This window comes from Vigna angularis, chromosome 1 (assembly GCF_016808095.1).
Source record: "Vigna angularis cultivar LongXiaoDou No.4 chromosome 1, ASM1680809v1, whole genome shotgun sequence".
In the NCBI taxonomy this organism is placed as follows: Eukaryota; Viridiplantae; Streptophyta; class Magnoliopsida; order Fabales; family Fabaceae; genus Vigna; species Vigna angularis.
Genome location: NC_068970.1, coordinates 51,864,837 through 51,983,431, shown reverse-complemented (window position 1 = coordinate 51,983,431; position 118,595 = coordinate 51,864,837). Strand labels below are relative to the sequence as shown.

At 33.2% G+C, this 118,595-nt stretch overlaps 7 protein-coding genes and 1 pseudogene across 11 annotated transcripts in view; 5 read left to right on the top strand and 3 right to left on the bottom strand.

Annotated features, from left to right (window-relative positions):
• Positions 1–9,984: 9,984 nt before the first annotated feature.
• Positions 9,985–12,826, top strand: LOC108326344 (pentatricopeptide repeat-containing protein At2g26790, mitochondrial). Its single transcript, XM_017559805.2, has 2 exons — positions 9,985–12,464; positions 12,566–12,826. The coding sequence occupies exon 1, from the start codon at positions 10,003–10,005 to the stop codon at positions 12,373–12,375; it is 2,373 nt and encodes a 790-aa protein (XP_017415294.1). The 5' UTR covers positions 9,985–10,002; the 3' UTR covers positions 12,376–12,464; positions 12,566–12,826.
• A 5,718-nt stretch (positions 12,827–18,544) lies between these two features.
• Positions 18,545–20,353, bottom strand: LOC108326353 (guanine nucleotide-binding protein subunit beta-like protein). Its single transcript, XM_017559817.1, has 3 exons — positions 20,269–20,353; positions 19,533–20,065; positions 18,545–19,174 (listed from the first exon to the last, which is right to left on the bottom strand). Exons 1-3 carry the CDS (start codon positions 20,351–20,353, stop codon positions 18,545–18,547), a joined length of 1,248 nt encoding a protein of 415 aa, XP_017415306.1.
• Positions 20,354–22,553: 2,200 nt separating this feature from the next.
• On the bottom strand, positions 22,554–53,934 carry LOC108326360 (NAD(P)H-quinone oxidoreductase subunit K, chloroplastic-like; annotated as a pseudogene).
• LOC108342363 (pentatricopeptide repeat-containing protein At2g17140) lies at positions 23,070–27,711 on the top strand. Of its 2 annotated transcripts, none has more exons than XM_052866718.1 (3): positions 23,070–25,682; positions 26,137–26,834; positions 27,404–27,711. In XM_052866718.1, exons 1-2 carry the CDS (start codon positions 23,149–23,151, stop codon positions 26,261–26,263), a joined length of 2,661 nt encoding a protein of 886 aa, XP_052722678.1. In that variant the 5' UTR covers positions 23,070–23,148; the 3' UTR covers positions 26,264–26,834; positions 27,404–27,711. The 2 variants fall into 2 exon arrangements, with proteins under 2 accessions (XP_052722678.1, XP_052722673.1); XM_052866713.1 differs by having other exon boundaries at positions 27,369–27,711.
• A 1,487-nt stretch (positions 53,935–55,421) lies between the features above and the next one.
• On the top strand, positions 55,422–61,871 carry LOC108342376 (receptor-like serine/threonine-protein kinase SD1-8). The gene is made up of 7 exons (XM_017580149.2): positions 55,422–56,776; positions 59,928–60,083; positions 60,172–60,362; positions 60,470–60,680; positions 60,764–61,001; positions 61,085–61,235; positions 61,332–61,871. The coding sequence occupies exons 1-7, from the start codon at positions 55,483–55,485 to the stop codon at positions 61,641–61,643; spliced, it is 2,553 nt and encodes an 850-aa protein (XP_017435638.1). The 5' UTR covers positions 55,422–55,482; the 3' UTR covers positions 61,644–61,871.
• Positions 61,872–78,674: 16,803 nt separating this feature from the next.
• Positions 78,675–82,795, top strand: LOC108320090 (G-type lectin S-receptor-like serine/threonine-protein kinase RKS1). Of its 2 annotated transcripts, none has more exons than XM_052867934.1 (7): positions 78,675–80,073; positions 80,172–80,300; positions 81,105–81,274; positions 81,411–81,621; positions 81,724–81,961; positions 82,039–82,189; positions 82,280–82,415. In XM_052867934.1, the coding sequence occupies exons 1-7, from the start codon at positions 78,768–78,770 to the stop codon at positions 82,280–82,282; spliced, it is 2,208 nt and encodes a 735-aa protein (XP_052723894.1). In that variant the 5' UTR covers positions 78,675–78,767; the 3' UTR covers positions 82,283–82,415. The 2 variants fall into 2 exon arrangements, with proteins under 2 accessions (XP_052723894.1, XP_017406921.1); XM_017551432.2 differs by having other exon boundaries at positions 78,677–80,073; positions 82,283–82,795.
• A 29,136-nt stretch (positions 82,796–111,931) lies between these two features.
• LOC108320081 (G-type lectin S-receptor-like serine/threonine-protein kinase RKS1) lies at positions 111,932–116,133 on the top strand. Of its 2 annotated transcripts, XM_017551424.2 has the most exons (7): positions 111,932–113,364; positions 113,461–113,589; positions 114,414–114,583; positions 114,720–114,930; positions 115,032–115,269; positions 115,341–115,491; positions 115,584–116,133. In XM_017551424.2, the coding sequence occupies exons 1-7, from the start codon at positions 112,044–112,046 to the stop codon at positions 115,884–115,886; spliced, it is 2,523 nt and encodes an 840-aa protein (XP_017406913.1). In that variant the 5' UTR covers positions 111,932–112,043; the 3' UTR covers positions 115,887–116,133. The 2 variants fall into 2 exon arrangements, with proteins under 2 accessions (XP_017406913.1, XP_052723884.1); XM_052867924.1 differs by lacking the exon at positions 115,584–116,133 and having other exon boundaries at positions 115,358–115,489.
• Positions 116,134–116,297: 164 nt separating this feature from the next.
• The window catches only part of LOC108343442 (G-type lectin S-receptor-like serine/threonine-protein kinase At1g11410), a 5,972-nt gene continuing 3,674 nt past the window's right edge, over positions 116,298–118,595 (bottom strand). The window contains exons 1-7 of one of the 2 annotated variants that reach the window (XM_017581746.2): positions 118,533–118,595; positions 118,188–118,319; positions 117,909–118,093; positions 117,580–117,790; positions 117,200–117,437; positions 116,932–117,082; positions 116,298–116,849 (exon numbers count right to left, since the gene is read on the bottom strand). The exon at positions 118,533–118,595 is cut by the window's right edge and continues 383 nt beyond it. In XM_017581746.2, coding sequence (XP_017437235.1) covers positions 116,544–116,849; positions 116,932–117,082; positions 117,200–117,437; positions 117,580–117,790; positions 117,909–118,093; positions 118,188–118,275 — 1,179 coding nt within the window. In that variant the 5' untranslated portion in view covers positions 118,276–118,319; positions 118,533–118,595 and the 3' untranslated portion in view covers positions 116,298–116,543. The remainder of the gene's footprint in view (positions 116,850–116,931; positions 117,083–117,199; positions 117,438–117,579; positions 117,791–117,908; positions 118,094–118,187; positions 118,320–118,532) is intronic. The other variant, XM_017581738.2, reaches the window with a different exon arrangement.

The following is a 118,595-nucleotide window of genomic DNA, read 5'->3' as shown; positions in this document are numbered from 1 at the left end:
AAAAGCTCTTATTATCCCTGTCTTAATCATAAGTATCTTTCAGAATTTGAAAAATAAACTTCCAAACATAATAGGCTTCTGACTTATCTCTATACGTTTCCAAAGGAGGATATGTATTTGGAATATCACAAATTTCTGAAAAATGTGTTTTTTCTTCTATTCAAACACACGGATTGAAAAAATTGTATTCTTTTTAAATATATAGAAGAATATTTAGTGTTATTTCACGTACTTGAAGCCCATCAGTTTTGAAAGTCTTCCAAAGAATATTCCTTTCTTGAACTCGCTTTTTGGCTTTTCTTAGTCAAATGGTTAAATTAATTGAGAAATAAAATTTAGTTACTTTATATCTTTATATAGTTTATAATATAAACTAATGATGTAGTATTAAGATTCTTATATAAAAGTCGTTTTTATATCATGACTTTCAACTCATTGTACTCCAATAAAATTCTTAAATAATTATCACTACTGCAGAAAAGACTTTTAACGTCACCTTTTAGACGTCCGACCCTCGAATATCCAACGTAAAAACTAACCGGTGGCATTTTTTGCAAATAAAACAACCATATAGACGTCTGTTCTGAAGGGAACAGACGTCTACAGCCATATAGACGTCGGATGTGGGGGAACCGACATCTAAAAAGTTACTTTTTAATACCATTTAGAGGTCTGATCCTGCCAATCCGACTTCTACAGCCATATACACGTCTGATGTGGGGAAAACCGACGTCTATATACTCATTTTTGAAAATCTAAAAAGTCACTTTTTAACTCCATTTAAACGTCCGATCTCGCCAATCCGACTTCTACAGCCATAACAACGTTTGATGTGAGGGGACATCTATATACTCATTTTTTAAATCTAAAAAGTCACTTTTTAACTCCATTTAGACGTCCGATCCCGCCAATCCAACTTCTACCGCCATATAGACGTCTGATGTGGGGGAACCGATGTCTATATGACTGCATTAAAACACCGCGAACGCGAGGCAGCAGTTACGCACACTTAATGTTCATTATCTTCCTTGCGTATTCTCCCTACAGGTTACACTTTTCAGGTTCGTTTTCTCACTTTTGCACCGTTTTTAATTAATTTTACTCTGATTACATCACTCTTTGATGAATTATCTTTCATTTGATTAAAATGCGTTTTCGTTGGATTTTGGTGCAGTTTTTCTCACGTTCTTGGGCGGCGTTCTTGGGTGGCAATTTCTTGCGTTTTGCACTCCTCTCCACTATGTTTTTAAAATCATCCAATACAAAAAAAAGTACAATACATTCTCTAACTAAAATATAAAGTTGTAAACTCGAATCACCATGAACCAAGAGCAACCCAAGACGTTTTAGATGCAATCAAATACGACAACGTTTTAGACGTGTGATCTATAGTGTCAAACGTTTATATAGACGTCGGTCCTGTATGGATCTGACGTCTATATAAACGTCGGACCTGACGTCTCATTAACGTCACTCGTATAGACGTCGAACAAAGATCAAACATTAAGAATCCAAAATAACAGTCGTCTAAAGCCTTTTCTGCACTAGTGTATGAATTACTATATGCTAAAAAAATCTTTCAGAAAGTAAGGTGGATCATTGATGCTAGTCAACATATTATAATTTTCATATGAATTTCATGACATTATACTTAATTGTTTTTCTACGTAGTTAATAAAACAAAGGAGTATATTATTTCTGTACCACACATCTTTTATAGTCTTTTATTTAGGAAAAAAAGAAAGTTCGAAATGAAATGTATTTAAATTAAGAATATAAGTACCTACGACTCCACTCATAAATCCACCGACTTATCTATAATTCATCATTTGGACTAAAAGATTTATTTTACATTATTAATTAACTTCTCACATGTTAATTGTACATATATGCATATACATAAACATAAGATATCTTTAAATCTCATAGTCTAACTTACTTGATGAAGTGACATGATCAAGTATGCATCGTGTAAACAAGAGATATATGAGAGTTATAATCTCCTTTGTTTCACATTAATCGTCTGATTAATTTGAATGTCCTTAAACACATAAAAATTAGGCTAAAAAATAACAATACAATTTAAGGCTTTAGTGATTTAAGAAATAAACAAAATGTTATATTATGAAAGAATAACAGTATAAAAATTGACCTAAACAAGTTATATTAACATCATAATAACATATCCGGATAAAAAACAATGGAAGCAAATAATCGAAAGAATAATGTGCGTACCTCTTGCCATTGCAGCTTTAAAAATCCAAATACAACTTTGTTTTCTAATCCTTAACTCACTTAAACTCGATGGTGTGTTTTTTGAGTAGAGGAGTAGGCTTAATTATCAAAACTGAGAGTAACCCATTCTCTTATATAAAGTCTGTTAGCAAAATGATGACGATGAAGTTTTGATGATGTCCCAATCAAGTCAAGAGAAATCAAGATTCAAGAAGATGTTATGAAGACTTGTATTGCAATAGAAAACTTTTGTAATAATTGTAGTTTGGTGTCTAGGACTTAGATTTTCAGTGGTTTTGATTCCATGTACTTTCATATTATATAATTGACGTCCATAGTCAAAATCGCACTGTTTTAATCGATTAAAACAAGTATTAATCGATTAAAACGAGTAAAAGCTGAAAACTCAAACTTTTTCGATTTAATAGATTAAAATACATTTTAATCTATTAGCTAATCGATTAAAATACATTTTAATCAACTAAAAGTGACAATTGAAGTTTTCTAGTCGTTAAAATTAGCTATTGTAATCATTTTAATCGATTAACACTAATATTAATCGATTAAAAGTGTTAAATGGTTGGAAACGAAGAACGAAAGAGTATTTGCTTGAGGATATAAATAGGCTCTCATTTTCCTTCAACATCAACCCTTCCCTTGTGCTCTAGTACTTAGAAATCAGTGAGACTTATGTGTTCTTGTTCGGCTTGTGAAACTCGTGTCTGTGGTGAAGTGTTGTTGCGGTGACTGAGGAAATAGTCGGCTCATCCTTAGTGTGTCTGAGGAGGTGTTCGAAAGAGGAAGTTCATCCTTCGTGAAGCATTCAGAGGAGGTGTTCATACTTTGTGAAAACTCAAAGGAGGTGTAGGTTCATCTCTTGTGGTATCAAGAGAGGTGGTTTCTAAACTTTTACAAATTGTTTTTGTGATTGTAATTTGTAATATTTGGTGATTAGTGAACTGTTTATCTTGTTTTGAGATAAGCGACTGGGCGTAGGATTGGTAAGATCCGAATCAGGATAAAATCATTTATGCAAATTTCTCTCAATCTTACTCTCTTTATTTGTCTTTATCATTTGCTTGGTAAGTTTAATTGAGTAGAAATTAAAAGGCACACGTTCGTATTAAAAACCCTCTTAGTTTGTTATTCCACGCTAACCATTCCACTGTAGCCGCTCTGACAATTGGCATTAGAGCTCGATTTGATAGTTATTCAAATGGCAGGATCATATCAAACTTTTGCAAAGGGTGCTTCTATCAATAGACCACCTCTATTCGTAGGTGAAAATTATGCATTCTGGAAGGTTATAATGCAAATATTTATTGAGTCTATTGATTGTGATATTTGGGAAGTTATTGCATTTGGTCCTTCTATTCCTAATGACAATATGTAGAAACCAAAGCCACTGTTTAGTGGACTATTAAAGAAAAGAAAAGGTTTCAAAACAATGTAAAAGCTCGGAATATTATTTCATCTGCTTTAATAGTTGACGAGTTTTACAGGATCTCTATTTGTAAGACTGCTCAAGAAATGTGGGAAGTGCTGAGAGCAACCCACGAAGGTACAAATGACATAAAGAGAGTAACCCACGAAGGTACGAAATGTTCAGGATGAAGCAAGGAGAAACAATTTTAGAAGTTCAGAAATGCTTCACCAACATTGTTAATCATCTCATTGGACTAGGTAAGTCTTTCGAAAATGATGAGCTTAATATTAAAATTTTGAAACCTTTAGACAGGTCATGGCAACCAAAAGTGACTGCAATTTCTGAGTCACAAAATCTCAACACAATGACTATGGCGGCATTATTTGGGAAATTGAGAGAGCATGAACTTGACCTTGGAAGACTAGATGAAGAAGAAGCAAAAACTAAGAATAAAGGACTCTAGCCTTAAAATCTGAGGTAGAAAGGAGCAAAAGCTAAATAGAAGATGAAGACTCAGATGAGGAAGAAAATTTGAGACTCGTGATAAAAAGGCTCAACAGGTTCATGAAATCAAAAGACAAAGGAAGATTTAAATACGAAAAGAGAGAAAATCAAGGATCTTCCTCAAACTATAGATGTTATGGTTGCGGAGAAATGAGGCATTTAAAAGTTGACTGCCCAAATCAAAAGAAGAGTGAAGAAATAAAAGAAAAGAAGTTCTTCAAGAAAAAGAAAGCCTACATCGCATGGGACGATGACAACGAAACAATTTCTGACTTAAGCAATTCTGATGAAGAAGCAAACATTTGTTTAGTGGCAAACGACGACGCTGGAAGCCAAGTAAGTACATCTAACGATTCTGATAATTATAGTCAAATTAGTGAAGATGAATTGCATGAAACTTATGTTGTTTTAATAGTAGAATAAAAAAAAATAGATAAAGCTCATAAGAAACTGAAAAGGAATTTAAAAGAATTAAAATTGAATTTTGGAAATATTCTTGAAGAAAATAAAAAATTTAAATTTGAATTTTGAAAATATTTTTGAAGAAAATAAAAATTTAAAATTAGACTTTGAAAATATTCTTGAAGAGAATAAAAATTTGAAAAATAAAATTTTATTTTATGAAAAAGGTAAATTTACTAGTAGTGATGAATGTGCATCTTGTGAAAATTTTAAGAAACTACTAGAACAAACAACCTTAGGAGAATGTAGTAAAAATAATGAAAATAAGGTTGTTAAAAATAAGTATGCTCCTAAAATTAAAAATAAACATAATAATAGAACCCGTAGAACGTGGGTAGCAACTTATAGGAACACAAACATTGTATCATGTTTTTATTGTATGAAAAAGGGTCATACTTCAAATAAATGTAAAATTAAGCATTATGGTGTTCCAAGTGGTAGATATGTTTGGGTTGTAAAATGATTTCAATTTTTCAATCTAACCCAAATGACCCATACAAAGTAGTTGGGTACCCAATGTTTTACATTTAATATTTTTTTTATAATGAAAATAAAATTTAAGAAAATTTTATTCTAAGGCCGATGAATCTATTTTTTTTTATATTCTCTAACAAACAAAGCATAGAGAATTTTCAATCGGAAAACATTTGAAATATAATAATTTGTGTATGTTGTCTTTGATGAAATTGTAGACCTTGAGGCAAAACCTCTTGAGTCAGTTGAATCAGATGCAGGTAATGATGAAGACTTGTAGAAGACAACAAATGAAGCGAAGAATGATGACAATCCTCAAGATGAAGATCTAAACAAAATAGAGGATTATCATTACGAAATTGAAGGCATATCTAAAGGGGTAAACATTAGAAGTGATTTAGGAATTATATAAATCTCTTAGGATTGCATTTTGATCCATTTTGTGCATTTTTAAGTGTTTTACGAAAAATAATGTTTTTAATCGATTATTCTTCAAAATAATCGATTAAAGCTAATCGATTAAACCTAGCTTTAATCTATTAAATGCGTTCCAGTTTCGCATATTTGAAAAACTAGCCATATTTTTTTATGCTTTAAAATTCTTATCTTGTATGGTTTAATGTATGTTTTAACAATGTTTTTTAAGTTCTTTATCCTAAAATTATATGCTTTAAATCTCCTATTGTGTATGTTTGAATGAATCTTTAAATTTGAAATATATTTAGCTCATATGCTTACAAGCTTTTATTAAGGGTGAGTATTATCTTAGGGGGGAGAACAGTTAAATACAACTTTTTAATTATGATCAAAAAGGGGGAGAAAATGTTTAAAGCTTATTTGTGTTTATTTACTAATGCTCTTTTCTTCCATAACTTGTGTTTTTATCCAGATTATTACTAAAAGCTTTAAATCAAAGGATTTTTTGATCATCATCAAAAAGGGGGAGAATGTTAGCAAAATGATGACAATGAAGTTTTGATGATGTCCAAATCAAGTCAAGAGAAATCAAGATTCAAGATGTTATGAAGACTTGTATTGCAATAGAAAGCTTTTGTAATAATTGTAGTTCAGTGTCTAGGACTTAGATTTTCAGTGGTTTTGATTCCATGTACTTTCATATTATATAATTGATGTCTAGAGTCAAAATTTCACTATTTTAATCGATTAAAACAAGTATTAATCGATTAAAACGAGTAAAAGCTGAAAACTCAAACTTTTCCGATTTAATAGATTAATTTAAAATACATTTTAATCTATTAGCTAATCGATTGAAATGCCTTTTAATCGATTAAAAGTGACCGTTGGAGTTTTCTAGCCGTTAAAACTAGCCGTTGTACTTATTTTAATCGATTAACACTAATATTAATCGATTAAAAGCGTTAAATGGCTGGAAACGAAGAACGGAAGAGTATTTGCTTGAGTCTATAAATATGCTCTCATTTTCCTTCAACATCAACTCTTCCCTTATGCTCCAGTACTCAGAAATCATTGAGACTTGTGTGTTCTTGTTCGGCTTGTGAAACTCGTGTCTGTGGTGAAGTGTTGTTGCGGTGACTGAGGAAATAGTCGGTTCATCCTTGGTGTGTCTGAGGAGGTGTTCGAAAGAGGAAGTTCATCCTTCGTGAAGCATTCAGAGGAGGTGTTCATACTTTGTGAAAACTCAAAGGAGGTGTAGGTTCATCTCTTGTGGTATCAAGAGAGGTGGTTTCTAAACTTTTACAAATTGTTTTTGTGATTGTAATTTGTAATATTTGGTGATTAGTGAACTGTTTATCTTGTTTTGAGATAAGCGACTGGGCGTAGGATTGGTAAGATCCGAATCAGGATAAAATCATTTATGCAAATTTCTCTCAATCTTACTCTCTTTATTTGTCTTTATCATTTGCTTGGTAAGTTTAATTGAGTAGAAATTTAAAGGCACACGTTCGTATTAAAAACCCTCTTGGTTTATTATTAAAATCGATCGTCGCCAGGGGCACCAATCTTCGACAGTGGCACCTCAACCACGCTCAAGAACACAACCAGCGTCGTCTAGCAACCATAGTGAATCACATCACCTCCATTGACGCACCACCGCGAGCAATCTCGGACCCCGAGAATTCTTTCGTTCTTCCATCAACAACCCAAATCGCGACAATAGAGAGAACTCGAGAAAGTTCATCTTCTCCTCCATTCTCCACCGTGAAAACTCCAATCTCCTCCATATACGAAACCCAGATTGCGCCTCCACCTTGCGAGTTTCGTCCATTCCAAAACCACCAAATTCATCATGAGTTTAGTACTTCTCCTTCGAAACCTGCAAGGAAACGCAACCAACCCCAAAACCTCAATCGAAAAGTGCCCCAAATTGCATACCTTAATCACGTAGGGTTGGCGGGGGCGTAAGAAAGAGGGGTTTGGGGGGTGGGGGTGGGGGTGGTGATAGGGTGGGGGAGGCAGAGCGGGGCAGAAGGGGAAGTGAGAGAGGGAGCAAGTGGGGCAGATATTCGGTGGAGGAGTGAGACGCCATTGTCGATTATCCATTGCTAACTGCAACACTATTTTTGGAAGAAGAAGAAGATTTGATCTGAGGAGTGGGACGCATTTCTAACTATCACATTAATTATAATCAAAAGTAATTAAAAGAAAAACATTAATCCAAATTAATTATAATTAAAGGAAATACTAAACATGTCACGACACATACAATTTAAAAATGTCATGTCTTGTGTCAGATCATCAATCCTTAACGTCGTTTGTTTCTATTTGACGGAAGGGACGATTTTGATGCAAAATTTAATAAGTAAAGGCCAAGTTGACACATTTTTAAAATCAGAGACCAAATTAACACAATCGAGCAAAATTGGAGACAAAAGAAGCTATTAAGCCTTTATAATATAAACTAATGATATAGTATTAAGAATCCATTCTTATATAAAAGTCATTTTTATACCATGACTCTCAACTCATCGTACTCAATGAAATTCTTAAATAACTATGAATTACTATATGTTAAAAAAAATCTTTCAGAAACTAAGGTGGATCATTGATGCTAGTCAACATATTATAATTTTCATATGAATTTCATGACATTATACTTAATTGATTTTCTATGTAGTTAATGAAACAAAGGAGTATATTATTTTTGTACCAAACATCTTTTATAGTCTTTTTATTTAGGAAAAAAGAAAGTTAGAAATGAAATGTATTTAAATTAAGGATGCAAGCATCTACGGTGTCACTCATGAATCCACCGACTCATCTGTAATTCATTATTTGGACTAAAAGGTCTATTTTACATTATTAATTAACTTCTCATATGTTAATTGTACATCTCCACATATGCATAAAATATTCTAAAATCTTATGGTCTGAATTACTTGAGGATGTGATATGGTCAGATACACATAGTCAAGAATAAAAGATATATGAAAGTTATAACCTCCTTTGTTTAACATCATAACCAATTGTTTGTTCGGTTTGAATGTCTTCAAAAGCAAAAAAATTAGGTTAAAAAATAACAATATAATTAAGGCTTTATTGATTTGAGAAACAAACAAAATGTTATATTCTACGTATGGAATAACTAAAACAAAATTCAAAATCAAATTATTAGTAAAAGTCAAGGATATTTTCCAATAATAGAGGTTGTGTTACTATTAGTAGTAGAAAATCAAAACTAATAGAAATCAATTTTTTTGACGAGGTTTTATGAATGAAATTTGTTTAGAATAAAAAGACATACTCTTAGTAGTACCTTCTGAATCAATTTATCCATTTGTTTTAGTAATGAATATAAAAATTCACCACCATTACTTTAGTTGCATAAATGCAGTAGACTTTTTAATCAAATTACTAAATTGGTGTGCAAATGGAATTAAGATTAACAGAAAGATTTGGGGATTTTTTGAGTTTGGAAAATGAAGAGGCGTGGGAGAAAGGGAGGAAATTAGAAGGATATTAAATTATTTTTAAGATACTGACATTTTCATTACAAACTGTCAGGAAATAATTGAAAGAAACAAATGTATTTTATCTTAACAGATATTTTCAATAAAATTGTCGAAAACTATTTGGAATTATTAAAACTGTATAATTATATTTATTCTTGGAGGTTTTTGAACTCGTCGGTAAAAAATCTCCAATAAAATTTATTATTTTTGTAGTGAATCATTGTTATTTGTTTTTCTTCTTTTCCATGTTTAATTTTTTTATTAGATATATCAAGCATATTATTATTAAATAATATGTAATTGACAAATAATAAATTTTCTATTTGAATTTCTTATTACCTTAATTTAATAAAAACTACAAAAGAAAAAAATATTGAGTATTATTCATGAAAATAAAAGTTAATGGGTAAAATAAAAAAATTAGATTTAAAAAAATAATAATTAACTCACTATCTTTTTCAAATACAACAAAACAATTTTCATAAACATAATCTTCAAAAACAACAAAATAAATAAATAAACATCATAAATTAATAAAAAAAAATTGTTCAAAGAGGAAACAATGGTTTTCAATAATAAAAAAAAAGATTTGTTCAGTAAATTTTCAAAATCATTGAAATTTTTAAAGATTTTTCAAACCTATTCAATACTCAAAAATTTTCAGTAATAAACCATCAATAGTTTTTCAAACTCATTCAATGAACATTTTTCAAAAACCGAACTCTAATCTACGTTTATAAAAAATCATTAAAATATAAATCAAAAATCAGTTTCTCAAAAACGGAATTCTAACCAATGTTTATAAAAAAAATTAAAATATAAGTGAGAATTCTGTTTCCATAAATTGAATTCTAATCTATGTTTATAAAAGAATAATTAAAATATAAATCAGGTTTTTGAAAACCAACCTAAGAAAAAAAGTGTGCTATACAGCACAGTACGTATCCTCGTAATTTTAAATACAACCGCATGTTATTCTCCATTCCATGTCCATGGGGGCTTCGTGTTTTCAACCTTGTCTTCAAAACCATTCACAAACCCAACCTAAGACCCTTTTCACAGCCATTTGCATCCACTGCACTCGCTCACTCCACCCCACTCTCTTTCTCCGACACCACCCCTTCCACGCCCCTTTCACACCCAACCACCCTCCAAGTCCTTCAAACCCTCCAATGTCTCCACCACCACCCCTCTCTCGCCCTCTCCTTCCTCAACCACCTCCACCGCACCGGCTTCCCGCACACCCTCTCAACCTACGCCGCCATCACCAAAATGTTCGCTTTCTGGAACCTTCCCAGAAAACTAGACTCCCTCTTTCTCCACCTCATTACCCTCTCAAAACACCACCATCTTCCCTTTCACCTCCTTCAACTCTTCGAAATACTCTTCCAGGACTTCGACCACCATAACCATTACTTGCTCAGAGCTTTTGGTGGCTTTGTCAAAACCTGTGTCAGCCTCAACATGTTTGATGAGGCTATTGATTTCTTGTTCCAAACTCGGCGCCGCGGAATTGTCCCTGATGTTCTCACTTGCAACTTCCTCTTCAACAGGTTGGTGGAACAGGGCGAGGTCGATAAAGCACTGGCCATTTTTGAGCAACTCAAGAGGTTTGGTTTCAGACCCAATTGTTATTCCTATGCAATTTTCATCAAGGCGTTGTGTAAAAAGGGTGACTTGAGTCAACCTCTCCGTGTTTTTGAGGAAATGGAGAGAGTCGGGATCACCCCACATTCGTATTGCTATGCTGCTTACATTGAAGGGTGTTGTAATAACCATAGGTCTGCTCTTGGGTATAAGGTGCTGCAGAGATTTAGAAAGAGTAACCTCCCTTTGGAGGTTTATGCATACACTGCGGTTATTCGCGGGTTTTGTAATGAGATGAAGTTGGATGAGGCTCAGAGTGTGTTTGATGACATGGAGAGGCAAGGGTTGGTTCCTGATGTGTTTGCTTATTCCGCGTTGATTCAAGGGTATTGTAAGGGTAATAATCCGAGCAAGGCTTTGGTTTTGCATGATAAGATGATTTCGAGGAGTGTGAAGACAAATTGTTTTATTGTTAGTTACATTCTGAATTGTTTGGAAAAGACGGGCAAGACTTTGGAGGTGGTGGTAGATCAGTTTAAGAAACTAAAGGAGTCCGGGATGTTTCTTGATGGAGTTGTCTACAACATTGTTTTTGATGCTTTGTTTAAGTTGGGGAAGGTGGAGGATGCGATATCTCTATCGGAAGACATGAAGAGAAGGGGTGTGGCTTTAGATCTTAAGCACTACACAACGTTTATCAAGGGATACTGCCTTCAGGGTGATCTCGTTAGTGGGTTTAGGGTGTTTAAGGAAATGATTGATGAAGGTTTCAAACCTGATATTATAACATATAATGTACTTGTGACTGGGTTGGTTAGAAACGGCCATGCTTATGAGGCATTAAAGTTTTTGCAGAGTGAAGGCGTGAAGCCAAACTCTACTACACATAAGTTAATCATTGAAAATTTGTGTTCAGTGGGAAAGGTTTTGGAAGCCGAGGCGTATTTTAACAGTCTACAAGATAAGAGTTTTGGAATCTATTCTGCTATGTTTAATGGCTATTGTGAAACGGACTTTGTAAAGAAATCCTATAAAATTTTCCTTGAGCTGTCAAACCAAGGAGATATGCCTAACAATGCCTCCTGTTTTAAGCTAATGGCTAAACTCTTTATGAAAGGTGACACTAAGAAAGCTCTTATGTTGATGAGGAGAATGTTGTCAAATGCTAAACCTAACATAATAATGTATTCACAAGTTATAGCTTTACTGTGCAACACTGGGGATATGAATAAGGCTTGCTCTTTATTTTATTTTTTTTTAAATGAAGGACTCATCCCTGATGTTATAATTTACACAATTATGATACAGAGTTATTGTAGGATGAACTATTTGGAAGAGGCCCATGACCTCTTGCAGGATATGAAGAGGAGAGGAATCAAACCTGATCTCATTACCTACACAGTTTTACTTGATGGAAACTTTAAAGCAAATTTAAAAAGTCCTGTCTCTCATCATGGAGAAGGAAATAAGACATCATTGAAAGTTTTTTCCATCATGAGAGATATAGATCAAATGGAAATAAATCCGGATGTTGTTTTTTACACTGTGTTGATTGCTAGATTCATGAACACAAAGGACTTTAAAAAAGCATTAAGCGTATTTGGTGAAATGGTTGACAGGGGACTAGAACCAGATAATATAACATACGCTGCTCTGGGCTTACATAGTACATCTCACAGGGAAAAAGCCATTATCCTGCTTAATGAAATGGGAATGACAGCAGCAGTGTGTCATCTCAGCTCTAAAACGTGGTAGAAGGGTGCATTTTCATTAGAAGTTTGTCAGTTAGACGGTTTGCACTTATTTATTCTGATTTCTACAGTTTATCCAGTCAAAACCTAAAGGTAAAGCAAAATCACATATGCTATTGGCTTATTTGCTAAGACGTATGACTGAAACATGGTCTTTTAATTACTCAGCTGACGGATTGTGTTTCTTTCTACAGGTTGAAAAGAGAAGGACTGTGCTGAAATTAGCTATTGGTTACCAGGTCATTGCAGATATGTTTGGATATGCTTTATACAAAATTAAAATGATACTAATTACGAAAGTATAAGGAGTGTAGTTAAGCAGTGTTTAAGAGAGTTTTTCTTGTTTCTACTTGTTTAGCTTAATATAACATGCATATTGTGTTTTAAATGGATTAAATTTGAGTTTGTTGCAATTTATATTTGAATTGAGGTCTTTCTTCTATATCTAATGAGGTATTTGTTCTTCATTGTATAGAAACATAACTGTGCTTTGTTATGAAAATCATCCCTATCCTTAATGAAATATAGATTTGTTGAATCTGATTTTATTGCTCATGATCAAAGTTTGTTTTTCAGTAAAAGTAACAAATTGCAGTTTAGTGAATATGCTGAAGAAAGTAAACCTTGACAAACCAACAATCCAATGATGGTCCACACTTCTTAAATCTCCCACTACATCTCTTTGCATTAATTAAAGCATTACCATTAGCGTTTAGTTTAATAAAGTCAGGATATGCAAGAGTAATCTCCCATTGTATCTACATACTTGGTTGGTTCCAGTGAATTAGGACACAATTTTTGTTATTTTCCAATAGGTTTAATACATCATTTGGTCCCTATTTTGGAGTGTTATGTTCAAAGTTGTCCTACTTTTTAAAAAAGTTCACTATTGTCCCATGTTTCGTTAAAAACGGTTCAAGTTGGTCCTTTTGTCTTACGGCGTTAAAAACATAACGGTGTAATGATATGGCAATTGTGATCTGTCCAATTTTTTATGACGTGGCAACTGTGACCCATTGATGTAGCAATGTTAATGTAAAAACCCTAATTTCCCTAAGACCATAAACCCTTGTGTCACCACCATGAAACCCTAATCGTCGCAGAACAAAACGCGTCACCACCAAACCCTCAGGCAACCATGTAGCTGTCACCACCATCAACACAGACCTACAATTCGAAGCACAGAAAAGCAATAGAAAACCTAGAAATCAAACCCTAGCCACCATGAAACCCTAAACCACGTCGCAAGTAATTAGGGCAAAATCTCCACCATGTGTTGCGCCTCACCACCATTAAGCAAGAACTGAATCGAAATCCCTAACCTGCAAACCAGAAATTCCAACCCAAATATGAACAAGAAAATCGTAATCGCGACACCTAGAAACCTAATTCACACCTGTAGAAAACCATAAACATACCCAAATCGTAGAAACCCTAGTTCGCAAGCAGCATCCATGAGCACCAACCTACAAATTGCGCAAGCCAGAAACGCAGAAACAATGTGGAGGTGAAGCTCAATGTTTACGTTCAGGTATTTATATGTAATGTTAAATTTAGTTTTCCCTTTGGTAAAAAAATGTGCAATGTGGTCCCCTTTTCAATTTAAAAGTGTGTACTTTGGTCCCAAATAAATATCAACGAAAAACACATGAAAGATATCTGGCTTAGTTTCCATCATTAGTTTCCACCTCCTCACCATTACTTTCCACCTCTAGTCTACCATCTTTGTCCACCTCCACTCCACCATCCATTTCCTCTCCACCATTACTTTCCACCCTCTATTTCCACCTCAAATCCAACAATAAGAACATCAAGTAAGTAGGCTAGGGTTAGCAACACCTAACTCACTTATGTACGCTCTTCAAATTTGATCTCAATATTAGTTTCTTATAAATCTTCTCTTTGTTGAGAAGGAGCTTGTATGCGGACTACATAGTGGAAAGCTTGAGACGGCAGCCGTTGATGAACAATTCACGTCAAGGATTTTAAATGGCGAAACAATTGATGATATTTGCGTAGTTAGGGTTTGGCGCTAGTGATGTGGAAGATTTGGGATCGAAATCCATGACAATCGATTTGGGGGTTGTAGAAGGTGTTGTCATAGCGGTGACAGTGGCGGTGCTGCAACTTCAAGTGCCTCCCTTATGCTCAGAACAAGGAACAAAAAGTAATGTGTCACCTACCTTACGTCATTTTTATTTTTATTTTAATATTTAACAGTGCAACATGCCACATATTCATCAAATTTCACAGCTTAGTCAGGTTTGGCCAAGGTGGCATTTGCACCGTTAGATTTTTAATGGCGTGAGTGAAAAGGACCGGATTGAATATGTTTTAATAAATTATGGGACTTTATTGAAGTATTTTAAAAGATAGGGTCATTTTGAACAAAACTCATAAAAATAGAGATCAAATGATGTATTAAACCTTTTTAATAAAATGAAATGATTTGTCTTTGGATTCAATAAATACGCCTTCCACTCACGAAATTTAATTATAAATCTACAATGAGGACTATCTGTTCTATAAAGAAAATGCTTAGTTTAATTATTCTCAAGAGAAGTTATTCTGAATATTATTTATTTTGAATGAATGACATAAATATTATTTCAATAAGTTTGACTTCTTGAAAAGGAATAATTAAATAAATATTTAGTTTGATTATATTTTTTCTCCATATACTTTTAAAAATTGTAGTTTTTTTTTTCTGAGTTGAGAGATATGGTGTGTTCCAAAGTCCAAGAATGCTTTGATGTTGGAAGTGAGAATAGGATGAAGACATGAGACAAGAATCAACTATATAACGATGGTCCACTATATAACATTGACATTTGAACGTGTTTATGCCGTGGTGCAATTTTCTATACTACTACTACTACTGTTTTACACGCATTTTAATTTTTTATTTTAGCATTCAGGAGTTAAAAGTCACAAAATGATGAAATAATTTTGCGAAAGTTACTCTTTAGGAAACAGGATTTATGTTTGAATAATTTCTCCCTTTCGCTTTGCGAAAATGACTCTCTAGGAGATATTTAGTTCGAATAGTCGTGGAAGTTGTTTACAATATAGTTTATTCAGCATTAACACTTTTGCATCAGAAAAAAAGAAAAGGTGTCTTTCTATTAAATTAAAATAAATTTTTTTATCAATTTCAAAAAAGTCATATGAAAAAGCTTTTGCGAATTTAAGTTATGAAAAGTAATTTTAATTTTATTTTTATTTTTCTTTTTGGGATGTTTATGAAAAAAATTATCCAAGTCCCTAATAACATTTCTAGGAGCCCTTTTATCATATATTAATTTAATTTTTATAGGTTTTGTATTATAGATGTATGTGTAATCCGTCCACAAGTCGACCAATTCCTACTAGGCCATAAGTTAGTCTCTATTTATTTGTTCGTAAGTCAGTTTGATGCTATCAAATTACAAGTCGCCTTGTTCATACCCTCTCACATGCCAATCTATTCCTACTCACATGCTGGAATATTTCTACCTAGTCACAAGCCGACCTATTTTTATATGGTCTTAATCTGGCCTATCATACATTATTTAACTTAGCACATTCTGAAGGAGACAAATGACTTATGAGATAAATAAGTCAGTGATCCATTCAGGTTCATATAGATAAAAATTTATAAATCTACAGTTATTCTATAAATAGTATATCTATTGAAGTAAATAATTTATATTTACATTTATAACATGAATTATTATATGACATACTTGACTAACTTGGACGTTAAAATATTTTTTTAGAGACACACCATCATTCATTCATGAATAATGACTACCTCGATGAAGAAGAAATAATACTAACGCTTATAAATTTATAAAGTTCATCTTCACAATATATATTCGGCTTGATGTGCCATATCATTTTCAAGAATATTTTTACAAATTTTTATTTCAATGTTATAAGATTCACACGATTGTTCATGTTTTATTAAAATAAGTTTTGGGAAAAAGATTGGTTTGTAACAACAAATAGAAACATTTTTTTAATAAAATAAGAAAAAAAAACATTTTTACAGTAAAAAGTTCATCTTTTTTAAATTAATTTTGTTTTAGTTCAATTAATAGATAATATAATTAAATACATGTTTAATCTTTATTAATTCTCACATATGCTTATTAAAGAAGAAATTAACATGATTTTATAACTATCTTTTAAAAATAAACAATACAAATTTTAAATTTACAAAATCTGTTTAATGATAATTGCATATTAAGATTAATATTTCCTCTAATAAACAGACAATAATTACTAAAACCAAACAACTACAAATATATATTTTTTATATTAAGATAAAATTACTGATATTTATTTTACTTAATCGACTTATTATCCAATACTTATTATTCTTATCAGTCATGTCTTATTTTGTTTTTTTATAATACTTCACTGGAAAGCTCTTATAATATCTCTGTCTTAATCTTTAGTATCTCTTAGAATTTGAAAAGTAATCTTTCAAATATAATAGACTTCTGACTTATCTATATGCGTTTCAAAAAAGGATGCAATTAGAAGAAAACATTTTTTTCGAAAATGTATTTTTTAATTTTATTCAAACGGGGGTGCACAAAGTTAAAATTATTTTGTTATAATTTTTTTTAAAAAAATCATATGAAAACATTTTGCATATTTAAGTTATAAAAATTATTATTTTTTTGTTATTTTTCTTATGTTCATTGTCCAACACCTAATAGGAGTCCTTCTATCACATCTTAATAAGAATAAACTTTTTTAATAAACAATTTACTAAATATCAAACATACATTAAATTATTTAAGGTTTAAATAGTTTTCGTTTCTTTAACTTTTAATCAAAATTGAAATTAGTCTATTTTCAAAACTTTGATCTAATTTAGTCTTTAAATCTTAAAAATGTATCAATTTATTATTTTTAACTAAATTTTGTTAAATTTATTTAACCTTTCAAAAGCATTTGTAATAATTAAATTGGCTACCCAGATTGACATATTTTCGCTTTAATATTAATTGAAAAACAAACTTAAAATCTTAAATAAACTTAATAAAATTTGGTTAAAAAGACTTAATCCACGCTTTAAAAATTAATTCCAATTCACACTTAAAGTTAACTATATAAAAACATATTTAATTAGAATTCAAACAAAAATAATAAAATTAAAATTTTATTCTAAAAATATAATTTTTTGTATTATATTACAAATAAAGTATATAAAATGATTATTATATCAAACCAATTATATATTTATCCCATAATTTACTATTTTTATTATTCAATGTCTTATTTTATTTTTTTTATATTACTTGGCTGAAAAGATCTTATTATCCCTGTCTTAATCTTTCAGAATTTGAAAAATAAACTTCTAAAGATAAATAGGCTTTTGACTATACGTTTCCACAAGAGGATATATAATTTGAATAACACAAATTTATGGAAAATGTGGTTTTTCTTCTATTCAAACACACGGATTGAAAAAATTGTCTTCTTTTTAAATATAGGTTTAAACCCTCTTTTGGTCCTCATATTTGTTGGTGAATCTTAAATGGGTCATCGCTTTTTAAATCGTTAAAATTGGGTTATCTTAAGTGGGTCATCACTTTTTAAACCGTCAAAATTGGGTCCATATACTTGTAAAATTGAGTCAATTTTGTTTTGTTCCCTTCGTTAAGTTTTGACAAATGACGTTAAGAAATGCTGAACTGTATTTTTTTTAGGTTTAATGTTTCAATAGGTTCCTATTTTCGTCCAGAATCTCAAATAGGACCCTTTCTTTTTTGGCGTTTCAATTGGGTCCTTAATTTTGTAAAATTGATATAAATAGGACCTTTCCGTTAAATTGATGAAACGACGTTAAGTGTTGTATGACCTGGTATGCTGACAGTGTTATTTTTAACACATGTGTCATTACGTGGATAAATTCTATTATTTTAAATTTTGAATTAAAAATTAAATTAAAATAGGGGAAATTCAATTAGGGCAAAGTTGGCAATTCAATTACAGAACCCCGTTCTCTCTGTAATTCCGGCGACGTCTCCTCCTTAGACCCCATGTTTTCCGGCACCAGTCTACAGCCACTCCCCTCTCAACCCTTCCTTTTTCGCGAACTGACGACCCAACCCTAATTCCGCAAACCGCATAGCCTCCAAAAATCCTTGTCCCTAAAATCGAACCCTCTCAACCTTTCAAATTCTTCCCCCAATACCATCCCACCCCCCTTTCTCCGCCTCCCGCCGCTCCCCGGAGCAGCCCCAGCAGAAACGACAGCGAAATCCCACAACATCGAGAGAGTAGAGACGCTTACCCTCAGCCAAATCCCACAGCAAAATAACTCCATCTTTTCCACCACTGGCACACAGAGAACCATCGAGAGAAACAACAACAGTGTTCACATACCCACTGTGTCCAGCAAGGGTATTTCTTAGCTTGCAGTTCGTGAGGTTCCACACCTTAACAGTGCGGTCCCAAGATGCAGACACAATAGTCGGCTGAAGAGTGCTAGGGCTGAAACGCACATAGCTAACCCAATCAGAATGAGCATCACTGTCTTGAATGATGTACTTGCATTCACCAAGGGTATTCCACAATTTGATTGTGCGGTCACGCGAGGCCGACACGATCTGACGGTTGTCAATGGAGAACGCCACAGAGAGGACGTCCTTGGTGTGTCCAACAAAACGGCGCACGGAGGTGCCGGCTGCAAGGTCCCAGAGGCGGAGCTCGCCGTCCCAGGAGCCGAAAAGCGCAAACTGTCCGTCAGAAGATAGAACAACATCCTGATATGGTTTTGATAGTACCACAGTTCCACCACGTTGCTAATGACACATGTGTTAAAAATAACACACTCAGCATACCAAATGATACAACACTTAACGTTGTCTCGTCAATTTAACGGAAATGTCCTATTTAATTCAATTTTACAAAAATAAAGATCTAATTGAAACGCAAAAAAAAAAGTTCTATTTGAGATTCTGAACGAAAACAAAAACCTATTGAAACATTAAACCATTTTTTTAAAAAACATGATATTATGTATTAAATTAATCGATTATGTGTGTTAATTTCATATCAGAAATTTCCATTTAAAAATATAATAAAATTCTTCCATCCATTAACTTCGTCTTTTCCATAAAAACCCTAGCCGCCATTAGCCATGCCCGCCACCATCCTCACCAGAACCTTCACCGTGCTATATAACCATTTAAGCCATAACCTTCCATTGTCATTATAGCTATACAAATCCGGCTCCGCCCCGCTCCGCTCCATTGTCTCCACCATCCGCAAGGCATCATCCACCATCCCCTCGTCACAACAGTAATTCAACAGTATATTATAAGTAACCAAATCTGGCACACACCCATTGTGGCTCATAAACGCTTTAATCTTCATCACCTTATCAACCCTTCCCATTCTACAAAACCCATCAATCAAAGCATTGTAAACCAAGATTGTGGCGGCATAAGAAGCTGAGGTAAGTGTTGAAGGCCCAAATGTCGGGGACGAAGCCGAGAGCGTGCAAGTCGAGGAGGAGGTCTTGGATGACGGGGAGGTTGTTGGGGGAGGAGCAGAGGGCTGAGATGAAGCGGGAGTAGGTGAACGGGAGGAGGGAGAAGCCGCGAGGGATGACGTGGTGGCGGTAGTAGTGGTGAGCGAGGTGGAGGCGGGAGTGACGAATGAGGACGCCGATGAAGCGGTTGTAGTCGACGCTGAAGACGCGGCAATTGGATTAGGTCATTTGGTCGAACAGGTGGATGGCGTGGTTGATGAGACCAGCTTTTACAAACTTGGATATGTGAGAGCCGTAGGCGAGGCAATGTGCGCCAATGCTGCTCTGATACATATCAGATTCAGGGGTTTCCAAAGGCATAGCAACAACAGCAATCCCCAAACCAAACCCCGATTCATTCACCTTCTCTCTCTATAGCTATGAACGCAACAACTACAGGCACTCCAACCTCGTCGGATCCACCATTTGTAGTGCTGATTTGGGCCATGGAAATTGAGACGGTGCTTGGACTGTGCAGTCTTCATCTAGGTGGGATAGTTTTGTTTGGAAGAAGGGGTTGGAGTCATAGTGGAAAATTTGACCCTGAGAAATAAAGATTGATCTTAGAAGAAAGAATTGAAAAGAAGAAGAAATTGGCCCAAGACAGAGAAGAAGCCGGAGAAAGAGAAGGAGCTGGACACATAACCGATTAATTTAATATATAATATCACGTTATTTAAAAAAAAATATATAGTTCAACATATATTAACATCATTTGTCAAAATTTAGCGAGGACAAAATTGACTCAATTAATTTTATAAGTATATGGATCTAATTTTTACAGTTTAAAAAATAATAATTTATCTGAAATTCACCAATAAATATGCGGATCAAAAGAGGGTTTAAACGTTAAATATATAAAAGAATATTTAAAGCCCATCAGTTTTGAAAGTCTTCCAAAGAATCTTCCTTTCTTGAACTCGCTATTCGGCTTTTCTTAGTCAAATGGTTAAACTAATTGAGAAATAAAATTTAGTTACTTTACATCTTTATAGTTTATAATATAAACTAATGATGTAGTATTAAGAATCGATTCTTATATAAAAGTCGTTTTTATACCATGACTCTCAACTCATCGTACTCCAATGAAATTCTTAAATAACTATGAATTACCACTGCATGTTTAAAAAATCCTTGAGAAACTAAGGTGGATCATTGATGTTAGTCAACATATTATAATTTTCATATGAATTTCATGACATTATACTTAATTGATTTTCTATGTAGTTAATAGAACAGAGGAGTATATTATTTCTGTACCACACATCTTTTATAGTCTTTTTATTTAGGAAAAAAAGAAGTTAGAAATGAAATGTATTTAAACTAAGGATGAAAACATTTACGGTTCTACTCATGAATCCACCGACTCATCTATAATTCATTATTTGGACTAAAGGGTTTATTTTACATTGTTAATTAACTTCTCATATGTTAATTGTACATCTCCACATATGTATAAGATATCCTTAAATCTCATAGTCTGAATTAGTTGAGGAAGTGACATCCCTTATTTCACATCATAACCAATCGTTTGTTTGATTTGAATATCTTCAAAAATACAAAAATTAGGCTAAAAAATAACAATACAATTTAAGGCTTTATTGATTTGAGAAATAAACAAAATGTTATATTCTACATATGGAACAGTTAAAACAAAATCTAAATTCAAATTATTAGTAAAAGTCAAGGATCATTTTCCAAATAATAGAGGTTGTGTTATCATCTATAATCTTTGTCTCAACAATTGTTGTTAAACTTTTTCTTTGTTGATCTCGACTATGACATCACATGCCAAATTATCCCATTTTAATCAAATTACTAAATTGGTGTGCAAATGGAACAGAGAAAGAGTACTTGACTTTTAAAATGATTTAGTTATATACAAAACAAGAATAGAGCATGTTCAAGACAATAAAAACAAAATATAACAAAAAAAATATCACAAATTTTCTCCACTTATGTTTACAATATTATTATGTTTGGTTATAATTTGCATACAAAAAAAGGTCATTTTATTGCAATATTTATAAGTTTCAATTGATTTTTGGAGAAATCAAAACTAACCTAAACCGATAAAAAATTATAGACATTAGGCACCACACTAATTGCTTTTGTTAACTTGTAGTTGTAGAATGTCACAGATAAAGAACTAGTTTGAAATGTAGATAATGACTTCATTTCTTAAGCTAATTCCTTAGATATGTAGTATTTGTGTCAAAAATAAGAAACAAATGAAATATGTATTTTTGTGTGTGAAATAACAATCCTTATATCAAATTACCAAGCAATGTTAATTCATGTTTATTGTTTAAAAAATTGATTCAACCTAATTCTTACCAAATTATCTCTTTATAGATTTATCTTTGTGACTCAATTCTTACCGAATTATACTTTTATATGCAATTTGTGAACTCTATAGGTAAAATAAAACACCATAGAGAAGATTGAAGATTTTTAGGTTTGGGAAAACGAAGAGGCAGAAGGATTTTGGGATTTTTTGGGTTTGGAAAATGAAGAGGCACGAGAGGAAGGGAGGAAATTAAATTATTTTTAAGATACCGACATTTTTATTACAAACTGTCAGGAAATAATTGAAAGGAACAAATGTATTTTATCTTAACAGATATTTTTAATAAAATCGTCGAAAACTATTTGAGATTATTAAAACTGTTAATAATTATATTTATTCTAGGTGGGTTTTGAACCCGACGGTAAAAAATCTCCAATAAAATTTATTATTTTTGTAGTGAATCATTGTTATTTGTTTTTCTTCTTTTTCATGTTTAATTCTTTTATTAGATATATCAAGCATATTATTATAGTGAAATAATAATATGTACTTGACAAATAATAAATTTTCTATTTGAATTTGTTATTACCTTAATTTAATAAAAACTACAAAAGAAAAAGAATATTGAGTATTATTCATGAAATAAAAATAATGGGTAAAATTAAGAATGGAAGTAAAATTCAATATAATTGAAATAAAATTATTAAAAAATCGAGTTTCACTCCAGTATGTTCTAATGATGAAGTTTACAATGGAACACTCAAAGTGTTGTTTGGATAATTTTTATTTTCTCAAACTTTGAAAATATGAGTTGTATAAAATTACATAATATTATTTTTCACAATATACATATATGGTTTTGCAGTTAGAAATGCAGAAAAGAAGAGTCAGAAGCCGTGTTCTTCTTCTGCGAGTTTGGGATACTGTTTCTGGAAAAGCAAACAAATAATAGAATGGAGTTAAGGAGGAAGGTGATGGAAGGTGTTCTTAAGAACAGCAAGAATCCAAAATTGGCGTGGCAATTGGTGAAGCGCGTTATGTCTTCCCCTTCCTCTGCCTCTTCCTTCGCCGATCACACTCAGCACCTTGTCACCATCACAACACGCATCCTTGCAGGGGCCAACATGCACCTTCAACTCCACGACCTCCACAAACTCCTCCTAGCCTCTCAGCCGCACCACATTGCGCAGCCTTCCATCCTTTCCATGGTCCGAATCCTCGCCCAATGGGGTCACATCCACGAGGCCCTCACACACTTCAAATCCCTTAGAGCTCAATTCCCCTCATCCCCTCCCTCCATCTCCTTCTACAACCTCCTCCTCCGCTCCTCCATCCAACACAGCCTCCCCAACCTCGTCACGTGGCTGTACACTGACATGATCGCCGCACGTGTCACCCCTCAGACCTACACCTTCAACCTCCTCATCCAGTCTCTCTGCGACTCTCGCGCCTTCGACCACGCCATCCAACTGTTCGACAAAATGTCCCAAAAAGGATGCCACCCGAACGAGTTCACTCTTGGGATTCTGGTCCGTGGCTTGTGCCGCGCTGGTCGCGTCAAACAAGCCTTGGAGCTTGTTAACAATAGTTATAGCAATAGCAATGGCAATGACAATAACAGTTCGTGTCGTATTGCTAACAGGGTCGTGTACAATACTCTTGTTTCTGCATTTTGTAAAGAGGAGCTAAATGATGAAGCTGAGAAACTTGTTGAGAGGATGAGCGAGGTAGGGTTGTTGCCTGATGTTGTTACTTTTAATTCGAGGATTTCTGCGCTTTGTAGAGCTGGAAAGGTTCTTGAGGCATCGAGGATTTTCAGAGATATGCAGATGGATGTGGAATTGGGGCTTCCTAGACCCAATGTTGTAACTTATAATTTGATGCTTAAGGGGTTCTGTAAGCATGGGATGATCGAGGGTGCAAGGGGTTTGGTTGACACCATGAAGAAAGCTGGGAATTTTGTCTCTCTGGAAAGTTATAACATATGGTTGTTGGGTTTGCTCAGGAATGGGGAGCTATTGGAGGCTCGGTTAGTACTTGATGAAATGGCGGCAAAAGGCATTGAACCGAATGCTTACACATATAACATTATGGTGGATGGGTTATGCAGAAACCATATGCTGTCAGATGCAAGAGGGCTGATGGATGTGATGATGAGCAATGGGGTTTACCCGGATACAGTTACTTATAGTACACTCCTGCATGGATACTGCAGTAAAGGGAAGGTTTTTGAAGCTAAACGTGTTCTTCATGAAATGATAAAGAATGGCTGTCAGCCGAATACTTATACCTGCAACACGTTGCTGCATAGCCTGTGGAAAAAGGGCAGAACGCAAGAGGCAGAGGAAATGCTGCAAAAGATGAATGAAAAATCCTATCAACCGGATACTGTAACCTGCAATATTGTGGTCAATGGTCTCTCTAGAAATGGAGAATTGGAAAAGGCAATGGAAATTGTAAGTGAGATGTGGACTAATGGACCAACATCCCTTGATAAAGGAAACACATTTGCCACTCTAATTAATTCAATCACTAATGTATCAAACTGCTTGCCTGATGGAATCACATACACAACTTTAATTAATGGACTTTGCAAAGCTGGGAGGCTAGAGGAAGCCAAAAAAAAGTTTATTGAAATGTTGGCAAAAAACTTGCACCCTGATTCTGTAACTTATGATACATTCATATGGAGTTTCTGTAAACAAGGGAAGATATCATCGGCTTTTCGTGTCTTGAAGGATATGGAGAGAAATGGTTGTAGCAAGACTCTTCAAACTTATAATGCCTTGATCCTGGGTTTAGGAAGTAAAAAGCAAATATTTGAAATATATGGATTGATGGATGAGATGAAAGAAAAAGGGATAAGTCCAGATATTTTCACTTATAATAATATAATCAGTTGCCTTTGCGAAGGAGGAAAAGCAAATGATGCCATTTCGCTTTTACATGAAATGTTGGATAAGGGCATATCTCCTAATATATCTTCATTCAAAATATTGATTAAAGCCCTCTGCAAGTGTAGTGATTTTAAAGTAGCTTGTGAACTATTTGAGGTAGCTTTGAGTATATGCGGCCACAAAGAAGCCCTGTACAGTTTGTTGTTCAATGAATTACTAGCTGGAGGACAACTCTCTGATGCAAAGGAGCTATTTGAAGCTTCGTTAGATAGATATCTCACATTGAAGAATTTCATGTATAAAGATTTGATTGAAAGACTTTGCCAGGATGAAAGGTTAGCAGATGCTAGTAGCCTTCTTCATAAACTGATTGATAAGGGATATGGATTCGATCATGCATCATTCATGCCAGTGATTGATGGCTTAAGTAAAAGAGGAAACAAACAGAAAGCGGATGAACTAGCAAAGAGGATGATGGAATTGGCATTAGAAGATAGACCTGTCGATAGGACTTATCAAAACAAAAACAGAGTCATTCCTGGAAAACTACATAACGATGGAGGAAGTGACTGGAAGGATATAGTTAACAGGTATGACCATATGGGTGATGAAGATAATCAAGTATTTCAGTTTTTTGGATTCTGTTCATATTTGGAAAACAAGATTCTTAATTTGATAGTAGGAGTGAAAATTGTTTTTGGATGTGTTGGACAACATAACATGATGGATTTTGTGGGTTCTCATTTCTAAACCTTATAGTTAGACGGTTTCCTAGACGAACTGACAAACATGAAGACGTTTTTGTATTTTTTTTCATCTTTTAAAGAGTTGCTTTATCATGTGACATTTAAAATTATCACCTCTTAGTCATCTCAAATATCGTAGTTCTATCAAATTAAATGCAAACCAGGACCCTATTATTTTATGAAACTTTGATTGTCACAGGTTCTATAATGTCTATGGCTTTTCTTGAGTGCTATCCTTAATTTACTAATGCTGCATATTCTTCCATCTTCATTAATGATCTGTTCTATTATATGACAGGGATGGCGGCACTGGAATTGCACTGAAAACTCTTAAGCGTGTGCAGAAAGGCTGGGGTCAAGGAAGTATATCTAGTTTGCAGTCTCAGCCAAATGATTTTCTTGATTACTATGATGGCAGTGGTTAATTATTTGTTTCTGTTGGGGAACTTTCAACCCTTCCCTAAGTTTGATTCTCGAAGGTGGAACAAGAGGAGCAGCAGATCATAGAACGTAAAGGTTTGGGGTTGGAAATATTGAAGACCTCTCTGTAAGCAAAGGTTTTCAATCAAATATGTATTCCTTTCAATGCCAAGTATACACACCACAGAAAGTAATTCAAAACTCATTTTACGAGTTGTACAAACATTGGTGTATACTTTTTCCCTTTGTATATATGTGGAATATATATTGATTTAATGGAAAGTGAACAGAAAGGCCGTCAGATAATTGGTCTGAAGGAGTAGTTGAACATCTCTTTAGCAAGCCTCTTAGGCTTTCTTCTTTTCGCATCTTGATGCTTGGGAATCTCCTGACCTTTAAAAGGACAGCAGGTTGGATTACATTTGAGGATTGGGATAATTCCTTGTTCCTGGATGCCAAGGGAAGGCAGATGTTTACCTATGATGCAGAATGTTCAGAATCTGAAAGAATTTTCTAGGCAATTGGTCAGGGTTTGATGTGGCTAAAATGCTTTTCTGCTGGTGAATGAATATCCAGGTAAAAAATATTAGAATAACTGCAATACTACCACATTATCTCCTTGAGTGGTTTATGCAACTTAGGCCTATTTACAGGAAAAGGGTCATAATTAATATTAAAAATGTAATTGAAAACCATAATATGTGAATATTAGTATTCAAGGATGGATATTCTGAGATGTATAAGGTTCACCAATGAACCATTCATTAGGTTTTTATCTCATTTCGTTCATTTCAATTCCTTCTTCTTTAATTTGTTTAATTTTGTTTCTAATTTACCAATTGGATCATCTCTTATCTGGATGGTGATGTCCATTCAAGTTTTCTACTCGACAATGCATCACGTTGAAATATTGTCATGCACTGGTATAGGTTGAAATATGATCATGCCTATCTTAGTTGGATTCCCATACAAAAGATTTTAAACTAGAGTTCATAAATGGTAACACATCAAATCAAGTAATTTTGAATTGCAATTTTCTTTGATCATGTGGTTATCTACTTAAACTTTTTATTTTTATTTTCTCATATTCTGATCATCTGTCAACTGTAGTTAAGGATATTCTCAAGTCTCTTATCTTCAAACAGATTGTGCACGTGCCTCAACTTACGCATATGAACACCTCAATGGCTATCAAGGAAGCAATTGTGTTCCTTAATGTAGGAAATGGAGATACAATATAGGGACAAACAGTGATGGATCAACAACATGTATATATCCTTTGGGACTCAAAAAAGTGGCTTGATTCCCCATCAAAAACAGAAGTCCTATAGGTTGATGATTCTAATATGGAGAGATCATAGCAGGACCATCATGTATACAAGTTTTATATTGTTTTCTTGTGTCGAACCTGTTGCATTTGCATTTGCATTTTATTTTATTTTTCATATAACTTTTATATTTTTGACAGCTTATTACATTCTTTGAGGAGCATCTTCATGATAAGTTAACACGAGGGGATTGTAAAACAATTTTTTCCTCATTTTAAATCTGTCTGTCGAAGTTGCTAGTGATTTGTTTAGTACATGTCTTCTCCAAATGGTTTTTTGAAAAAAATTAAAAGAATCACTTTTGAAAAGTCTCGCACGGTGTTATAAAACTAGTGAAATATTCTGAACTCCGTCACGTTAGCTTTGAATCGTTTTAATGACAATAATATCAACACAGAAAACACAGATGGCTAGAAGTCGCATAATGTTAATTCTATTTCCTTAGATTGTGTTGTAATCTTAATGTGGCAACTCATAGTAACTTTACTTTTTGTTGCAGCTGTTTGAAAATATCGGGACTGAAATAAAAAAGAAAATTAAACTTCACGGAAATCCCTGAGGATCCCAACCACTATTTTGAACTATAAATTTATTTGTTAATCCATAACGTTAGCAAACAGAAGAGAAAGGATAACATCCAATGGCATATGATGTTTGTGTTGGTAAATATATTTCTAATTTAAAATATGATTGTCATAAATCAGCTTTTATATATATAACCACCCATCATCCTAGTTTTGGGATAACTATTGAACCAACATTGGATGTTGTTATCGATCTACTTTATTTATGGTTTGTAGTGTAGTGCCGCACGTTGTGCTCTTTTGGGAATGTCATGTCACTATAAATAGTTCCTTGAGGTGGAAAATAGAGGGCAGAAAATATATAGTCGTCTATTCATCTCCTATTGTTTATAATCGCGTTATAACATTGGCAGACAGAAGAAATTGAATTCAGGGTAAAATTCACTTTCGCATAGTGCTAAAACATCTAGTTGGTGCCATAGACAACAACATTATTCCTAAAAATGCTAAAAAGGAAAAGAAAATAACAACTAAGCATTCTACCCTAACAAAAATGAAAAAAAAAACCCTAATCAATTTCCATCTAAACATTAGTAGGAACAAGTCGGAACCATTGGTTCAGGGGATCGTCCAAACATGAAGGATCATCATCTCCTATGCAGATGCATTTTTTGGTGACTATCTTGGTAGAATTGGAATCCTTTTCCAGGCACAAAAGTTCTCCATCCTTGGCAAAACTGGCCAAGTGAAGACCACTCATTGAAACAGCTTTCCAAGAACTTTGTCCAGACAAACAATCTTCCGAGAGAGATGGAGGAAGCCCTTCACCAACTGCCTTCAAACACATAGCAGAGTTCATCAATCTAATTGGAGACCCATCTCCTTCGAAACTCCACAGGCTGTTACTCTTACAATCACCCATTACAACCTCCTTATCACTCACATGTGCACAGTAACCAGTTGATGGATGGAACAGTATATGAGACTTTGAGGCCTTTGAATTTGGATCTGCATAACAAGTTATTCACGTACACTTTAGACATACAAACTAAAACATAGTCACAAACAAACATTTTTTTGTACAAACATAAGATCTGTTGAGTGAAATTTGGATATATACCTTGAATCATCCTTTGCAGAAGCTGAATCTTTTGAGTGAAATTAGGGTCTCTATAATCTTTCCAGTCTGAGTCCATCACCCCATATGTTTCTCCGGGTCCAACATTTCCCTGTCTAAAGTAATAGCTTCCTTGGAAAGCCCACAAGCTCCATTCCAAGTCGACGGAGGTAAAGTATGACACAATGCATGGCCAATATCTGTCGTCAGCGAAATTCCCACCTTCCATGTTGTATCCAAATTCACTCACAAACAAAGGTGCTGGATTCTTACCACTCAGAAGAAAACCCGACTGTTGGATGAACAATTGAATGGTGGCGTTGCACACCCAATTGGTCGGTTGCACGTGCCACCTCCCCGTGTCTCCTGAGAAGGAATACACATGCGACTCATACACAATTTTGTTAGCGATGTTCAAATCAAGAGGCCTTGTCTTCAAGTAGCTAAGGTCGTTATCAAAGCTTAACCCTGAAACGATGATCAGTAAATCCGGGTTAATTTCGTGAATCGTCTTCGCTCCTTCGCTCACGTACCTGTACCAAACATTCCAGTTTTGACGTGAACCCCTTAGCTCGTTTCGCAAGTCCATGGCGAACACCTACATTATACATAGCACCAACAACATTATCCCCCAAAAATATCATATATCAAAAAAGAGACAACAAAAGTTGGTTTTTCCCAGAATGCAGATTACTCACATTGGGTTTTCCCTTGAAGTGGCGTGCTACAAAGGCCAAACCTTGAATCCATTCAGTAGTGTTAAAGTGCCTGTCTCCGAAGAATCCATTTTGATCGTTATTGGCACAACACCAGTCTGGCAAACTGAGATGGTTATCAATGAGCACCATGACTCCATGTTCCCCTAGAGCATCAACGACAGCCTCGTAGGCCTGAAGATGGGTCATGTTCAGCACGGAAGGGTTGTGTTTCTCAATGGCTGTCACGATCTCTGGAATGTCGTAAGAGTCGAAAATGTCACGGACAGTGTTGTTGGCATAGCGAGTGAACATGTAGGTGGCATAAGACAAACGAACACAGTTGAATCCTGCTTTGGCAACATTAGCTGCAATGACATTCATGGGTAATTTGTCAAGACCCTCAGCAAGCATGGGCTGGGCATGAGCCACCCAGTGTGAACAGTGAAGTTTTACTCGTTCTCCAGTTGCATCGTCTATTATCCATCTCTTCTGAACCGATAGAGGCATAGAGTTGCAGCATGATGTGAATATGGCTAAGAACCACACTAAGACGACACATGGTTTCATCATTTCTAATGCATGTATCTAAATTTTCCATCTCTTTATATAATACTCTTACTCTTCAATTATATTTATTTTTAATATTCTAAATACTGAATCAATGATCTAACCAACTTTTTAAGTTCTAACGGAATAGATAAAGGTTATAATTCTTTTTAATTTTTATATATAAACTAACCACCTAAGAAACTTTTTATAGTTTTTATTTTAGATAATGGAGAAACTTGAGATGCAAATATTATTCTTTTATAATATTAAGTTATTTAATTAATTTTATTTTTTTAAATTTTTTTTTAAACTTAACCTTTTTTTAAATTTGATTTTTTTTCTAAAATTTAACTATTTTTTTAAACTAAAGTAACCCATTTAAACACTAACCTTTTTGTAGTTAAAACTTTTGGTAGTTAAATGATCCATTTAGAAAACTAATTATAATTTTCTATCTATAATAATCACTATTTTAGATATTAATAATTTATAATTTATAAATTGATATCTAAATTATTTCTAAATTAATATTCATGTTTGACTAGCCAAGAAAACAAATCACCTTGCATTTTTTCTTTTAATTTTTTTTATGAATTTGGTATTAATATTTTCTATTTACATTACAATGAAATTTTTGAAAAAAGAATTGTTTTTTATTATTGTACTTTAAAAAATGTGTGAGATGATATCTCTAAAGTAGAGGGTGGTTGATAGAATAATTCTTGACCATAATTGTCATAATAAGTACGGTATTCAACATGAAACTTATGGTTGTTGTTAAACATCTATTATCTTGTTGAAAACTCATTGGATCTTCGTATATTTCTCAAGATATTTTCTTACGAAATTTTATTATAGCATCTATAATAGCCTTCGATTTAAGTGGACAACTCGACAAATATACATCTATAAGAATTAGCTTATTTACGCCTCGAGTCGTACTATAAGATTTGGTACTAAACATCTCTCCGTAATTGTACAAGCTCCTATAGCAATAACATATTTAGGTTCAGGCATTTAGTCATATAATTGAACTAAAGAAGGCACCATTATAAGAGTTATAGTGCTTGCTGTTAAAATTAGGTCCACTTGCCTAGGACTCGATCGTGGTACTAGTCCATAACTTTTTCCTTCTAATGATTTCTTTTTTCTTTTTATCGTTTTCAAATATTGGGGCACATCAATTTCAACTTGTTATGAAATAATATTGATAGCCTCTACTGTTAGCAAAATGATGAAGACGAAGTTTTGATGATGTCCAAATCAAGTCAAGAACAATCAAGACTCATGAAGAATGATCTTTGAAGACTTGTAACCTTTTGTAATAATTGTATGAACATAGGAAAATTAGTAGTTTTATGTATGCATTCAAAAGTGATGTAAAAATAAACCAAAAAGCCAAAACTGTGCAGTGCTAATCGATTAACAGAGGGTGTTAATCGATTGTTCCAGAGAGCCATGAAGAAGCCCAGCATTGCAGTGTTAATCGATTAACACAGGATGTTAATCGATTAACGTTAATCGATTAACAAGGGCTGTTAATCGATTAACACAGGAGCCGTTTGAAAAACTAGCCGTTTTAAGAGCCGTTGAAGTATCCGTTGGGTTGTTAATCGATTAACCACTGTAGCTAATCGATTAACACAGTCAGAAAAGCTGAAAACGGAAAATGGAGGAGCCTTTGGATGAGTCTATAAATAGACTCTCATTTTCTCTCAAGAAGAAGATCTAGAGACACAGAAACTCTTCCCTTGTGCTCAAATACTCAGAAATTCTTGAGACTTGTGTGTTCTTGTTCGGCTTGTGAAACTCTTGTCTGTGGAGCTGGTGAAGTGCTGCTACGGTGACAGAGGAAATAGCCGGTTCATCCTTGGTGTGTCTAAGGAGGTGTTCGGAAGAGAATCATCCTTCGTGAAGTATTCGGAGGAGGTGTTCATCCTTCGTGAAGTATTCGGAGGAGGTGTTCATCCTTTGTGAAGACTCAAAGGAGGTGTAGTTTCATCTCTTGTGGTATCAAGAGAGGTGTTTTCTAAACTTTTACAAATTGTATCTTTGTGATTGTAGTTTGTAATTGTTTTGTGTTAGTGAAAAGGTTTATCTTGTTTGAGATAAACGACTGGACGTAGGATTGGTAAGATCCGAACCAGGATAAAATCATCTGTGCAAATTTCTCTCAACCTTACTCTTGCTTTATTTGTCTTTGTTAATTGCTAAGTAAGTTTAATTGAGTAGAAATTAAAAGGCACACGTTAGTATTAAAAACCCTCTTGGTTTGTTATTCCACGCTAACCATTCCGCTGCAGCCGATTCTGACATCTACTCGTGTTCTAGCTCATCTAAGAGCTAGATTTGCCTTAATTATTTGTCTTGCGCCTTAAACCTTATTCAAATTAGTTTATGCTATTTCAAAAGGTTGTTGTGCTTCTTGTGGATCAATGTCATTATTCTTTTTCACATCATTTACTAAAACAGTTATCTCATTATTATTTATTCTAGCAAACCCCCATCATGTGGTTGGTTTTTAAGACATATTCTCAAAATACTTATATCGACAATGGAGGCAATAGGCGTATCATTAGGTAATACTCCAATTTTATTCGCTATTAGTAGATAAAATAATTTCCTTCAGTTTTGAATCCCAAACAATTGAACTGGGGTCAATACACAAAGATTTAAAGTCATTTCTTCAAATTGCTCTTCGTTTCTAAGTTCGCAGTAGCTTCATCCATATTACCTACCAAATAAAATGCTTGTTCAGGAAGACCATCTAATTCTTCCGAAAGAATCAAATTAAACTCTCTAATAGTTTATACTAGACCAACATATCTTTCAACTAAATCAGTAAAAACTTTTGCTACGAAAATGTTTTATTTCTTTGTTTTAAAATTAGTTGTTATTTAAATATATTTTTTTAAAGTGTATCAATCCATAGATAATGAATTATCTAAATTGTTTCAATTGAATAAATAAAGTTGACACATTTTGTCTTCAAATTTAAATGTATCCTCAAATTAATATTAAGAAAAAACTATTTTAACACTATTTACACTACTCATCTGCATTTTTATTTTCACTCTTACATTAAAAAAATGATATCAAAATATTTTTGGTATTAACATTTCTATGGATATAGAAAATGGTATTGAAGTTAATGATTTGCATTGATTATGTATTGTTTAAATACAAGTAGTAATGTACAATCAAGATCCTATAATTATCGTAATACAAACAAATATTTTTCTTAATAGGGTCCTGATGATTAATTACAGTGATTATTGTAATATTACACCATAAAAGAAAATTAATATTGTGAATCGTCAAAATAAAGAGTCATAAATGATAAGATATTTGACAGAATATTTTATTTTGTCTAACTCTCCCTCTCAAACTGATGGCGACATGGTCATACCAAGTTTGTCTCTTAACAAGTTGAATGTGGTATGAGTGAGAGGTTTGGTCAAACAGTTTGCAATTTAATTAGTAGTAGAAACATAGGCAACAATTACTTCATTTTGTAGGACTTGATCACATATGTAATGCACATCTATCTCAATGTGTTTAGATTGTGTGTGCATGACTGAGTTAGAAGCAATTGACTTGGCACTTAGGTTATCACACCACAAAATTGGTTTTTTGAGCATTTATAGTTTTAGTTTTGTCAGCAAAGATCTAATCCAAGCTACTTCAGCAATTTGACGACCACTACTTTGTATTTTGATTATGTGTTTGATCGTGACACTACCTTTTATTTTCTTAAAGACCAGGAAACAAGAATTTCTCCAAGAAACAAGAATTTCTCCAAGAAACATACACTGTCCTACCATCGATTTTCTTTCATCAGTAATAGTTTTCCAATATGCATTAGAATACCCCATTATGTTAAGATCATTTGAAGGTTTTATGTGCAAACATAGGTTCATTGTACCTTGAACATATCTTATTATTCGTCAGTGATCCATGACAGGTGTGCTCATGTAATAATTTATTTTGTTGACAGCAAAAGCAATGTCTGGCCTTGTGTTGGTCAAATATTGAAATACACCTATGGTTTGTCTGTACAAAGTAGTATTGGTCATTGGTTCCCCTTTTGTAGTGAATTGTCTACCAGGCACCATTGGTGTTGGACTTCTTCAGAATATCTTTTATGTACTTAGTTTTCCTTAGGTATATTCCATTGTCATTCCTTTGTACTTTAATGCCAAGAAAGTTGTGTATACATCCTAAGTTTTTTAGTGAGAAAACAACATTGAATTGATTGATGAATGTTTCTGAATACTGGCGGTTGCTTCTTGTTATAATAATGCCATCAACGTAAATAAGAAGGAACATGATATGATTTGTACCTCTAAGAATGAATAAAGAAGAATAACTTTTGGTGTTTTGAAATTTCTTGATTTTTTGTCATCTTCAAGAACCTATGTCAATCCTATGTATGGTTGTTTAGGCTTGTAAATTCCAGCTTTGCTTTTGGTCACCATCCAATGATAGTTGGTGTTAGGTTGATTGCTTTCAGTTTCAGTTTGACTGTTGTTCTCTATTGACTGTACTGATGTTGAACCTTCTTCTTGACTTTACCTTAATGTACCAGTAAAAGATTCACCAAAGATCTCCTTCATTTATACCATTGTTGGCAGGACTATCACTTGTGATTTCTTCTTGATGACTTGTAGTATTATTGTCTGGTTCAAGAGTATTATTGACAGTGGTACTTGTAGAGTAATTTGGAAGCAAAATTGACATAGGTTTAATTAATTCTTTTAAAGAATTTCTTGTATCAATGAAACCTTCATGAAAGGGGAAGTGATTCTCATTGAAAATCACATGTCTTAAGATGAAAATTCTCCCATGAGAGTTAATGCACTTTTATCCTTTGTGTGAGTTACTGTAACCAAGAAACACACACCTAGTTGTATGAAAGTGGAGTTTATTTTGATTGTATGGTTTAAGACAAGGATAACAGGCACAACCAAAAGGTTTCAAGTTTCCATAGTCATGTTCTTTCTTGTACATCAAGGAATATGGACTTTTGTTTGGATTTATTGATGATGGTAGTCTATTGAAGATAAACAGTAGTTGAGAAGACTTCCCACCAGTAGTATAGGAGCATTTTGGCTTATGCTAATAGGGTTAGGCCAATTGTGGCAGAACCCCAAACATCAATATGAATTAAATCTAAAATTTCATTAGCATGTGAGGAAGAGCTTTTGAAAGACAACCTATCTAATTTTCCAAATTGACAAGCTTCATAGAATGTGAATGAGTCATTAGATGATGTTTTCACATTGCATTCTTTCAAGACCTTTTCAAGAACTTTATTGTTGGGATGCCCAAGTTTTCTATGCTAACTTTCTTTAAGAGACATGTGTAAACATACAAGTCTTTATTATCACATAGTTGATACAAGTCATTTTTGAGTTCTCCTTTTAGAACAACCTTCTTTGTCAATTTATCCTTCATAAAACAACAATTTTCACCAAACTCAACAAGAATATTGTTGTCAGCATTCAATTTTGAAATACTTAGCAAATTTTTGGTGATTTTTGGAACATAAAGAACATCATGCAGATGAAGATTATTCAATTTAGTTGATCTTGAGGCCATTACTTTCAGTCTTTCACCATTACCACCAAGTAAAGAATTCTTACCATTATTTTCACCAAGTTCTTTTGTCACTTTGGTAGGTCACATGGTTGTTGGCTCCACTGTTAAAATATCATTCATAATCTTAACCATGATAAGGTGAAGCTATGAATGCATTGTGCATTCCTTGTTTTTCACTTTCAACATATTGAGTTTTCCATATATAGGACTTATCAAATCGATAATAACATTTTACAATAATGTGGTCAATCCTTCTGCATACCTGACATATTCATTTTGACATCTTACCTTTTCCTCTACCGCCTCTCGTGCCTTTTAAATTAGAGTCTTTTCAATCACCTTAGGGTCCAAATTTGTTGCCTCTAGACTCCTTCTTGGCAACAAAGTTTATAGAGACATTCAGGTTAAGGCGGCTGAAATTATTGAGTTGAGCTAATATGCTTTCAAAGGTTAACAATTGAGTTTTAAATTCAACCCAACTAATGTTGATTTACAAAAAAACATGACAACCACTAGATTGTAATCAGAATCCAAACCATTTAATGTCTAAATCACTAAATCAGAGTTAGAGATTGGTGAACTTGCCAGCTCTAACTTGTCAACAAGATTTTTCATCTTGTCAAGATATTGCTCCATCTTCATGTCTCCTTTACGTGTGTTGTGAAATTCAGATTTCAGATAGATGAATATAGATCTGGTGTGTGCACCAATAAGGCTTTGAGCTTCATTCCAAAACTGTTTGGATGTTTCACAATGAAGCAATTGAGTTGTATTGTCAATTTACATAGAATTAATCAGCCATCCTAGAATGACTTGATCCTAGGCTTGCTAATCCTCATAGCTAGGATTGACTTTTTGTTGTCGTGTTCTTCGTAACAATGAATTTGTCAGGACATTCTGTTGTCCCTAGTATATAGTCATCAAGTTTACATCTTTTAATCACTAGTAAGACTAGATATTTTCATAATGGATAATTGTCTCTATCCAACTTGACAAAAATTGTAGAAGGTAGGTCACTTTTTTTACTGGCAGCGAAAGACATGATGGTTGTAGTTGTGGATAAAAAATTGTTTACTTAATAGTTCTGATTTCAAGATAAAAAATTGTATTGAATATAATGATTTATATTGATAATGTATTGTTTAAATACAAGTAGTAATATACAGTAAAAATTCTATCATTATGGTAATACATACAAGTACTTTCCTAAATAGAATGCTAAATGAATAATTACAATAGTTATTATAATATCTTCAAAATCAATAGTTATTTGATTCTATCTAGCGTATGGTTCTTAATTAATAACAAGCATAAGATACGTCAAAAGCCATAATTTACTTTAATTACCATTTCCAATGCAAAATAAAACTCTTGGTAATTCTAAACTCTGTCTTTTAGATAAAAGTGTTAGTTATTATGGAGAGATCCAAACTAATAAGAAATTATAATTCCAATACAATTAATATGTTGTAATATTGAGTTTACTATTATTTTCAATTTTTTACTTTTTTTTCTAATAAAATTATTATTTAAGCTATTATTATTGTATCATTAGTTTAAAATATAAATATATAGTAAATATTTAAGTTATATAAAGTAAATGTGTATTCCTTGGATTTTTTTTTTCGCATGGTGTGATCAATAGTTCTATCTTCTTGTTTTTGTTCATTTCCTTTCTAATTTTCTTCATTTCGTTAGCCATCTTGTTTCTTCTTCCTTTAACAGAGTTTGAAAAGATTGAAAAAGAAAATTTTAAGTTAGTTGAAAAATTAGAAATAAGAAGAGAAAAGTAATTATTACCTCATTTGGTTGAAGACAAAATGAAAGATAAATGAAAATAAAAAATAGATTTAGCACTCAATAATACATAAAGATCCAATTAAAAGTACTAATTATATATAAAATAAATTTGTTTTCTTAACTAAAACTCTATATGAACATTTATACAATTTGTTCACAAGAGTCAGAATTAGTAAGAATCCATAAGTCAGGTTATAATACATAAAGATCCAATTAAAAGTACTAATTAAATATAAAATAAATATTTATTTTCTTAATTAAAACGAACATTCATACAGTTTGTTCACATGAGTAAGAATTAATAAGAATCCATAAATCAGGTTATATAATACATAAAGATCCAATTAAAAGTATTAATTATATATAAAATAAATATTTATTTTCTTAACTAAAACTTTATATGAACATTCATACAGTTTGTTCACATGAGTCAGAATTAGTAATTAAGAATCCATAAATTAGGTTATAATACATAAAAACTCAATTAAAAGTACTAATTAAATATAAAGTAAATATTTATTTTCTTAACTAAAACTCTATATGAAGATTCATACAGTTGGTTCACATGAGTTAGAATTAGTAAGAATCCATAAGTCAGGATTAGACAATAGAAGGTGACAAATACTAGAATACGTACATTCAATGGTAATTTTCATTAGATTAATTTTCCTTTCTACGGTCATATCTTGAACCTCTGTTATTAGTTTGTTTGCATGAATTGAATTTGCAATTTGAAAGGAAAATTTGATTGCTTAAAATGAATCTTAATTAGTTTAAGATCATAATTGTGATTTTTTAAATTTCGTGTTCCACAATAAAGTTGGAGCTTTTCCATCCTTCTTTTAAGTTTTGAAACTTAATAAAATAAAATAAAACACCACTTCTTAGGTAAGATTAATTAATCCAAACTCTTCATTTTTTTAATTAAGATATTTGAGGAAGGATGTAAGATGTTATGAAAAATCTTAACTTGAATAATTATGGATGGACAAATTAAAATGTTGGAAGAGAGGATATATCATTATCATTAGAATTGTTTATACCAATTGATTCTATTTTTGTAAGCAATTTCTACAATACTATAATATGTTAATGAGGTTAGAAAATGAAATGTTTAGAGATATATTAACTTTGGTTGGTGGCAGCAGATGTTAATGCAGGGCTTGTTGATGTTGTTTCATGCTGCAAAGTTGGGTCGAATGGGCTGTGTATCCCAAATGAGAAGCCATGCAAGAACAGAAATGTAAGGCCATTTTTTGATTCATATAATCCAAGTGATTTCGCTAAGGAAGCCAATACAGCAATTGCTTATAACGATGTAAGTACCAAAGCTGCGTACCCAATGGATATCAGTCACCTTGTCAAGTTATAAAGAAAAAGTTGGAAACTTAGAGTTCAATAAAGAGACAACATATGATGTAGACCCATACGAAATTTGAGTCAGGTTCCCTACAATTGGTTTTATGTATTTTTTTTTCTTCTCATTTTTATCATATATGGGAGTTTTATACTTCATTTAACTAAGGAGTATGAATTTACTATTCTTCTCTAAGTAGAAGAGTTGCGTGAGAATGTTTTTAAAAATGTGGTTTGGTTGTGTATAGTATACTAAGTTTTAAATTATCAATGTGCATAGTTTGATGAGGTTAGGTGTTAAACATATATTTGTTGCAAAATAATTTTGTTATTGTTTGAACTCGTGGTAGATTGAGTTAATCTACAAATTTATCTACAAACACAGGTTTATATTTCTTTTATTTCTTTTTTCATTTTACAACTAAATTTTTAATTATATTTTTCAATTTCTTGTTCACGTATGGTAGTGTGATAAATTATTATTACTATTATTATTAATTATAATTATAATTATATGATAATTAGTTGTTTATAAGATTTACAACAAACAACACCAAGAAGTCAAAGAGCTACTATAACATAGATATATGTATACTAAATATCATGAGGTCGATAAGAAAAAAATTAATTAGTTATGTATTGATATTATATTTCTAATCCAAATTTTATTATTTATACGTTGTATATCTTACTTTAATAGTTATTTTGAAATGTTTTGTTCACATGTTCTGCTTGAGATATATAGTTATACTGATCATGCACTTTTTTTCACATTGTTTTCAAAATTACTAATTAGTATAAAATGTATTGTGATCCACAGAATTTTGTAGAATAGAATAATAGGTAAAGATACATTTAATTGTAAAATCTAAAATACAACATTCTTATGATTTTTTTAAAATGCATTAATACTTTAAATTGATTTTAAATTCGTATTTTTTTAAATCTTATGATTTTACGAATCTTTTAAAATCCAAGTCATAAAAAAATCAATAAAAAACTCATTGAATTCTTGTAAGACCTTTTAAAATCTATACAACTTTTTAATTTGAAAATATATTTTGAAATCTCAATTGGATCCACCAAAAATCTTATTTTTAATTTATTTAAAATAGTTGTTTCACTTTTTTCATGCGGGTGTGGACTTTGGATAAGCATAAAAAAATTGTTTAACTACCTAACAACTTTTATGAAAATTAAAATGAAATATAAATTAAGTAAAATTGAATTTTTTTTATGTTTTAAATTTTAATAAAGTTTGATTTTTAAATTTTAAAAGTAATAAATATAGTCCATTTAATCTATTTTTGTGAAACATTTTTTTTATGTTAAATTACATTTCAGGTAACACTTAAACTCATATCATTTAACATGTTGTAAGACCCACACATGAACTTCTTTTGTACATAAACACATTGTACAAAGTTTAAATAAATGTATGAAGAAAATTCTGTCTGGACGAATCGACAAGTCACTCAGTCTTAGTGGCAATGTTGTTGTGTTGCAAGTAACATGATTTATTGAATTAAAATCTGAAAGCAATGTAAAAAATGGGTAATTATTTGTTTTGATATTTTAAGGCTTGGGCGGTGGAAAGACTGTCTTTTCAGTCGTTTCAACGTGGGTTGAGGGTACAACAACAACATAGATAGAGTTTTTTTCTCCAAGTGTAAGATCTTCTTCATCAGTAGTAGTTTATAGTTTCTTGTAAGTTATCATTGTTATAAAATGTTTTTATTTTAATAGTTTTATACTACTAAAGTGGAATGTTACATTTAAGTAAACAAAACTAACGAAAATAAAGACCAAAATGATATTAGGCCAACCAAAAATATAAACTAAAACGATTATAAGAAACTAAAACATCATTTCCTTCTAGAAAAGATTTAAAGATATATACCGAAAAACCAACTACAACACAAACAAATTAATCAAACACAACTTCAATCGATAGTTAAATAAAGCAACAACTACAAATAATAATATTTTTTTACCTTAAATAATTCAAAATTTATGAGTAATTATACTTTAGAGTATAATCGTATTTTCATGTTAAAATTTGAAAATAAAAAGTCATACAAATATAGACACACAAATATATATAGAAATATATTAACACGTGGAATTATAGATATGGTTATTTTTTTAATTGTTAATATTAAGATTAAAAATATAGATGTGAATCTTTTGGTGCTAAATTGATATAATAAATTATTAGTGACATAATGATATGACAAAAATTTTGAATTATATTTTTTAATTAAATATTATATTAAATTAAATATTTTAACTTATCTTTCAGCGTTGTTCCTAAATTTATGGTATAGGAATGATTTGTTATTAATAATAATAATAAAAATAATAATAATAGTAATAATAATAATAATAGTAATGCTAATAAGTTAATTTAAATGCTAATGTTAACATAATGACAATAATAGTGATAATATCTAGAATGTTAATAATTATAATAATAAAAAGGTAACACTGTTAATAATACAAAAAATTATTATTATTATTATACTAATAATAATAATATTAAAAAACAATATTTGAATATGGATTTGATTGTGTTAAATTATAAACTTAATATAATAGTTGGTTAGTGATGTGTAATAAAATAATATGGTTTTATGATTAAAATTTATAATCAAAGTTTTTAGTTATATATTATATTAAAACGATATGTGTATGTAAAGGTAATTGTTAAAGTAAAATGTAGATATATTATGAAATATGATCCTTCTAATAAAATAAATACAACGCAAAGTTATTATTAAAATTTGTAAATAGAAACACGTGCAAAAATTAAAATATATTAGCATGTGAAATAATAGATATTGTTGTTTTTTTATCATAAATATTAAGATTAAAAATTAACATTTGATGTGAATTTATTTGTGTCCAATTATAAAATTAATATAATAATTGATTAATACATGTAATGATAGGACTAAAATTTCAAATTAGACATATTAAATCAAATGTTTTAGCTTGATTTTTTATTGGTGTTGTTCCTTACACATACTTCTAATATTTTATTATAATAATAGTAATGACACGAAAATTATTATGTCTTTATAATACTAATTATACTAATAATAATCAATATAATACAAATAATAATAATAAGACTTCTGATACTACTAATACCAATACTATTGTTACTAATACAAATATTAATTCAAATAATAATACTAAAACTAATACTAATACTAACACCAACAATAATATTAATGCTAATAATACTAACACTAATATTACTAATTAATAATACTAACAATCCTATTAATACTAATAGTAATAATACCAAAAATAATTATAATAATATAAAAAATAATAGTAAAAAAAACTAATATCACCAATAATCATAATTATACTAATAATAAAAATAATACACTATAATAAAAAAAACTTGTAATATTCATTCTACTAATATCAATACTGCTAAAACTTATATTAATCCAAATAATAATACTAATACTACCAATTGATAAATATATTGACCCTGCGTAAGAGTTTTATATTGACCCTGCGTTGAAAAAAAGAAAGATTCACAAACCTATCCTATTTTCCCTTCCAAAATTTCAAAATGTATAGTTTTCTTCATCGGGCTTCATGCTTCATCTTACTCAATAAAACTTACGAGAACACGGTGCGGTGCCTCGCCGGCGCCAAGCGCTCCTGGTGGCTGTGCAGCGACACAGAGTCCGACAAAGATAATAAAGAGAAGTTATGGACACCAGACTCCGAGGGGAAGAAATTCTTTATTTTCCTTAAAAAGAAAGCAAAGGAGTCCGAAAAGATTCGGCGATTCTAGGAAGAGAAGGAAAGGAAGTTGAAGTTATAGTTGGGAGAGAAGGAAAGCAAGTTGGGAGAGAAGGAAAAGATGTTGAAGTTACTGTTGTTAATCAACTCTATTCCAGAAAGCTATGAGGAGTTGGAGAAAGCTCCCGAAATTATTAACTTGTTCGATATAGAATTCTTTAAGTATCACTAGTGGAAAAATGACATTTTATAACGTACAAAAATAATCTTTTATAACATAGTTACTGGGGACATAGTTCTGGACGATATAATAAGTCTGCGCTTTTATAACGTAGCAGAAATTTACGTTATTATAACGTAAAATTCGTCATAATATGTGCGGTTTATTATTGACAAATTTTTATTTGTTCGTTATAATAGGTGAAAGGTATTATGACGTAAAAAATTTTGTACGTTATAATATGTGATCTATTATATAGTATATATTTTTTGTACGTTATAATATGTGATCAACGTATCATGACGTACATTGTTTAGTACGTTATAATATATATGTTTTTTTAAAAAAAAAATTAATGCGCAGACTTATTATATCGCCCAGAACTATGTCCCCAGTAACTATGTTATAAAAGATCATTTTTGTACGTTATAAAATGTCATTTTTCCACTAGTAACGTATAACATTTTGCTTGAAAATTTGTACTCAGAGGGTAATTTCGAGGATGGTGACAAGGTGTGGGGAGAAATGGTTGCAAAGGATGTTACTCCTTGTGTGTGGAGTTACTCTTCCAAATTGATGGGGTTGGCCAAGAATAAGAATAAGAGCATGAGTGACGCTGTTAAGCTTTTCAATAAAATGAAGGAGGAGTATGTGATGCCTGACATCTTTTGCGTCAATGCTATCATCCAAGGTTTTGTGAATGAGGATAATTTGGATAAAGCTAAGGAGTGGTTTAATGAGATTAAAAACTTTAATCTTTACCCACATAAAAGCACTTTTGATATCCTTGTTCCCTTCTTGTGTAAGAAGGGTGATTTGAAGACCCTAATTAAGATGTGCTACGAGATTTTCTATGCGCGGTCCCTGTTAACCTGTGGATGCTGGAGCTTGCAGTGGATAAGCTGTTCCATGAGGGCATGGATTTAGAGGCAGTGAAGATTGTGGTTAATGCAAAAACTTTCTTGTACTATGAGTTAAATGTTGTTGATGAGAAAAACCTAGCTGCCATACACAAATATTATGGTTGTTGATGTACACAAATATAAAGGGCTCTTCTAGACTTGTAAAAAGGTTGAATGTTTCTAGTAAAATTACCTTATATTTGATCATATGTGAGAGTGCTCTCTAGTACAGTGTGCCCTCTTGTATAGTGTGTCTTCTTCCCTTAGTCTCATCTTGAACATAGAGCTCAAGGCAAGCCCATTTATCTTGAGTTGGTGAACCTTAGTGTCCCCTTAAGCGATGTGCTCCACCTTGAATCCCTCACCCCTTTCAAGTCTTCCATCTTTTACTTCATCTTTTCTACTCTTTTGGTTCCTTATATCATGTTTACTATTTGACACTTGTGTTCCATTTTGTGTTCTTTGTTTTAGTTTCCTTTAATTGAATCCTCTCCTTCTTTCAATTAATGTTTTAGTACAAGATTTTCGCTGACGCTAAATATGCAAATATCAATCAGTACAATGATAGATAAAAGTGCATTAGTGGTGAGTAGAGAGTACAAAATGGTTGGTGTACTACATTGAACAACTTAAGATTGAAACTGTAAAATAATTCTACAGGGCTTAATTGATCCCTCTCATAATCTTCTATTTATAAAAATAAATTGATACAAGAGTACATGATAATTAGGGTAACCTTAGACACAATATAATCATGATAGGCTAACCTAGACACAATATAATCATGATAAATAGGGTAACCTAGACACAATATAATCATGATAAATAGGATAATCCTAAACACAATATAATCATGATAAATAGGGTAACCCTTGACATAATATAATCATGATAAATAGGGTAAATATTCTAACACTCCCCTCAAGCTAAAGCATACAAATTGTATGTGCCATGCTTGGAATAAATAAACCCAGTCCAACAAAATCAACTTGTCTAAAATGTCGAGGCAATAGACGTGGTAACTCTGGCTTCGAATAAGATGTACATATGCTTCAGCCCGTCAAGAGAGAATGTTTATAAACCAAATTGGACTCACAAACCAGCATAACCAAAGAGACTTCTCATAAGCTTATGGAGAATAATATTGGACAACCACGAAACTTCATCTAGCACCATGAACCTTCAAGTAGGATGACTTTGACAAAGTTGATTTCCATCAAAAGTGAATGATGAGTGGTAGACAATGAGCCATCACTGACTGATGAGGCTTGTAGTGGCCGGAAGCGACAAAACTACAGGGAGTGCCATCTTTGACTAATTGGGGCCTATAGTGGCTGAAAGCAGGGACTGTCATATCTGACTAGTTGGGGCCTTTGACTATGGCTGAAAACATATTCCCCTCGCTACAGGGACTAAATTGTCATTATTGACTGATGGGGCCTGCAGGGACTAAATTGCCATCATTGACTGATGGAGCCTGTAGGGACTAAATTGCCATCACTGACTGATGGAGCCTGTAGTGGCTGGAAACATACTCCTCCTCACTATAGGGACTAAATTGCCATTACTAACTGATGGGGCCTGTAGGGACTAAATTTCCATCACTGACTGATGGAGCCTGCAGAGACTAAATTGTCATCACTAACTAACGAGGTGATGGCTGGAAGCAACAAAACTGCAGCGACTGCCATCACTGACTGATGGGGCATGCAGTGGCTGGAAACATATTGCAATGGCTGAAAACATACTCCCCTCACGACAAACGACAAAAATGACGATGCGCCGATGACAAATCATGAAGGTGGAAGATCATAATAGTCTCCTTTATTCATCAAAGGATCCAAAAACAGATCTGACAAGGAACTGGAGAAATTGTTTGACTAAGATTCTGAATCTTGCTAGAAATAGACTCCCCCTCATGCCATGAGGAACCTCAAATTTATGACTTTGGTGTTGAAATTCCTTGGTGTTAACCCGCTAATAGCACTGACTCTCCTTGGAGACTTGTAAATAAATGACACAAGCCATCAGGAACATTACAATATGCAAAGCTAAACACACGTTAAAGAGGCTAAGGAACAATGCTGAAACAAAGAATATTTTTTTCTTTTGGTCCAGCGAGACGAATGACAGCGACAACCAGGGATGGGTCGCGCTCCTCGATGCGCACAAAACCCCTAACTTCGCCAGAGAAAATGAGACGGCAACGGCGACGAAGGTTGAACAGATGTGGCGCATGTGGAAGTGCTTGGATGAGAACTAGCCCTCGACACAGGCATGGTTGACCATGGCTCAAGAGGCGATCCAGATCCATTAGTCGTCGGACTAAACTGTGGCGGTGGTCGGTGGCGGGCATTAGCGGACGACGTCGGAATGACAGTAAACAGAGGTTGATGGTGACAAACTTATGTGGACAACTCCTCATAATGGAAAAATAGTGCCAAGTGGACAACGACAAACGACGCCAGGCAACGACAAACTACACCAAACAGCGGCAAACAGTGCTAGACGATTGCGCACAACAACTAGGGTTTGGAGACTAGATAGAAACCAGAACATGACTGCTCATTGAGGTATTTAAGAAAAGATGAAATTTTTAAGGCCGCCGGTGGCGGCGCTGCCACCGGCGGCAACAAGGACAGAGTAGGAAGAGACTCAGACAACCTGCTCTGATACCAACTTAAGATTGAAACTGTAAAATAATTCTACAGGGCTTAATTGATCCCTCTCATAATCTTCTATTTATAAAAATAAATTGATACAAGAGTACATGATAATTAGGGTAACCTTAGACATAATATAATCATGATAGGCTAACCTAGACACAATATAATCATGATAAATAGGATAACCTAGACACAATATAATCATGATAAATAGGATAATCCTAAACACAATATAATCATGATAAATATGGCGATAATGAGTTATATAGAAGTAATTAAAATATGCATGTAATTTACATTGATATGAAAAATCCTATTTATAGAAATTTTTGAATGTTATAGTTATATTTATTGTTTGGTTCGGATAACTACTTGATTTGTTTATGGAAGAATTTCCCAACATATGATATAAAGAAAAGTTTTTTTATAATTTATTTTGATTAATTTATTTTTTGAAATTATGAATTTGGGTTTGATTTTAAATTATTTACCAAAAGTACTATGTTGAACCTGGTGTTCATGACTTCGTTTTGAGAAAGTTGTGAAATTTATGTACAATTTCTTCATAATATTGAAGTCGTACCTTAAAAAGACGATTTTTGAAAAAATTAAGCTTAATTAACCATGATTTTAGCCTAAATCCTTTTTCAATTGAAGTCGTAACACATGTTGGCGACTTTTGTGTAAAAAATGTTCAACTGAAGTCGTGATATTGGTTGGTGACTTATGTCCAAAAATATGTTCAACTAAAGTTATGGGAGAGGTTGTCAGCTTCAACCTAAATTCAATTTCCACTAAAGTCGTGCATGTGGTTGGTGAGTTTTACCTAGAAAAAGTTGAACTAAAGTCTTGGGTTTTGTTGGCAACTTGAGTGTTGCATTGAGTTGAAGTTAAATTGAAGTCATGCACTCATGTAAAGACTTTAGTTTAGTCCATTTTGAGCAAGTTTCATGTAAGTTCTTGACTAAAAATTTTTGGTGGTTGTATAAGATGATTGACACATTGTCTTCATTATTTTTCTTATTCGTGATGTATGTTTTTTTAATAAATTTAGGAGTTAAATTTGTTAATTTTAAATGTTACATGATAATATATATAAAAATTAGAGAAAAGTTGAATGGAAAATTAAGACATCTATTAAAGATTCAAATTACAAGTGAAGCATATCATCATGATTCTCTATATGGATAATTGGTTCTACTGTGCCCTTCATTTTGATAATAAGAGCACTTTTTAAGTTTGTTAGGAGTTGACTCATCAATTTCTTGACAGATACAGTTAATTGTTGATCTTCCTTGTGGGTGATGAAACGTGGTCCTGCGTAAGTAGACTAATAGTCTTCATTTTTAATTGGATGAAATTAGACCTCATAAGCCTTGAAAATATTGAAGAGGTTGTATATAAGGATAAAATATGTCAATATTTGTAGATGACAAAAAGAACAAACCGCAAACACATGAGAACAAGGCAATTGAAGAACTTGGAACTCACCACAATCACATCATGGTTCCTTTAGTTTAACAGTGTATGACATAGGGTAGCATCCTAGTTGCGGACTAGCAATCTCTTGAACAATAAATTCTAAATTTTGGCAAATGATCTTTGCACATGACACATGACAAATTGCATTTCATTTTTTTTCTCAAAATAGCAGTAATATCTTCAAAATATTAATGTCCTCTTCGTAGCATGTACTTGATCTTTGTTCCTCGTTCAACAAACTAGGGTATTGTTCTTCCAAATGTTTCCTTTACTAGAGCACAAATTGGTAAGGATTGTGCGTCCTTGGCATGATTATATCGTGCTTTTGACCATGGAGTTAGAATTGCCCAAGAAATCATTGAAGGGTGCATGCTTCTATTGTAGTGTTGGGCATGGGAATACTTTAAGACTCCATCTATTAACTCCTTAATAGCCAAATAGATTGCTACAAGAGTTGGCTTTCCACTTGTCAAGAGATGGGCTTTTGCACACACACTCCAATAAAATCACCCCAACAATAGAGTATGAGTCATAAGGAAGCTGTTAGATGACTTAAAGCCTAGAAAGGTTCTCAATCAAACTTTTGTTTTACTTTTTTAAAATTATTTTCATCTAATATGTATGAAATTTATTGTAGTTCCTTTAGACTCCTTATACCAAGGATGAGGTCACTTCGTTGATCAATTTTGAGGTTAGCGTAGTATATTGAGTCTGTGTTCCTCTTATTTGTTTCACCACAGTTGAATTCCACAAGGTTGATAGGTCATGTTTTGCTTTCGACAAGTTATTCTCTTTCAACCTTTAAATTTAAATCAGCTTCATAAAGGAGATTGGAGAGGGAGAGCATACATATGTTGGCTCGAGTATCATCAAAGGTGGATAACTGATTGGAATGATCGATACACTCAACTCATTCAAAGTACTTTGTTCACGGGTAACAACCATTTGTGTGACACCACGCCTTATATACAATGATACTTTAATCTATAATCCACTACATATTGCCTCCGAACTAACACATCTAATGATGATGTAAGTTAAATTCCTAAAAGATTGACTCATGTACTTCTTTTCTATTTATGACTAATTTCCATCTCTTCCCATAGTATGACATTCTACATACCCTTAACCTCGATATCAAGATGTTTTATCTTCTTTCTATGGTTAACAGGTTCATTAGTGTTAGATGTTAAGATGTGTGTTTCTGTTATTTGGGCTTAGTCTATTCTGTATTAAGGGCATTGGCCCATATCTTACAATATAAATAAACTACCCTATGTGTATGCTAAACACACAAGGGATATTTTCTCCCAATCTTCTCTATTTCTCATAATTAGCAAATAGTTGGTCAGTCTAGTTTATCTAGCATACACCAAACTTCGATGTCCACAAACATAGATCATTCATCATCAAAACATGTCTTTTCAGTCACCATACCAAAGTATTCACATATAACATTTTTCCTAGTCAACCAAATATTTTCTCTAGTCTACTAAATATGTTTGAAACTTTTGAATTCACACCCTAGTGTGCATTCAATCCCAAATCATTCAAGGGATATTATCTTTCCACAATGTCATCCCAAGCCACGATTGATGAAGGTGATAATAATGATAATGAAGACAACATTGATGATGATGATGATGAGCTGCCACCTCCACCTTTCCATCACAACCAACAATAGCAGCCTAGAAGACAAACATGAAGATCACATTGTGGGACTTTATCTCACAAATGAATTCTCTGTCACTATATTGACTAACGATGAAAGAATATTTATATTAAGATTTCTATCTTTAACTTTATTATTATTTTCATTTGAGTAATGAAGTTTCTTGTTATTGTAACGAATTATTTTCCAACAATTCATAACTAAGTAAGAATTAAATTTGTAAAACCAAAACTATGAAATGTCATTAATATCGAAGTCTTCAATTATGTCCATGACTTTAGTTGAATTATTTTAAAGCATAATTCGTCAATCTTTGTCACAACTTCAGTTGAACATTGTTTACACAGAAATCGCCAACAGGTGGCATAACTTCAGTTGAAATTGGATTTAGGTTGAAGTTACCAAGGTATGACTTCAATTGATCATATTTTTAAACAGAAGTTGTCAACCAGTACCATAACTTCAACTCAACATGATTTCAGTAGAAGCCATCAAATGCTAGTACGACTTCAATTAAACATTATTTTTAACAAAAGTTGTTAAACCGAGATACAACTTTACTTGAACGTGATTTTTAACGGAAGTTGCCTAATTCCATAATAACTTTGCTTTGAGGTTAATTAAGTGTAATCTTCACGAAAATCACCTTTCATGAATACTATTTCAATATAGGCTTAATAGCCTATTCTGTCCCCAGTTTTGCTGAATAATGTCAATTTAGTACCTCGTTTTAAAAGTTTTTGAAATTGGTTCTCATTTATTAAATTTTACGTCAACATTGTCCCTTCCGTTAAATATCACAAACGGCGTTAACCTTTTCTTTCTCTCTCTTCTGTTTTTCTGTGTAATGCAGCCTTTTGTCAGTGTTTATACCATTAATTACATGAGCCCCTCACTTAAAAGTGAACCTTCAAAGATGGTTTAAATCGCAATGGGACCCACCTAGAAAATTTCTCTTAAAAAAATCATGTGAATCTTTGATTATTGGTTGTACCACTAAATATTTAATAAAACCTTTAAAGGAAAAATTAAGACTCTGCACACTTTTATTAAACCCCATTATTCCTTACTTACACCGTGGGTCCCATATTCAATCAATGTTTCTATGCAAATTTTCACTCTTCCCTCACCCGTATATGTTGCATTTAGGAAGTTCTTCACCATGAATAATCTTTATTTCTTTCTCTTCCAAAATCTAGCAGCTACGCGCGTCTTTGCCTTCCAAGCCTAACTGAGAGGATGGGTTGTCTCCTGCATGCAAACTCAAAACTAGTGGTTGTTCAATGAAACTCAATACCCCTCTATGACCATTCTCCTCTGCACCCTCTTTTAAATTCACGTTCCACCATACCTTCTTTATTATCTGTTTTTTCTTTTTATTTAAATCACACCTATTTCACTTTCTCCTTTCTTATAAAACTAGCCAACCTCAACCATATTTATTTTACAAAACCCCACTATGTTGAATGAGACCTAATATGTCTAAAAGGTTGTTTTTATATAGTAACACTAAGATATTGATAACTGTGTAAGATAAAATAGTATATTGAAAGTGTAAGATAAAATAGAAAAAAATAATATAATTATAATAAATAATATTTTATTATTATTAATAAATAATAATAAAATAATATAATTATAATAAGTTTATTGAAAGGTTGTTTTCATAAAATAGTATAATTATAACTGTGGAAGGTTGTTTTCATATTTTATTATTATTAATAAATAATATAATTATAATAAGTTTATTGAAAGTGTAAGATAAAATTGAAAAAAATTAAGGCATAAGAAAGTTCATTAAACTAATATAAGTCCATTATGAATGATCTACACCCTATTATGTTGTTGCTGTCATACTGCAACATGAGAGTATGTTGTGCCAAGGTCAATTTCTATTACCAATCCCTTTTTGGTTTCGACCATTCTTCTTGATATGAATGAAGACTGTGAGATAGAAGAAGTAGAGAAGTATGGCTGAATATGAAGGGTTGAATTTTATACTTAGTAACAATAAGAAAACGACCCCAAATACTTCCGAGTTGTTTCGATCAAAATGGTCTCTTCGTGCATCGCAAGCAAGGAAATTGGAAACAAACAGAATCACACCTATTGACAGTGTGACAGTAATCATGATGGGTACTTGGTATCTTGCTCGAGTTTTCTCTTTTCTGGGAACTTATATGCATGAATGCATGAGGGTTGGGTTGGAATATGGAGTGTTAGGGTTGAAACTTTAGTGAGTAATATGCAGGGAATATGTAGATGTTGGGGTGTCCTTCCTATGCGATCACGTGGATAGGTGGAGAGGTTTGGTGTTTAAGTGGAAAGAAAGAAGGCTTGGTAAGTTACTATGGGAATGGTTAGGAGGAGTAGTGACTTTTGTTGGTGTGGCGTGATGAATCCTTGCATGCATAGAGATGTAAGTTCTCCTCGGTTTGGCTTGGGATGTGCATATGTAAGTGCGAGAGGAGAAGGTGAAAGAAAGGGTTGGTGGCAATGAAAGAGTGAGGTTTGCATGGAAGAAGTCGTCTCGGGGTTTTAGCTGAAGCAGAGAGAATGAGTGAGAGTGAGAATGAGAAGAGAGTGGTTGAGTATGTTGGAGAAAGAAAGAGTTTGAAGTACTGAAATGGTTACATTAGTGGAATGGAGGGTGGTGTGAGATGTGGTTGGGTTTTAAATTGGAATTGGGTGAAAAATTGTTAGTGCATGGGAATGTTCTTTTGTTACGTAATTATTAGATAGGGGGAGAAAGAATTTAAGAAGAATAAAAGGAAAATAAAGGGAAGAAAATAAAAGAAGAGCAGAATGATTGGTAAATAAGAAAAGAAGAATGAAGGTTGTATGAAGGAAGGTTTATACAGGGTTGTTACGGAAAAGTGGTTCTTATTTGAGTGAAATTAAAAGTGTGGGTCCCACTTTGTATATAAGAAGAAAAAGAAAAATGTTTGGTTAGGTAGTACTTTAGTAGGAACAATGACTGGATCATGATGTGATATTAAAAGGCTGACAATCAATTTGACACACTAACAAAAAAAGAGAAAAGTTTACTGTTACAGAGGAGCAGAAGAGAAAGAAAAAAGTTAACTATGTTTGTGCATATTTAATGGAATGAACGACGTTGACGCAAAATTTACCAAGTAAAGATCAAGTTTAAGCACTTTTAAAAATAGAAACGGAATTGACATTGTTCAACAAAACTCTAGAAACAAAATAAGCTATTAAACCTTCAATATATTAAGAAGTCCAATATCGATCTCACAACTTTTTCAAAACGAAGTCATGACCATGAGATACGACTTAATCCTTTCAATAATTAATTTAAAATCAGACCCAATAATTTCGAAAGTAAATTAAGTCAAATTTGTAAAAAACCAAAAAGTTTAATTCCCAATTAAAAAGGGGGTTCTGGTTCAGATGCACACATAAGAACATGAAACCCAAATTGGTTGAAAGCCCATAAATGAAGATAACCTAAGTAGGAATATATATATATATATATATATATATATATATATATATATATATATATATATATATATATATATATATATATATATATATATATATATATATATATATATATATATATATATATATATAGAGAGAGAGAGAGAGAGAGAGAGAGAGAGAGAGAGAGAGAGAGAGAGAGAGAGAGAGAGAGAGAGAGAGAGAGAGAGAGAGAGAGAGAGAGAGAGAGAGAGAGAGAGAGAGAGAGAGAGAGAGAGAGAGAGAGAGAGAGAGAGAGAGAGAGAGAGAGAGAGAGAGAGAGAGAGAGAGAGAGAGAGAGAGAGAGAGAGAGAGAGGTACTCCCTCCACCACCCCATGTTCTTCCAACACCTCCCCAATATTTCTTAAATTTCAAACTTATCCTTTTTACTTTTACCTATTTTATTTTTTAACTTTTAAAACCCTAATCTCCTTTCTGTTTCACTCACCCCCCACCCCCACCCCGATTGGTGTAAGGCCAGAGGCTACAACCTCTGCAATCGTCATGTCTGATCTTCAAATGGACATTCTCTCTCACCAGAATGACAACAATGCCACCTCGCGCGCCTTCACCTTCTTCGCTCTCGACATGACTCGGACCACCTCCACTTACATCGATATGCTCTGTTTCCACGTCGTCCCTCGCCGCCTCTCTCGCCCACCTCTGCCTCCTCCCCGACGGTTACACGCTTCCCACGCTCCTCCCTCAGCGCCTTCTCCAACTTACGCGCCGCAATACCTCTGCCATCGTTGTCGGCAGCTTCGACGTTGCTTTCCCCGGCCTCTATTACGGCCACTACTTCGCCGTTCACGGCCTCGCCGGAATTCTCAGTCCCCGATCCAACATTTATCCTTCTCATTCTCCTTTGCCTTTGCCGGCGTAGTTGGCTCCTCCGATTCGTTCAAGAAGCAGTCCTAAATCGTCGTCGAACCAACCAGTTCTTGCTCCAGTTCCGAATTTCGCTTCGCGTTCCCCCAGTTGAGACTCCGGCATTGGCCACTTCGCCGGTTGGTTCTTCAGAAGAGGAATCTGAGTGGAAAGGTTATACTCCGGCAAGTTTGCCTCCGAGATATCCTGATTTAGTAATATCATAGCCACCGGAGGGATATTCCGACACTTTGGCTTCAGCTTCGGCGCCCGAAGCATTAGAAGGAATGAGAAAGTGTCTGAATCCCGTTGTGGGGTTGGAAGAATCTAACATGTAATGCCATTAAACATGAATCGTACATTTCAATTTCAATTTGAGTGACACTCACACTTCCACTAAATGCAACGGATGTGGATACGTTTAAGAAGCAACTCATATCCACATCCGTTACACTCTAAGACTTATATATTCAGTGAACCTTCAACCACCACCACCACCACCACTGAGACGAAGCTTTCCCACCATTGCACCCTCTTGCACCACAATGAAGCTTTGCTATCTCCAACCAAACACACCACAATAACCCCACATTACACCACCACACTTTCAGCAAACAAAAATCACAAAGAGAATAAAATTGAGAGAATTTCATTCAAACGGAAGTAGTTAACTGTTGTGGAGGTGCATTCATACAGTGGTGGTGAGTGAAGAGTTGTTAGGTAAAAAAATAAAAACAAAAATTAAATATTACTAAAGGGTAAAAAAGGGATGGGGAGGTGGAGGAAGCTATGTGTGGTGGTGGAGGGAGTAACTCCCAAATATATATATATATATATATATATATATATATATATATATATATATATATATATATATATATATATATATATATATATATATATATATATATATATATATATATATATATATATATATATATATATATATATATATATATATATATATATATATATATATATATATATATAAAGGTGATGCCGGATTTTGAAAATTATTGGTAAAAGCTTTTGAAAAAGAGAAAAGGGAGACCAAATAACATCCATAAAAAAAAAAAAAAAGAGTATTCTCTGTCAAACCGAAAAGAAGAATAAATAGATGAGCACTGCAACTTTTGTCTCAAGTACCTTAAATTTACCTTACACTGAGTAACAAAGCCTCTCCAAACATGGGAGGTTCCACTGACCTCCTCACATTCTTCCTTTTATGTTTCTTCACCACTTTTTTCACCCTCTTTCCCACACTTTCCATCTCCACAGATACCTTAACAAAATCCCAATCCCTCCAAACCAACCAAACCCTCCTCTCCCCCAGTGCAATTTTCGAGTTTGGTTTCTTTTCCTACACCAATTCCACCTGGTACTTGGCCATATGGTACAAAACCATCCACCATACAGATAAAACTGTGGTCTGGGTTGCAAATCGTGACACCCCACTTCAAAATTCCAACGCCTTTCTCAAAATAGACGACAAGGGAAACCTCATCATCGTAAATCAATCCCAAAAACCTGTCTGGTCCTCCAATCACACCACACCAATAATCAACCCAGTTCTTCAGCTCTTGGATTCCGGGAACCTGGTTCTTCGAGAAGAAAACGAGAATGACCCCACTAGGTTCCTCTGGCAGAGCTTCGATTACCCGACAGATACCTTGTTACCCGGCATGAAACTAGGTTGGAACTTCGATACGGGCATGGAGAAACACATAACCTCCTGGAGCACAAACCAAGACCCTTCAAGCGGGGATTTTTCCTTCAAGCTAGATTACCGTGGTCTGCCGGAAATATTCCTCTGGAACAAGGACCGGATAATCTACCGTAGTGGACCTTGGAATGGCGACAGATTCAGCGGGGTGCCCGAGATGCATCCCGTCACCGATTCCATTAAGTTCTCGTTCTTTGCGGATGACCACCAAGTATACTACACATTCTCAATTGCGAACCACTCCTTGTTCTCGAGACTCTCTGTGACCTCTTTCGGGGAACTCCAACGCCTTACGTGGATAGAAAGCACCCAGGTTTGGAACAAATTCTGGTACGCTCCCAAAGATCAATGCGACAACTACAGAGAGTGCGGTCCCTACGGAGTCTGCGACACGAACGAATCGCCGGTGTGTCAGTGCATCACAGGGTTCCGGCCTAGGAACCAGCAGGCGTGGAATTTGCGAGATGGGTCTGGTGGGTGTGTGAGGAACACGGGATTGGCGTGTGGGAGTGACAGGTTTTTGCATATGCAGAATGTGAAGTTGCCTGATACAACGTCGGTGTTCGTGAACAGGAGCATGGGGCTGGTGGAGTGCGGGAATTTGTGCCAGAGGAATTGTTCGTGCACTGCTTATGCCAATATTGAGATTAGTAACGGAGGGAGTGGGTGCGTGATGTGGGTTGGGGAGCTCTTGGACGTCAGAAGCTACCCTTCTGGAGGGCAAGATCTTTATGTCAGATTGGCGGCTTCTGATATAGGTATGTTCTTCCTGAATTCTGAATCTGCGTTTTCTCTGTTTCATGTTCAAGGGGAAAAAACAGGGCATATGCATTTGGTCGTTTGAATCTGATAAAAAATGTTACTTTTAGTTTCTTTCTTCTTTTTTTCAATTTGAACCGTTGATTACTACAGTGTCTAAAAAAAACACATAGTGAAATAGGAGCATATTTACACGCATTGAGAAAAACAAGTCAACAGAAATGGGTGTGTAGTAAACACTGCACTTATGAGAATTTTAGAACTGCACCAAATTAGTGGAGTGGAAGGGTTTAGGGTCCTCAGCATCATTAGATGTTGAATGAGTAAAGAGAATATTTTGCAAGTATGAAAAGACGGGAATAGAACTCCTTTGACATGCACGCCTTACCTTTATAGAGCTATAGCAGTTTAGCAGTACTTATCTGTCATGTTCAAACTGAAACCCTATTCTAACATTAAACTATGATACTAATTATAATAACTTTTGCAAAGAGTAACCTTCTTATGAAGTAACTTAAGATGGATGAAATATTATAGAGGAATATCAGATTCTAGACGTAGAAACTGGTTTAGATGTTTAATTTAATGATTTTTATCCCAGAGAACATTAGCAGATTCACAAACAAACAAGAAAAGAAAAACAAAATACGTTAGCAGATTGACTTTTGTCTTAGAAAGTAATTATTCAAATGACAGCATCAATTTGAAAATGGAAGAGTGTTTTAACTGAGAAGGAAGCCAACAGAATGAAAGACAACGAAACAGTTTAGTGGTCGATAGCCTGTACCTGCTACACGTGCTCTTTAATGTCTTAGTCCTATTGCTTTCAAGTTTTTTTTTTACCCTATTTTTTGTTACCTAAGAATGGTTATTTAAATTTTAACTAATTTAACTGTTTAATATAAATTTAATTTTTAGTGTTCATACTTTCACAAGACACATAATTGATTAGATAATTTTTTTATAAATTAAAAATTTGATAGTTATATTAGTATATATTAGATATTTGTGACCCTCGTTTCACACATAGGAACAATGGGAACCTTATGATTGTATATGTTACTGGTGTGCAACATGTGTCGCGGTGGCAGTGAGTCACACACACTAGTCAATACTTAGCAATACTTATTCTCACCATCTGTGGTAGATGCATTGGTGACCAGAAAATTTATTATGTGTATATAAAATTTTCCTAATACTTCCACATAAGGAACCCAACGCACCTCAAATTCTGGAAGATTTTATGATGTGTTTGCTCAAGGGTCCTCACTCAAAGCTACCTTTTTTCATAAGTAAAAATAAATTATGAAAAAACTCTTCTTTCAATTTTACACTAAATAAATAATTAACATGATCATTTTTCACTAATAAGTGCATTAAAATATTCAATAAGTGATAAAATAATTTAATGAAATTGTTTTGCTTCTTATATCTAAATTCTTCGTGTAAAATCCTTGAAAATCACTTGTTGCAAAGTAGAAGTGATAATGTCTTACTTTAATTTTCATTTATGGACAGTTTAAAGGGTTTATGTTTTCACATATTCTTAAGAAAATTGTGTAAAACATGGTTAATTAATGTGTTTCATAATTTTTTAATTATGATAAAATTAGTAAGCTTTTATCTATGAAAGATTTTATTTGTTTTTCATTCTTAAAATTTGAAATAGTTGGTTACAAAAGTCTTAACATAGATCTTATAAGTAATTATCATTAGAGTATTTGAAAGATCTTAAAATTATAAGTAGGTCTTACATAAGATCTTAGTCATAGAAATAAAATAATAATAAAAAAAACATGGTTAGAAACATTTCAAAACTTAGATTTGATGTTGTTTTCTTTGTCACTCTATCTTTAGATTAGATTGACAATTGATTTGTTTTTCCTTTTCCTCTGTGTTTAAAAAATAAAACAATTGATGATGAATGATTTTTGCTTTACCACCTTTTATTCTCACAAACCAACAAGGATGAACTACTTTTAGAGAAAAAAAGAAAGGTTGATGACGCAGCCAAAGTTGGATATTAGATTATGTGTGCCCAAAAGAAAAATAAGTGCTGAACTGCATGATTCCACTCTACTGTGCTACCCTCACCTTGATTTGTTGCGTTAATCAAATTAACTCCATAATTAAAGGATCTATTCAAAGTTCTGTGGGCCACTTAAGTGCTTTCGTTTCTTCTTTTTTTTTGATCAATCACTTTTCTGAATTTAAATATATTAAATTTTGTCTCTCTATGACAAGAATGTGGCCCAACCTTTTTGACTTGTAAGGTTTCATGAGGCCACACCTCTTTTTGAATTGTCTCTTCTGACAAAAATTCTTTTATATTTGTATTTTTGGAAGTTTATTAATTTGCGTTTCTTATTAGACCGTTAACTCAGTTTTTTTAAAATAACTTACAAGCAAAATTATTATAATCGATAAATAAATGTACAACTACTTAATATAAGACGCTGAGTGAAAAAAGGAGTTTGCATTTATTTTGAAGGAAATCGATTTTAATATTTACCTGTTGAAACTGAATTAAACAGTGGCGTTGTATCTAGTCGTAATTCTGGCCCATAATGTGACTACTCGCATTAAAAACATGGTCGCTGTGGTGGCGAAGTGACATCTTATCTTATCAAGCCCAAGCATGTTGCTGTGCAAATTTGACAAAAGGAAAGGAGGGTTTAAGAGGGACGTGGAAAACGTTAATTAATGACAGGGGAAAAACGTTTGAATCATCTTCTTGGTGGACCATGAGATTGTAAAGGATTGGTTGCAGCCAAATGGGAATTTTTGATTCATTTTGGTGGGAGTAGGTAACTTCAGAAAGTTGCAGATCTTCCTCAAATGGGAAATCCAAATTCCCAAATTAAATTATGAAAAAAACTAAATCATATCACATCCCTTTGTTGCATAAATTACATGCAAGAAAGATGATTGTGATGATGGGATTTTTCATAGGGGTGGGAGAGATTATATATAATATATGTGAAACCATAAGAGATTTCTGATGAAACCAATGACTGGAAAGTTTATTTGTTTTTTTATTTACTTTGAACTTCCTCAACTTGATTTTGGAAAGCTATAACTTTTCATTAACCAGATCAAATGTAAAGTGGATCTCTGAACTAAAAAAGCTGTTTCTCTGATGACTTATAGGGGTAGAAGGTGATTCTGGCAAGACAAGTAATACAGTAAAGGATATAGGCATTGTAGTTGGTGTTGCAGGTTTTGTAGTATTGGCATCTGGAATTTTTATCTTGTGGAAGAAGAGGAAATTGCAACGTGTATTGAAATGGAAGACAGAAAAAAGAGGTGATGCACAGTTACTGTCCACCTTGGTAGTGCACATTGCAACTATTGCAGTATGATGATATGTTACTGTTTTTTGTTTCAAAATCAGGTTTTTCGGAAAGAAGTCAGGATTTGTTAATGAATGAGGGAGTGTTATCAAGTAACAGAGAACAGTCCGGTGAAAGTAACATGGACGACCTAGAGTTGCCACTGTTTGATTTTAGCACCATAACAATGGCTACAAACAACTTCTCTGAAGAAAATAAACTTGGACAAGGAGGCTTTGGTAGTGTTTACAAAGTAAGCAGTTTTAATAAATGTCGCCAACAAACAAGTCCTTGAATGCACTCATGAATTATGCTATGATCCGTGAAAATGCATGACTGGAATAATTGTGTTTATACCAGGGCAGGTTGAAGGAAGGTCAGCACATTGCTGTGAAGAGATTATCAAAAAATTCTGGCCAAGGAATTGAGGAGTTCAAGAATGAGGTCAAATTGATTGTCAAGCTTCAGCATCGAAATCTAGTTCGTTTGCTTGGTTGCAGCATCCAGATGGACGAGAAGATGCTGGTCTATGAGTACATGGAAAATAGAAGCCTTGATGCAATTTTGTTTGGTGAGTCATTTCAACATTCTGATTCATAATTTGTATTCAAATTTCAAACACTTGATATATTGATAATAACCACGATGATCCAGATAAGGCAAAAAAATCCTCACTTGACTGGCAAATGCGCTTCAACATTATATGTGGCATTGCCAGAGGGCTTCTGTATTTGCACCAAGATTCCAGATTTAGGATCATACACAGGGATCTCAAGGCAAGCAACATTCTACTTGACAAAGAGATGAACCCAAAGATATCAGATTTTGGTATGGCTAGAATTTTTGGCACGGATCAGATAGAAGCAAATACGATGAGAATTGTTGGAACATAGTGAGTACCAAGTAACATCTCTCTCACACACAAACAAACAACAAACATTGTGATATTTACCATTTACAAATTTTTGTATGCAGTGGGTACATGTCCCCTGAATATGCTATGGATGGAGTCTTCTCAGTAAAATCTGATGTTTTTAGTTTTGGGGTTCTTGTGCTGGAGATAGTAAGTGGAAAAAAGAACAGAGGATTCTATTTGGCCAACAAAGAATTGAATCTTCTAGGACATGTATGTGCAACCGTTGCTGTAGTATGTTTGTTGTTTGGTTCTAATATAATGTCCTGTTTGATAACAAACATGTGATTGTGGTTTGTTGTACTGTAGGCGTGGAAGTTGTGGATGGAAGGAAATGCATTGGAACTGAGTGATTCGTCTATTGACACATCATATTCAGCATCAGAAGTTCATAGATGCATACAAGTGGGTCTCTTATGCGTGCAAGAGCGTGCAGAAGACAGGCCAACGATGTCTTCAGTGGTGTTGATGCTGAGTAGTGATACTGCATCAATGTCACAACCCAAAAGCCCAGGGTTTTGTCTAGGAAGAAATCCTACGGAAACTGAATCTTCTTCAAGTAAACTAGAAGAATCATGCACTGTGAACCAAGTCACTGTCACAATGATAGATGCTAGGTAGAAAAGAACGTGACCTCATTTAGCTAGCATACTAGTATAATCACTTTTTTTTTTCTTTCAAGTTTAAACAAGAAGAATCCCTTCTTTGATAGTTGCAGTGTTTTTGAGGTATAATATGATCTTGTTTTTTATGTATATTAGAGATGTTATATAGTTTAAGGTACTTTTCGTTGCTGTTATTGAGCTCTCTTAACAGAAAAAGATTACATAATTGTTTTATACCATCAAATCCTCATGTCTTATATTCACTATTATTCAACCAATGCATTTACAATATTTACCTTAGATTTTAGGCTTATCCGAATGTACTCTTTGATCCTATGAATCTATCGCTTTCCATTTTTACAAAGTTTGTGCCTTTTGGGAATGGTGGATTAAGATATAGTGTATTTTTTTTTATTATATCAATCATCATAAATACTTAATTTTGCTTTTTTGTATGCCACAATCTAAATTTTAATTAATGTTGCCTTTTTTTTTATCATTTTTTTTTCGATTTTATTGTAACACGTAGATACAGAAATTCTCATTCATGCCTACTTTTTAAAGTATTTCGTAAACTTGATTTCTACATGAAAAATTGATGTAAAGAATGAAGAACCTTAAAATAGTCTTTAATTAAAACAAAAATCCTTTATCACTTCAGCAGTCAAAGATTGTCCTTCCGACACTTTGAAAGCTGTGATTTAATATATTCTAAAGCAAATAAAATTCACTTGCATTACGATACTTTCCATAGAATTCAACACCATTTTAATTAACTAGTTCAAATGAATTTGACTTGTCAAATAAAATATTTATATTTGATTGTGAAGGTTTGATATCTTTCCAACGAACACTTGTAACATTCTAAATTTTAATTTTAAATTACGGAAGGAATAACATTTATAGTGAAACGATTAAGCTCTCTATTAGAAAAAAAAATTGAAATATGAAAGTCAGAACTTGAGATGCGCTTGATCAATTTTCAGAATTTAGTGGAACTCTATGTTTTCAAATATTAAGTTTTGTGATAAATTGTTCCACGTTGGTTGCAAGAAAAAATGCTACTATCTCAATTTTTTTTCGTTAATATTATTTTCTTAAAACAAATTAAAACTAAATCAATAATAAATTATGTATCTTTTTAAAGAAAATACAAAATTATTATGCGTGTTGAAAGTTGTTAAATATACTGAAAATTATATATAGAATTAATCTTCTTTGTGTTAAATATACACATTAGTGCAAAAATAGTGTTTAATGTACGCGTTTAACATCTAATGAACAAAAATCCAACATAAAAAATGACCAGTGGTAGTATTGTAAATAAAATGTCATTATAGACGTTAGTTCCCTACCCCACAAACGTTAAATGGTCTGCAAACAAAACTGAAAAGTCACTATTATATTGACTTTACACGTCGGATACAAGTCCCCTACGTCTAATTTGAATTAGACGTCGACTCCCCCGAGGATGTAAAAAAGGTTGCAAAATATCTCATTTTTTGTGTCAATATTATTTCTTTTACGACTTAAATGTCGACTAGGAAGGGGGGTCGACGTCTTAAAGCAATTTGACGTCGGTTGGGAGGGGAGCCGATGTCAAATCTCCTGTTTTTCACTAACTCTAGAACGCGAGCATCAATTACACATTTTCTTTCTCGTTATCTTTGTCTTCTTCCTCTTGCTTTCTCTCGTTCGCCATTGACATTCAGGTAAGTTTTCTTCCACTTTGTACCTTTTAAAATCATTTTGCATTAAATACATTATGTTTGGAACCACTATCTTTCATTTGCACCAATTAAAATTCGTTTTCATTGGCTTTTGATGTAGTTTCTTGTGTGAGTTCTCGGACCTCGAAGGTGGCGCTTTCCCTCTCCATTGCTTGTGCCTATTCTTCATTTCTTGTGCTCATTTTCTTTCGGTGATTTCCATTTAGAACCCTTTAAGAAGATTATTATTTTGGTTGATTATTGGTTATTAGGTATTGGATATGATATTGAATATTTATTATTGGTTATGGGTGTTAGCCTTTATACAAAAGAGAGGTTACATTTTAAGATTATATCCTCTCCCATTTATTTTATTTCTTTTCTGTTAATATCCTGATAGTGGTCCATTTTAAAACCGTTTTTTTCAAACGTGCGTGGATGTGCCGTGATTCCCGCAACAAACTCTTCTAACGTTAAAATACTCTGTGAAGGTTTTTGGAGTTCTATATAAATTTTATAATCAGGTCACTGAGCATACTCTTTACTTCATATACATCACCATCGTGTTTTAAGAGTAAGAGTTTAGAAACTAAAAGTTAAGCAAGCATACAACAATGACTAAAGGTTCGTCTTTCTGCTTCGGCTTTCTTTCTTATAATCTGAATATGCTTAAATGTATGTGCTTGTTTGACATATTTAGATTTATTGAATCTTTAGTATAAATCTGTTTCATTTGGTATCAGAGCATGTTTATCTTCTGCCTTGTCTGGTTCACTCCTCTACGTATTGTGTTTTTAGTTTTATCAATTATTTTTAAATTGGATAGAAAGAAGAAAGCTTTCTGTGAAATTTTCTGTGATGAAATATTTTGATGCTAAAACCCTCACATATTATTGGGTTCCCGTTTGGTATACGTTTTGTTTGGAACCATGAGAAAGGTTGAAGATGATCGAAACGCTTTTGTTTTTGCGTTTCATTGTGGGCATCTACTAGAAGCATATATTTCAATTTTTTATTTTCTTCTTTACCTACTACATACATACGCGCACTAGAGATTGAAAGTTACACTGCTCTGCTTCTAGTTTTAATTAAGATTGTACGCTCTACTTTTGGTTTTAATGAGTTGTCTTTTCATTCTGCGCACATTAATTATTTTTCATACATATATAAATATATGTTGTTTATTGTTTGCATTTTATATTGGATGCTTTTTCCTGTTATATGTGTGAATATATAAATATATATATATATATATATATATATATATATATATATATATATATATATATATATATATATATATATATATATATATATATATATATATATATATATATATATATATATATATATATATATATATATATATATATATATATATATATATATATATATATACACACGTTATGGTGTTATGATAGACATTCTTATACACGCAATTAAAATTAAAGTGCGCGTGGAATTTATACTAATATTTAATGTTAGTATAATAAATTTGAATATTATATATTTATAATATGATTCTTATATTTTATTTAGATTAAATATAAGACCTATAGAGAATTTAATGTTTAATGATAAATGTAATTTTTAATAACTAGATAGTAGTCATAATATCTTTAATTAATTAAATTATATTATAAAGATCACTTTATTGAAACATTAATTATAATTAATTATATATAATGTGATGAAATATACCCCATGATTTTTCTTACATTTGTATGATTAATTAGGATAAAATATTTATTATAATTCTTAATTTTCTCACAAGAATTAGGAATGTGATATAATTTAATAGTTTTATAATAAGGTTAAATGAGTCTAATTGAGTAAGACTTTAGTCCACAGGTAAGTTTTATGTCAATAGACTCATTGGTAAAAACATGTTTGCATTGGTAAAACATGAAATTTATTTTAGTCTCAAATTATGATAATGAACATGATTTTGAATTTACAGTTTCTCAATCTGTGAATATTTCTGATTTCAAGTGTGGTATTCCCGAGTTGAAAGGAGATAATTATAAGATTCGGAAGGAGAGAGTTCTTTTTCATTTAGACTGGATGGACATTGACTATGCTATTAGAAAACCAGAACCATCGGGTATTACTGAGACTAGCACTTCAGATGCCATTGATCTTTATGAAAAATGGGAGAGGTCAAATTGTCTCTCCGTAACGTTCATAAAAACCAACATTTCCGCTAGAATCCGGGGTTCGGTTGATCAGTATGAGAATGTCAAGCATTTACTAAGGGCTATTGATGAGCAATTTACGACATCTGATAGATCCCTTGCCAACACCCTTATAATGCAGTTTTCATCCTTAAAGCTCATTGGAATTAAGGGGGTACGTGATCATATCATGCACATAAGGGACATTGTGACTCAACTAAAAGCTTTGGAAGTTACCATGTCTGATTCTTTCCTAGTGCACTATATTTTGTGCATTTTGCCTCACCATTATGCCCCCTTTAAAATCTCTTACAACACACATAAGGACAAGTGGTCTATTAATGACTTATTGACCATGTGTGTTCAAGAAGAAGAAAGGCTATTGATTGAAGAAGGGGAAAAGGTGAACTTGACCACTTCGTTTAAGAATAAGAAGAACCAAGTTAATAAGAAGGGAAAAAATCTGCTCAGCCAGTTATTAAGAAGGAGTCCAAATGTTTCTTTTGCAAAAAGAAGGGACACATGAAGAAGGAATGTCAAAAGTTTAAGGATTGGCTTGAAAAGAAAGGTAATTTATTTTCTTTTGTCTGTTATGAATCTAATTTGACTAATCATAACACATGGTGGATTTATTCTGGTTCTACAATCCATGTTTCTAATACCTTGCAGGGTATGGAAAACCTAAGGAAACCGATGGGAAGTGAGCAACGCATCTATTCGGGAAGCAAGATGAGTTCACATGTAGAAGCCATTGGGACGTGCAATTTAGTTTTAAGCAGGGGTTTTGTTTTATGTTTAGAAAATACTTTTTATGTTCCTAGTTTTAGCAAGAACTTGATTTCTATTTCACAACTTGCACATTTGGGTTTTTCCTTTAATTTTATGGATTCTGGTTTTACTTTATTGAATAAATCCAAAGTTATTGGCTTTGGGGAATTATGCGAGGTCTTTACTTTATTAAATTGCAAAACAATGCTGCTTATAGTTCTATGCATGTTTCCGCTAGGTTAAAAAGATGTGTTATGAATAAGGATTCTTCTGTTTTATGGCACCGTAGATTGGGACATATCTCTATTGAGAGAATTAAGCTATTAGTAAATGAAGGAGTACTTAGTACTTTGGATTTTACTAATTTTGAGACTTGTGTGGATTGCACTAAAGGAAAGCAAACTAACAAGTCCAAAAGAGGTGTTAAGAGGAGTTCAAGTTTACTAGAAATTATTCATACAGATATTTGTTGTCCGGATATGGATGCAAGTAGTTCAAAATACTTTATCACCTTTATAGATGATTACTCATGATACATGTATCTGTACTTACTTCGTTCTAAGGATGAAGCCTTAGATGCCTTTAAAGTTTTTAAGGTTGAAGTAGAGTTACAATGTAGAAAGAAAATTAAGATTGTGAGATCAGACAGGGGTGAAGAGTACTATGGTAGATACAAGGAGAATGGACAAGCACCTGGTTCGTTTGCTAGATTTCTTCAAGAACATGGTATTGTTGCCCAATATACCATGCCTGGCTCTCTAGATCATAATGGTGTAGCAGAAAGAAGAAATTGAACCTTGATGGATATGGTGAGAAGTATGAGGAGTAATTCAAAACTTCCTCAGTTCTTGTGGACTAAAGCACTTAAGACGGCGATGTATATAGTAAATCGGGTCCCAACTAAGGCTGTTTTAAAAACATCTTTTGAGTTATTCAAAGGTTGGAAACCTAGTTTACGACATGTATGCGTTTAGGGATGTTCGTTTGAAGTAAGAATTTATAATCCACAAGAGAAGAAACTAGACCCAAAGACTATTAGTGGGTATTTCGTTGGATATGATGAAAAGTCTAAAGGGTATAGATTCTATTGTCCAACTCATAACACTAAGATTGTGGAATAAAGAAATGCAAAGTTTCTTGAAAATGACTTGATTAGTGGGAGTGATTTAAATCAAGATGTTGATCTCGAAAAAGATCACTATGAAGCTCAAACCTCTCAATCAAATGATAGATTGGTAGTCATTCACGCTCCTCTAGTTCAAAAGCGTATTAGACAACCAATAATTGAAGTTCCACAAATTGCTGAGAATGATAATATAGATCAAGTTGTTGATGAGGAGCAACACGTAAATGTTGAACAAGCAGTTGAACAAAAAGCTTCTCATCAAGATGTTGAGACAACATTAAGAAGATCTAGTAGAATCAAAAGACCAGCAGTTTCTAGTGATTATGAAGTGTATTTACAAGAATCAGATTACAACATTGGAGCCGAAAATGATCCTGAAACGTTTTAACAAGCCATGAGTTCTAAGGAATCAAATTTGTGGCATAATGCTATGAAAGATGAGATGGATTCTATGTCATCTAATCAAGTCTGGGATCTTGTTGAGTTGCCTAATGGTCTAAAACCCATTGGATGTAGATGGGTCTTCAAAACTAAGAAGGAGTCTCAAGGTAACATTGAAAGATATAAAGCGAGACTTGTTGCTAAAGGATTAACTCAAGGAGAAGGAATTGATTATAAAGAGACTTTTTCTCCTATATCTAAGAAGGATTCTTTACGAATAATCATGGCATTAGTAGCTCATTTTGACTTTGAGTTACATCAAATGGATGTGAAAACAACATTCCTTAATGGTGATCTAGAGGAAGAGGTTTATATGAAACAACTTGAAGGATTTTTCTCTAGAAATAGTAAGCACTTGGTATGTGCGCTTAATAAGTCCATCTATGGATTAAAACAAGCTTCACGCCAATGGTATTTAAAATTTCATGAAGTTATCTCTTCTTTTGGTTTTGAAGAAAAAATCATGGATCAATGTATATACCAGAAGGTTAGTGGGAGAAAAATTTGTTTTCTTGTTTTATATGTGGATGACATTTTGCTTGCAACCAACGACAAGGGTATGTTATATGAGGTGAAGCAATTTCTCTCAAAGAACTTTGATATGAAGGATATGGGTGTAGCATCTTATGTCATAGGCATTAAGATTCATAGAGAAAGATCTCGAGGTATTTTGGGTTTGTCTCAAGAGACCTATATCAATAAAGTTCTAGCGAGATTTAACATGAAAGATTGTTCACCAAGTGTAGCTCCCATTATAAAGGGTGCCAAACTTGAATTAAGTCAATGCCCAAATAATGATCTTGAGCAGGAACAGATGAAAAATATTGCATATGCTTCAACAGTCGGAAGTCTTATGTATGCTCAAGTTTGTACTAGACCTGAGATTGCATTTGCAGATGGAGTTTTAGGAAGATATCAGAGTAATCCAGGTGTTGACCATTGGAAAACTACAATGCTCATGTATAAACAACTGATAATTTGGAAGTGATAGGCTACTTTGATTCAGACTTTGCTGGTTGTGTTGATACCAGAAAATCTACATCTGGCTATGTTTTTATGCTAACTTGTGGAGCTGTATCTTGGAGTAGCAAAAAACAGACCTTGACTGCTACTTCTACTGTGGAGGCTGAGTTCATTTCTTGTTTTGAGGCTACTTCACATGGTGTATGTACTTTCATTTTGATTAAACTGTTATTCAGTTTAATGTTTTCTCAATTATTTGTGCACATAATTAGTTACTTTGAGAAAACTCATTTAATTGTGACCTAAAATAAACATATGGCTTATTCATTAGAGTTAAGAGCTTGTGATGTGAGACTAAATACATCGTAATACATGGGAGATAATACTCATAATTAGAGGAATTGTCACCATGATTCATATATTTGGTCTCTTATTACGTTTGATTGTTGAATAAAACGGACCAAGTGAGAGAATGTTAGCCTTTATACAGAAGAGAGGTTACATTTTAAGATTATATCCTCTCCCATTTATTTTATTTCTTTTGAGTTAATATCCTGATAGTGGTCCATTTTAAAACCGTTTTTTTCAAACGTGCGTGGATGTGTCGTGATTCCCGCAACAAATTCTTCTAACGTTAAAATACTTTGTGATGGTTTTTGGAGTTCTACAGAAATTTTATAATCAGGTCACTGAGCCTACTCTTTACTTCATATACATCACCATCGTGTTTTAAGAACAAGGGTTCAAAAACTAGAAGTTAAGCAAGCATACAACAATGGCTGGAGGTTGGTCTTTCTGCTTCCACTTTCTTTCTTATAATATGAATATGCTTAAATGTTTGTGCTTGTTTGACATATTTAGATTTATTGAATCTTTAGTATAAACTTGTTTCAATGGGTTATTAGTTATTGGATATGTGAATTTTAGTTTTGAGATGTGATTAGTTATTAAAGATATTATTTTTAATTAATGGATATTGGTTGTTGGTGATGTGACTTTTAGTTTTTTCTGTTACACATTGTCTCTTGAGTATGCAAAAATGATTGATTAAGTTTGATGTGTTAATTATGATTGTAGTATGAAATCATTGAGTGAAACTTAGTTCCCGTTTGTGATTTAACACAAACTATTAAACTTTTAATAGTTTGTACTAAATTTATGGATAATTTTGATAACTTAGTTCCCGTTTGGAATTTATGGATAATTTTGATAAAACTTTGGTTAAAATTATTTGTATTGTTCTCCGGATGCATATTTGATTGTGGTCATCTGTGACCACTTTCATTTCGTGTATTTCGAAGACCAATGCGAAATATTGCCGAAATCTTATCAAATTTATCATGTTAGACTTCTTTGTATGTGTGTTAGCAAATTATGAAAAATAATTTTTTCTGAATGGGTAGGGCTTAACCTTGTGAGAGTTAAAAATTTGAGATTGATGAAGTCTGTTACGAACATAGTCTGGATCAAAGCTAGATGAATAAACGACACATCAATCAAGAATATGAAAAGGAAGCTTCTGAGTTTTGCACCATACATTGATGGGTATGTGTTACAAAATGTAAAATTTGATTGAAGTTTACTTAATTAGTCCACTAATTATTTGTGATTCATGATAGGCCTCTTTGGCAACTGATGGTCATCATTCCAAGACAATGCACAATTCTATGGTTTTGGTCCTTGCACAAAAGGATAAAAAATGACTTGAAATTCATGCTACAAGCGTAAGTTTATGTTTCAAATGTTACATTAACATGTTGAAATGATTTTTTTATGATGAATATAGTTATCTTAATTTTACCCTATGTTTTCAATGTAAATAGAGTTATGAGTAAACCCAAAGGTCAACTAGTTCAAATTCTGTATCCAAAGGTTGTAACTTATTTATATTGTTATTTGTTTTCAATGAATTTGACTTAATTTGTAATGCTTCAAGAATACATAACCTATATCGAATGACACAATTAAGAAGTTACGATAAGAGTGAACAACTTATCTTCTGCAGAGATGGACTTAAGACCCATGACCATCCCATAAGGAACAATTTTATTGTTGTTAAATACATTAATTAGCTTACTTTCGATATCTTAAGTTTTGGGTTGCCTAGATTTTTTAGTATTATAATCATTTGAAATGCATAGTATATATAATTTTGTGATGTGCTTGAATCATTTTATGTATTTCAGGTGTGGTTTTATTGTAAAAACAAATTTATTTAAAAAAAAACAACTTGGACGTCGGTTAGTGTAAAAAACGATGTCAATTGATGTTTGGTAGTGCATAGTCCGACGTTTTATTTGTTTTAGTCGCTCACCCCAGGATTTTCTCGCTCAACGCGAAAGAGGCACGCTCTTAGCACAACTCAACATCAGTTTTAGTGGTGGTCGGACGTTAATTTTGACGTTTGTTAACATGGATCTGACGTCAATTTGACGTCAGCATGTGGAATCTGACGTCAAATTGACATCTCCCAGTAAGAAGTCGGGGCTAGGTTGGACGTTGAATGTCCAAAATAACAAATGTCAAAGAATTTTTTTGCAGTGGTCACATAGGGTATTGTATTTATAATAGAAGAAATACGGGTTAAGCCTAAAATACAAATAAAATAATAATAAGAAACTAACTAAAATAAAAGATAAATAAAATATATCTAATACTCCCCTCAAGCTTATGCATACAAATCGTATGTATCAAATTTGTTACTAATATAATTAATAAAGACTTACTGAAAATATCTGTTTCTACACTCGAGTGACACCAAATTGTTAATGATTTGCGAAGACGACATAAAAGACGAAATATCAACCTAGAAAACTCTCCATGAGCAACAAATCTTGAAAGTTGTTCTATGTAAATCTCTTTTTGAAAATCGTTGTTGAGGAATGCATCCAGTGGATAAAGAGGTCATTGTTGAAAAGTCACGACAACTATAAATAAACTAACAAAAGTCATATTTGTTACGGGAGAAAAATCATATATGGATGGGTCAAACGCAATGGTAAGAAAAGGGAGGTTAGCAATGAAAGATACCATTGATAAATAAGATAGAAACCTTAAAAATCCTAGATTCTTCAATCAAGGCACCTGAAAAAGGAAAAAAAGAAACATTGATGCTCTAAATAACTGCCTAAGAGGAGACGGGGACGTGCGACTACACACATTAAACCTAAAAGAGGAAAAAGAGTGACCTTGATGCTCTAAATCACTGCCTGAAAGGAGACGAAACGTGCCACAGAGACGAAACGTGCCACACAAACGATGAAGGGAGCCGATCCATAACTTCAAAAGGCGCTAAAAGCACGTAGGAGCTCCAATGAAGGTGTCGTTGACGACACAGTGGTCACCCAACCATCACAATCAAAATTGTGTGATCGTTAGTCGAAACTGAAACTTTGATAATGGTAGCAGTAAATGATGACAGTAGACACTAGCTCTGCTGACAATGGTAGATGGAGTCGTCTCTGACAACAACGAGTGTAGTGGTAGAGGTAACATAAATTTTTTTCCTCTAAAGAATCTTAGGCTTTAGCTACCATGTTAAATATAGTAAAAAATATGTATATGATTAATTTTTTATGTGTTAGATATCATATTGTATTTGTAACAGAAGAAATATAGACTAAACTCAAAATACAAATAAGAAATAATAACAAACTAACTAAAAATAAAAGATAAAAATAAAATAAAAACAATATATAATAAACGTAAAGAATATTATTAACAGTTACATTGAGTTTCACTCCTGCTCTTGAACTTCTTTCTATTACTAGGTTATCGTCAATAGTTAATATTGTTATTTTTACAATTAAATTTTACTTATAAAAGTTAAAATTTAAAAATGTCTCAAAGTCGTAACTTTTACAAAATAAATGTTGAAGTCATGTTGGTTGGACATAACTTATTCTAAACTTTATAATTTATTTTTTAAACATGGTTATTGTATTTGTGTAAAAAAACACACCATTTAAATAAACAAAAATAAGCATTTAAATTTTGAATCAAATTTTTTTAAAAGAATTTATTTTAATTTTTAAATTTAATATTTAAGAACTAAATCACTTTTTTAATTGTATGATATTAGAATAATTATTTAATTTTAAGAAACGGAAATCAGTATTATCTTAAATTTCAGAAGTTAAAAAGGAATATTCTAGTTTATTTATTCTGGGTCAATTTGTTTTCTCTAGAAATGGTTTCTATCTTTTCCAAGAAGACAGCCGCCGTCAGCAACTCAGTATTGAAAACCTCCTGCGTCAAAAACTGCAACATATCACTTTTGTAACACGAAACCTTCAATTTCAATTTTTATAACTTTTTGTATATTTTATTTTTATTCTTTTTCTCTTATTTTATCCTTTATTTCTTTTATTCATATCATACATTTATTTATTTATCTTCATTACACCCAATTTATAGTTGGGACCAACGTGTAACCTAGCTATTTGTTAAGAGTGGAAATATATGTGATGTCATACGTTTATGTTGATTTTTTATTTATTGTAGATTATTATTTTCATTTAAAAAATAAAATAATTAAAACCATTTAAATAAATTTAATTAAATATTATTCAAATACTGAAAGATAATAAAAAATTATACATTAAAAAATCATCTTTATTAATGATTTAGAATATATTTTATATATATATAATATAATATAATACTTTGTGTGTATATATTTTGTTTATAATTTTACTTTTTAAGTATTTTTTAAATTAAAATAATTATTTTATCAATTTTACTTTTTAACTGATTTTATTTTTCAAAATTAACTATTTTTCTTAAATTTGACTATTATTTTAAATTAAAATAACTATTTACAAAATAATTATCTAAAAGAATAAAAAGTCTAAAATAAAATTGTAAAAATGATTTAAATTTACTTTTATAATTTAATAACAAAAATTTTATTATTTTATTATGAAAATAAACAAGCATAATATTTCGTAAGGGTTTTATTACATTAAGAAAATGAATTCCAATTTTTAATTCGAAATAAACATCTTAATAGGAAAAGGAAAAGAATGTCGGTGTAGCCAGAAATATTATTATAAATAATTTATCATATCTTTTCAACTTAGATCAGTTATTAACAAAATTATGAATACTTTAAAACAAACAAAAATTAAATAAGCTTTGTTGAAAATGTCAGAGTTAATGAATGTTCATTATAAGTTCCAATTCAATCAATAAAAGGTAATTATTGTATGCTTTTTAAGAGTTTTCTATTTGTCACATATCAGCTTATCTAGTCTAAAAAATGTTCTTTAACTTCGCTAAATGTAATTTTCATAGGAATTGAATACAAATGCAAAAAAATTATTACAATTGACATTCTTAATATATATTTTTTAAAAAATGATTACAATTGACATTCTTACTATATATTATTTTCTATCTTCCGCATTAAGCTGCTGCTCTGTGTAAAAAAATATATTAATAAAACATTTGGTGGGATTAACTTACTACAGAAAATTTGGATAATTTATACAAAGATTTACGTTTATTAATAATATAAATTCTTATAATGTTTTAATGACATAACATATATTCTAAAAACTATTTAAATTTACCATTCCTACATTTTCCCATCAAAATTGCAGGATTAAATTTATGAACTATACTTTTTTAACTGATACAATAATTAAGTAATTTATTTTTTCATAAAGCATATCCCAGTATAAAATTATATTATTAACAGACATTTTTGCATCGAAATTGTAGTAATGTATAAATAATTAACAACATACAAACTATCCATACTCGTTTATAAAATTTAATCATTTTAGCGGTGTTTTAATTTTGACAATTATGATGTTTCTTTTAATATTTTTAGTTTTAAAATAAAATCAAGCTTATACAAAATATTATTGAACACATGATTAGACTTTTGATTTTCATAAAAAAAAAAATTGAATTACTGTGTAGGCGGCTAAATTAATGCAAATAGAACTAAAGCCCCACTCTTTTGACCTCTACAAATTTAATAATATATATATATATATATATATATATATATATATATATATATATATATATATATATATATATATATATATATATATATATATATATATATATATATATATAACTCATCGGTCAAAGACTAATAATGTGTTAGGATGTTTTATATATGCTTGATATTAATTTTAAAATTAAAAATAACACGGGTTACGTAATTTAGTTGCATCAATATTTTATTCTCTTTTTTTTTTCTTTATAGTTCAAAATTTACATTTTTATTAATGATCACTATGTCGTCGACAATAGGTTTCTGCAGTAGTTACGTTTTGTTAAAACCATTTTTTTTTATTTAACAAACCTGGTTTTAAGGGTATTGTAATTATCAGAAAAAAAAGGTAAATTTTTAAATTATAAAAAAAGAATAAAGACAAAATATGGATGTCAACTAATTATATAAATTGATTGGAGTATTGTACAATTGTCTACTCAAAGCCAATAATAAGAATAAATTGCTAACCAAAAAGTTGGATGAATTTATATAATACATCATTTAAGTGAAATTATTTTCTGTGAAATATTTTTGTCATATTTAATTTATAGGTATGAAGACATCAGCCAAGTCATCACACATTGTCATATCATAAGAGTTAAATACAGTTAGATACGGATATGTCTTCAAATAAATAATATATATATATATAATATAATATAATTTGTAATATAATTACTCTTATGAAAATCAGTATTCTTTGAAAAACAATATTTATGACTAAAGCCAAATATTATTTAAAACATAATTACTCATATAAAATACAATTCAAAAAATATATATAAAAACAAGATTAGTTACTAAATATAAAGATAAATATAAAGATAATGTAACAACTTAGAATTAGGGATAATAAATGTTTTAAAATAATAAAATTAAATATTTTAAAGTTAAAATAATTTAATAAAATAAATAAAAATTCTTAAACTCATCCCATTACTTAAAACACCAATGATCTCTTAACAACTATTTTTCTTAACTTTCTTTCTAAGATTTCTCAATCTTTTGGTCATCTGATTGACAATCAGAAAGTTCTTAGGAGATCACGCTGGAATAGTTTTCACATTTATCCGATCAATTTCTAGAACAGAACAAGTAAATTTTTACTCACTTTTCTCTTTCGTTTCTAATTTGAAATTCCAGGAAGCGATTCTTTGTCGCATACATTCTTTGGTTGCTCTTCCTAATTCTCTTGCAAGCTCGGGTCCAGAGGACTCATTTTGTTCTCAATTCGGCATTTTGTAGGCGTTTTTAGAGTTTCTTGGACTCTAAGCAAGGGAGTTAAAGTTTTAGAGATCTGTTGTCGATGTAAGGTAAGAGAAGCTAGTTGCTAACTTTAATTTGAGTTGGTGTTGTATGTTGGGTAATTGTATGTATGATAATTTGATTAAATTAAGATTTCAATAATTATTTTAGTGTTAATTTATTTGAATTATGAGTGCATTTGAATTTTGTATGATTAATTTTTGTGTGTGATACAAAGTTTGATGATGTGGTTGTCATGAATTGTAAGTTAAGGTTTGGTATGGATGTTGGGAATCGGTGGTGAAGTTTATAGAGTAATTAGTTGAATATCTAAGGATTTTATAGTTAAAATAGAGGTTTTAATAGTCAAAGTTGTAAACAAGTGAGTGGAATTGATTAATATGATTTTTCATGTCTGTTAGGGGAGCATTTTAAATCTGTTAGAAGTTTGGTTGGGTAGAAATATGATATAGAACTTAGGGAAGTTCAATTTTGGTGTTTTGGATTGTTTTAAAGTATAAAAATTGATGTTTGGAGTAATGAGATTGTGAATTAGAGGGTTTAAACTAAAGTGGACAATTTGTGATCTGTAATTGAGTCATTTAGGACTTGTCTAAGCCTTTAGTATGCTAAAATTGGTGTAGGAAGTAGTAGAATGGAGTTTAGGTAGACTAGAATGACTAATTGAGGTTCAGAGTGGTCAATTTAAGTTAGAGATTTGTTTTTAGATGTTTCTTAGTGCCAAAGAGGTTATAGGAACCATTCAAACTTGGGTAAAGGGTCACCAAAGAGTGTTTTAAAACCTGGTGTAGCACCCAGGTGCCCCCAAGCACCCTCTTATAGCCCTCATTCCAGTGGCTTGACACGTGAGCGTCGTGTTTGGGGGAGTTGAGCGCCCCTAAGCCAAACTTTGGATTTTCAATTTTTGGCATGTTTTGGGATGTACTGTTTTGGTCTCTATGATGCATGTGTGATAGTTTAGCATGAGTTTTATGGTGATGTATGCAATGGTATGTCTACTTGTTTATTAAATGGAAAAGGTATGGAAATGAGTTCTAAGGAGAAACTTTTCTTGGTGTGGTTTCAAGTATTATTAATATGAATGCAGGGAGCTCAGTCTTGAGGGTTATCCTAACGCTATAATGGTGTTTCATTATCAAGTAGAGAAGATTGACACATGTGGTCAAAGTAGCAGGAGGTCTTAGTATAGGTGCTTTCAGTATGGCCTACGACGCGGTACAAACTAACCTTGTGAGTGTGGTAGGGTGAAACCCATTGACAATGACTTTGCAAAGTAGTAGAGGCCACTGCACAATCCACCATAGCTCAACATTCATTCTAAGTCTGGATAGTCTAATCTAGGTCATTGCATGTTAAGATGTTTGGTTTGATTTATATTATATCTGATATATGTATGAATTACTTTAAGTTTATGAGGAATTGTTTTTGTATCTAGCTTACCTTTTATTTTTTATTGTGGTTGTATGTTTCTTTGCTTCTTTTCTGACTATGATCATCCGATGGGTGTGAACAGAAGAAGATGATATTTCTTTGAAACAGACGTTAGATGAATGTGTTGTGGACGTTTAATATTTTTACTTAGCTATCTTATATATAGTTTTGTTTAACTAGTTTGTATATAAAGTTCTTTTATAATATTTGGATGACTGATCTATCTTATTAAAAATAGTGATGACTATATAATAATTATAATGTATTTCGGGATATTACAAATAATGTGTTAAACATATTCTTTCTAAAAAAATATCAACACTTCCTTATAATTACAAAGATAAGGGATTGCTATAAAAAAATCAGCTTATGCATGTCTTATTACAAAAATTTCATCAAAAATCTTTTTTTATAGAAAACTTCTATAAATAATGTTTAAGAAGGAAAGATCCATGGCAAAAACTTTGGAGTTGTGTGATTCTTCTTCCTCTACTAATTCTTTTTGTGTCAAATGTGCATTCAATGTTCTTGAATAAGCATTAAATGTGCGTTAATAATTTGACAGTATCTCTTAAACACAACAAATTTTTATTAGCATAAATAGGTAGCTTTTTTCCATTTTTTTAGGAAGATGCATGATCTTGTACAGGTGGCTAACTCTACAATATCTTATCTCACATTTTTCAAAAAAGTCTTACGTATGAATATCTTTCAACATGTTTTTTTAAAAAATTTATTGCTGATAAAATATTGCGAGATCCAAAAAATAAAAATAAACAAAGAAGCATACATTCCTTACCAACATTAAATAAAAGTTTATTAGGTTTGACATATACTGTACCATTGTATGTCGAATAAAAAACTTAAAAAATAATGTATAATTGCTTGCAATCAAATACTTATCAGACAAACAACATAAAGACAACTTTTATGTTTGTAAAATAAAACTCATTAAACAAAGTTCAACTTAGGTCTGGTTAATAAAGTAGACATTTTACATATGACATAATCTAATTTATAAAAAGATATATTTTAAACTTAGTCGTTCAAACACAATTAAAATTAAACCAAGCTCGCTTTTAACTTGGATCTAACACAAAATAATTAATATCTATAGAAAATATTTAACAATAGAAATTCAGATTTTGGTGCCAACCACGTTTCCTTCTCATATAATGCAGGAGGTGGTATGAAACGAAATTGACAGGGTAACACTATGCACTAACCCAAAAACACTCCGACTTTTGCGATGAACCAAACCCATAAGCATAAAATATGTATGCTAAGCTCCTTGATTCTACTCTTCACCTTCCATTTTTGTTCTTGTTCTGATACCATATCTTCTGACAAAGCCATCAGAGATGGCGAGCTTCTTGTTTCCAAAGGCAAAACCTTTGCTCTTGGATTTTTCAGTCCAGGAAAATCCAAATCCCGCTATGTGGGAATATGGTTCAACAACGTTCAAGAACAAACTGTTGTTTGGGTTGCAAACAGAGACACTCCCATCAATGACACCTCTGGGGTTCTCTCAATCAACCCAGATGGAAACCTAGTCCTCCACCACAACTATAGCACTAGTCCCATTTGGTCTACCAGTGTTTCACTCACACAATCAAATAGCACTGCCACTAACGTCATAGCTCAACTCTCAGACCTAGCAAACCTTCTTCTGATTCTTAACGACACCAAAACTCTCATCTGGCAAAGCTTTGATCATCCCACAGACACCTTGATTCCATATCTAAGAATTGGTTTCGACAGAAAAGCTAACCAGAGTTGGATCCTCCAATCTTGGAAGACAGATGATGACCCCGGAACAGGTTCTTACACATTGGAATTGAGCAGCACTGGGAAGGCACAGTTGTTCTTGTATCACCAGAACCTTCCCCTGTGGCGAGGTGGATCATGGAACGGTGAATTATTTATGGGTGTACCCAACATGAAAAGAGATTTGCTTACTTTTAATGTTTCTTTTACTGAAAACGAAAACCTCGTAGCTCTCTCATTTAACCCGCGCGATAAGTCCTTGATCACTTGGGTGGTAGTCCAGCAATCAGGTTTCTTTAACGTATTCACTCGGGATAAGCAAAAGAATCAGTGGAACAGGTACTGGTCTGTGCCAATAAACCAATGTGATAACTATGGAACCTGTGGATCAAACGGTAATTGTGACCCTTTGAACTTTGAGGAATTTCGGTGTACTTGTCTACCTGGGTTTGAACCCAAATCCCCACATGAGTGGTACAATAACAGAGATGGGTCAGAAGGGTGCGTTAGGAAGAAAGGTGTATCCGTTTGTGGGAATGGAGAAGGGTTTGTGAAACTTGAAGGCTTAAAGCTGCCTGATACCTCTGAGGCAACTGCCAAAGAGGGTTGGAGTTTGGACGAGTGTGAGAAGGATTGCTTGAGAAACTGCTCTTGCACTGCTTATGCAGTTCTTGATGTGAGGAATGGTGGAAGTGGGTGCTTGGCATGGCATGGAAATTTAACAGACATACAAAAACTGAGTGATCAAGGCCAAGATATGTTTGTCCGTGTTGATGCAGAAGAACTAGGTACTTCCTCCCACTATTTTTTTCTCTGTATGAATTTAACACCACACATATATTTTAACATTCTGCTTCAACCTATCTGAAATGTTTCTTCTTGTCAGCAAATTATAACAAAAAGACAAAAGGATTACACGGTAAAATGAGGATTGCTGTAATTGTGACTGCTTCTGCAGTAGCAAGTATCATTATCCTCTTCGCTCTGTATTTCCGGTGGAAGAAGAAAACCAAAGGTTAGTGTTCTGTTCTTTATAATTATTATTTAAAAACACTAAGGGTTCATAGTGGACTTTTTATAAATTCAAATAACTTATAAACAAGAATTAAAATAAGTGCATGTCAACAACATAGGAATAAGAATTAAAATAATAACACATGCCAACAACATATGAACAAGAATTAAAATAAGAGCATATCAATAAAGAAAGCAACATGAACATAAAATGTCTTAAAAAACAATTACAAGTGATGCAACTAATGAAACTAAAAAAAATAGAAAACATGGTTAAGAAATAGAAATGGAGAACACCCACTTTATAAGACTTACAAGAAAGAAAGTCACTCTGTGAAGGAACAAATGTCTTAAAAAATCTGAGTTTCTTATTCACTCTAGAGTATTTTTATAAGAGCCAACCTGACTATATATAACCATGTTGATGCTGAAATTCAAATGGAAATTAAGAGGAAAATTTAAATTTAAATGTTAGACATTCCATACTTGATTGTGGTTTTCATTCTCCTCCAAACACTATGTTTTCAATGTGCTTTCTGAAACTCTTGTTTCCTCTTTCTTTGATTGGCAGTTTAATTGAGCTTGATTGAATTTTGAATTGAAGTCTAATTTTAATCCAAACTACAACTACATATCTAGTTGTAGAAACAAAACATTTTTATTCTTTAATAAGTAATACTGATATATCAGGTATTATATATATGTTAACTCCATTCACTAAATTCTTCTGCACCTTTCTTTTATTATTTAAGAATGTGGTGGTTATATTGCTTCAAGTTATATCTCAAGGCATTTATAATTTCAGATAAAGTGATGCATCTTTTAAACCAATTTTCCCCTGGACATGACAACGGTATCCAAAGCAGCACGCATAGAAATCTTCCATTTTTCAGCCTTAAAGTGATAATGGAAGCCGCAAGAAATTTTAGTGATGAGAACAAGCTTGGGCAAGGTGGATTTGGTTCTGTCTACAAGGTAACTCAAACTCCATCATGCTTGAGCAACTGTTGTGAGAAGTGTCTTTTATGTCTTTAGTTTTCCTTGAATAGAAATTGTTGAAAAATGATGAAAAAAAAAGTGAAATGGGGTTGAAGAGTTATAAACATTTCAGGGCTGTCTAGCCAATGGACAAGAGATAGCAGTGAAAAGATTGTCGGAACATTCAGGTCAAGGGACCGAAGAGTTTAAAACTGAAGTTACATTGTTAGTTAAACTTCAACACAGAAATCTAGTGAGGCTGCTCGGTTGTTGCTTTGAAAAAGAAGAAAGGATGTTAGTTTATGAATATTTACCAAATAAAAGCTTGGACTTCTTCATATTCGGTATGTCTTTCTCTACTCTCTCTTTATTACAAAGAAAATGTTATACTCCTGTTTCATTTCACTTTTTTATGCATATCTGAGAGTTTGAACGCTCAAATTCAGATGAAAAGCGAAGGTCATCACTGACTTGGGATAAGCGGTTTGAAATCATTTTGGGGATTGCTCGAGGTATTCTATATCTTCATCAAGATTCAAGGCTGAAAATAATTCATAGAGATCTAAAAGCAAGCAATGTACTCCTTGATGCTGCAATGAATCCCAAGATCTCAGATTTCGGTATGGCTAGAATATTTGGAGAAGATCAAATCCAAGCAAGGACGAGAAGAGTAGTCGGAACATAGTAGGTGTATTATTCATGTAAAGACTGCTGTTATTAATATGTATTATTTATAATGTTTTAATGGTTTTTGCATGTAGTGGCTATATGGCACCAGAATATGCCATGGATGGACGGTATTCAACAAAATCTGACGTCTTTAGTTTCGGGGTCTTACTCCTGGAGATTATTGCTGGCAAGAGAAATACAGACTGTGAAAGGGGAAGATCCTCCCGAAATTTAATTGGACATGTAAGTTGAGAAAGAGTAGTCATTAAAAGTGGCTAACAAAATTATTTTGGCATTATCAGTGAGTGGTTAATTTAGTGATTATGTTATAAGTAGGTTTGGATACTGTGGACAGAAGGAAGGGCGTTGGATATAGTTGATTCAACACTGGGTGAGTCTTATTCTCCAGCTTTTGTTCTGAGGTGCATTCAGATTGGTCTATTGTGCGTGCAAGAAAATGCAGCGTATAGACCTTCATTGTCAGAAGTTGTTTTCATGCTAGGCAATGAAACAAGTCTTTCCCGTCCCCAAAAGCCAGCATTTTTACTGAATGGAGATTTGGCCGAGTCATCAACATCAGGTGGTGGATCTTCAATAAATGAAATAACAGCAACTACTGTGAGTGCTCGTTAGCTAAAAGGCTACCTCTGACATGTATAAATTGTTCACACTTTACATAAAATGTGAATCTTGCGGGACTTGTAGGGTAGGTTCTATAGTGTTTAGAGTGTTGGAATGTGGCCATTATGTGCATTTGTGTGATGGTAGAAACTTTAGAGACTAGATCTTGAACTTCTGCGACACAATCTAATCAGAGAAAAGGACATCTTGAATCTATGTTTATAATCTTGATTCTTTATCCGGTGGTTGGTGTTTTTATCAAGGAATTATGATATATTAACAATTTTTCTTAACAACTTTTTGATAATAAACTATATTTTATTATTTTATTGATCCGTATATTTGGAACGAACTAATCACAAACTATCACATAGACCGTTATAAAAAAATTGTCAAAAAAAGTTATTAAAAAACACAGTGTTGCCAGTTCTATTACCGGAGTCTTCCCTTAATTAAAATCTAACTAATTATTTAGTTCATAATCTATTATAATATAAGAAAAAAATATATTAACTTTATTTTATTTTATTCACAAGTGTTTTAAAAATAATTTTAATCATTTGATTTTTTTAATTTTTTTATTTATATTTATTTTATTATTACAATTGTATGAAATTTATTTTAATTTTGGTTTAAACTCTCGCATCGTCTTCGTATTTGTTGAGAATCTCAAGTGGATCCTCATATTTGCAATTGTCTCAATTGAATTCAAATATTTCATAGACGACGTTAACAGATGCTGACGTGGTGCACGCTAATGTAAAAAAGTTTTATTATGTGGAACTTTTTAAAATTAAGAGTTTTTAACGTGAGAAAACTTATTCCTAATCGAACCAAGGAATTTGTTTTCAGATCTGGTTAGACTCCCTCCACCACCCACTCCACTCGGCTTACTCCCACATGGACCTCGTCGCCTATTGCGAAGCTCTCAGCCTAACCCATCTTCTCTCTCTTTTCTTTTTTATCTCTCTCTCTCTCCACACAACACTTTTGCCTTTTTGCTAATTGAGCTCCTTTTTATGCTTATGTAATGTAGTAACAAGAGCGGAAGCAGAATACAAAGAAGTAATTTATGTAATCCAGAGGTTCTTCATTTGCAAGTAATAATGGAGTTCTCTTCTTCCCCAATCGTATTGGCCTTGCTTCGTTTTGCAAGAGAATGTGTTGTTTTCCATTTCTCTTTCTTGGGTTCTGGTGCGGTGGTCGCAGGAAGGAGGGGCTTGAGTCCGATGAACCAGGCGGCGTTCCCTTTTTGGAGGTGTGTGCTGTAGTGGCGACTCTCTGTTTGTTCATTACTCCCTCGACACCACTCTCCTAACTCAAAGCAAACAAAATCCCTAAATTTTCACATAAACCAATTAAATTTTGTCATGTCATAATCTCTTAATTTAAATAAAAATTTCACCTAATCAAACAATACACATCAACATATTAAGTGTGTACCACGTCAGCATCTGTTAACACCGTCTGTGAAAAACTTAACGGACACAGCTTAATTGACTCAATTTTTCAAATATTTAAACTCAATTGAGACAGTTGTAAATACGAGGACCCACTTGAGATTCCTCAACAAATATGAGAACAATCCGAGGGTTTAAACCTTTAATTTTTTATCTATTTTTTAATTTTTGTATATTTATTTTGTTAATACATGTCTACAAAATTTAATTTATTTTTTAATCTTTATTTTATTTTAAATCCAATTTGTCTGTACTACCTTTTCATTATTAATTTTATCTTTTTATAATTTCTAATTAATTGGTCATTTAATAAAGTATTAAAAAGTAATTTATATTTTAAGTATATATTTTTTATATTATTTATTTCCTATTTTTTTTATAATTTCTAATTAATCAATCATTTAATAAATTGTTAAAAAATAACTTATATTTAAAATATAAATATTTTATTCTATATTTTTCATTTTTAATTTTATATTTTTATAATTTATAATTATTAGACATTATATTTTCATTTTTAATTTTATTATTTTATGATTTATAATCATTTGATCATTAATAAAATCATATTTCAAAACATATAATTTATTTTTATTTCTTAAAATAATATTATTTTAAAAAATAATAATATTTAAACTTTATCCTTTAATATATAATAAATTATTATTTCAGAAAGGATAATGATATTTTGACAACATTTTTTTATAACATTTTAACATTATTTACGTGTCATTCTGTGATTGGTCCAAAATTACTCCACAATTAATAATAATAATTATAAACACCAACATGGACCAATCACAGAATGACACGTAGGTGGTGTTAAAATATTGTCAAAAAAATATTGTCAAAGTATCATTATTCTTTCTGAAATTTGAAATTTTCATATCAATATCAAAAATATCAATTATCTATAAAGTTCGAATTATATTACGAAGCTCTTTGCTCGCCTTCAGCCATAGGGTACGGTGTGTCTTTTGCATCCAATCTCAAAACCTCTCCTCCACCTATAAATAAGTGTCTTGTACTTTATCCAAAATCAAAAAACACATTTTTCTTCTATCTCTATCTTAGATCTCTTTTATTCTCTCATTTTTCTTTCTTATTCTTCTATTATAATGGATATATTTACTCCTTTTAGAGTTGCTTGTTAGTTTGATATCCTCGAAATTTTTTGAGAAATTCATGTTGTATCTTGAAAGACTTGCACAACATATTGTGGATAATTCTTTAAGATAGTGAATTTACACACATCGTGAAGTCTTTTATTCCTGATATTGTTAGTATTTACAACAATCTTCAAGACTTATGGTTAACATCAATAACCCAAATTTAGAGAATAAAAACATTTGTTTCCAAAACTTAGACGGTCTTTACGAAACCATTTTCGGATGTGTCAAAAATCAAGGTATTCTACCTTATTAGACATGTATGGAGTTGCTACTACTTTCTTATATCCAAAACCCGACTCTAGTATCCCTTCAAAGCAAGTTGAAGATTGGATTCATTTGAACAAGGTGTGCTAACGCACTTTACTTAGTGCATTGTCTAATGACTTGTTTGATGTGTATTTTCTTATAAGTAAGCGAAAGACATTTGAGATTCGTTGATTCTCAAATATATTGTCAAAGATGTCGCCGACAAAGATTCGTCATAAGAAACTACTACGCTAAGAGATGATTGAAGATAAGGACACAAAGACCTAAATCAATGAGAACCACAAGCTGCTTGTTAATATCATAGTAGAGAACATAATTCTACCCGATAAGTTTGTTTCAAAACTTTTGATCGAGAAATTGTCACCATCTTGGATTGACTACAAACAACATCTGAAACACAAGCACAAGTAGATGTCGCTTTCAGAGCTTATTACGCACATTATCATTGAAGATACCAATAGGAAAGAGTGTGCTATTGCAAGGGCCAAAGCTTTTTTCTCAAAAGCAAATATGGTAGAAGACAAACATTTTCCAAAAAGGTACGAAAACAAACTTGATCACAAAAAGAAAAATAATTTTCAAAATTTTTGTCCTAATGGATCTAACCCCAATTTTAAAAAGAAGGAAAATTGCTTCGTATGAGAAAAGTCGGGTCATCATGCAAACATAAGTGCTTTTTCCTCCTACACTAGTGTAGGAGATGAGGGAGAATATGTTTACCTTGGTGATTCCAAGATAACTCTTGTCCTAGGAAAAGGAAAAGTTCTTCTTAAGCTTACATTTGGGAAAACTTTGGCCTTGAGTGATGTGCTACATGTGCCCCCTATCAGAGTTAATTTAGTCTCTGTAGTACTATTGGGAAAAGTGGGGGTTAAACTGTTATTTGAATATGAAAGGATTGCTACGATAAAAAAAATAATATTTTCATGGAGAAGAAATATTGTGATCAAGGTCTCTTCATACTCAATATATTTCCGAAATGATTAATGAATCAAGTTCTTTTGCTTACATTGTTATGTGGCATGCTAGATTAAGACCTTTGAATTCCTCAGATGTTGTGAAATTACAATGACTAGGATTAACTAATATGCATGATAAACATAGTAGTAAATGTGATATATGTGTGGAATCTAAAATAACAAAGACTTGTTATCTAGTAGATCGTCAAACTGAATAGTTAGGATTAATTTATACTAAAATAGTTTATTTTAAAAAAAATCATGTCTAGAGGTGGTACACAATATTTTGTAACCTTTATAGATGATTATTCTAGATACATCAAAGTTTACTTAATCAAACATAAGGATGAAGCCTTTGATGTGTTTTCAACTTATAAAGTAGTAGAAAATCAATTGAATAAGAAAATTAAGAGGATTAGATCAGATAAGGTAATGTTACCCTATCCTAAGAAAATGAAAATAGGCTATAAAACCTCTAATTGTATGTTCCTAGGCTATGTTGAACATAATGTTGCCTATACGTTTCTTGTTCTTAAAAGTGTGTGATTAAGCGTAATACTATAATGGTGACAAAATATGTTGAGTTTTTTGAAAATGTTTTTGCCTTAAAGGTTATTTAGACGTCTAAACCTATTGATAATAATAGGGATGCCATGTGTAAGAATTTGAGAAGAAGTAAAAGACAGAGAAAGGAAACTTATTTTGGAGATTACTTTTATACTTATCTCGTTGATAAGGATCTAACAAGCTTTGTAGAGGCTACTAGTGCTCCTGATGCAAAATAGTGAGATAAGGCCATTAGGACTGAAATTGAATCAATTCAGAAAAATAATACTTAGACCTTAGCACATTTGCCTAAAAGAGCAAAACTCATTGGTTATAAATGGATCTTTAAGAAAAAGTATCACCCTGATGTATTTATAGAGAAGTATAAGACAAGATTTGTAGCAAACGATTTTAGTCCAAAAACCCAACATGGATTATTTTGATACTTTTGCCCCTATGACTAGGGTTCCTCTATTCGAGTAATTTTAACTCTAGCAGTTATCCATAAACTAGTGATACACAAAATGAATGTTAAAACTACTTTTTTTAATAGTGATTTAGGGGATAAAATATATATGACTCAACCTGAAGGGTGTGTTATACCTAATAAAGTATGCAAACTTTTAAAATTTTTGTATGGTTTGAAACAAGCAAAAAACAATGGTATGAAAAACTTGGTAATATATTGGTTTTTTTAACACCCATTCAGGATGCTACTAAACACTTAAAATTTTTCCTACATATACTAACATAATTCTTTTTCATAAAATTAAAAATCAAAACATTAAAACGTTCATTTATTTCATCAAATAAATGTTTCACTTAGTAAAATTTATTACTAATAATAAGAAATTATTTAAGAATAGACAATAATAAAGTTTATCTAAAATACATATGAAATATAAGAAAATGCATTTCGAACGCAATTCCCATGCTTCTCACTGTCGTGCATCCAAACCACTATCTGCAACATTATCTGGTCACATATAACACAAGTCATATGATCACCACAAGTGGAAACCATAACTAAAAACATACAAGTGTGAGATAACTTAGAAGAAACATAATAATTAAAGCTTATAAATAAATAACAATAACACGTCATAACATGCCTCATTCTATCTTTTGTTAATTTATAATTAAAACATGATCAAATAACAATTACTGTCGTATCCTCCAAGAACAATGAATCCTTGCACATAGCTTACTAGCTTAAGTGTCACTTTCCATCACTCTCCCAAAGAGCTTCCTCGGGCAAGTACACCTTCGGAACTGCTACGTCGAGTCCACCACTCCTTGCTGCTCCTTTAAAATCCACAACTAGAGTTTCGAGGTCAACTCCCAGAGCCCCCTCACCTTTAGCCAAGACACATACTTCTCATTCACACTTACTGCATGTAATATAAAAATCACATCATATCCTTCAATATATTTTAACTCAAAACATGTTATCAAACCAAGAATGCAACCACACATAAATCCACACCCTAGTTCATCACCCACATCGTTCAAACCAATAATTTGAATCCATAAACCAAGACTGCATTCATTAGAATAACCAAGTCATATTACCATAGTGTAATAATCCAATTACTTTGTCTTTCCCACGTAATTTATCTTCACCCTTCCTGCTCACTAAAGTCTTATAAACATGGCCTTTTCCCCTGCTTTCCAAAAGTCTTACGAGTAAAAACTCTACTTGCTCATCAAAGTCTTAGAGTTAGAGCACACTTATTCAACTTTTCCAAGATCCTTACGAGTAAAAACTCTGCCTACTCACCATAGCCTTACGGTTAGAGCACACTTACTCAGCTCAAGTCAAAGCTTTATCGGCGAAAAAACAAAACGTCCCCTTTTCCTCTACTCACCAAAGCCTTCTAGGCAAAAAAGAACTAACTCTAACTTTACAGTTACGAGAGAAGACATACACACAACTAGATCATCCAATACTCAACATTTAATACACAAAATATTTGAACAACCAATATCTACGCAAAATACTATAGCAACTAAAAAAAATACACTGTTGTACCAAGAAATAGAACAAACTAGAAAACTACACTAATTAACAGCAACAACAAATATAAATTGCATCAATAATACAATGAACAACAAAGAAAAATTGAACCAGTGCAAAACAACAACCTAAAATAACAATAGAAACAAAATTCTCCTACAACTTGGCCAATGACGAAAATAGTTCAGCCTTGTTCGGATACAACTCGGTCAACAACGGAAACAACTTGGCCAAGCTCGGATACAAATCGACCACACTAGTACAAAAACAACGTACAACGTCAAATATTTTTGGCCTTACACGTCGAATTCGATAACAACGTCATATCGGGAGACGTTAAATTGACGTCGAATTTAAAAATTTGACATTAATTTAACGTCAAATTTTGTCAATATACGACGTTAATTTAACATCGAATTTTGAACATATACGACGTTAATCAATTTTTTTATTTTTTTAATTAATTGTAATCCTTTTTAACAACTTTACGAAACCTGAAAAACAGAACTATGAACGGTAATATAGGATCAACAACAAATAACAGTAACAAACAACAAACAAGTTCAATCAAACAAAAAACAAGTTCAATCAAACAACAACAACAAACAAGTTCTACCAAACAACAACAAACAAATGCTACAAGCAAAAACAACAAACAAGTTTAACAAATAAGTTCTTCAAAACGAAAACGAAAACTAACCTTTAAAAGGTGGGTTCATCGGAATAAAGTGTTGCCACTAGTGAGAGAGAAAGCAAAATGCGCCTATGAAGGACAAGAACACGAAAATAATCGGTGAAAGCAAACGAAGATCATACCTAAAGTTATCAAATGAAAGAAAGATTACATGTGATGGTCGTCAAACTTCGTTCGATAAAAGTTTGAGCAGAGAAGAGGGTCTCGCGCGTTAAGATAAAGTGAGTGAATTTTCAATCTCCCGCTCAAATTTTTATTGAATTCACTAGCCTTTTGACGTCTAACGCTGAGGCATTCGACGTTTTATATCGTCTTATGTAGAATTATAATTTTAAACGATGTTTAATAATTGCATTTATTTACAAAATTGTCACCTGTCATTTTTAACGTTGGTTATTTAGTGGTTAGACGTTAAACGCGTGACGTTATACGCTGTTTTTCCACTAGTGCAGGTTCGGAAACAACTCAGCCGACAACAAAACAACTCGACCAAGTTCAGAAACTTCTCGATCAAACGTCTAACACAACTTGGTCTAAAGTGTAACACAACTCGACCCACAATCTAACATAGCTTAGTTCAAAATCTAACACAACTTAAAATAGTTCAGCCAAGGCCGAATACAACTCGGTCAGGGACGGATAGAGCTCGGCCAGGGATGGATAAAGCTCTGTCTAAATTGGATAAAACTCATCCAGGGTTGGATACAACTCGGTCAAAGTCGGTCATAGCTCGTACAAGGTCAACCAAGGTTGAAAAGAGCTCGACCAATGTTGGATAGACCTCGACCAACAATGATTATATGTCAAACAAGGACTGACTAGCTTCAATAAAGCAAAATTCACTTCTTTAATGTTACTTATATAAATTATAACAAAGCATTTTATTGTCTTTTCATGTAATCACAATGAAACCAAAACAACATCATGCCCCATGAGGTAACATTGATAAACAAAATGAAATTGGAATTTACCAATAGCATGTCATTTTATCCCAAGGAAAAAAAAATACTAACACTTAATACCTTTGCATACACTCATCCATTAAAAAAAATGCATCAATCCCTAAACAAAACAAATCACCAACCTTAAAAGGCTTAATACACTTCTAATACACCAACATGACGACTAACACTTGATGTATTTTCATCCATATTGATATATTATAATATAATTGCGACAATACATTTAGGGTAACAAAAATCAGAACAACAATATCCAAGGACTTAAACTTCATATATATATATATATATATATATATATATATATATATATATATATATATATATATATTAAATTATTTTAGTTATGACTGATCCCTAATTAAATTTTCATTATCAATCTTTATATGTCCTATTTTAAATTTCCCGTGCTACCTTTAAGCATATCACTTCAACCCATAAATCTCCTCACTTGGAATTGAATCCATGAACTTTCTATAATCACAAGCTACTACCATCTGAGCTACCATATCTCCTTGTCTTACTTACTATTTTTATAGAATTTAATGTTACTCTCTACATTTCTACCCACAACTAAGGAATAAAATATAAATCAAAACATCATGAATGAATGAGTATCGAACCTAAGTCCATACTTTTCAACACAAGGCTTCTAGTGATACAAACTATCTCAATCTTTTAACATACAAATTAATAGTTTAAAAACATATTATTATCTCTTATTTATTTTATCTCATGTAAACATTTTTCACAGGTATTACACTATATGAATGACATGTTAATATTTGGTACATGATATAAGATTGTTAGTAAAACTACATTGTTTCTAGGATCAAGATTTGAAATGAACGACATAGGAGGAGCCAATGTGATTTTATGCGTTAGAATCATAATGAAGGGAGATAATATATTACTATCCCAAGAAATATACATTGAGAAACTTATTAAGAAATTGGGTATTATGACTTCAAACTAGTGAGTGCCTCTTATAATTGGAAACTTCTTATATTTTGTTGAGCTTTTCTAGACCTTATATTGCTTATGTAGTAAGTAGACTGAGTATGTACACTCAATGTCCAAATCAAGAACATTGGGATGCATTTGCAAGGCTTATGAGACACTTAAGAGGTTTAATGAATTATGTCATTGAATATAATGAATTTCATATTGTACTAGAAGGGTACAATGATGCTAACTATATATCTGATTCAAATGAGAAAAAGTCCACCAACTAGCAATAACTATAGGTAAAAACAAGAATTACAATGGAAAAAATAAACATATACAATTGAGAGATAATTTGGTGAAACAACTGTTAAAGAATTAAATTATTTCCATTCATTATGTGAAGTCAAGACAGAATCTAGCAAATCCTTTGACAAAACCCCTGAAAAGAAATATGATTTTAGAAACATCTAAGGGAATGAGACTTAAGTCACTTGCGAACAAAAAAGTGATGATAACCCAACCTTTATGATTATAGATCTCATGAATAAGGTTCATATGGGTAAAAACAAGTCACTTGTTAGTTCTAATAGCACTAAATTGATTTTTAATCAATTATGTCCATTCCTATGGTGTGTGAAATCACAAGTAAACTCTGAAAAAGGGGGAGGGGGGTTGAATAGAGTTGAAAAATTTTCGCAATGAAGTGTTAGTCGATCTTGTCTTAACAATGTGTATGAAAGTGATAGAGAATGCATTACTAAGAGATTTAACTTTGTAATTAAAATTCTATGTGTTAAGACAAGATTGTTTAGGGAAACTAGATTGTCCAACAACTCATGTTTTGAAGTTTAACAAACAACACTCAATGTAAATATTGATCATAATATAATGTCTAACGATGACATGTACTAAAGGATAATACTAGATGCAACATGTGTTTATTAGATGTAACAATATATCCAGTGTATCGAACAAGATAAATGTCTACAAAGAATACAATGCTTGAAGTAAAGTTTGTCTAAATGAAAGTATTGTCTGATACAATAGAAACATAATCTATGTAAACATTGAGTTGAACGCTTATGCTTAAAATTCAACATACAAACCTAGAAAGCCACCAAGCGTATGACAAAATGAGATATCTAGGATATAAAGATAACATGCTTAACGCCATAAAAAGAAACATAACTATCTGATATTTCAAACATGTCCAAGGCATAAGATACATGAGGCACCAAATGCTATAGAACACCTAACAAAATATCTTATCACCTTAGCACTTTAACAAAGTTATAGCATCTGAAAAGAAGCTCTGCCAAACATGTCAAAATGTTGTACTTGAGTCTAGACAACATTATGAAACAAAAGGCTTAAAAGATCATATCATAACATACCAAATGTTTTGTCTTCAAACAATGTCTTTATCAAAATGTGATTACGTGTGACAAAATGTTTTGAACACACAACATGCTTAATGATCATCCATGTTTAAAACATTTAATTATGTATGAAAAAGTGTCTCTTTGTTTGTGTGCCTCGTTCTTCTTATTTGTATAGGTAATGTAAATGATAAAGCTTTATTCAAAAGCGTTCCATAAAGGATAGAAAGACATTGAGATATAAGAAGACATTCTTAAAATATTTCCTCGAGCTTTTGCATCATAAGGTCGTACTTTCTACATTTGAAAGAAAGCATTATCACACTATAACGTAGACCTGAGTATGACCAGCTACCTAAAGAGGTATGAAGTCTATCTAGAAGTCAACTTTATATCCAACGGTCATTTCTCAATACAGTTATATAAAGAAGATCCACAGAAGAGAAGAAGATAAGAAAAAGTTGTTGAAGTTGAAGAAGGTAAAAATAAAAGAGAGAAAAGGAGAGAGAGAGAGAGAGAGAGAGATCATACACAAGAAAGATCATTGAACATTAGTTCTACTCTACCTCAAAGCTTATATCGTCTAATGTTCTTCAACCTAAGATAAATAACTTCATAAGTTCACATATTGTATTGTATTGTATTGATCCTCTCTCTAAGAGTTACTTAAATATGTATGTATAATTAAACACTTATTTTGTTTGTATTTAATTATTTGTATTGGGCTAAATGGTCTAGTCAGGATTGACTAAGGAAACCAAGAGTGGTTGACAATACTCTGTGTATACCAAGAGTAGTTATAATACTTAAAAATTAGGAGTGGGTAAACTCAGACTAGTAAGGATTGACTAAGGTGACTAGGAGTGGTTAGAATACTTGGATACCAGGGGTTGTTAAACTCATACTAGTTTGGATTGACTAGGGCACCAAGAGTGGTTAGAATACTTGGTGTATACCAAAATTGGTTTGTACTCAGTTGTAATCTTGGATAAGATTAGTGAAACCTCTCAAAAGTTCTTGAGGGAGACTAAATGTAGCTTAGGTTGAGTGAACAAGTATAAAGATATGTGTGTACTTATCCTCTTTATTTAAAATGTTTTCTTAAACAAAATTTTCAATGATTATCATACCTCTTACGGGTGGTATATGATTTGCAACATACACTTGATGAAATCACATATATGATTATTGAATGAGGCCATTTATATGAGATATTGACATGATCTCTAGAGCACTCATGAATACCTGACACACACATAGCCTAGTAAGTGTAGCATAGTGATAACAACAAGGATTGTGAGGGTGTATTGTGATTGATAAACCACTAATACACATCAAGTGTCTTTGGTTCATATAGCTTGCTATACTAAATCTAGTTCATTACATCTTATGAGACCCATGACTTTATTCTTTCAATCTTTCTTTCTTATCTTTTGCAATGTTTAGGAAATTGTTATAAAACCTATGTTATAAATATATTGCAAAATATATATTAAGTCTCATTGCCTCCTTTTGTTTATTGGTCAAGCTTGGTTGTTGGCTGAGCTTGGTTATTGGCTTAGCTTGTTTATTGATCGAGCTTGTTTGTTGACTGAGCTTGTTTGTTGACCGAGCTTGTTGCAACAAATTTGTTGTTGGACGATCCTTCTCTGCAAGACCCAAAACTAACCTAGTTGTAGTTGCAAGTATCGCGAGGGTCATGTTTGCCTTCAACTGTAAGGTGCGGTGTGTCTTTCATAAGTCACAAGTTTTAGCCCATCTCAAATCCTCTCCTCCACCTATAAATAGATGTCATGTGCTTCCTCCAAAATCACGAGACACATTTTTCTTCTATATCTCCATCTCACATCTATTTGGTTCTCTAATTTTTTTTTCTAACTTTTTTATTATCTTGGGTATATTTATTCTTTTTAGAGTTCATTGCTAATTTTGATATCTTAAAAATTTTCGAATAGTTTTTATTATATCATGGAGAACTTGCACAACACATTGCATATAAGTTCTTAAAGACAATAAATTTACATGTCGTAAAAAGTTTTTGTTCATAATATTGTAAATATTTATAACAGTTTTATTCTTTATATTTTTATAAAGTCTATTATTTATCTTTTTATAAATATATTAACTTTTTAAACCTATAAATTGTTTTTACTTCATCTCTAATTCTCTTTTAATAAACACGCAAACTAATAAAAGCAATACATTTCTTGAGAGAATAAATTTATTCTAATAAAAATCTTCAGAAAGAGTTAAACATTTATTTTGTTCTTATTCTTAAATGAAAAACCTTAAATTATGTTAATTTTGAAATAGAGATAGTACTAAAATTTTTTTTTTACCAAAAGAATTATAGCATTCGGCATAGGTTGTAGAATTTGGAAAAGATATAAAAGATATTAATGAAAGTAGTTGGTCGTTAGGTGAAACCTGAATAATTGAGTCCATGTCACACTGTCTAAGTTGATGCTTGGTGGACACTAAAATGTTGCTTACATGGTGCCTATTTTTTCCCTAACACCTTGTAACGGATCATACTAAATATTTAATTATTAGGGTAAGAGAAGAAAATAAGTCACTTCCAATACAACTTTTATAAGAGAATTTATTAAATAATACTACGGAGACACATGATTCCTAAAACAAGTATATAGAATCAGTAAATTAGTATAACATACGAAGTTTAACAAATAAAATAAAACAAAAATTTCACAAATGTCAACTAATTTCTAAGCTTGTATTATTTGTAAAATGTACAAAAATACACGTAACAAGCATGACGTTAAAATTAACTTACAATAAAGTTCTCTAGCATGTTGAAAAACATTTAGCCATCCTTATGTTTATGAAAGTTATCATAAACATCGATAAGACTTTGTTCACTTAAATGGATTTTGGAAAAAGTGATTGAGAGGATTTGAGAAAATTTGAAAGTAAATTTTGTTGTTGTTTATTTGAGTGAATTTGGAGGTAAATGAGAGTGAATTTGAAAGTAAATTTTTTTAATTTGTCACATCAATCAAATCTTACACTAATTCTCACAAACTTTACTTCCAAATCCACTCTCAGTTATCTCCAAATCTAGTCAAATAAACAACAACAAAATTTACCTCTCAAATTCCCTCAATTACTCTCCCCCAAATCCATTCAAGTGAACAAAGCCTAAAGAAAATTGGATGCCTCAACTATGTTTCCTATAATAAAAGTTTATAAGAATATACTAATAAGGTTTAATACGTCATTTAGTCCCTAGTTTTGGATTTTTTGTTCAAAGTCGTCCTACCTTTTAAAAAAGTTCAGTAAGACCCCATATTTCGTTAAAAACAATTCAAAATGGTCTTTTTGACTTACAGCGTTAAAAACATAATGGTGCAATTGCCTCCGTGACAAAAACTGAATGATGTGTACAATTTTTGATTGTGTAGCAAGGTGAGGTGAATTGAGTTGGCAAGGTATGTGAAAATGTTAAAAAGTTGAAGTTATTAGGTAAAAGAAAATGGATGAGGTTTGTGCAAAATCATGTGTAAAATCAGAAGCCCCAATTGAAGTTTTCAAAATCAGAATCTCAATTCACAGTTCACAAAATCATGTGAAAAATCAGAAATCCTAATTGCCAATTTGCAATTCACAAACAATCAGAAACCCCATCTCTCTCCCAACATTTCGGCAACCATCAGCCTATTGTTGTCTTCTTCTTCACCTCAAACACCCACAACTAGAATAACCCATTCAAAGAAGAGGAAAAAGGTTGAACAATAATTGAGAAGAAGAATCGGTGGTAACGTTGGTGGAGCTCCTGGCCAACTATGCGCCTTGGAAAAGATGCAACAACGCCGACGATTACGTTTGGCTCTAAATCTAACGGCGAGGGGAGAAAAGTACAGTCGTGAGTGAAGGTGGTGTTGTAGTGGCCTCACGCAAAGAAGAGGGAGGTGGGTGCAGTAGGTTTCCTTCTCTCTTTTGTTATGGTTGAATTGAAAAACGAATGACGAAAGAAAGATTATGAATGCTGAAACGAGATTCTTCCAATTGCACCTTCAACAAACCATGAACCCAAATTGAAGATCACTCTCACCAGATTCTTGAACCCCAAATCGCGAATGGATTCTAACCTAATTGTAATTTTATTTAACCTTGAGTTAAACTTTTTCCATGTCATTCAATTTTATTTTTAAAATTTACACCCTAAAATATATCAAACATGCCACATATTGCAAAACTGTACACATCATTCACTTTTGGCCACAGAGGCAATTGCACTGTTATGTTTTTAACGCCGTAAGCCAAAATGACCATTTTGAACCATTTTTAATGAAATATGAGGCCTTATTGAACTTTTTTAAAAGGTAGGACGACTTTGAACAAAAAGTCAAAAACTAAGGACCAAATGATGTATTAAACATAATAATAAATATCAACATAATCCAGATGTGCCATATTAGGGTAAGTTGGTGATAAAAAAAATCTCTACACAGATTATATAAGTAAATATTTTTTTATTCCAACACAACATTAATAATAGAGTATTATACATTATAAGAAAATAACGTATTATCAACGAAAACAATTAGTTAGTAATGAAAAAACTTTGTTAATAATTTAAATTTATAGATGATGATAAAAAATATATTGATAAAATGTTTATCAATAAATTTTATTGACGAATTATGAAATTCATTAATAATTATCGACACTTTTAATTTTTATCAGTAAATATTCATCGATAATTACTGACAAATTTATTAATAGTCATCAGTAAAATTTGCCACTAAATTTCATAATTTGTTATTTTCTTCTTCCCATTTTTTTTTATTTTTTTCATCTTATTTCTACTTTTCTCATTTCCTTTTTCTTCTCCTCTCCTCATCTCCTTTTTCATACTCAGCAACTCATTTGTTATCGTCACCTCTAACTCCTCCTCTTCCAACTTTAATTGTCACCATAGGTCATCATCATTGCTGCATCTCTTCCTCCTCATCCACTTCCTCTTTATCCTTCTCTTCATTCTCTTCCTTTTCCTCCTTCTCTCCATTAACGATATTTTATTAACGGATTCATTACAGATAAAAGTATTTTTCTATAACTTAAATTCTAAAATCTTTTATAAATTTGAATTTATTGATGAATTTGTTTTTGTCAATAACTACAGAAATTCTTGTAATGACAACCTCTCCATGATAATCTTCTAAAACTAATTTTTTGAAAAAACTAAAATAACTAAATATTAGAGAAAATGTATACTTAAAAGAAAAATGAACAACTTTGTATTTCACTCTATGTTATGAACATTTCGGATGCAAGGTGGTGCTGGCAGAAAATTGGTTAGAAAAAGTTATGATGATGATGACAACTGCCAATTCTCACTCATGCTTTCACCATCGGAATTGAATCAAAGGAATAATTCTACGAAGGAGAGAGGTTATTTTGTCAAACCGTGTGTTTTGAGAGTCTTTTTTAATAAATTTATTTATAGATATCTGCCTAAAAGGTCAAGGAAAGAAAACCTACCAAACAATTACTATATTAACATAATTTTAACATATATTTAAGATTTTTTTATAACTATACTTTTTTAAAAGTATTTAATATTTTGTCAAACCGTGTGTTTTGAGAGTCTTTTTTAATAAATTTATTTATAGATATCTATCTAAAAGGTCAGGGAAAGAAAACCTACCAAACAATTACTATATTAACATAATTTTAACATATATATTTAATATTTTGTTATAACAATACTTTTAAAAAAGTATTTAATATTTTGTCAAACCATGTGTTTTGAGAGACTTTTTTAATAAATTTATTTATATTTATCTACCTAAAAGGTTAGGGGAAAAATACCTACCAAACAATTACTATATTAACATAAATTTAACATATATTTAAAATTTTTATAACAATACTTTTAAAAAAGTATTTAATATTTAAAAAATATAAGTGACCATAAAAACATTTATAAAATCAATGCAAATTTTCAATAGAAACAATTGAAAGATATTTTGGCAAAAATGATGCTGCTAGCTGATAAATTTGGTAGGTAATATTTAGTTATTTAGTTCAAAAATTAATTACTACCGATTCTTTTAGTTGTTAAAATTAGTACCTAAACTTGTAATTCTTGAATAATAAATATGAAAATGTACAAATTATTTTACGAAAAAATATTATTCTTTGAAAGAAGAACGCCGCTATGTATAAATGGAGATGTAAGGAAAAATTAACAAAATATGATGAAAAGAAAATCAAATCATAAGATTTTGAGAAAACATGATCCACCATTTGATTTCTTATCTCTAAGGGTATTGAAACTAACTTAGAAGTTGAAACATTTTCATTTTTAAAGAAAACCCCTACCCTGTGCAACCAGTATGGAAGACATATTGTAATCTTAAACATTCTTGTTAAGTTTTCAATAATTTAAAAAGAATTCCAATGTCAACTTTCTTTATTTATTTTTCTTATATTTTATTTATTCCTTTTCTTATTTTTTTTCTATTTATTTTATTGCATGTTATACATATTACAACCTTTCACTTGTTATTCTCTGATACTTCTATTCCGTATTGCAAATTACGTTTATTTCTAATCAGTCTTTAATGCATTTGACGCATAATTATGACATTTCTGACTACACGATCAGGTTTTTTTTTCCCAAACCTAATTTCGCGGCCTTGATGTGTTGGCCCTATAACTCCGAAATATTATTATATGTGCTAAATACATACCTAAATATTTCTTTACTTTTCTTTCATCATGTTTGTTTTTAGTGCGTAATACTAAATGAAAATAGGAACAACAATACAGTATCATTATGAAAAAATGATTCTTTTTTAGAAATTCATTTCTTTATTTCAAAGTAACTTTGTTTTTTATTTTTTAATATTTCACTAGTGTAAAATAGAGATAATAATAGGATATGTATAGTATAAAATATTGACCATCGTATAAAATATTGACCGAGTGGTTATAAACAACCAACCGGATTTTCAGGTGTATCGTATAAAATATTGATCGAGTGGTTATAAACAACCAACTGGATTTCCAGGTAATCTGTTTATATCTTATTCTGTTTATATTTTATTGTACTTATATCAGCTCAGGATCCATGAGGTAAATTATAAATACAAAGCCAAGGTCGAAAGCCAGGTACATCCTCCCTCGTCAAGAAGGAGACCGATCGGTTTATACCAACACCGATCGGACAGTAGCAGGAGTTTGGAAGCGAGCGAGCAGTTCAGACACATCAGCAGGTTAGTCTCTCGGTCCCACAAAATATCTACCGAGACATTTTGGCGCCCACCGTGGGGCCGAGCGTCAAACCCAATGGTGACCACGAGGAGCATGGAGGAAGGACAGAACACTAGAGATTTGATAGCGTAGATGCAAGCGCAGATACAAGCACAAGCAAGAACCATACATGCACAGACGCAAGCGCAACAAGAGATGCAACGAAGGCACGCTGAGGAGATTGCAACATTGAGAGCAGAGCGAGGCCGTGCCGAACGGTCAGCTCAGCAATCAGAGTCCACTGCCGATCGGAATAACAACCATCAGAATGATAACGATGGAAGTCGTAATCGGCAATCATCTCAGCATATTGACCCGAACGGTCGGGGAAGGAGAGAATCGTCACCCCGGCAAACCAATCGGCCCTCAAGTCTACTCCCTTTTACGAGGGTCATCATGCAAACTCCAATGCCAGAAAAGAACCCTCCTGTATTGGATAAGTATGATGGCGCAACAGATCCCGACAATCATCTTAGGATTTTCACCAATGCAATGGTGTTCTACACGGACAGTGATCCGGTTATGTGCAGAGCCTTCTCCTTATCACTCAAGGACGAAGCATTAGAGTGGTATAACACTCTTCCCCCAAACACAGTGGATTGCTTCGCCACTATGGAAAACCTTTTTAGAAGGCAATACGCCACCAATCGTAATCAGGAAGTAACACCAGCGGAATTGGTAAATACTAAACAGGAAAAGGGAGAAAATTTGAAGGCCTTTATGAAAAGGTATGTGGAAACTGCATGACGAGTTAAAGAGGTAAGTCAATCATTTATCATCACCAATTTGCCTTCATGTCTAAAACCAGGGTATTTTGCTGAAAAATTGTATGCACGACCGCCAAAAACTATTGAGGAGCTCCCAGAACGAGTAGCTGAATTCATCCGCATGGAGGATATGCGAATCTCACAAAGAAAGCGACAACAAGAAGTTGATGCAAGTGGAGGTAGAAAGGACGGTAAACGACCATTCGGCAACAATGGTAAAAGCGGGGAGTTTTCTCGAACATTTAAGTTTAATCATTATACAACCCTCAACGCACCTAGGGCAACAATTCTTGAAGAAGCATTAAACGCTGAACTTCTCACACTCCAAACGAAACCATCTCCAAGAAACGCAGATGAAAGGAAGAGCTGTCATTTCCATCAGAATCATGGACATACTACAGAACAATGAATTACGCTGAAAAATGAAATAGAAAGTCTTATTCGGGTAGGACATCTCCGTAAGTACATACAGGAAACAAAAAGAAGTCCCGAACGGACGTATCGGAATAACGAATGGAGGCGAGACTATAGTCGCAGTCCTGGTCGTCATCGTGAACGATCGGTTCGCAGAGTTATAAACTGAAGAGAGGAATCCAAATCTCTATTTAATGTCATGTTTAAATTCTTGATTTAGACTTTTGTTATTTTCTTAAACTTTCATCATGAAATAAATAAAACCGAGCAATTCACGCTCGATCATCAATTACCAATTTCGATCAAGAATTCCATAATCAACACTAAAGCCCCCCAAAGTTGAACAGTAAAGCCCGTTCCCTAGGAAGCACTCCTAGGTCAAAGACCGAGCGGTAAATCCCTCTTGGGAGAGAGGTAAAGCCCTCTCAAAGCCGAACGGTAAATCCCGTTCACTAGGAAACACTCCTAGATCAAAGCAGAGAGGTAAAGCCCTATCAAAGCTGAACGGTAAAGCCCGTTCCCTAGGAAGCACTCCTAGGTCAAAGACCGAGCGGTAAATCCCTCTTGGGAGAGAGGTAAAGCCCTCTCAAAGCCGAACGGTATATCCCGTTCACTAGGAAACACTCCTAGCTCAAAGCAGAGAGGTAAAGCCCTGTCAAAGCTGAACGATAAAGCCCGTTGATGAATCATTATTTTCTTCACTTCGCTTAGTTTATTGTACTAGAATTAATCAGGGAATTGTGCTTAAATGTCCAATATTTTCCTATTTTTCTTAATTATGCTTAATTCGATCAGAAATTCTTATTTTAATTAATTTGAATCATCTGAGACTAATTATTCACATTATTGAGTGCAGGGAAAATTCTGCAAATATTCTAGGACATTTGGAAGAAGATTAATTTGCACACTGTATTATTTACTTGGAAGGAGCTGCACTTCATTGATTTATTTTGTGTGTTGAAATAGAAAATTTGATTTGGAACTACTACACATTTCACGTCCAAGAGAAGTCCAAGGAAATGCTAAAATTTTTGATACTTTATCAATTAATTGAAGAAAGAAGGATGCACATCATCTAAGGTTGGAATTCTCGGTCTTATTGTAGCAAATTTAATGGAAAAGAGGAAAGGACCACTTGCAAGTAAGCTCACGGTTTTTAGTTGGAAAATAACAAATGTGCTGCCACATTCTCAAAGTGAATGCCACGGCCATACCAAACCATCCACATAAATCTTCTTCCTTGTAAAGCACATGGAAAGTGGGAGCCACCTTTGGAGAATTCTTTTTGGCTTGGAGAATGAAGTGTGTACACATATCAAGATGGATGGAAATAAAGGGGCCACGGTTTTTGGAAAATTGTGAAAGCATAAGGACATAATGGAGGGGCCACCACTTTGAAAGCTTACGTGAAAGTGGAGGAACTACAGAATGCAAAGTTTTTGGTATTTGAAACACATGGCCCCATGGTGGACAATTCATTTTGGCATGATATGAATAAAAGAGAAGGTGGCCATATTGGAACTTGGAAGCTAACGGCCACATTGAGGAGTGCAAAATAAAGTTTGCAGAAACATCATTTTTAATTGGAGTATACAAATGCTAAATTATGGGGTCCATTGTGTTCCAGAAAAACTCACCACCACACGGTTTTCTTCATTCAATTGGCATCACATGAATATAAAAGGGAGCCACCACTTCACGGTTTTGACCTTGTTTGCTGCAGAATTTTTGAAGTACTTTTCCACTTGGGAGATCATGGTTTTGAGAAGAGAAATATGCAGCAAACCTCACTTTAAAATAGAAGGAAGGGACCATATGGAAGCTCATGACCGCATGAAGCATCTCAAAAATCAAGTGCAGAATTTTACTGAAGGAGCTCCACGGCCACCATGCAAGCATTTAGCAAACTGCATAATTTTGAATATAAGTGGGAGCCATCACCCATGGAATGTCATGGTTTATTTTACATTAGCTTGGGAAGGCACACGGTCCATGGAAAGCAAGTGAATTCACGCTTGAAGAGATGTGCAGATTGGTTGGTGTTTGACGTGCTCTTCCACTCCACACAAACTTTTGATTTTGGATATTCATTTGGAGTAGAGCACATGGTTGGTGCAGCTCATGGAAGATCACGGTCCAGCAACAAGGAGTCCAGCACGTCCAGCAAAGGAAATGGCCTTCATGCATCCAGCAGCTAGGAAGCATGTGGAGGCTACGGACATGCGAAGGGAGAAGATGAAGATGGAGGTCTCTCGGCTTGGATAAGCTCTTGTTTTCTTTCCCTTACAGTAACTCTCGGGATTGATTGAAGGGAGGTAGCATCCAACTTGGAGTGGGAGCCATTTCCACGAAAGAGGAGAGTGTCACGGCAATAGTAGAAGATGACAAGTTGGCACATTGGACGGCCCCATCTATTTTCATACGTCCGTGAATATTTGGTGAAGAAAGTCTTCAACCTACGGGAGACAAAACAAAACGTAGGTTAGAAAATCTGGCTGGAATCAAGGGGAGTAAGACAAGAATTTTAGCATTTAAAAGGGAAGAGAAGCAGCGAAGAACTTACGGCCTTGAGGCCTGGAAGGGGTCATGTTTCCTTCTCTTCCAGGAGCTCTCTCTCAGTTTCCATTTTCAATAGTGCATAATGTAGAATTTTATTTCCGATAGTGTGTTACAGTATTTGGATCAGTTTACTCATTTCATTTTATTTCCATCTCTTCAAGAATTTTATTTGAAGTGTTGAATTTTAATTTAAATATTGAATCCTTGATGAATTTGATTTTCAGTTAAGTGTTTTTAATTTTATTGTCTCTTTTATTTTACCGTTTATTGTTTTCTTCATCGTTAAATTCTGTCAATGTATTTTTCTGTTCATTTTATTTTCAAACGTTATTTTTGCGGTTTATTCTCTGTCAATGTATTTTCACTGATGTTTTTATTTCTACGTTTAATTTTACAGTTTCTGAATATTTACTGTTCCATTTTTACCGTTTAATTTTATTTACCGCATTCAAACAAAATCACAAAAACACCCCCCACTTCGTGTCAAATCTGAGACTGAACCATATAAATTGGTCCTTGAGAGACGACCTAGGAGTCACTTCCTAGTACTGTACTGCATTAATTTCGTGCAATCAACTTTTGTGAGCGGTGCGACCCGTTCATCACCCGTTCCCTAGGAAGCACTCCTAGGTCAAAGACCGAGCGGTAAATCCCTCTTGGGAGAGAGGTAAAGCCCTCTCAAAGCCGAACGGTAAATCCCGTTCACTAGGAAACACTCCTAGCTCAAAGCAGAGAGGTAAAGCCCTCTCAAAGCTGAACGGTAAAGCCCGTTCCCTAGGAAGCACTCCTAGGTCAAAGACCGAGCGCTAAATCCCTCTCGGGAGAAAGGTAAAGCCCTCTCAAAGCCGAACAGTAAATTCCGTTCACTAGGAAACACTCCTAGCTCAAAGGTAAAGCCCTCTCAAAGCTGAACGGTAAAGCCCGTTCCCTAGGAAGCACTCCTAGGTTAAAGACCGAGCGGTAAATCCCTCTCGGGAGAGAGGTAAAGCCCTCTCACAACTGAACGGTAAAGCACGTTCTCTAAGAAGACTTTCTAGGTCAAAATCAAAGACCGAGAGGTACATCCCTCTCGGTTAATGTTGAAGGACGAGAGGTAAACCCCTCTCGGTTCATGTTGACGGACGAGTGGTAAATCCCTATCGGTTCATGTTGACGGACGAGCGGTAAATCCCTCTCGGTTCATGTTGAAGGACGAGCGGTAAATCCCTCTCGGTTAATGTTGAAGGACGAGCGGTAAATCCCTCTCGGTTCATGTTGAAGGATGAGAGGTAAATCCCTCTCGATTCATGTTGACGGACGAGCGATAAATCCCTCTCGGTTAATGTTGAAGGACGAGCGGTAAATCCCTCTCGGTTAATGTTGAAGGACGAGCGGTAAATCCTTCTCGGTTAATGTTGAAGGACGAAAGGTAAATCCCTCTCGGTTCATGTTGACGGATGAGCGGTAAATCCCTCTCGGTTAATGTTGAAGGACGAGCGGTAAATCCCTCTCGGTTAATGTTGAAGGACGAGCGGTAAATCCCTCTCGGTTAATGTTGAAGGTCGAGCGGTAAAACGCTCTCAGTTCGGCAAACGCAGCCTCCCTCAAACTCATAAGTCCTATAGTTAACCACGGCTAAAGCCAAACGCTTAACTCGGACTTGGGGGGCATAATGTATCGTATAAAATATTGACCATCGTATAAAACATTGACCGAGTGGTTATAAACAACCAACCGGATTTCCAGGTAATTTGTTTATATCTTATTCTGTTTATATTTTATTGGGCTTATATCAGCTCAGGATCCATGAGTTAAATTATAAATACAAAGCCAAGGTCGAAAGCCAGGTACATCCTCCCTCGTCAAGAAGGAGACCGATCGGTTTATGCCAACACCGATCGGCCAGTAGCAGGAGTTTAGAAGCGAGCGAGCGGTTTAGACACATCAGCAGGTTAGTCTCTCGATCCCGCAAAATATCTACCGAGACAGGATATAACTTAAGTTTTGGAAGAAACGATTTAATTTTTTTGTGCGGTGACAATTTTATAAATATTATAAATGATATAATTTCGATTGTTAGATGAACCGACGTAATATGCTTTTTAAAGATTTTTTAACAAAAAATAGATACTACATTGATTATAATGGGAACCAATATAATATCCCCTTTTATTCAAATGCGACCACTTGGTAGTATTCCCTTTTATTCAAATCCACTCTCTTCATTTTTGTGTTTTGTGAACCTCTTTTTGTCCAATCTCTTTGCATTTGAAATTGTGTTCCCTCTTGTTGTCGTTTCCTTTCCTCATTATCGTCCTCATAAACATCGCTCTCGGCATTTGATGCCTTACCACACTAGTAAAAAAATTGGATTTCAAATCGCACAATAGGCTTCGATTGAGGCAGAACCGAAATCTATAAGAAAACGGTGGCATTTTCATAGTTTAAGTTAACTTTTCTGACCCGGTTTAAGGGGAATCGAGGCATATAGATAATATGACCTCGGTTCAAACCCCACCCGATGCCTAACACCCTGAAAATGCCTGAGTCCATTGGGACCCGAGGCAATATGCCCTGTCTTTCCAATACTTTCGGTCCGAAAGGGGTAAGGGTAATCAGATTTCATTTTCAAAACCCTGGTCGTTCTCCTTCTTCTCGCGACCTTGCAACGGTGTGGGGATGCGCAACCAGGCGACGTTCGTGGTGGCTCGCGGTGGCGCATGGGTTGTTGTTCTTCTTCTTCTTCTTTTCCGTTTTGGGTTCGTCTTTGGGTTCTCTTCTTCCCTTCTTTCTTTTCAAGTTCAGACGCGGTTTCGCGTAGGGAGAGGCCGCCGACGCGACTTCGTCTCCGCGGCGTGACGATCCCTGTTCGTGGAGGTGGCAGCAGGGCGTCGATTCGATTTGGGGCTTAGCGTTGGCGATTCGATTTAGGGTTTCGATTTGGGGCTTGGCGACACTGTGGGAGGCACGACTCAAGCTTCGTTGGCGGCAACTGGAGGTGGATCTCGCCTTCGTAGGGGATGGACCGACAAGGGTGAGGTGATGGAACAACAAAGGCGTGACAATGGACCGACAAGGGCGAGCTGATGGTGCGGCAACGGTGGCGCGGCAAGGGCTTCTGCATTTGGCAACGAGGGTTTCGTTTGGGGATTATTGGGTTCTCTGCCTTCAATTTCAAAACTCATCATTCAATTTTATTTTTGTAGATTTTGCCTACAATATGGAATGCGTGCTGGAGTGATAAGAAGGGGCGAGAGAAGGCACCACGGAGGAAGCCATGGAAGCTTTGGAGATCCTGTAGGAAGCACTGAAGGAGAAGAGGTTCTTTGGAGGAGAGAGCATAGGATTGGTAGATATTGTTGCCAATTTCATTGGATATTGGGTTGAAATATTGCAGGAAATTGTTGGCCAAGTTATTGCTGCCAAGATATTGGGTTGAGATATTGCTGCCAAGTTATATAAATGGAGCCAATAGTTTGTGAATCACCCTGTCATCAAAGAGGGTCTGCCTCCAAGAGATCAATTGTTTGTTGTCTTCAAAGCTTCTTCTAAGCTTCATAATAAATTCCCAATGTTTGTGAATCACTCTGTAACCACTCTCTGGACACACTTCTACTTCCCCATGCTCCACAAGGTGTGGTCAGAAAAAAAAGAGTAAAAACCACTCTACTGCCTCGGTTCAGGTCTCAACGGAGATAGTATAGGACAAGATACTAACTCGGTTTACAACCGAGGCATAAGAGGAAGACATTTTACCTCGTCAGTATATGCCTCGGTTGAGAAACCGCTGCCTATGGCCAAAAATAACAGATGTCATTTCCTTCAACTGTACTAGTGCCACAACTGTTTTGAAGTTCTACTTTTCCACATTTTAGGTTTTACCCAAATCAAAATTGTTGTGCTTGTTGTCATTGATTTGTTCACTCTCATTGCTTTGGTTGTCTTCATTTTGGTTGTCATTGCCGTAGTACTTTCTACCAATGCTTTGCTCTTTGTCATTGCAAAAAATAGTGGTGTTTTTTTTATTAGTTGCGAGTTTGACACGCGAGACTTGGTGATACAAGAGTGAGGCCGAGAGGGGTGTGCCTGTAGAAGACACTCTGATGTTCAAGTTGGCCAAGTGCATCAGATAAAAATATATGTTGTAATAATGAATAAATAATAATTTACCTCATGAACAATACTATTTATATTGGATTTTTGAACCCTTACTTGGTTGGGATTGAGCCATACAAATAATTACCATAATTAATTTGTTTAATAATCTTTGTCATACATTTTAGTTTTTAATCATTGCTATAACATAATGAGGCTGAGATGATTTAGTCCATAATGGCTGAGATTATCCAGGTTATCACATGCAAAGATGATCCAAGCTATTATAGGTCGAAATAGTACAGGTTATTACAGACCGAGATGATTGAGATCATTACAGGTTGAGAAGAATTCAGGTCATTACAGGCAAAGATAATCAAAGATGTATAGGCTTATATGGTTTCAAATACATATACACTAGCACCCCAGACTCTATATGATCCAAATTAGAGTCTTGAAATATCGAGATGATCTAGGCCACAATGGGCCAATATGATCCATATTAATGCAAAGAAAATGTCATATATTTTGGCTATCTCATCTCACAGGTATGCTAGCCCCCTAGTCTCAAGGAGCAAAGAGATGAAAAGGCTTGATTGGAAAGTTACTAAATTGTTAGGTTGTCAACGGGAGGTAATTAAGGTAAACCAGGATCGAGGTGGATCTTAGTAGAAAACCTTTTTAAGGTTCAACCAGGATCGAGATGGATCTCGGTAAGGAACTTAAAATTAGGTTGAAACATGATCGAGACATTTCTAGGTAGGGAATTTTTTATTTAGGTTCGACCAAGACCGAGTTGGATCTTGCCATGAAACTTAGAAGCATGTTCAATTATGACCAAGTTGGACCTTGGTAAGGGACTTAAAAGTGTGTTCAACCAAGACTGAAATGGATCTTGACAGAGAGCTCAAGGCCGAGATGCCAAAAACGTTGAGAACATCGATAACGTTGAGAAGGCTAAGAAGGCCAAAAAGCCCAAGAGGTAGAGAATGGCGAAAAGGTCAAGAACTCATGAAGGTTGAGAAAGTCAAGAATGAAGACTCAAAACCGAAAGGTTGAGGCCAAGATGTCGAGGCTGAGATGTCAAGATTGAGAAGTTAAGCCTGAGAGGTCAAGATTGACAGGTCGAGGCCAAAAGGTTGAAGCCGACAGGTAGAGACTGACAGGTAGAGACTAACAGGTAGAGACCGAGATGTCGAAGCGAGAGGTAAAGGCCAAAAGATAGAGACTGAGGTAGAGATTGAGAGGTAGAGTTCGAGATGTTGAGGCTGAGATATCAAGACTAAGGATTCAAGACAGAGAATCTAAGGTCGTGAGTCAAGGTCGAGATGTTGAGGCTGATATGTCAAGACAAAGAAGTTGAGGCCAACAAGTGTTAGTGGAAAACAACAAGTGCACTGGTCACACGTAACAAGTAATAAATATTGTTTCCTCTATAGGGACTTGTGTAATACATGACAACTCTTGCAATTCACAACTCAATTATACAACAAAATTCACAAAAACACAGAAAACATTTTTTGGTATTTTATTAAACAGTTGGTGTGCAACAAAAGTTTAACATAGAGTATGTACAATTGTCAACACTAAATTTCATTCACTTCATTTTCATGCATTAACAAACATCTCAATTTCATATTCAAGTTAAAATAAACTCACAAGTTTATTCAAATCCTATTCATAATGACTTTTAGCCTATGATAACTCATCAAAGTCCAACTCTTGGGATCATCAACAAGCAACCATGAATTAAGTTTAAGAGTCTTAAGATTACTAATAAATTGTGTCCTATTCCTAGATACAAGCTCCATTAGGTATTCAATTTTCGTTTTAGGTTCAAAAGACATTTTTTAACACCTTAAAAACAAACAAGTTATTAGTGATCAAGCCACAACAAGCATTAAACACAAAATTCATATACTGAATTGAATTGGAAAAGCAAACAACACAAATTACAAAAGAAATTAGTTCATTACATCAAATCCCAATAAATAATGTTAGCTTAACATGGTGGAGAGCCTAAGGTTCACAAATAGAAGAGATAAGGAAGAAATGAAACCCAAGAGAAGAAGAAGGCACTTTCCCAAGGCCCTTAGCAACTGTTCTAAGCTCTAATTGCGCCTCCTATTTGCATTTCCATATCCATTTTGCAATCCATCTTCCAATTCAACCCACATACGAGGAAAACATCCATGGATGAAGGAGGAGACCCAAGGAGGAGTGAAGAGCTTCCCAACACTCCTAGAAACCTCCAAGCGGCTCTCCCAAGCACCTAAAGTGTTTCTATTCATGCAAAATGAGGAATTGTTTTCTCCTAGGGAAGGAAGCTAGAGTATACTAGGGAAAGACCTAAAGTATATTATTCAAGCTATAATTTCATTGAATTTTTTTATAGTTTAATGCTTTGGTTTCTTTAAATCGAAGCAAAATGTGCAGTCTTTTGCTTTGATTTCTTTTAACTGAAGCAAAATATGAACATTTTTGCTTTGGTTTATAACTGAGACAAAAATGTGGACATTTTTTTTTCTCTATTCTGTTTGTTTATCCAGTTTTGGTTCTTTATTAAATGAGAATCATTCTTGCCTTGTGAAGACAAATCATTGTTGCACTTGCGAATGTGAAGCATCCATTGTTATCAAACATCCTTTGTTGTCGAAGCGTGCAAAGCCTAATCCCTCATTTTTATTTTTTGTTATGGTTTTATGTTTTGGTTGTGGAAGAATTGAAGGCTAATATAAAAATTTAGGCTTCAATTCATAATCAAGCCAAAATATCACTATTTTTTTTTATCTTACGTAGAGATGTTTTAGTTGCTAACATATTAATAAGCTTAGGGACTAATATGAAAAATTGAAAAAGTCTTTAATCATGAAAGAAACTATTTCTTCGAGGCAATACATTAAATACATGACATCAACTAAAGAAATATCAAAAAGTTATTTTCATCGTGTGAAAATTTGAAAGGAGAAGGCACATATCGACCGAGGATTATCTATACATAAAGAGAGATCAACTAGTGATAATCAACTCGTACCGTATGGGTTAAGTTAGTAGTTGAGTTAAGCAAAAACACGTATTCTAATATATGTACTAATATATTATTACATAGAAATGCACAATGACGAGAAAAGTGATAACACAAAACAACACTAATGATTCTAGTGAGTTATTAAATATATATTTATCCACCACTCCATCCTAAAAATACGCTATTCTTTGAAATCTAACACGTCATGTGTCTTTGTATAATTGGTGATGCAAGCAATGCAATGTTACACACACTAATTATAGGATAACACTTTAATTTGTTTTATAAGTTTGGTTCATTATCGTAAAGTCATTTTTAATTAATTTTTTTTGTTGATTCAATAATAAATTATAGCTGCATTTTCATAATTCAAATGATATATATATAGAAAAATCTATGTATATTTTTTTCATGAAATTATATTTTTCTTTTGGAATATCTGTAAAAAAAATTTTACGAATCCTATCTTTTTACTATCATGAATTGTTTTCTTCCAATGAACATTTGTCGTGGAATCACAAAGTTTTTTTTCTTTTATTCTACATTTACGTTTATTTGATTCATTTTATAAAGATAAAACAGTTAAAAAAATAAAGTTTTGTATTCTAAAAAAAATAAAAATAAAAAGTAAAATAATTATAAAAATTTCATCATGCAACAGTTACTTGTAGGCAGAAAAGAGTAACGTTTTAGGTACGGCCTTTGTTGTCTGTGCATTCAGCAGCCTCCACGACGATTCAAAGACAATCATGACAAAAGGAATGATTCTTCCAAAGTGTAGGAGTCCTCAATCCAAGTGAAATTCTTGCGTAGTTGTGTGGGTACATGAATCTGCTAGAGAGAAAAATTAGTACAAGAAGAGTATGAACAGGTTTGATTTGACAGCACTAATCTTCAAGTACAAAGTAGGATTCTCCTCATAAAATGCAAGAGGGGATGAAAGAGGAACTCCATGCACCATGCTAAAATTCTTTCAAGCTTTGTCATGAGTCAATACATCTACCTGCTCTGCGCTAAGATTCTACTATTCAGCTTCTCCTTTTGCTCTTCTTCTGATACCATAGTTGCTGACAAAGGCATCAGAGATGGAGAGCTTCTTGTTTCAAAAGCCCAAACATTTGCTCTTGGATTCTTCAGTCCAGTCAAGTCCAACTTCCGCTATGTGGGAATATGGTACAACAATGTGCAAGAACAAACTGTTGCTTGGGTTGCAAACAGAAACACTCCAATCAATGACACTTCTGGGTTTCTCTCAATCAATCCAGATGGAAACCTAGTACTCCAACACAAATATAGCACCTTTCCAGTTTGGTCTACCAATATTTCTACTTCTCAATCAAACAGCACCAAAGTCATGGCTAAACTCACAGATATAGGTAATCTTGTTCTGATTCTTGACAACACCAAAGCTGTCGTCTGGCAAAGCTTTGATCATCCCACAGATACCTTACTTCAATATCTAAGGGTTGGTTTCGACAGAAGAACAAACCAGAGCTGGTTCCTCCAATCTTGGAAGACAGATAATGATCCCGGAGCAGGTTCGTACACATTGAAAATAAGCAGCGCTGGGAAACCCCAGTTGATCTTTTACCACCAGAACCTGCCCTTTTGGCGAGGCGGATCGTGGAACGGAGAATTATTTATGGGTATACCCGACATGAAGAGAGATATGTATACTTTTAACGCTTCTTATATAGAAGATGATAACCAGGCAGTGCTCTCATATAGCACGGTTGATCAGTCGTTGATCTCTAGGGTAGTAGTTCAACCATCAGGTTTCTTTCAAGTATTCACTTGGGATGACCAAAAGAATCAATGGAATAGGTACTGGTCTGAACCAACAAATCAGTGTGATAACTATGGAACCTGTGGATCAAACGGCAATTGTGACCCTTTGAACTTTGAGGAATTTCGGTGCACTTGTCTACCTGGGTTTGAACCCAAATCCCCACATGAGTGGTACAATAACAGAGATGGGTCAGAAGGGTGCGTGAGGAAGAAAGGTGTATCAGTTTGCGGGAATGGAGAAGGGTTTGTGAAACTTGAAGGCTTAAAGCTCCCTGATACCTCTGAGGCAATTGCCAAAGAGGGTTGGAGTTTGGATGAGTGTGAGAAGGATTGCTTGAGAAACTGCTCTTGCACTGCTTATGCAGTTCTTGATGTGAGGAATGGTGGAAGTGGGTGCTTGGCATGGCATGGAAATTTAATAGACATACAAAAACTGAGTGATCAAGGCCAAGATTTATTTGTTCGAGTTGATGCAGTCGAACTAGGTACTCCCTCCCACTATTTTTTTCTCTATGAATTTAACACCACACATATATTTTAACATTCTGCTTCAACCTATCTGACCTGTTTCTTCTTGTCAGAAAATTATAACAAAAAAAGAAAAGGAGTACGCAGTAAAAAGAGGATGGTTGCAATTCCGATTGCTTCAGTACTGACAAGTGTCATTCTTTTCTCCTGTGTATATTACATGTGGAAGAGAAAAAGCAAAGGTGCGTCATTTACTATTAAGGATGCTATTACACAGCACTCTAATGTGGAAATTGTAAGATAAAAAGACGAGGTTTGAATTTATGTGCCGTCACTATAAAGATCTCTACACTCAACTCGTTAGAAATAGACTGAACAGCCTTTGGTTGAATTACAATGTATATATGTGTTTTTAAATTAAATTCTTTTGTATTAAAAACTATGGCTCAAACCTTTTGCCACTAAGTGTATAATAGAAGAATGGATATTATCAAACTGTCAGGAAATTCCCCAATTCCAGCGTGGGCTTTTTTGGGAAGTCACTTCCCTGTTCTATAACATCCGCAATCCCTGTTCTTTATGGTTCAACTATTTGTTGTTAATCTCTTGAATACCTCTAAACAACTTAATTGTCAATATGCAACAACTATGCGTATATTCATGAAAAATGGTCAATTTATCAGTTTCTTCTGGTTTAGACATTCTTCTTCTGTTCTTTTGACTCATTATAAGGTCTGCGTACTATGGGACAGTTAGTAAGGCTATTTAACCGATCTTAAGCTTCGTCACCAACTGCAGGTATTGCATCTAAGGTTTTATTTAAAATGAATAAGAGGGATCCTTACATCGGAAACACTATGGCTAAATGTTGAGTTATAGATGCATCGACAGAGTTAATGTAGAAATATTTATACCTCATCTACTACTATTTCCCCTCTTAAAAAGAAGACAAACTTTAGAACTTGTTTTCCAATATTTCAAATAAAGGGAAATTTTTTGTAGAAATAGCACAAAAGAAAAATGTAAGAGGAGCTTATTCTTTTATGTCGTGCATTTATGATTTCAGATAAAGTGAGGCAACATTTAAACCAATTTTCCCCTGAAGACGACCACGATATCCCAAGCAACGCACATCCAAATCTTCCCTTTTTCAGCCTTAAAGTAATAATGGAAGCCACAAGAAATTTTGGTGATGAGAACAAGCTTGGGCAAGGTGGATTTGGTTCTGTGTACAAGGTAACTCAAACTCCATCATGCATGAGCAACTGTTGTGAGAAGTGTCTTTTATGTCTTTAGTTTTCCTTGAATAGAAATTGTAGAAAAATAATGAAAAAAAGAGTGAAATGGGGTTGAAGAGTTATAAACATTTCAGGGCTGCCTAGCCAATGGACAAGAGATAGCAGTGAAAAGATTGTCTGAACATTCAGGTCAGGGGACAGAAGAGTTTAAAACTGAAGTTAGATTGTTAGTTAAACTTCAACACAGAAATCTGGTGCGGCTGCTCGGTTGTTGCTTTGAAAAAGAAGAAAGGATGTTAGTTTATGAATATTTACCAAATAAAAGCTTGGACTTTTTCATATTCGGTATGTCTTTCTCTACTTTTTCTTTACTGCAAAGAAAATGTTATACTCCTGTTTCATTACATTTTTTATACACATCTGAGAGTTTGAACGCTTAAATTCAGATGAAAAGCGAAGGTCATCACTGACTTGGGATAAGCGGTTTGAAATCATTTTGGGGATTGCTCGAGGTGTTCTATATCTTCATCAAGATTCAAGGCTGAAAATAATTCATAGAGATCTAAAAGCAAGCAATGTACTCCTTGATGCTGCAATGAATCCCAAAATCTCAGATTTCGGTATGGCTAGAATATTTGGAGAAGATCAAATCCAAGCAAGGACGAGAAGAGTGGTTGGAACATAGTAGGTGTATTATTCATGTAAATCTAGAGACTGCAGTTATTAATATGTTCTAACCGTTTTGATTTATGTAGCGGTTATATGTCACCAGAATATGCAATGGATGGACGGTATTCAACAAAATCTGATGTCTTTAGTTTCGGGGTCTTACTCCTGGAGATTATTGCTGGCAAGAGAAATACAGATTGTGAAAAGGGAAGATCCTCCCCAAATTTAATTGGACATGTAAGTCGAGAAAGAAAAATCATTAAAACTGGCTAACAAACTATTTTGGTATTATCAGTGGTTAATTTAATGCTTATGTTATACATGTGTAGGTGTGGATACTTTGGACAGAAGGAATGGCCTTGGACATAGTTGATTCAACACTGTCTCAGTCTTACTCTCCAGCTCTTGTTCTGAGGTGCATTCAAATTGGTCTATTGTGCGTTCAAGAAAATGCAGAGAATAGACCTTCCTTGTCGGAAGTTGCTTTTATGCTGAGCAATGAAACACCTCTTTCCCCACCCCAAAAGCCAGCATTTTTATTCCATGGAGACAGAGATTGGCCTGAGCCGTCAACATCAGGGGGAGGATCTTCAATAAATGAAGTAACAGCAACCACCATCATCGCCCGCTAGCTAAAAGCTACCTCAGTTTTTTAAGGTGGTGCAGATTTTATTTTAAATGTGTCTGGTACACATGTGTAGCATTTTGGCGCTTTCTAGCTTAGCTACAGCCCCTAAAATCATTTGGCGCATTATGTTCATGTAAAATAAATAAATGGAATTTTGTGCACTTATATCCATTGAAATTGTGGGGGTGTGGAGGCTCTAAATATTATCAGACCTAGAAACCATTGATTTGTTCATAAGAAACAATTTTCCAGCTTTGAAGTTCGCAGGTTTCACTGTTTCATTCTAAGGATATAATGATAGCCGTCATATACAACATTCATTTTCCTCTTCTTTTTTAAAGGCGATCCGTGGTAGTTTTGACACCCTACAACTATACTTTAGCTTTAAACTAATTTCTAAATTTAAAAGAAAAAATGAAAGAAAAAAGAAGTGGCACTAATCATACATATTAACGAGATTTACAGTTTCTTTCATATAAAATATACTTAGAGCAGTGTAGTTATCCCACAAGAAGAAAAATGTGTGGATCTACGCTACCTTATTACCCTTTAATTTTACATCATCATTCTAGTGGATAATTTGTAATTTATCATATACAATATTTTGGCAAACCTTAGTATTGTTGTATTTATTACACAAGCACCATAATCGCATTGGCCTTCAGCGAGCTTCAATCATAGTTATACTTGCATCATTTACTGAATAAATTCCTTCACTGGTTGATGGATTTGAGCTCTCATAATTAGTTTTCTTGAAAATAAATGCTGGTTGTTTTGGGTCAGGAAGAGTTGAGTCATTACCCAGCATGAAAACAACTGCTGACATAGATGGTCTGTCGGCGGCATAATCTTGCACGCACAAAAGACCAATTTGTATGCATCTTTGGACTTCAAGGTCACAGAGCGACTCTCCTAATGATTGATCAACGATCTCCATGGTTTTTCCTTCTCTCCATAGTTCCCATATCTACATTAATTGAAAATCATATCAGTTGGACCATTGAAGGGTATATTTAAATTGCAGCAGAAGTTCTCATAAAAATACTAACATGTCCAACTAAATTTGTGGTTGTAATGTCTTCATATTGACCACTGTTCTTTCTGCCTGTAATGATCTCTAGAAGTAAAACTCCGAAGCTGTATACATCAGACTTTATTGAAAATTGTCCTTCCATGGCATATTCTGGTGACATATAGCCACTACAAATGTAAAACAAAAGGAAATCACTATATGATGTGTACTGTTTACATATGTACTGTCTGAGTAACAAATAATGCAATGAAGATTATTAATATTGTGTGTTGTTGATTGCTTACTAGGTTCCAACAACACGGTTTGTGTTTGCTTCAATTTGGTCTCCACCAAATATTCTAGCCATACCAAAATCTGCAATTTTGGGGTTCAATGCAGAGTCCAGCAAGACATTGCTGGCTTTTAGGTCTCTATGAATGATTCTCAATCGTGAATCTTGATGAAGGTATAAAATTCCTCTAGCAATCCCACAGATGATATCAAATCGCTTTTTCCAGTCTAGTTGTGACCTTTTAGATTCATCTGGGCCAAAAATTTAAGGTATCATTCATTGTTCTGGTAATTTATGGATGAACTTGTTACTGTAAATGGTTAGGTATGGACATGGCTACCTCCAAAGTGAGAGCTAAAGTACTAAGCAGCCAAGATGAAAATAAAAACATACCATAAATTAGAGAGTCCAAACTCTTGTTAGGCAAATACTCATAGATTAACATCTTCTCCTCTCCTTGAATGCAGCAACCTAAGATCCTCACAAGATTTCTGTGTTGGAGCTTTGAGATCAAAACCACCTCATTTTTAAACTCTTCTATGCCTTGTCCAGAGTTCTTTGACAGCCTCTTCACTGCTATTTCCATTCCATTACTCAGTAGACCCTGAAGTCATCATCCAAGGTAATTTTAATAATATATGTAATGTGATATATATGGATAACAGGCATTATAAAAAGTAAATTTGTAGTTGAATTTGAACTTGTTAAAGAAGAATAGCTACCTTATAAACAGAACCAAAGCCCCCTTGACCAAGCTTGTTAGAATCAGAGAAATTGTCTGTGGCAGCAGCAATGGAGCTAAGATCAAAGAATGGCAAATCTGAATTTTTTGTAGAGTCAAATTCTTGTAGATCGGTAGAGTCCTCCAAGTTAAGACGAAAGGAATACTTGCGATCCCTTTTTATCCCTTTTCATCAAACAAGGAAACAAATACATTTGAGCACGTAATTAATTTAGAATTGAGAACCCCTAGCGTGGTAAATAATAATTTTAAAAATTACCTTGTTTCCTGTCTTTAACAGACCAACACACGAAAGTCACTGCCAAAAACAATGCCATAAGAATAGCAATGGTCAAAATTACCACCATTCCCTTCTTTCCAAGAGAACCATACGGATGTTTTGCATATTTAGCTGCAAAATTCAAATGTAAAGATGTTATAAGTAGAGAAGAAATAATGACAGATAAATCAACTATATACTGCTAAATTAATGGGTTGTAAAACTTTTCTTTTCACTGCTATAATTTTGTTTACTTATTTCAATTACTTTGCTTATGCTAGTGATAATGTTCAGTCACCGATTTCTCTGATTTTGGACATATTGTACTATAAATGTTGTGGGTACCTGATCATTTGCTGACAGCATGTATGGGTAAGATTATAGGCTGTCATTTCTCGTGTATTACTC

Bases quoted from the DNA above. Each gene is read 5' to 3' on its own strand.
- LOC108326344 (XM_017559805.2), top strand. From the start codon at position 10,003: ATGTTATTCTCCATTCCATGTCCATGGGGGCTTCGTGTTTTCAACCTT.
- LOC108326353 (XM_017559817.1), bottom strand. From the start codon at position 20,353: ATGGCCCAAATCAGCACTACAAATGGTGGATCCGACGAGGTTGGAGTG. The intron at 20,066-20,268 runs GTGAATGAATCG...CCGCGTCTTCAG, and splicing joins CATAGCTATAGAGAGAGAAG to CGTCGACTACAACCGCTTCA. The intron at 19,175-19,532 runs GTGAGGATGGTG...ATGTGTCATTAG, and splicing joins ATAGCACGGTGAAGGTTCTG to CAACGTGGTGGAACTGTGGT.
- LOC108342363 (XM_052866718.1), top strand. From the start codon at position 23,149: ATGGAGTTAAGGAGGAAGGTGATGGAAGGTGTTCTTAAGAACAGCAAG. The intron at 25,683-26,136 runs GTATGACCATAT...ATTATATGACAG, and splicing joins TGGAAGGATATAGTTAACAG to GGATGGCGGCACTGGAATTG.
- LOC108342376 (XM_017580149.2), top strand. From the start codon at position 55,483: ATGGGAGGTTCCACTGACCTCCTCACATTCTTCCTTTTATGTTTCTTC. The intron at 56,777-59,927 runs GTATGTTCTTCC...GATGACTTATAG, and splicing joins ATTGGCGGCTTCTGATATAG to GGGTAGAAGGTGATTCTGGC. The intron at 61,002-61,084 runs GTGAGTACCAAG...TTTTGTATGCAG, and splicing joins ATGAGAATTGTTGGAACATA to TGGGTACATGTCCCCTGAAT.
- LOC108320090 (XM_017551432.2), top strand. From the start codon at position 78,768: ATGAACCAAACCCATAAGCATAAAATATGTATGCTAAGCTCCTTGATT. The intron at 80,301-81,104 runs GTTAGTGTTCTG...TTATAATTTCAG, and splicing joins GTGGAAGAAGAAAACCAAAG to ATAAAGTGATGCATCTTTTA. The intron at 82,190-82,282 runs GTAAGTTGAGAA...TGTTATAAGTAG, and splicing joins CCCGAAATTTAATTGGACAT to GTTTGGATACTGTGGACAGA.
- LOC108320081 (XM_017551424.2), top strand. From the start codon at position 112,044: ATGCACCATGCTAAAATTCTTTCAAGCTTTGTCATGAGTCAATACATC. The intron at 114,584-114,719 runs GTAACTCAAACT...TAAACATTTCAG, and splicing joins GATTTGGTTCTGTGTACAAG to GGCTGCCTAGCCAATGGACA. The intron at 114,931-115,031 runs GTATGTCTTTCT...GCTTAAATTCAG, and splicing joins CTTGGACTTTTTCATATTCG to ATGAAAAGCGAAGGTCATCA.